Below are 144,179 nucleotides of genomic sequence, written 5' to 3'. Positions count from 1 at the left end.
GAAAAGAGTTCAAGTGTAGAGCAACCGACTATGTATCCTTCAACACCAATTCCCTGCCTGTGTGTTGTCTGTGCTCTTTGTTTGTACGTCAGCACTCCTCCGCTGTCTGCAACCTGCCTGCTGTGGGGAGAGGAGATACGTCTTCATCGGTCGTAAATAAAAGCTCATTTAAGTTCGGCGTGTGTTTCATATGAAAACAGAACAAGCCCGTCCCTGGAAACACATGTTGCCCTGTGATAACCCTGTCATCAATCGGAAACTTGAAAGTTTCAAGTTCAAAACCTGGAAAAGATATGAATCTGGGATTGGAGGGAAGTGTATCATAAAACTATCTAACGGAGTACAAAGATCATGTCTGTCCACAGATAAATAAGTTGGTGTCTAGGTTAAAGAAAAACATGTACTGGAGCTGGGGACGGGTCTAACTGATCATGCTCAGTACGGCCGCTTTGCAGTGTGAAGTCTACAGCTCTCTCTAGGCCAGTGGTTTTCCCTCGGGTTAAAGGTCACGTTATGTTTTGTCTTACTTTCTAATGACCTCTACTCATTGTTCTAGGGCGGGAGTACGGGATGCACCTCTGACCACAGGGAGAAACCCCATCCAACTGGGACCCAGTATTGTCACAGTTACACCTGTGGGATATTCAGTAAGTCAGGGGTAAAGAGTCAAGGGGTCAGGGGTCATGGGGTCAGTAGTCATGAGTGAGTGAGCCAAAAGTCTCCAGAAGAGACATAAAATGGAGGATAATAAACACATGAAGGAGGGGGAGAGTCGATGGAGTACTATCCACTTTCAAATCATCTCTGTAAAAGCCTGATCATTCTGTGAAGGAAACAGGATGAGGGAAGGTAGGAGAGATGATGGCACATCTTTATTACTGAGCCACAGCTGCTCAACCCTTAAAAGCTTCCCTGGACTAAACCCAGCTAAATCCTCTGTCTGTCTGCATGGGAAAAGTGGCTGGTTGCGTCCCAGTCCGAGTTGGGTTTTGTTGTACTGCTTGTGTGTGTGTGTGTGTGTGTGTGTGTGTGTGTGTGTGTGTGTGTGTGTGTGTGTGTGTGTGTGTGTGTGTGTGTGTGTGTGTGTGTGTGTGTGTGTGTGTGTGTGTGTGTGTGTGTGTGTGTGTGTGTGCGTGTGTGTGTAGAGGCAGTGTGCTGTGATATGGAGTGTAATGATAATGTTCTCCCTGCTTCTCAGAGCTGATTGACAGCTGTGATTGGCAGCCTGTGAGTTAGTGGAGCCTTAAGGGCAGAAACACACAGCCTGTTGAATGACTGGCACACTACGGTAAAACACACACACACATACACAGAGAGAGTGTGTAATGCCATATATGTATAACACACACATATACACACAGGTTGTACACATGCACTGAAATCGAACCATTGTAATCAAAACACACACACGCACGCACATTATATAAGGATTATCTTTCTCTCCCCCCGAGTGTGTCTGGGCCGGGTCGGTCCAGGAGAGTTTTAATGAAGCCTGCCCTCTGTCTCTCTCTGTCCCCTCTCAAAGAGCGGGGTCACCTCACCGCCATGGCAACGCCTGCAGCCGTGCTCCCTGGGTCCCGGGGATCCTGGGAAGGGAGCTGGAGGAATGTGGTATCTGATTGCCTGCCTCACGGAAAGGTGGCCACAGGCTGGACCTTGCCCCCCGCACCACGTATCACATGTCCGCTAAGCAACTCCAGCTACGCTCTAAGCCCCAGAACCATCCATCTGACACACACACACACACACCGAGCCATCCTATGGAGCATGGACACGGCCTGGGGGATAGGGCTGTGAAGGTGGAGGAGCCATCCTATGGAGCATGGACACGGCCTGGGGGATAGAGCTGTGAAGGTGGAGGAGCCATCCTATGGAGCATGGACACGGCCTGGGGGATAAGGCTGTGAAGGTGGAGGAGCCATCCTATGGAGCATGGACAAGGCCTGGGGGATAGAGCTGTGAAGGTGGAGGAGCCATCCTATGGAGCATGGACACGGCCTGGGGGATAGGGCTGTGAAGGTGGAGGAGCCATCCTATGGAGCACGGACACGGCCTGGGGGATAGGGCTGTGAAGGTGGAGGTGACATCCTATGGAGCATGGACACGGCCTGGGGGATAGGGCTGTGAAGGTGGAGGAGCCATCCTATGGAGCATGGACACGGCCTGGGGGATAGGGCTGTGAAGGTGGAGGAGCCATCCTATGGAGCATGGACACGACCTGGGGGATAGGGCTGTGAAGGTGGAGGAGCCATCCTATGGAGCATGGACACGGCCTGGGGGATAGGGCTGTGAAGGTGGAGGTGCCATCCCAAGTGCAGGGATCATATTTGAGCTGTACACAGACTATACAGAGAGGTGTGTCAAATGTTAGCATGAGTGAGCACGTTGGTTTTATAGGAATTCAGTTCCATCCCAACCGCCATTACAACTGCCACCAAGGAGAGAGCCTTTGCATGGGGTCACTGACCTACCAATAGCGATCCAGCATTCAACCCTTCGAATAATCTGTAATACACTTTTTTGGGTGTATAAAATGTATATTGAAATCTGCCTGTTATGTAATAGGTGAAATCGCAGTCCTCTGCAGCTATGCGGGATGTCTAGGCGGTACGGACACAAATCCACCGTCACCGCACGCAAAGGACACAGCACACATAATGGCACTTGACAGGTAAGGAATGCACAGAGCCTCTGCAATACCTATTTACCTGTGCATGAAGGATGACCTTTTTGTTAGTGCGCTGTCTCTCCGGTCGGGGCTGAGCCGTCTTCTCTTCCTCAGCCTCTCGTTGTGACGGGCAACTGGGCCATCCCCCAGCTCCAGGCCCCATGGGATCCCCAGTTGTCCTATTGTCAACCCCAGGAAGAGCTGCCCCTCTTCTGCCTGGCGTCCCGATCTAGGCCCAGGACTAATCAGGCCTTCACCTCATCTGACAGCAACACAGACTGATAACATGTCAAGGCCGGAAGAAATCCTTAAGGAACCGATTCAACATCTATAATGTATAGGATTTATCTTCACACTGGCGCTCCTATATGTCAAGCTGCTGGAGGGAACAACAAAATTTGAAAGCACAGATGTCCGTGTCATATCAATTTACAGGTTCTGATGCAAACTAAGTCTTCACTTGAGTGTTTACACAGAACCTGCAGATTTATGTGCCATAAAAGCAAACATGGTTGCTGTGCCGACGCATGCTCTGCTTACGATCTCAGTGTATTCATCCAGCGCATGTCCCATCCATGTCCCATTCAGGTTGTTGACTGTGGTATTAAATATGTCCTGTTTTGACTGCTGGATGCCAGGGAGGAGGAGGAGCATGGGTTCTAGGAGACAGATCAGCAGAGGGTCTATCGAGCCGCATCAGTGTAGCTGGGTAATGGAGAAACAGTCAGAGAGGAGAAACTTCCATACTCTGCTTCTGAGGTAATCAGTTACGATCCAAGTTTGGGGCTTGGCCATCAATTTCCCATGCATACCGACATGCATAACACATAATGCGAGCGAGCACACACACACACATACGCAGACACGCACGCACGCACACACACACACACACACACACACACACACACACACACACACACACACACACACACACACACACACACACACACACACACACACACGCAGACACGCACGCACGCACACACACACACACACACACACACACACACACACACACACACACACACACACACACACACACACACACACACACACACACACACACACACACACACACACACACACACACACACACACACACACACACAACCCCACAACCCCAAACCTGTGGAATGTTCATCCTAAAAAGAGCCCAGCCCATCCCCTGTGGTCTGATTCTGAGAAGTCTTCCTCCTATTCTTTATCTCCATCCCTTTAATCCTACCTCACCCCCACCTGCCTCCCCCAAACCACCCTCCCCTCCTCCCTTCATTCCAGCAGTCGTCTGTGAGGCGATAACGGGTGTGTCTGTCTGCCTGCCGTGCCACTCCTCCTCTTCAGCGAGAGAGGGATGAGACAGAGGGATTATCAGAGAGAATGAGAAAGATGACAGAGAGAGACAGGCTGAGGATGATAAACTAGCCTTGTCAGCCACACCCAACTCCTATCTATCTCCCCCATCTCCCCCCTCCATCAAACACAGCTCTCTGTCTTTCTCTCTGACACCGAACCTCACATTAAACACGCTCCACCAAATTAAATTAAATCCACAACATCTATCATGCCTTAGTCTTCAAGATGTTTCATGCCTGCGCTTTATGCCTAGCTGTGCCACTAGAGATTCTGGGTTCGAGTCCAGGCTCTGTCGCAGCCGGGCGCAACCGGAAGACCCATGGTGTGGCGCACAATTGGCCTAGCGTCGTCCGGGTTACGGTCGGGTTTGCCTGGCAGGGATGTCCGTGTCACATCGCGCACTAGCGACTCCTGTGGCGGGCCGGGCGCAGTGCACCTTGACACGGTTGCCAGGTGTACGGTGTTTCCTCCGACACATTGGTGCGGCTGGCTTCCGGGTCAAGCGGGCATTGTGTCAAGAAGCAGTGCGGCTTGGCTGGGTTGTGTTTCGGAGGACGCACGGCTGTTGACCTTCGCCTCTCCCGAGTCTGTACGGGAGTTGCAGCAACGAGACAAGACTGTAAACTACCAACTGGATACCACGGAATTGGGGAGAAAAAGGGGTAAAAAAATGTATTTAAAAAATACTACAAAAATAAATATGTTTCATGCTTGCCCCTCCTCTCCCAGCCATGTCCTTACATTGTGTGTATTCAAAAAGCTAGGTCTCAGGTCAGTGTAGCTTAACTTTAGCCTGCCTCGTTGACCGTAAAGCTGTCCAGTGTTCAGCCAAGCTCCCTCTCTGAATGAATGTTCACCTCATAACCACACGGCTCAGAGGGAGCATTTATATGATCATTACTATTATGATCCAGCCCTCACCCCCGGGCCAGGCCCTCACCCCGAACCAGGCCCACACCCCTGAGCCAGGCCCTCACCCCCGAACCAGGCCCACACCCCTGAGCCAGGCCCTCACCCCCGAGCCAGGCCCACACTCCCTTCCAGTTCCTCCACAGTGACCTGTGGAGACAGAAGTTAGAGGTCGGTCCACAGAGAATGGGTGTGTGTACAGATTGTTTTCTTTTCCTGGCTTTGCTTTGTCCGATCCATTTCTGGCGCACTTGGCTCGGGGGTTGGAAGGGGTTGAGAAAGGCAAGATGGAGAATACATTCCCCCCTGCTCCCTCAGACGCACACGGATTTATAGGTCTGGATGAGAGCTCTGCGGAGTCAACTTCTGGCTGGTCGTTGGTCGGATCCAATCACCTTCTCTCGTGTAGATCTGTTTGTCATCATGGGCCCACTGGTCACCGCTCTGCACGCACTCAAATGCACACACGCCCCTGAAGTACTACAAAGGGGCTATTGTCGTCTGAGAATGAAGCAACCCCCAAAACCCCTTTTTCATAACAGGGACACCCTTTCTCATATCCGTCCCCTGTACCTGGCACTCACAAGGCCACTCAGCACCAGCTCAGGGACCTCACGGATGGAAAGGACCAGCAACATGGATACACTTATACAGTGCCTATTCCCATACTCAAAAACCATATTACGATCACAGGCAAACATCCAGTGGCAAAAGCTGAACTGTCAGTAAAGGTAGTGGTGATGAAGTGCTGTAGAGAGCAATATCGCATGGTGACGTAATGGGTATCTCAGCATGAGTTGTCATATAACTCAATATAGAGCAACCACATGTGAAAAGTGTGTTCATTTTGGCGAGGCCCCACTTTCAGATGTTCTGCGAAACGCGTCCAATAACAGACCACTGATTGGATCCTGGAGGAGCGATGAAGACCTCTGGCTGAAGGAGAGAAAGGGTCTGCTGAGAGAGACAGCCTGTCCGCTCCCAGGACCTCCCCAGCCCCAGGGAAGAGGGTCAGAGACACCCACAGGCCTGGTCACAACCAGGGGCTTGAGTTCCACCTGACACTGGCCTGCCCTCTGCATTGTGTGGGGAGGTTTTCCGTGGCGCCTGGTTGCCTTTCGTAACGCTCTGCTGTCCTGAACCTCATGTCTCATCCACCTCCCCAGCCCTCAGTGCCTCACTGTGGGTTGCAGGTCTTGCCTCAAAGAGACCCCTCTGGTTCCTTCTTAATCCTGGGACCCTCCGCATTCCCAGAGGAGAGGCACCCCTTTATTCTGTCTCTCCTTCCTTCCTTCCTTCTTTCCTTCCTTCCTTCCTCCTTCATTGATTCATTCACTCAATTCATCCCATAAAAACACATATCTCCATTGTGCTTGGCCGTCACACATTCATGCATGTTTTCTGCATATTAAGGGAGTGAGGCCTTTTTTCAGTTTCATTTACATAACTTTCTCCACACGCAAAGACTGGATGAGGAGAGAGAGAAAGGGGAGATGAGAGGAAAGAGTGAGAGACAGTCAAAAACACGAATGCAGTAATTCATCGATTTGAGATAAACAGAAACATATACCATTACATATACTGTTCCCTGTCACAGACAACCTCTGGTTGAGAGATCAGTTTGTTACTCAGGTCACAACCAGAGGGAATGCAGTTGAGCTCTCTATTCTTTAATTTTTGCAATATCCTTCCCTGTCTCGCTCTCTTTCTCTCTCTCTCTTTATCTCTCTCTCTCCCTCTCTCTCACTCCCCGCCCCTCTCTCTCTCTCTCTCTTTCTTTCTCTCTCTCTTTCTTCCTCTCTCTCTCTCTCTCTCTCTCTCTCTCTCTCTCTCTCTCTCTCTCTCTCTCTCTCTCTCTCTCTCTCTCTCTCTGTCTCTCCCTCTCTCTGATGTGAGCTGTAGGAGAAAGGTAAACAGTCAACCTACTCGCTTTGAGGAGTAAACAACTCAAAGTAAGAGCAGGGGAGACCACACACCTCTACTTGGACTGGTAACGAAGCACATACTTTTCCAGTTGGCTTTCCTCAGTCTCCCCTCTCTGCTTCCCTTTCAGAGCTGCTGTTCCGCAACCACAGTCCCCACCCGCAATCAAACCCTGACATCCATCAGTCATAGGGGGGGGGGGGGGGGGGGGGGGGGGTGTGTGTGTGTGTGTGTGTGTGTGTGTGTGTGTGCGCGTATTTGCGGGTGAAACCACGGTGCGTATTTCTATAATGATCAGGCATACTCTGCATTATGAAAGGTATCACTACATTTAGCCATGCCTGACCACAGCTTCTCTCCTTCTCCTAGTAGCTGACGGAGGAATTTGTCTGCTGACTTGGCTGCCATCCTGCTGCTCCGCGTCGAGTTAGAGCATGCAGCGTCAACCGCCTGTGGTCTATCCTCACCCTTCATTCACAGCTGCCCGAAACAGGTCCAAGGCTTTTCACACTCTCCTTAAGTCGAGCAGTGTACACACACACACACACACACACACACACACACACACACACACACACACACACACACACACACACACACACACACACACACACACACACACACACACACACACACACACACACACACACACACACACACACACACACACACACATACACACACATACAGTACATAGGCACACATGCACGTACACTCACACAAACTTACACACAATTACACTCACGCACGCACACACACACACACACACTTAACAAGATGACATTTCAAACGGGTCTGGTTTTACTTTCACCCGTCGTGGTGTGAATGTGTGTATTGTACAGGTCCGTGTGTACAGAAAGGCACTGCAAGTCTCTGAGACAGTAGGCGTAGTTCAGGCTAACGAGCAGGCTAATTAGGGAGACCTCTGGGACTGACCCCACTAAGGAGTGACTCTCCTAGGCCAACAACCTCTCCCTGGGGTTCTCTGTCTGGGTCTCTGGGTCTCTATAGGTGGATCCTTGCTCTGGTCCTCTCTGTGAGCTGCAGGCCAGACTGTAGAGGTGCTGACTGAGAAGGATAGCACGACATGGCCGGCAGTGCGTGGGTACCATGTAGCACCAGCATGCATTCCACAGCCTACACGTCCATCAACACATGAGCGTTGCACGCAAATACCATATGTGCATACGGAAAGGCGTACAGGCTCACACATACAGTGCACGTGCATACATGGTCACACACTGACTGAGATCAGCAGACACACACACGGGAATACTCAGTCTGAGATGTCATAGCGATGTAAGAGCACGTGCATGCGCTTGCGAGTGAATGCATGAGCGGCCGGGGTAAATAACTGAGATGGCTCCCAACAGAAACACCGGAATTTAGAGACCCCTGTAGGTCTCACTCTGTGTCACACAGACACTCCTCCACAAGTCTGCTGCAGAAACACACTCACCATACACAGCCTTGACCAGAGGCCCATATTCCCTTTTGGTCAGCGTGTGTCGGGGACTTCAGTACCTCTCTGTAGCGTACATGTGGCCAGCACCTGTCTGACCCCCTCCTCCCTCTCTCCTGCCCTCTTTATTACCCATTGAACCCTCATTACCATCAGCATCCACATTTCCACCGGGACGCTGCTCTCTGTCAACCTCCCCCCCACTCTCCCCCATACCTGCTTTCTGACACCCGGAGCCCCACCCCTTGCCCTATAACTGCCCCCCCCTCCCGGCCAATCCGCAGGCAGCATTCTCCCCCTCTTCATCATCCTCCTCTCATTCCTTTATTGGGTTGTGCTTTCTGCGTTACCTCTGTTCCCCTGGTGATTACTCTTAAATTGCATCCATGTACGGAGAGTTGAAGCCCGCAGAGACCTCCCTTCACTGGGGTTAATTTCCACCCAGCCAGCCTCTGCTCTGTATGGAGCTCTCCTCCTACATTATATGGACTGGGTGGAGACACGGAGGGAGAACACACTCGCAACAGATGCAATGTAGAATTCAATCACTTACAAGAGAGGGGAAACAACTGTGAAACACTATACGAAACATTAAAAAAATAGCTCATACAGGATGAGGAACGTGTGTCCCTGCTGTTCTTTGTCTTCCTGGCTCTGCTAGCATTCAACTCCTATTTGTCCTGCAGAACAATGAAAAAGCACCCAGCATTTATCTACCAGTAACCACATTTCCAGTAAAGGCAGGGTTGCCAGGTCAAGCAAAAATTCTAGTCCAATGACTACCCAAAACCCACCCACAAGGCCTGAAAACTAGCCCCCTCCAAAATAAATTGCACAGCAAGAGAGGAGTTGCCAAATTTAGCCAATAAACCCTTTTTCCATAACTTTATCGGGCAAATTAAGGAGTCTCGACTTACCTTCTAACGACCTAAGAAGCAAAATAGGGTTTCCCATCAAAAGAATCATTCTTGCGAGCTAATGTGACTACTAAAGGCATTTGAACATGTCGCAAGCGAAAAGATAATTCGCCCTTATTTCAAAAAACGAATGTCAGGCTATTTTCTGGCAATTGTGCCGTTATTATGTGCCAGGTTTTAAGACTACAAACCGCTATAAATGGCATATTTGCGGGATTGGGCCTTCTGCATCTGGGTTTATGAGTGTAATTCAACTTTGCCATGGGTTGGTTAGCTAGATGCAGGTAACCTACAGCCCCAGACATGCCTACATATAATTTCAGATATTCTACAATAGCCTAGACATGATGTAATATGAACGATTTAGCAGCTCGCTTAGTTCAAATCAAGACTCATTTATTCAACATGAACAGCTGTCACGTTCCTGACCTATTTATGTTAGTTTTTGTGTGTTAGTTGGTCAGGACGTGAGGTTGGGTGGGCATTCTATGTTATCTGTTTCTATGTTGGTTTTGGTTTGCCTGGTATGGCTCTTGATTAGAGGCAGGTGGTTTGCGTTTGCCTCTAATTAAGAGTCATATTTAGGTAGGGCATTCTCACTGTTTGTTTGTGGGTGATTGTCTCCTGTGTCCGTATGTATGTTCGTACCACATGGGACTGTAGCGTTTGTTTGTTTCATTTCGTTTCGATGTCGTCTGTTTCCTGTACGTAAGTTTATGTTTAGTTATGTAAGTTTATGTTCAGGTCTCGTCAACGTCGTTTTGTTATTTTGTAGTTTTGAAAGTGTTTTGTTTCGTTTCGTGTTGCCATCTTTATCGTTGTTATAATAAAGATGGCTTATTTCCCACAAGCTGCATTTTGGTCAGAAGATCCTTCTCTCCTCACCTCATCCGAGGATGAGGAGAGCACAAGCCGTTACAACAGCGAGGCGATTTCAAAGTAAGGAGCGCTTCTGTTGCCCGTTAGCCTGCTGGAATGGTGGTAGTAATGGGGGTAGTAATTGAAATCACTGAAACAAACATTATAATAGGGATATGAGCTGGATAAGCATATGCTTTTCAACAACAGCCAGTGTTTGTTGCTGTTTTTACCTGTAGCTTAATCTGACTGACCGTTACCTTCAATCTGATGCATTCTAACAGCTAATCGACAGTTGCGAAAGAATTGTGAACATGATCACAATTGATAACTTCTAATTTCATTTAAGTAAACATGGCGATTAATAATTGCGTAATAACACAAGGCTACAACAACAATAAGCTGAAGTTATAGGATATTTATTAAATCAGTTTGTCAGCTCCAGGTAAGCTACACAAGTGGCACAAATTGATTTGCAACGACTCCAGTGATATCATCATTTCAACATATGTATTGTATAAAATGGTCGGCTACAGTAGCCTACATAAGCATAGCAATTAATAGGCTAACAGATGCAGATGTATCAATCTCCATTCACATTTAAATGTCAGATCTTTTGTGAACTTTTACCTATAACCCAGAGGGAGTTCCATAACTTCAATTTCAAATTTCCACACGCTGAGCATGCGTGACCTCCTGAGTGGCGCAGTGGTCTTAGGCACTGCATCGCAGTGCTAGTTGTGCCACTAGAGATTCTGGGTTCGAGTCCAGGCTCTGTCACACCCGGCCGTGACCGGGAGGCACATGGGGTGACGCACAATTGGCCCAGCGTGGGGAGGGTTTGGCGGCAGGGATTTTTTTTAATTTTTTTATTTCACCTTTATTTAACCAGGTAGGCCAGTTGAGAACAAGTTGTCATTTACAACTGCGACTTGGCCAAGATGTCCTTGTCCAATCGCGCACCAGCGACTCCTGCGGCGGGCCGGGCGCAGTGCATGTTGACATGGTTGCCAGGTGCACAGTGTTTCCTCCGAGCATTTGTGCGGCTAGCTTCCGGATGAAGTGGGCATTGTGTCAAGAAGCTGTGCCGGCTTGGTTGGGTTGTGTTTCAGAGGACGCGCGGCTCTCGACCTTTGCCTCTCCCGATTGGATACAACAAAATTGGGGAGAAAAAGGGGTAAAAGTATTTGAATTTTATTTTTTTTATTTTTTTATTTTTTTATTACCTGAGCATGCGTAAAACCCTTCGCTTTATATGGTTTTCCATAAACAAAGTCGACATTAGAACGCAGTTTAAACCACCTCAGAGAGAATTTATCTAATGCGCTCGAGAGCACCTAAAGTAATTTTCTTGTGCTTTGTCACCATTATTTCTTGATGCGCATCAGTTCTAGGGCGCTAACAGCCTATACTTTATGGAAATAGGGTTGGAATGACAATCTACACTCAACAAAATGATAAATGCAACATGTAAAGTGTTGGTCTCATGAGCTAAAATAAAAGATCCCAGAAATGTTCCATACGCACAAAAAGCTTATTTATCTCAAATGGTGTGCATAAATGTGTTTACATCCCTGTTAGTGAGCATTTCTCACTAAAATGCCACTCTAAAATGTGCAGTTTTGTCACACAATACAATACCACAGATGTCTCAAGTTTTGAGGGAGCGTGCAATTAGCATGTTGACTGCAGGAGTCACCACCGTTTTTTAGAGAATTTGGCAGTATGTCCAACCGGACTCACAACCACAGACCATGTGTATGACATTGTGTGGGGGAGTGGTTTGCTAATGTCAATGTTGTGAACAGAGTGCCGTGACGAGATCCAGAGGCCCATTGTCGTGCCATTCATAATGCACAGCCTCATGTTGCAAAGATCTGTACACAATTCCTGGAAGCTGAAAATGTCCCAGTTCTTCCGCACTCACCGGACATGTCACCCATTGAGCATGTTTGGAATGCTCTGGATCGACATGTAGGACAGCATGTTCCAGTTCCCGCCAATATCCAGCAACTTCGCACATCCATTGAAGAGTGGGACAACATTCCACAGGCCACAATCAACAGTCTGATCAACTCTATGCGAAGGAGATGTGTCTCTCTGCACGAAGCAAATGGTGGTCACTCCAGATACTGACTGGTTTCCTGATCCATACCCCTACCTTTTCTTTTAAGGTATCTGTGACCAACAGATGCACATCTGTATTCCCAGTCATGTGAAATCCATACATTAGGACCTAATTTATTTATTTCAATTGGCTGATTTCCTTATATCATCTGCAAATTGTTGCATGTTGCGTTTGTATTTTTGTTCAGTATAAATAGCCTGGTAAACTGGTAAAAAGTTGTCAAGATGTGTGCGTGCGCTGCTCTGTCTCCTCTCACTCAGGAGACTCAGCTGCCTGCTGCAGCGCTCAGTCTCAACACACACACACACACCTCCAGCCCTCCCCGCCACTTACTCATGCAGAAACGGGCTGCCTCACTGCCTGATAGTCAGCAGCAGCAGGTCACAGTGAAATATGTTTTTAAAATAGTGTCATGGCTGCCACGGTGCAATTTAGATGTAGCCCAAAAACCCATGACCTGCAGCCAATACATTTTCATCTGTGACATAGTTTTCAAAGTAGCCCAATTGTAGGAAAATCGAAGACATGGCAACCCTGGCATACCATATTAAAAAAAAAGATGACAGCTGTGATGGAAACCGGAAGTTTCGGTACAAGTTCATAAATGCCGACAGAAAACGTGTTCGTTCGACGTGGTGGATCTTTTTGTGTCTGTACAATTCATTATTTTCCAGAAATGGCGGTGAAAACACCTTTATGCGCAAATGTGATATAATAACCGTCATATCGAAGTAGACTTGGAGTCACGCGATGACAAGGTGTTTGGTTTTTATCTGCAACAGGTCCGTTTGGTGGAAACACACCACTGGTGGGAAAGTGCCCATATTTCCATCATGCAGTTTTTTGGAATATTCGCATGAAAATCTGTCCGACAACTGGATGGAAACCTAGCTACTGTGAGCTTAAAAGTCTTTATCAGGAGGTTTTGGTTTCAGCGCTGAATCACACTATTCTACTCTGTCAGTGTTATGGTTATGGATCCAAAGCCAGGGAGAAAGGGAGAGAACGAGAGATTGTGAAGATAATGGAATATAGACTATCAATGTTACAGCTGAACTGAGACTCAGTATTGTATTCCTTGGACATTAATATCCCAAAGAAGCCAAATCATGGTTCCAAACTACAACCCTATCCTCACATCATCACAGTCCCCCAACCTACCTCGGACTTCAGCTTGGAGACCTAAGCCATGAACCTCCCAACGGGACAGTCCAGAACACAATGCGCCACAGTGAAGGAAGAGGAAAGGGATAGAGACATACAAAGAGGAAAAGGAAGAAAGTGGAGAAGGGGAAGAGTGATGAGAGGAAAGAGGGTGTGCAGGGAGTGCAGGGAGTGAGGCGCTGAGCTATGGCCTGATATTCCTGTAAGGGTGGCCTGTGTGTGTGAGAGGGACACAAAACAAGAGATTTTTCATCTCTCCAACACTCCCGCACACCTGTCCCTCCCTTCTTTTCCCCATGTTTGCCCTCAATCCCCCATCCCTCATCCCCCTCTCCACCCCTCCCTCCCTCTCGCCATCCTCCTGCAGTCACGCTTCTGTCCCTTTAATTGTTTCTATGTAACAGTTAAACCTCAGCAGGAAGCCCTTTTAATGACAGGGAAAGTAAATTTCGACTGTCAGCGACTCCGGCTAAAGATGGAATTTGGCGTTAGGTTCAAAGTGCACAGACAGGTTGCCGTCTCTGGGGTTTTCCCCCCCGCCGGGCTCTTCAAACAAGGCCTGTGATGTGGTCAGTCCCTCTTCAATATCATGGCAGAGGGGAAATCACACACCGACAAAATGCACACACACACACACACACAATGCACACACACACACACAATGCACATACCTCTCTCTCTCACACACACGCGTACGTACCAAAGTGCACGTAGCTCTCACACACACCTCTGAGAGAGAGGAAACTGTATGCGAATGAGTGAGTGAATGTGCTATGAAGCAACTATTCCCTATTGCACACCCTGATCCAGCCACTACTGTCCTGAGAACCCTTTACTTAGACTTTACTTACTTACTTAGACTGAGGGCTTGATTCAACATCTAATGCATTTTTGGCTGCATAGAAGAAGTCCTATCAGGTTTCACATGGTCTAATAGTGCTAACATGTGGACGTGTGTAAAATCATTAAGGAAGCCTCCACACTGGCTTCTGATTAATTCACAGAGTTAAGACTCAATGAAAGTCCTCTCAGAGTCATCGATGAATGCGTTACTCCCTTTTTAAAAGATTTTGACGCATTTTTCTGGTAATGGTGCCGCCGCAAAGCTAGTGCAGGCCTACACACCGGACCTCAACTCTATAACGAGGAAGACAACGTGAATCACAGTCATTCATCTTACTGTGTAGTAAAGGTTGTACAGCTGGACAACAGCTTTGTCTAAACCTGCACACAATCACAACATTTCTGGATGTTATATAGGTTTTTTACGGTCACATAAAAGTTTACAATCCCCCAGAATGCATGTCAGTCAGTCTACCCATGGGGTTTGTGTGTGTGTGTGTGGGACTGTGTGTGTGTGTGTGTGTGTGTGTGTGTGTGTGTGTGTGTGTGTGTGTGTGTGTGTGTGTGTGTGTGTGTGTGTGTGTAACACTGGTTAGTGTTAAGCTCTCATGGTAACAAGGAGAAGACAACTCGGATAGCAGTAGGGTTAAAGGTTACAACCCCCATACATTACCCATAAGCCTGGTCCTCGGGCCTGTCGCCCCTCACACACTCCACAGAGCTCCCATCCAAACACACTGCTGATCAACGAGCACTCACACACACACTCATCATCGGGTGGGGAATAACCACTCATCATGGGTAAGCCCTCCTGTCCTCGCTATAGTCCCACGCACGCAAACATTCACACACACCTGACATTCAGAAACACACTACCCCTTCAGACCCATGCTCAATAATATGTCACGTATTCTCATTCCCAAGCTTTCCATCCAAGTCTCTTCCCTCATCACTGTCTACCCAGTCAGTGACATCTGCAGTAAACCCTGTGTCTGTGTCATCATGTCTGCCTCTCTGCATGGCTCTGTGATGGAGGGTGACTTTCATACAGGTCCACTATAGCGGCCCTGAAGCACGCGAGGCCAATTACCTTCTGTTCCCGGTACAGTATGGAGGATCACGTAACCACGTTGGGAAAGCTCTCTCTCTCTCTCCTAATTACAATTTAGCAGCTGTCAAGCGTGATTTATTTTTCTTTCCCTCCATCTGGACTGCAGCGGAAACACTGCTTCTGGGGGTCTCACAGAGACACACGTATGTTGGCCGTGCTACGCTACCTACAGTGGAACACAGGGGAAACTTGGCCTTCAGAGAATGAGTAGTGAGGGAGTGAGTGCAGCTGCACTGCTCAATCCCAAAAACCTGCCCACACACACAACCCAGGTGCCTCAGTCTGAAGTAATGAAATCACAAAGAGAGCATAAGATCAATTCTTGAAGGGGAACGCAGTAGGTATCATATGCAACGCGTTTTCTAAGTAAAGCAAAGTGCAGAGCGTCTTACTCTGAGAGCTCTTCATTCAATATCGTCTTCACGGAGAGGTTTTATCCCAGCGAGCTACAGGAGACATAACTTCAAATCAAATCCATTTGTATTTGTCACATGCGCCGAACACAACAAATGCTTACTTACAAGCCCTTAACCAACAGTTTTAAGAAAATAAGAGTTTTAAGAAAATATGTCGTAAATAAACTAAAGTTAAAAACAGAAACACAATAAAATAACAATAATAAGGCTATATACTGGGTGTACCGGTAACAGGTCAATGTGCGGCAGTGGAGGCTCCTCAGAGGAGGAAGGAGAGGACCATCCTCCTCAGTGAAAAAATACAATTTTAAAATATAAAAACCATATCATTTTTAGATAAAACTATACTAAATTGAATCACATGTCACCAAATAATTGATTAAAACACACTATTTTGCAATGAAGGTCTACAGTAGCCTCAACAGCACTCTGTAGGGTAGCACCATGGTGTAGTCGGAGGACAGCTAGGTTCCATCCTCCTCTTGGTACATTGATTTCAATACAAAACCTAGGAGGCTCATTATTCTCACTCCCTTCCATACTTACACAGTAATTATGACAACTTATGGAGGATGTCCTCCAACCTATCAGAGCTCTTGCAACATGTACTGACATGTTGTCCACCCAATCAAAGGATCAGACAATGAATCTAGTACTGAAAGCATATGCTACAGCTAGCTAGCACTGAAGTGCATAAAATGTGAGTAGTTGACTCAATGAGAGAGAAAGACAATAGTGAACACTTTTGAACAAATTAATTTCTTCCAAAATGCAGGAGAGAGATAGAGAGAGAGATTTCATTTTTTTCCACTTACTTAGCTAGCAAATGCTTAGCTAGCGAGTTTTGCCTACTCAAACACCCTGCTCAAACAGAGGGATGTTATGTTAGCTAGCTGGCTATGACTATCCAACACAGCACTGGAACTCTTCCAAGTCAAGGTAAGCTTTTGGTTGTACACATTTTTTGCGTAAGTGCTAAACTGCTTACTGACTGTACACTTTAACGTTACTGTGTGATTGTAGCGGGTATACTAAAGTGTTAGTTCTATTAGCCATGTTGACCATGACGTTACTTTAGCTAATATGGTGACAATGAGGTTGGCTGTGTGTAGTGGTTATAATATGGTTTGGCTTGGAAAGTTATTTTCGTCATACATACAACGGATGTGTTGTGCATTGAAGTTCACAAGCAAAGGGACAAGGTGAGAGGAGGAGAGCGCATAGATGCAAGAAGGAATACAACGTGGCTGCTATTAAAGTGAACTGTGTTTGCACATAATCAGGGATGTATTCATTCCTCCGATTCTGATGGAAAAAAAGTTTCCTAAACGGAAGCAAATGGAACAAAACGGTGGTAACCATACCTGAATTTGTCCAATAGAAACTCTTGTTTGCAACTGTTAGACTAATGATTACACCATATATCAGTTAGATGTAGTGAATGTGTCACTGTCTGTCCATGTGTCACAGTCTGTCACCTCAAATTTGTCTCTCGCCTTGTTGGAGTTGGAAACTTTCATTCATAGGCTAGGTTGTAGCAACCTCATGATGGGTATAGGGAAAATTTGAGTATCGTGTAGTAGCCTAAGCCTATCACTGTTACATTGAACTGGGTGAATGGAATATGAATGACAGTCATCCAATATGCTGTAATAGAAATAAGGCCATGCTCATGAAAAAGAAAATCGTCCTCCTTCATCTTAAACTGCAATGACTACCAATGATGTGCAGGGGTACAGGTTAGCCGAGGTAATTTAGGTAATATGTACATTTAGGTAGGGGTAAAATGACTATGCATAGAGATAATAAACAATGAGTAGCAGCAGCGTAAAATAACGGGTTCAATGCAAATAGCCCGGGTAGCCATTTTACACATTTTTGGCTTGGGGATAGAAGCTGTTAAGGAGTCTTTTGGACCTAGACTTGGCGCTCCGGTACCGCTTGCAATGGTAGCAGAAAGAATAGTCTATGACTTGGGTGTCTGGAGTCTTTGACAAATGTTAGGGCCTTCCTCTGATACCACCTGGTATAGAGGTCCTGAATGGCTGGAAGCTTGGCCCCAGTGATGTACTGGGCCGTACAAACTACCCTCTGTAGCGCTTTGCAGTCTGATGCCGAGCAGTTTTTGAAGATCTGAGGGCCCATGCCAAATCTTTTCAGTCTCCTGAGGCGGAAAAGGCATTGCTGTGTCTGCTTCACGACTGTCTTGGTGTGTTAGGACCATGATAGTTTGTTGTTGATGTGGACACACCTCCTCCCTATTGGCTGTCTCATCGTTGTCGGGGATCGGGCCTACCAAACAGCAGATCTCTTCGTTTCTTGAGACCGAGAACTAGCATCTCGGTTTTGTCAGAGACAGGAAACATCCCAGGGACAAACGAGCACAAGAGAGAAAGTGAGAGATAAAAGGGCAGAGGCCTTTCTCCTGAGCTGCCCTTGTCTTGGCTGTGAAGCTCTGGGAGTCAGACAACTCACAGAACACAGGATGGAATGTCACATGCTGCCTTTGAACTACTCACCAAACACAGCCACTGAATGGTAACTCTCAACCCCCCCGCTTCTCTTTCACTGTCAAAGCCTAGGTCTAGGAAAGGCATGCAAGTGTCTGTGCATGGGGCCGGGTGGGTGATGAAGAATTGCGCCTTTGAAAAATAACACTGAATGAAAGATGGAGAGAACAGTGGAGGGTGAAGGGAAAATGACATGGTATTGAAAAGAGTTGCCAGAGACAATGTAGCAACCGTCAGAGTTTCAGTTGTTGAACTGATTGCTCGGTGTGTCACACACATTCGCACACGCAAACACAGACACGCGCACGGAAAACACGCACTTGTGAAGACTGCTGTTTGAGTATTCAAGAGAAAGCCCGACAGGCCTCTCTTCAGAAAGCAGATGCTCTTTTTAACTCAGCCAGGTCTTTTGAGAGTCCCCAACTCTGTAAATTAAATCATTAAAAGCTTTCAAAAGCATGCCTGGGGCCCAAGCTCATCACAACATGGAAACCAGCCCTTTTCTTTTTCCTCTCTTCCCTTCTTTTCTGCTCTCCTTTCATAATCCTTCCTTTTTCATGTCAGTTTCTGTGAAGCACATTGTGCGGATGTTAAAAGGGCTTTATAAAATACATCTGACTTGATTCAGTAGGTCTAGCCCCCTGTCTGTTTTTCAGAGCTCTGTTTCTGATGGAGTCTGCTAATTGAGAACACATTCAGAGCTTCTTGCAGTCTTATTTTCTCCTCTCCGCAGATTTCTTTTCATTATGAAGTCCTTGTTGGGGCATTAAGTGAAACGCCGGGTGTTTGGATGGGTTTTGTGGATGGAGGGTAACAATGGGGGTGCTGGTTACTGTTTTGTAATAGAGGGGAATGCTTAGATGGCCTCAGAATCGTTCCTCCACTGAACCCCCCCATACTGCACTCTCCCCTGGGCAGCAGTGTTCCCCTCTCCCCCTCTCTCTGGTGGGGCCCAGACATCCTGTGTGGTGCTGGTTTGACCAGGTTACCTGAACCCGAACGTGTCCCAGCGTCACAGAGAGGTTGGAGTGTGTGTACCCAGAGGGGACATAGTCTGGGACATAAAAGAGGGGGTGGAGCCTCACACACACACACAACTTCCTGGCCAGGTCCAGCGGGTGAGTGAGTGGCGAGGAGGAGAACAGCACACCCCGAGCTAAAAGTGGAGTGCTCTGCAGTCTAATCGAGCGTATAATCATGTCCAATTCCTCCTCTGACACAGACAGGAGTTAAAGCCCCCTCAGGCCTTATGCAGGCCCTCCCCAGAGACACAAACACTCGTCAAGTCATCACTAACATTTCCCTTCCCCTGCCGAGTGCAGAGAAACAGAGCAGCAGAGGAGCACACCGCACGCTAAAGAGCGCCCTGGACACCAGTAAATCCAGAACAGTTAAACGAGCCCCCATTTCAGGGACCCGTGCATCCCACACAGGATAGGAGGAGCGGATAGCTGCTCGCTGCTCGGCTCGTCATACTTAGTGACGGAGACAGGGGAGGGCGGGTTGTGATTTCCTGGTTTTGTAATGATAAGCGAAACCCCGAAGTCTACTCATCGCCTTCAGTCAGAAACATGATGCTATACAGCCTTAGGAGCCTCATTGGTTAAGCTCACTAGAGCTCATCTGGAATGTGTGGGGTGATATAAACACATTCTGACATAGGGATGTATGGAGTGGGGGTGAGGGGTCTGATAGGGGGGGTGAGGGGTCTGAGACTATTATTGAGAGGTTGGTGAATAGTGGTTGGTTCTCATATGGGGGTGAATGATGATATGATAGGACTGATATTGAGCGGTTAATGAGAAGAGGCACACGTGGAGGATGTAAGCACAGATTGAAGGCGGAACACAGAAGGTGCAGCATAAGGCAGAACGTTTGAAACTAATGCAGCGGCTTCAACCAATGGTCCAATATTCTAATAGCCACTTCATTTAGACACCTTTACAATGATAGTATTGAGAGTGTGGTTCTTGGTTGCAACAAAAATCATTGGCTATTTACTCACAACAATGTCCAGGGTTGTAACACAATTCCTTTGTTGGTGAATGTTAAAGCAAACATGGAATCGAGGTAAGAATTGACAGGGCCCAATGGTATTTATTGATGGCAAACAGACTCAAAAAGGTACACAAATGATAAGGTAAAAGTAGATGAATAGCTTTAAATCAAATAGTCAATCCAAAGATATAAATGCACAATGTGAAACGGTATAAACGGCATTGAAACGAGGGTTGAAAACAAAGAAGGTGCAGCATAAGGGGCTCCCAAGTGACATAGCGGTCTAAGGCATTGCATCTCAGTGCAAGAAGCGTCACTGGTTCGAATCCAGCGTTGTCCAGGCTTTACCAGGGTAGGCAGTCATTGTTCTTAATAGGGATAGCCCACTTTTTTACATTTTCACCTAAAATGACATTCCCAAATCTAACTGCCTGTAGCTCAGGACCTGAAGCAAGGATATGCATATTCTTGGACCATTTGAAAGGAAACACTTTGAAGTTTGTGGAAATGTGAATTGACTGTAGGAGAATATAACACAATAGATCTGGTAGATCAATAGATCATCAATGAAATGCAACAGAAAGGCCCCAAATCTAGCCATCACTCTGGTTGTAATTCCGATGGTGTCCACAAGATGGCAGCAGTGCGTGAGCAAGGTTTCAGAAGGATAACTTGAAGTATGAGCAAACTACATGACTTTTAGCGTGAAGTCGCCCAGGTATATTATGGCAAATCGTGAAGGAGACATTCACATTCACATTACATTTTTCTGCAAGAATATCGTCAAGTCTGTATGCTTGGACTTTGATTTAGCTTTTCCAGTATTAGTAGCCATATTATAAGTTCAACATTTGCAAAACACCCAGTTTTTATAACTTCATATTCTTATCATTTTTGTCCAAAAGGAAAAGGGTGCTGTCGCACAAGGTTAGCAGCTACATTTTACGACAGATACAGGGTTTCCAGATACTCCCGCAAATCCCAGCTCATTGGCTACCTATCTAGCTTTGTCTGACCCCGATTGGTGCTTATTTGAGAAAGATACAGTCAATCAAGTGAAGAACGGCCGTGCCATGAAGGCGTCGCTCTCTGACCAAATTTGGTGTCCTAGAGGATATACTACACCCCTAATGATATAGTGAAGTCTCGTTACGTTCTAGGATCTCTGAGGAATAGATACGAACGCGATTTGATTGGTTGAAACAACGTTTAGGGTTAGATTTTCACAGATTCCTTTCTTTGCAAATTGAACGAGTGGAAAATACAAAATCGATCGTGCATGCTATATGGACCTTTGTAGGACATGAAAAATAATTTTATCTGACTAAATGACACTTCATGTTATCTCTCGGACCCTTTGGATGATAAATCAGAGCAAGATTTCAGAATGTAAGTACACATTTCACCTTCAGAGGTGAATTTATCAAACCTATCGCGGTGTTGTTAGGAGCTCTCCTCAAACAGTAGCATGGCATTCTTTCGCAGTAATAGCTACTGTAAATTGGACAGTGCAGTTATCATAACAAGAATTTAAGCTTTCAGCCGATATAAGACACTTATATGTACCGAAATTTGTTGTTTCTCTAAAATCTGCGATCGTGACACAAGGCGCTGCATGATTTACAACTGTCCCGTTAACAGGACGCCTAACCCTAATTAACTGACTTGCCTAGTTAAATAAAGGTTACATTTAAAAAAAAGTATAATTGGGCATTTTCCAATAGAAAGCTCCTAACACCTGTTCTAATCAAGCTCAACTGAAGTCTGATGCCGTCTTTTGAACTTCAACCCGTTTACAGTATATGCCATTCTAATAGCAAACCCATAATTAGCCACTTATTATTTTATATTTTTTTATATTTCACATGTATTTAACCAGGTAGGCTAGTTGAGAACAAGTTCTCATTTACAACTGCGACCTGGCCAAGATAAAGCAAAGCAGTGCGACACAAACAACAACACAGAGTTACACATGGAATAAACAAACATGCAGTCAATAATACAATAGAAAAAGTCTATATACACTGTGTGCAAATGAGGTAAGATAAGGGAGGTAAGGCAATAAATAGGCCATAGTGGCAAAATAATTACAATTTAGCAATTAAACACTGGAGTGATAGATGTGCAGGAGATGAGTGTGCAAGTAGAGATACTGGGGTGCAAAGGAGCAAAATAAATAACAGTATGGGGGATGAGGTAGTTGGATGGGCTATTTACAGATGGGCTATGAACAGGTGCAGTGATCTGTGAGCTGCTCTGACAGCTGGTGCTTAAAGTTAGTGAGGGAGATATGAGTCTCCAGCTTCAGTGATTTTTGCAGGTGTCATTATAGCAATAATACACATTTCCATACACAGTACAATAAACAGTTTCTACACAATAATAAAAGAACCAAAAACATTTTATTTTAACATACAAAGTGGCTCTAACAACTCCCATACAGTGCATTACATGTGTAAACAAAGTAGTGGGGCCAGATATGAGGAAATATGAAAGCCAACAAAGAACAATGAATGAATGTACACTCTCTAATATCCCAATCAAGCACTACATCTAAAGATCTGTACATCTCCACAACACTTCCAGATATGACATCCACGAGTATATCAAACGCAGCTATAGGCCTTAATCCTGGGCTTGAAACCAAGACGCTTCTGTTCCAATTCAGCACTGTAACGTCCAAGAAAAGCTCAGGTTGATAAATGATTCCAACACAACGTCAGCTGGTTGAATAAAATACCACATAAAAGGCTTGGGGTGTAGAGTGTGTCTGAATGTGTCATGTTTTTCTTCCTCTCCTTCCATGTGTCATGGAGAAACACTGGCCCGGTGAACGAACCCTCATCTCAGCTACTAATTGTCTCAATCCTAACCATCTTCCACTCTCCAACCAAAACAACCCTTTCATTTCTATGAGCCAGCTCATAGTACTCAGCTGTCAAACTGTCTGTTTCCATTGACTCAGTGAGTATGTCTCGGAAAATGATTATTCATCGATCTAGGTTCTTCTGATGTGGTGTGGCTGGATGGACGTGTTTATTAAGAATGTGACTGATTCTTCATACTGGGAGTTAAGAACTACCGAGGCATAATCTACCAATTACAGGATGGATACTGCAACGTTACCGGGGCAGACTGACAGTGTGAAGATGAAACTTTCAACATGGGTGGTCAGCCACGTAGTCTCTCTCTCTCTCGCTCTCTCTCTCTCTCTCTCTCTCTCTAAGGCGCTTTATTGGCAGGGGAAACGTGTTTACATTCCCAAAGCAAGTGAAATAGATAATAAACTATCTATTCCAAAATAATAAAGACATTTCAAATGTCAAATTATGTCTATATTATGCAGTGTTGTAACGATGAGCAAATAGTTAAAGTAAAAAAGGGAAAATTGTCAGGCTGTGGGTAACTGGTGCATGGAATCAGGCGCAGGCGAGCAGAGATGAGTGTACAAGGTCATTTATTCCACGAACAGCACCAGTATAAAACAAATACTGAAGGTGCGTGAAATTACCGGTCACTCGTAAATAACGGGCGTAATAACGAACCAGGCAAACAATACCAGCCAACAAGTAACGACCTGAACATTATATACAAACACGCACACAAACATGGGGGAAACAGAGGGTTAAATAATGAACATGTAATTGGGGAATAGAAACCAGGTGTGTAAAAAACAAAGACAAAACAAATGGAAAATGCGATGGCTAGAAAGCCGGTGACGTCGACCGCCGAACGCCGCCCGAACAAGGAGAGGGACCGATTTGCTACAGGTCACAAATCTTGCTTCTGTGATTGCACACTGTGGCATTTCACCCAATATGTGTCTAATATGGTCATACATTTGGCAGGAGGTTAGGAAGTACAGCTCAGTTTCCACCTCATTTTGTGGGCAGTGTGCACATAGCCTGTCTTCTCTTGAGAGCCAGGTCTGCCAACGGTAACCTTTCTCAATAGCAAGGCTATGCTCACTGAGTCTGTACATAGTCAACGCTTTCCTTAAGTTTGGGTCAGTCACGGTGGTCAGGTATTCTGCCGCTGTGTACTCTCTGTTTAGGGCCAAATAGCGTTCTAGTTTGCTCTGTTTTTTTTTTAAATTCTTTCCAATGTGTCAAGTAATTATCTTTTTGTTTTCTCATGATTTGGTTGGGTCTAATTGTGTTGCTGTCCTGGTGTTCTGTGGGGTCTGTTTGTGTCAGCATGCTTAGGGGACTCATCTCCAGGTTCATCTCACTGTAGTTGATGGCTTTGTTGTGGAAGGTTTAAGAATCGCTTCGTTTAAGTTGGTTGTGGATTTTGATAATTAGTGGGAATCGGCCTAATTCTGCTCTGCATGCATTATTTGGTGTTTTACGTTGTACATGGAGGATGTTTTTGCAGAATTCTGCATGTAGTCTCAATTTGGTGTTTGTTCCATTCTAGAGAATTATTGGTTGGTGAGCGGACCCCAGACCTCACAACCATAAAGGGCAATGGGTTCTAAAACTGATTCAAGTATTTTTCGCCAAATCCTAAATGGTATGTCGAATTTTATGTTCCTTTTGATGGCTTGTGTCTCAGATCGTTCACAGCTTTGTGGAAGTTACCTGTGGCGCTGATGTTTAGGCCGAAGTATGGACCTTTTTTGGAACACCATTATTTTGGTCTGTGCAGAAGATCTAGGTGCAGCTGCAGGCCTTCCTTGGTTGGGGACAGAAGCACCAGATTATCAGCAAAACGTTGACATTTTACTTCAGATTCTAGTATGGTGAGACTGGGTGCTTCAGACTGTTCTAGTGCCAATTCATTGATATATATGTTGGGGGTTAAGCTGCATCCCTGTCTCACCCCACAGCCCTCTGGAAAGAAATGTGTGTGTTTTTTGCCAATTTTAACCGCACACTTGTTGTTTGTGTATATTAATTTTATGTCGTATGTGTTGAGCTGATTTCTGACGTGCTGGTCCTTTTTCCATAGCGTATTTCTGTATTGTTTTAGTGATTCACCATAGTGAAGGCGTATACTCAGGTTTTCTGGGTCTCTGTTTTTGGTTGGATAGGTTTCTCAATTTCTTTCTTAGGTTTTTGCATTCTTCATCAAACCATTTGTCATTGTTGTTCATTTTCTTAGGTTGTCTGCTTTACATTTTTAGATTTGATAGGGAAGCTGAGAGGTCAAATATATTGTTTAGGCTTTCTACCGCCAAGTTTGCACCTTCACTATTACAGTCAATCAATCAAATATATCTATAAAGCCCTTCTTACATCAGCTGATGTACCCAGCCTAAAACCCCAAACAGCAAGCAATGCAGGTGTAGAAGCATGGTGGCTAGGAAAAACTCCCTAGAAAGGCCAGAACCTAGGAAGAAACCTAGAGAGGAACCAGGCTATGAGTGGTGGCCAGTCCTCTGGCTGTGCCGGGTGGAGATTATAACAGAACATGGCCAAGATGTTCAAATGTTCATAGATGTGTGATAGATCATAGATCAAATAATAATAATCAGTGGTTGTAGAGGGTGCAACAGGTCAGCACCTCAGGAGTAAATGCAGTTGGCTTTTCATAGCCAATCGTTCAGAGTATCTCTACCGCTCCTGCTCTCTAGAGAGTTGAAAACAGCAGGTCTGGGACAGGAAGCACGTCCGGTGAACAGGTCAGGGTTCCATAGCCGCAGGCAAAACAGCTGAAACTGGAGTAGCAGCACGACCAGGTGGACTGGGGACAGAAAGGGGTCATCAGGCCAGGTAGTCCTGAGGCATGGTCCTTGGGCTCAGGTCCTCTGAGAAAGAAAGAAAGAAAGAAAGAAAGAGAGAGAGAATTAGAGAGCATACTTAAATACACACAGGACACCGGATAAGACAGGAGAAATACTCCAGATATAACAGACTGACCCTAGCCCTCCAACACATAAACTATTGCAGCATAAATACTGGAGGCTGAGACAGGAGGGGTTGGGAGACAAACAGGCAGGATATAACCCCACCCACTTTTCCAAAGCACAGCCCCCACACCACTAGAGGGATATCTTCAACCACCAACCTACCATCCTGAGACAAGGCCGAGTATAGCCCACAAAGATCTCCCCCACGGCACAACCCAAGGGGGGGCGCCAACCCGGACAGGAAGATCACGTCAGTGATCCAACCCACTCAAGTGACGCACCCCTCCTAGAGACAGCATGGAGGAGCACCAGTAAGCCAGTGACACAGCACCCTGTAATAGGGTTTGAGGCAGAGAATCCCAGTGGAGAGAGGGGAACCAGCCAGGCAGAGACAGCAAGGGCGGTTCGTTGCTCCAGTGCCTTTCCGTTCACCTGCACACTCCTGGGCCAGGCTACACTCATCATAGGACCTGCTGAAGAGATGAGTCTTCAATAAAGACTTAAAGGTTGAGACCGAGTCTGCGTCTCTCACATGGATAGGCAGACCATTCCATAAAAATGGAGCTCTATAGGAGAAAGCCCTGCCTCCAGCTGTTTGCTTAGAAATTCTAGGGACAATAAGGAGGCCTGAGTCTTGTGACCATAGCGTACGTGTAGGTATGTACGGATGTACGGAAGGACCAAATCGGAAAGATAGGTAGGAGCAAGTCCATGTAATGCTTTGCAGGTTAGCAGTAAAACCTTGAAATCAGCCAGGAAGCCAGTGTAGAGAGGCTAGCACAAGAGGAATATGGTCACATTTTTTGGTTCTAGTCAAGATTCTAGCAGCCGTGTTTAGCACTAACTGAAGTTTATTTATTGCTTTATCCAGGTAGCCGGAAAGTATAGCATTGCAGTAGTCTAATCTAGAAGTGACAAAAGCATGGATACATTTTTCTGCATCATTTTTTCTGATTTTTGCAATGTTACGTAGATGGAAAAAAGCTATCCTTGAAACAGTCTTGATATGTTCGTCAAAAGAGAGATCAGGGTCCAGAGTAACGCCGACTGTACAACCATCAAGATTAATTGTCAGATTCAACAGAAGATCTCTCTGTTTTGTCCGAGTTTAAAAGTAGAACATTTGCCGCCATCCACTTCCTTATGACTGAAACACAGGCTTCCAGAGAAAGCCATTTTTGGGCTTCACCATGTTTCACTGAAATGTACAGCTGTGTGTCGTCAGCATAGCAGTGAAAGTTAACATTATGTTTCCGAATGACATCACCAAGAGGTAAAATATATAGTGAAAACAATAGTGGTCCAAAAATGGAGCCTTGAGGAACACCGAAATTTACAGTTGATTTGTCAGAGAACAAACCATCCACAGAGACAAACTGATATCTTACAGTGAAATGTTTTGTCCGGGAAGTTGTCTAAAATGACTTGAATTTGTTGTTGCCATTACCATTGACTATGTACAGACCCAGCGTGCGAAAGAGCTGCAGGAGTTGTGACTCATTTTTGTTGGTTGTTTTGTCATAGTTGTGTCTAGGGGGGTATATTTGGGGGGGAATACTGTCACCTCCATGTAGGTGTTTGTCCTCCTGTGTGCTGAGAGTGTCAGGTTCTTGTCCAGTTCTGACATTTAGGTCGCCACAGACTACTGTAGTACATGTCCCTAGGCCTGGAAATGTTTGATCTCCCCCTCTAGGATGGAGAAGCTGTCATCGTTAAAGTATGGGGATTCTATTAGGGGGATATAGGTAGCACAAGTGAGGACATTTTTCTCTGAGATTATTTCCTTATTCATTTCTAGCCAGATGTAAAATGTTCATGTTTTGACTAATTTAATAGAGTGGGTTAGGTTTGTTCTATACCAAATTAGCATACCCCCTGAGTCTCTTCCCTGTTTACACCCCCGCTTCCCCTCTCTCTGTCTGACAAAACAATCATGGCTACTGGGTATTATTAAAAACCTTTCTCTAGGACTAGAGCAATTAGTAACACACATAGCAGCTATCACAAATACTTAAATAGTAGCTATCACAAATATTTACCATACACACACACACAGTAGCTTTCACAAATACTTACCGTAGACACACATAGCAGCTATCACAAATACTTAAATAGTAGCTATCACAAATATTTACCATACACACACACACAGTAGCTTTCACAAATACTTACCGTAGACACACATAGCAGCTATCACAAATACTTACCATACACACACAGTAGCTATCACAAATACTTACCATACACACACATAGCAGCTATCACAAATACTTACCATAAACACACATAGCAGCTATCACAAATACTTACCATACACACATAGCAGCTATCACAAATACTTACCATACACACACATAGCAGCTATCACAAATACTTACCATACACACATAGCAGCTATCACAAATACTTACCATACACACACATAGCAGCTATCACAAATACTTACCATACACACATAGCAGCTATCACAAATACTTACCATACACACACATAGCAGCTATCACAAATACTTACCATACACACATAGCAGCTATCACAAATACTTACCATAAACACACATAGCAGCTATCATAAATACTTACACCACCCACACACACACACTTCCCTAAACCAGTCAGGAGGAAAGGTAGGGCAGGGTGTCTTGGATGTTTGAACTACGATTTGGCCTCAGTGGCAAAGTGCTGATGTGTTCAAATGTGCTCTGCAGTTGGTTAGTTATTCCTCTCCTCATCTCTCATCTTTGCACGCTTCCATCTCGTCCTACTCTCTCTCTTCTTCCTAATATTTCCCTAATTTGTACCTCTTCACCCCATGGTACAGTAACAAACATACCTTCCATACAGACCCAATCACTCCTGGCACATTTTTTTTAACCTTTATTTAACTAGGCAAGTCAGTTAAGAACAAATTCTTATTTACAATGATGGCCTAGGAACAGTGGGTTAACTGCCTTGTTCAGGGGCAGAATGACAGATGTTTACCTTGTCAGCTCAGGGATTTGATCTAGCAACCTTTGGGTTACTGGCCCAACTCTCTAACCACTGGTCTACCTGCCGCTATAGAGTGCATTCAGAAAGTATTCAGACACCTAGACTTTTTCCACCTTTTGCTACATTACAGCCTTATTCTAAAATTGATTAAATAGTATTTTTTCCTCATCAATCTACACAAAATACCCCATAATGACAAAGCAAAAACTGGTTTTCAGAGCCTTTACTCAGTACTTTGTTGAAGCACCTTTGGAAGTGATTACAAGTCTTCTTGGGTATGACGCTGCAAGCTTGGCACACCTGTATTTGGGAAATTTCTCTCATTCTTCTCTGCAGATCCTCTCAAGTTCTGTCAGGTTGGATGGGGAGCATCGCTGCACAGCTATATTCAGGTCTCTCCAGAGATGTTCGATGGTGTTCAATTCCGGGCTCTGGCTGGGCCACTCAAGGACATTCAGAGACTTATCCCGAAGCCACTCCTGAATTATCTTGGCTGTGTTCTTAGGGTTGTTGTCTTGTTGGAAGGTCAACCTTGGCCCCAGTCTGTGGTCCTGAACGCTCTGGAGCAGGTTTTCATCAAGGATCTCTCTGTCTTTGCTCCATTCATCCTACCCTCAATCCTGACTAGTCTCCCAGTCCCTGTTGCTGAAAAACATCCCCAGAGCATGATGCTGCTACCACCATGCTTCACCGTAGGGATGATTCCCGGTTTCTCCAGATGTGACGGTTGGCATTCAGGTCAAAGAGTTCAATCTTAGTTTAATCAGACCAAAGAATATTGTTTTTCATGGGCTGACAGTCCTTTAGGTGCCTTTTGGCAAACTCCAAGTGGGCTGTCATTTGCCTTTTACCTAGGAAGGACTTCCACCTGCACACTCTACCAAAAAGGCTATAATGGTGTAGTGCTGCAGAGATGGGTGTCCTTCTGTAACGTTCTCCCATCTCCACAGAGGAACTCTGGAGCTTTGTCAGAGTGACCATCGGGTTCTTGGTCACCTCCCTGACCAAGGCTCTTCTGCTCCAATTGCTCAGTTTGGCCGGGCGGCCAGCTCTAGGAAGAGTCTTGGTGGTTCCAAACTTCTTCCATTTAACAATAATGGAGGCCACTGTGTTCTTGGGGACCTTCAATGCTGCAGAAATGTGTTGGTACCCTTCCCCATATCTGTGCCTCAACACAATCCTGTCTTGGAGCTCTACGGACAATTCCTTCGACCTCATAGCTTGGTTGTTGCTCTGACATGCACTGTCAACTGTGGGACCTTATATAGACAGGTGTGCTTTTCCAAATCATGTCCAATCAAGTGAATTTACTACAGGTGGACTTCAATGAAGTTGTACAAACATCTCAAGGATGATCAATGGAAACAGGATGCACCTGAGCTCAATTACGAGTCTCATAGCAAAGGCTCTGAATACTTATGTAAATGAGGTATTTCTGTTATTTTTAATACATTTGCAAAATATCTAAAAACCTGTTTTCACTTTGTCATTATGGGGTATTGTGTGTGGAATGATGAGGAAAAAATGTGTATTTAATCCATTTTAGAATAAGGCTGTAACGTAACAAAATGTGGAAAAAGTGAAGGGGTCTGAATACTTTGCACTATATGTGCACAGGGAAATCCTGTCATCCCAAGCCAAACAAATCTAATCCCGAATAACCATTAACAGATGAAAAATGCTTATGTACAGTAATTATGGAAAGAGAGGAAGTAATAAGAGGAGCGAGAGAGAGAGAGAGAGTAAGGAGAGAGAGAGAGAGAGAGAGAGAGAGAGAGAGAGAGAGAGAGAGAGAGAGAGAGAGAGAGAGAGAGTAAGGAGAGAGAGAGTAAGGAGAGAGAGAGAGATGAAAAGGAAGTGGGCGAGTGAGAGAAGGAGTGAGAGATTTCTGGGCACCAGGCCGTGGTGAGGGAGCCAGAGTTAAAACACAGCTCATCTCACATCGGAGCCCTGCAGCCGGCCTGAATTAAAGGCCATTAATGAAATCAAGACAAGAAAAATAATCAACTACTGCATATAATTACACAGAGTCCTTCCTGTTATAGTGCTGAACTGGCCTCCAACATAAAGAACAGTGGATCAGTGTTCTTATTAAACCTCTTCTGTTTGTTTTAACCCCGCGTGGCTCATTAAGGCCCAATGCTGAGGGATGGCTAACAGTTAGCTGTGTTGGTCAGACCCAGAATCACAAAGCTGCTCCTCAAATCTACTGACGGAAACCTTGAAAGCAGCACAAACATTACAGACAGAGGGATGGATGTGTTAAGGGAGCTTCCTAAAGTCAGATATGATGTGCAGTGTGTGTGTGTGTGTGTGTGTGTGTGTGTGTGTGTGTGTGTGTGTGTGTGTGTGTGTGTGTGTGTGTGTGTGTGTGTGTGTGTGTGTGTGTGTGTGCGTGCGTGCGTGTGTGTGTGTGTGTGTGTGTGTGTGTGTGTGTGTGTGTGTGTGTGTGTGTGTGTGCGCGCGTGTCTCTCTCTCTCTCTCTCTCACACACACACACCAGCTCCCAGTCTAAACTTGTCAGGGATACCTCAGGATCTTTTAAACATTTTTCTAACTTGATTCCCTGACCTGGAGACCTGGCAGTGATGAGAGAACGCACACAGCAAACCAAACCAGACCTGCTTCTCCCAGGGTTCTATTTAAGGTTCTGGCCCTGTATCGATGGGCGATCACGTTACCCGGGTTTGTTATTGCGGTCTCCTTTTTGGTTTCCCACTTGGCACCACAACCCCAAGACCTGCGTCGCTCTCAGCACCTACTTTTACAAAACACCCCGCTGCTGAAAGGAAATGTCAATTGTGTGTGTTGACAAAATATGCACGCTTATTTTCTTTCTCTGGTAAGTACAGTACTTCCCTGGAAAGAGGGAAAGAGAGAGATGGGTTGAAGGGGAGCCTCTGCACATTTCATCATGTGAAGTGAGGATGCTCTTAGAGGCATGAGAGGGGAAATTTGGAACCCTCTTTACCTAGGGTTGTGTGTGAGAGATGGCCTCCCCCAATGGTAATGGACTTATGCATTGAGACACAGTCCAAGTGGCGACACATTACCAACCAAAGGGTCATCTCAAGTGTGTGTGTGTGTGTGTGTGTGTGTGTGTGTGTGTGTGTGTGTGTGTGTGTGTGTGTGTGTGTGTGTGTGTGTGTGTGTGTGTGTGTGTGTGTGTGTGTGTGTCGTGTGTGTGTGTGTGTGTGTGTGTGTGTGTGTGTGTTCGTGTGTGTTCGTGTGTGCGTGCGTGCGTGTGTGTGTGTGTTCGTGTGTGTGTGTGTGTGTGTGTGTGTGTGTGTGTGTGTGTGTGTGTGTGTGTGTGTGTGTGTGTGTGTGTGTGTGTGTGTGTGTGTGTGTGTGTGTGTGTGTGTGTGTGTGTGTGTGTGTGTGTGTGCGGGCGCGCGTGCGTGCGTGCGTGTGTGTCTGGTGACTGACTGCCAAAGTGATGTGCCAGAGTATGTATGGTTGGATAAATGAGGTGAGTGGAGGTGGCACTCAAGGTAGAGCCCCGAGAATAATCTGGAGTTTACTACAGCTGTTTCCCATACCACGGTTTCCTATTCCCCTGAGAGCGGTTACCCCTGCTAGCCTCAGTCTCTCACCCAGATACCCACACACACGCCTACTCGTAATCATCATTGTTGCACAAGAGGCACGAAAAACAGTCCGCATTTGCATTTTGTTTTCTCCATCCACCCTGTCCTCGCGCATAACTAATTCTATAATCATTTCCAGAGTGCTCCATGCGTGAGAAATGCATAAGTCCACCACAGCAGTTGTAATTCATAAACTCATCCACATAAACAAGTGTGAAGGTTGTTTCCCCTCTGTTTCCCACTTCCAAACATAATTGCTGAGTATTCAGCCCACCACTGTACTGGTGGGAGAGGACAAGTGTTAATCCCCGTACGCTGACAGTTTGACAGGAGGAAAGAGTCGGACAATCTGTGCATTCCAGCTCAACGTTTTCAACACTTCCCTACAGAACACTAGCCACTGGCCACAGACGTCGGTTCAATATCTAGTTTTGATTTACAACTATGGTGAATTCAACGCGAAATCAACCAAAAATGTCACAATGTCATTGCATGTTAGGGTAAAAGTACGGTGAAAGAAATGCAAAATACCCTTTTAAGAAGATCCAGATCTCAGTTTTCCGCGTTGATTCAACGTCATCACATTGATTTTTGGTTGAAACGACGTGAAAACAACGTTAATTCCACCAGTTTCTGCCCAATGGGTTCTCACGTCACTGACAATCTGACATCCGTATGTTGATGGAGATTCCATAGAGTTTATGCATTCAGAATACATGTGTGTGTATTCATCAACGTAACTTCACCTCCTTCGCAGGCGACTTGTCCTTTATCGACGGCGTGTCTCAGTCTCGTTGATGTGGACCTGGAGAGGGTAAGAAGAGGACTTAAGAACACAACTGGAGAGGAGTTGAGGGGGCGGGGGCTTCTCTCAAAGCTACAACTGCAGATTGTGTGGGAGAGCTTTCTTAAAACCCCTCCATCTTGTATGTATCCATTCCCCTTGGCTACTAGCATCGCCTTGAGGGCTGAAGTGGCCCTAGCTAGCATCAACTCCAAAAGGCCCCAGAGAGAGAGGGAGAGTAGAGTACAGTAGACTATATGATTACAGACATTGACCCTTTCTCTCTCAGCTCATTCACTGTCAAGCCACTAACACCTCTGTCTGATCACAGCCAAATGATGTTGTTCTTCAAAAGAACAGACATGGAAACAACCACACATTCACAGCCCAGTAAGCTGTACAACATCAGACATTCATACAGATGGGCCCAAAACAGCACCGAAGAATACCAGAAAGCAACCTGTAACCAAAATATCCAAACACTCTTAGATAACTTTCTGGATACCACATTCACTCATAGTAAAGAAGGCATCAATCTAGCAGTAAAAAACATAAACTATATATTCAGGCAAACGGCAAAAGAAGCACAATTAAAATTGATACAAAAATAAACAAAAAAGACCACAGATGACAACTGGTTTGATGCAGATTGTAAAATTATAAGGAAAAAACTTAGAACACTATCCAACCAAAAGCACAGAGACACAAATAATGGTGAATAACACCTTCATTACTGTGAGACTTTAAAACTCTATAAACGTACACTCGGAACCAAAAAAGCACAGCAAGCAGTTGACACTAATTGAGGAGTCCATAAACACAAACAACTTGTGGCAAAATTGAAAAAAATAAATAAAAAAAATCGAAACAAGAGGAATTAGCGATACAAAATGGTGACATCTGGACAACCCATTTTAAAACACTCTACAACACCGTTCAAACTGACACAAACACAGAACAACACCAAATTCACGAGAAGTTGAATGGATTAGAAAAAGCTATAAAAGACAATATTTTAGAACGGAGACAAATTTGACCCTAACAATTACAGAGGCATTTGTGTGAACAGTAACCTGGGAAGGGTTTTCTGTAGTATTATAAATGTAAGGGTTCTGAACTTCCTTTAACCACAATGTCTTGAGTAAAAGCCAAATTGGATTTATACCAAAACATTGCACAACTGATTATATTAACACCCTACACACCCTGATAGATAAACATGTCCACCAAAATAATACCAAAATATATGCTTGCTTTACCGACTTCCAAAAATGTTTGATTCTATTTGGCATACAGGACTGTTCTACAAAGTTATTGAAAGTGGTGTAGAGGGTAAAACATATGACATAATTAAATCAATGTATACTGGCAATACGTGCAGCATTAAAATTGTCAAGAAAACAACAGAATTCTTTAACCAGGGACGGGGCCTTCACCAGGGTTGCAATCTAAGCCCTGCACTCTTCAATATTTACATCAACGAATTGCCCACTATTATAGAAAAATCCTCGGTCCCTGGTGTTAGTCTGCACAATTCAGAGGATAAATGCCTACTCTTCACAGATGACCTATGCCTGCTGTCACCCATAGCACATGGCCTACAGCAGAGCCTGGACCTGCTAGAGCAGTACTGCCAGACCTGGGCCCTGGCAGTAAACCCCAAAAAGACAAAAATAATGATTTTCCAGAGAAGATCCAGATCTCAGGGAATTAGACCAAAGTTCTCAATTGGTACAAAATATATAGAGTTCTGCACACTACAATTACTTAGGTTTAAAAATAAGCTCAACTGGACTCCTTAATGAGGCAGTGAAAGAACTGAGAGAGAAAGCACGCAGGGCATTCAACGCCATTAAAAAAACAATTCAAATTGAAATACCTATTAAAATATGCCTAAAACTAACTGAATGTGTAATTGAACCAATTGCACTTTATGGCAGTGAGGTGTGGGGTCCACTTGCAAAACAAGATTTCATCAAATGGGAGAAACACCCCATTGAAACCCTGCATGCAGAGTTCTGTAAGATTCTCCTACATGTCCAGAGGAAAACTACAAACAATGCATGCAGGGCAGAATTAGGCCAATATCCACTAATAATAAAAACTCTAAAAATATTTAAGTTTTGGAAACATCTAAAATACAGTGACCCCCTTTCATATCATTACCAAGCCCTGCTATGCCAAGAGCTGAGCAAAGAAAAGAGTCCCTTCATCCGGCTGGCCCTGAGGCTGAGTTCACAAACTTGTTCTACTAACACACTGAAGCCTCAGGACCTAATCAATCAGAATAAACCAAATTACTTCACAGTAAAAACAAAACTACATTGCTTATTGGGAAACACAAGCACAAGCACAAAGCAAAATGTAGTGCTATCTGGCCCTAAATCGACAGTACACCATGGCTAACTATTTGACCATGGTTACTGACCAAAACCATAGAAAATCCTTGACAAAGTACAGGCTCAGTGAGCACAGCCTTGCCGTTGAGAAGGGAAGAAACAGGAAAACCTGGCTCCCTGCAGAGGAAAGGCTGTGCAACCACTGTACAACAGCAGAACCTGAGACAGAGCTGCATTTCCTGACAAAATGTAAAACATACAAAACAATTAGAGAGTGTCATTTCCCCAAATTTGAAACCCTCTCTGATGAGAGTAGGCTACACGTCCTGTTGGGGGAGGACGCAGAGAGCTGTGAGTTGGCATTGCTGCCTGCCATAAGATGAGGGACAGTGTCTGACAGACCAATCAACCTGCACATGTCCTCTACTGTATGTTTATTGTTATTGTTCAATGTATGGTTATTTTGACACTTGGTTATTGTTGTTACTGTTGTCCCATTGACAATTTTGATTCTTATTATTTTCATATTGTAAATATCCAAAGTAAGCTTTGGCAATATCTACATTGTTACGTCATGCCAATACAGCAAATAGCAAATTTAATTGAATTGGGAGAGAGAGAGAGAGAGAGAGAGAGAGAGAGAGAGAGAGAGAGAGAGAGAGAGAGAGAGAGAGAGAGAGAGAGAGAGAGAGAGAGAGAGAGAGAGAGAGAGAGAGAGAGAGAGAGAGAGAGAGAGAGAGAGAGAGAGAGAGAGAGAGAGAGAGAGAGAGAGAGAGAGAGAGAGAGAGAGAGAGAGAGAGAGAGAGAGAGAGAGAGAGAGAGAAAGTATGTGACCCATTATTGACCTATTGAACACAAAGCTGAGAATCTCTCATTCTCCGTCTGGAAATTCTTAACACATGGCTCTCGCTCTTGCTGTTAAAAACCTTATATGATCCTCTATGTCCCTCAGATGAAAGATGCTACATTCAGGTCAGAGGAAACACAACTATCGTGAGGCTGGCACTCACTGGTCACTGGTCTTGCTGACCACCTGGTGACCCTGGTCAGCTGGACCAAAGGCTGTGTGGGTTCACAGGCATCCTGTTATGTATGACCTCTGACCTCACAGTGGGTTAGGCCTCAGATGTGTGGATGAGCTACAGGGAGCTGGTCAAAGGTCCAGTCTTCACAGAGCAGTACTGTGAACCTGAATTAAACTAGGTTTCTGCTGCCCAGTTCCCATCACACTGGCCTTTAAGGCTTTATAGTCACACAGGCCCTTCGGCGAAGCCCACTCTCCCAGACACACACAGGGGTGTCTGACTCTACAGTATCTCTGACAGTGCGGTTGGTGTATAAGTAGGGAATACAATGGAACAGATTACTGTGGTGTGGAGTTGTGTAGGGAGACCCTGTGGTCATTTCCACAGATTTCTGCCCAGCTAGCACATAACATTCTGAGAACCATATGTTTCTTAGGTGGGAATTTCAGTACATTTCCTACAGGTTTCCTCATGATTGTATTTCAAGTCATGCTCTCAAATTGTTCCGAGAACATTAAGAAGCAAACACTTTCTGTGTGAATTTCAGCACTTCAACGTAATGTTTTTCTGCAGGATTCCTCGTGGTTCTAGTTAAAGTCATGTTCTCAGAACGTTCAGAGGACGTTAATAAACAACGTTCTCCTGTGTGAATTTCAGTACTTCAGCGCAATGTTTTTCTGCAGGATTCCTCGTGGTTCTAGTTAAAGTCATGTTCTCAGAACATTAAGAAAACCTTCCATAAAAACCACAAGAAAACACCAGTAAGAATGTTGTACATCCTCACAGTTGTGTTCAGGTGTGTTGGCCACGCCCACTAATTGGCCACACCTGATCTTAATGAGTGCGTGTTTCCTTTGAAATGGGGTTTATTTGAATTGACTAAAATGAACAGCTTTGTGTGAATAAAAATATAAAAAACACGGAACGCTAGCTCTATCCTGGTGGCACAGTGGACTAATTCCATGAATAGAAAACAGAAAGTAATAGGTTCAAATCTCACTGCCTCAATACAAAAAGTGTTTGCATGATTAATGCCGAAGCAAATTAATTTCCAAGGGTCCTATCTGCGCTTGGAATTAAAAACAGTCAAACTAACCTAGCAGTGTTATTAAAATATGTTCTAAGTACATTATTTAATTACCTTCAAATAACCTATGATTTCCATTCTCAGAAGGTTAATAAAACATCCCATGAAAACTTTCAGGGAACCATAGTAAAACGTTCTCAGAACCTCCCTGCAACCTAAAAATGTACGTTCCCAGAACAGGAGAAATGTTCACTTCCGTTCTCAGAATTATTTTTTTTTAAGTTCAGTTTACTCGTCAGGAAACGTATGTCTTCGTTCACGGAACCAATGGGAAACCAAAAACGTTGCTCCCACAATTTCCAAGGAACCATATGTGTTAACTGGGTACAGACTAAGATTCTGATACACAATGAGTAACAGGCAGGGAGGTATACAAACAGACACCATGACATCAACACATGACACACAACAGACAGTACAGAAACAGCCCTCACACAGGCCACAGGCCACCATTGAAATACCATTGATCGGCCCACTTCTCTCGCTCTGTGCCTCTGGGTCCACTCTTGACATTGCTCATGTTTCCTTCCGCCTGCCTCTCTCTCTCTCTCTCTACTGGTTTCTGATCTTATGTTTTAGCCATCAGGGTACTACTGCAACCTCTCTGCTCTGTATTGACACCAGCCAACATCAACAGCAGAGGTGAGGACACAATGATGACTTAGCCATGCTGCCATGACCAACAGCACCACCACCCACTACTGCTCTCTGGTGGTGGATACCAGAACTGCACTGTACTCCACAGGATGGTAAATTGAGATCCGGTTGGATAGATCAGATTATTAACCAGAACCACATGTTTACAGATGACCGTGAAATATGGTTAAGCGATGGCGGCTTGGGTTCAACCCATCATAAATTATAGTAATCTAGAGGTATTGCTGTTTTAGCCCTACAGTAACAGAAAAATTCATATTCAAATAGATTTGTCATGAGGAAAATTTAGGAGTACATTTAAGAAACTGCATTTTTTTTCTCCTCTCCTCAGATTCTGTCTCACATTGTTTTGGGTTCTTTCAATCTCACCAAAGGAGGACTGAAGTATTGGATTCTACACCATCTGCCTGAAACATGCTACTTTACCATGGAGAGAGAGTCAGTTCTACCTTCATACCGAGTGTGAATAGTATCAATGAAGGTGTGGTTGTGTCCCCTTGTGTATGTTACGTTATCTGTAGAGGTGCTACTGTTCCCTTGTGGGAGTGAGTCTTGTCTGAACACGGCAGGTATATGTTTTCGTCTACCGTTGACTATGGTGTTTTGCAGTGTTGGGGAGTAGGGAACTAAATTCAGTAGTTAATTACTTGTTGTGCCATGTAGTGGTGTAGCTAACTACTGAAGCTAACCTACTTGTTATCAAAAATAAAATATGGGTAAAGTATGCAATAATTTTGTTTATTTTTCGGCATCAGACCTGCCGGTAACACTTTACTTGACACCCAGAGTCACAACACGTTGAAAGTCATAATCATGTCATAACTGCAGACATAACTTGTCATAAGGTGTTATAACACTGTCATGACACATTTAGACCTGTTGTGTAATATATTGCATTATTTTATGTCTGGTCATGACACCTACGCAGCCTACCACAAAAGGCAAAACATTACATTTCGTCATTTTTTTATTGACCATATTAAATTGTAATTGCGCACACATTGTCAGACATGCACCTACCCGAAAGCTCAGTTGCTGATGACCGGGATGAATGCAGGAGCAGATTTCAGGAGCTGGACAAGACACCCTCTTTTTGACTGATGTCTGACAGAGGGCATATACGTGATAGGTTTATGTGATGGTCACAATGCTTCTTGACTGTGTCATAAAGTGTATTTCATAAGTCCAAGTAAAGTGACACAGGATGGTCAATATGCTTCATGAAAGACTCATAAAGTTGATTTCCTACAAGTTTAATTAAAATATGGAGAGAAAAAAAAACATGACTCAAGAATTCATTACAACAAAGGATTTCATAAGAAACAAACTTTGAAATGAAAAGAAACTTCTTGGCAGGGAGAAAATTTGAAAAAATGTCGGTTTTGACACTCTTATGTAGGTGTCAGTAACAGCCACAAAACAATGCAATATGTCACAACAGGTGTAAATATATTAGTCATGACTCTGTTGACCATATTATGACAAGTTATGTCAGCTGTTGTGTCAAAGTATTAAGACACGGAGTGTCAAGTAAAGTGTTACCGACCTGCCTAATTCTCACTTGAAACATGTTTTGTGTGTTTAATAGGATAAATTGCACATTCTTTTAACATATGACCACAAAGTGATCAGTCTTGCAATTTGTAGTCTATGACATTTATGATTTTCATATGAACACAAAGTAATTTGGATGCAGTAAACTACCCAGCTAGCACATAATGTTCTGGGAACCATATGTTTCTTAGAGCTTGGTTGTCCTATGATTATTTTTGCATACAACCTTCCCACAACTTTCTGGGAATGGTGCAGGATAGTTGTTTGGCTTTGGAACACTCAGCACATTTAAGGGACTTAACAAAAAAATGTCATTACTTTAATAGAACTTTCCCTAAAAGTTCAAGGTTACGTTTAATTTTGGTAATGTTATAGGAACGTTCTCCAACTGGTCTGACATTGGGAATGTTCTCAAATAGTTCAGAGAATGCTAAGAAACAACGTTCTGTGGAAATTTCAGTATGTTTCCTACAGGTTTCCTCATGGTTCTATGTAAAGTCATGTTCTCAAATTGTCCCAAGAACATTAAGATAACGTCCCATAAAAACAAAGAAACTTTCATAACGTCCAGAGAACGTTCTAAACTATTTAAAAAAAATAAAAATAAATACATTGTGCCCTCGGAATGTAAAAAAAAACTTTCCGTGAAACTTTAGTAACGTTCAGGTATGTTGGCTGTGTCGACTAATTGGCTACACCTAATCTTAATGTGTTTGTTTCCTTTGAAATGGGGTTTGTTTGAATAGACAAATGAACAGCCTGGTATGAGTTCAAAAACATGGCATGCTGGCTCCATTCTGGTTGTTCAGTAGACTAATTCCATGGTTAGGAAATAGAAGATCATAAGTTTGCATGATTAATGCCTAAGCAAATTCATTTCCAAGGGTCGCATCTGTGCTTGGATTTGAAAAGAGTCAAGTCAGCTATGTCTTGCTTTAGTATAGATTAACATCTTCCAGTGTGAAGTAATGGGTAGCATGGCAAACTAGATTTTTAGAGTAGCGTCCCTAACACTGGTGTTTTGGATGCTTTCCAGACAAATCCACAGGAATCCCACATCTGCAGTTAAGTAAATCATCCATTGCCTCATGGAGCTCACGGAATGTTGTGCACAATTTACAATCAACGCAAAAGGTTGTCATTATTCAACAAAACATTTATTGCTGGCATAACATGATGCAACCATAGAAAACAAAACCAGATAAACCTGGTAACCACTGAAATGTACAAAGGGGGTACAGTACACACAAGTGTGGCTGTCTTAATTCCACAGTTGTTCTTTGTGCGTGTCCCCAGTCACACCAGTAGAGGCTCAGTGCAAGTGGAGGTACTGCTGGAACCACAGCACCACGTTGAGAAAGCAGTCAGCCTGAGTGTCCACACGAGCCAGAGAGTGGGCGTCCTCCGCAAACCAAAGCAACCTGCCGGGGGAAGCACAGTTGTATTCATTAGCGGACAACGTAGGAAAACAAAAGATTTCATATTGGACAAGTTCAGATAGTCCCTCCCTGTTTGTTTGTTTTGCTTCCGTTAGGTACTTAACCAAAAAAAGTGTTAAACAAATCAAAATATATTTTAAGTTTGAGATTCGTCAGAGTAGCAACCCGTTGCCTTGATGCCAGCTTTGCACACTCTTGGCATTCTCTCAATCAGCTTCATGAGGTAATCACCTGCAACGCATTTCAATGAACAGGTGTGCCTTGTTAAAAGTTAATTTGGGGAATTTCTTTCCTTCTTAATGAGTTTGAGCCAAATTCTATAGTAAGTACTGTGGTATTCTATAGTAATCTGTAGTTATTTTTTCACGTGGGCAGGATGATTGACAATATAACAAGCGGTTGTCACCTGACGGGGGAGCCCCTGCTCTTCAGGGAGCGGTACAGCTCCAAACCTTGGTGAGGCGACACTCTCCTGTCTTTACCCCCCAGCATCAGGAGCACTGGGGCCTTGATCTGGACACAGACAGAGGAAACCAAATGATATGCTTGTCTCATTGACAGCTATAGAGGTGTGTTTGTGTGCATGAACCTCAAACCTGAGGTGCGTAGATTATGGGGGATTTCTGGAGCATGGTGGTGAGAGCCTCTGGGGTGGGCAGCTGGTCATAAGAGTACTGCAGCCCCACACAAGAGTAACGCCTAGGAAAGGTAGAGGGAGACACAGGACAACTATCCATCAACCAACCAATTAATCACATTGTATTTGCATAGTAGTTGTATTTTTTTTTATTGTAATTTTTACAGTCTCTTAAATATGCAGTACACACTTTCCATCCCCCAACTAGTGCACTTTAATTTGTGTTTTAGTCTCCACTCTTCAGTCCTATACACTGATAGACAGAGACATGGACAGAGAGAGTGTCAAGTCTCACCAGTCCACGATGTCACTGGTTCCCAGTAAGGTGGCAGCGTTGATGACTGGGTTCCTGACGGCACACGCCTTGTAGAAGTCTGGGTACTGGCCAATCAGGTGGCAGGCCAAGAAGCCCCCGTGGGACCCACCCATCACCACCACTTTATCAGGGTCAAGGGTTAAGAGCTTCTCAGCAGTTTGGTCAGCAAGGGCAGTTAGTACAGCCCTCTGGGAATGATAGTTAGAGGTTAGTTGAACAAGATGTTAGTAGTATTGAGTTGGAACACAAAAAAGCAACCTGACTGGCACCCTGGGTTGAGAAACACTGTTGTATTGAAAGCTCAGGCTGTAGATATTTTCAGCTCAGAGCTCACTCGGTACCTGCACATCCTTAACGTCTTGGCTGCCGATGTTACCGGCCAGAGAGAGGATGCTGTCCTGGCCAAAGCCAGTGGAACCCCGGTAATTCACTACAAAACACAGAGAGAAACAATATTCTATCAGTGGATACCAATGTGTGTGGGTGTGAGCCAAGGAGGAAGTCCACTATCTTACCCATAAGTACAGCAAAGCCCAGTTTGACCAGAACTGCTGTAGTGACATTCCACTCTGCAAAGAACTGGGAGTGCGGCCCACCTGGGAAAGAACACAAATAAGCTTCAGTGAGTCATCCGTGATCTTTCATAGATCAGTTCCCATATACATAAAACAGTCTCAGAATAGGCGTGCCGATCCAGGATCAGTTTTTATACAAATTAAATATATACAGCGAAGATTTGATCCTAGACCGGCGCTCCTACTACGAGACGCTTTATGAATACAGGCCCAGGACCTCGATTCTCCAGAGGTTTCTCTCACCATGGACAAACACCACCAGAGGGACCTTGGTGCGTGACGGAAGGTGGTTTGACGTAGCCAGCAGGGCCCCGAAGTCTAGGCCAGCTGCATAAGAGACACACAACTTAATTGTATTGTTTTCTCAAAGACAGTTATGGCAACCAGACAAGTTCTAAACCACTATTGACTGACTCACAGTACTCTGGGTTCTCCTCCTGGGGCGTAGGGCTGATGTCCAGAACATTGACGATAGCACCACATAGACACGACTCGCCCAGAGGTTCCCAGGACACATCCCCCTCCCCCCCAGCCAACGGAAGAAAAGCCACTGCCTGCAATAACACAATGCATATATGATATTATACTGCAACTGTACGTGATGGTATATGACCAGGTAACCTAAATGACCACAGTGTTGTATAGGGGGTAACCTAAATGACCACAGTGTTGTATAGGGGGTAACCTAAATGACCACAGTGTTGTATAGGGGGTAACCTAAATGACCACAGTGTTGTATAGGGGGTAACCTAAATGACCACAGTGTTGTATAGGGGGTAACCTAAATGACCACAGTGTTGTATAGGGGGTAACCTAAATAACCACAGTGTTGTATAGGGGGTAACCTAAATAACCACAGTGTTGTATAGGGGGTAACCTAAATAACCACAGTGTTGTATAGGGGGTAACCTCAGTGTTTTCCACAAGCACATGGAGTAGCTAACCAAATATAGAAGTAGCCAGGAGGGATCACCCGGGCCAGGTGGTTAATCATTTTCTGGGAAACAAGCTCTATTTTGGTGGCCTCTAATACATTGTAATGCCTTGATTCCATCATAAAATACTCAGCGAAATTATTGAATACTTTGAGTTGACCACCCAAATTTGATTTTTTTTGTGGTATTGCATTAAAAATTTAAATTACTGAAAATGTATGAATCCAGTCTATTGTTAGTTTTTATTAAATATTGTCTAGGCTTAGATGATCAAGACTATTTAAGTAAGAAAATAAACCTTTAAAACATATATCCTGTCTTCTTTTGAGATTAAAGAATTTTACTATATGAATTGCCACAATGTTTGTTCTTAAAATTATGTATTTTATAAAGACAGACAAATTAAGTAAATAGACAATTATCTTAATTTATATTTTAAGTTACATTTTAAATCAAAGAAATTGCGTGATGGGCACATTTTGAAATGTAAAATGGCTCTCTAAAATAGTAAGTTTTTAAATAAATGACAATTCACAGAGAGTTGCAAACAGTTGTTGAAATTCTTTTAAATGAACTGACCCACAGATGTCTTCTTAATTAATCTTTTAAGAGTTAGTTGACTTCCACAGGCATACATTTACCTTGAGGCATTCTCTCAGTGATCTGCGATACAGGTATAATTGAAGAATGAAGCAGGTGTTTAACATAGGCTTTGTTACACAGAAAGCAGCAGTTGACTACTCCGTTGTCAATAACTGATTAAAATCAGTAGACCTAGAGCAACATTTTTGAAAATAACATAAGCATCATTAGCTTTTGAAATAATTCAATACGTTCTCTTTCGGACCAGAGTGAGGCTATCGTTTCACTAGCCTACCCATTTTTCTGCAGTGAGGATTCACCATATTCATCGAATGTTATCATTTATCTGCAGTTAAATCACCCCAAAAAAACTACCAGTATGCGATTGATGAAGCCAAATGATCTCTTACCGATGCGATAGGCTACTGACGAGTCACTCACTTTAACGTCACTGTCTGTCAAGTCCTGATAAGAGTTCATATCGAAAATACAAACGAAAACTTTAGGTTTACTTGTCCCGATGCGATACCATGGACATACAGCTACGTTGTATGGTTTATGAATGGCAAGGATATGAGATGGACTTTTTCAGTTAGACAACATTCATAAGAGTCAAGCTTGTTGTTAGTCAATCAAATCAGTAGCAAATGCTCGTGGAGTGAAACTGAAAAAAGAAGGCCTAAACAGTTGTTTTATTGTCCAGCCAAATGATCATTGGAGATGTGGTTGTCTTACTAAGACGTTTTTATTTACACTGACATGATCTTTGACCCTAGACGGCAGTTACTGACACCTTGCTTGATACACCAAATGAAATGCGTTTCCATGGCGATTTTGTTTAACACAAACGTGTTCCCTAGTTGCGCCGTGATTGGCTCATGGGGACATTACGTCAAGGCAAAATCTACAGGTAGAGATGGAAAACTCAAGCCCCCTGGGTGCCGTCATATGCTGCATTCCAAACACTTCAGACAGACACATCCTTTCCCCTTGGCCCTAAAATTAAAGAGGACACATCATGACGTCTGACGAGTACACTTGCAGGGCAAGGAAGGAAGGAATGATTTTTTTAAATGGACCGCCCCTGCCCGGAAATTCATCACTCGTTCATCCCGCGATTATTGTGGTTTCAGCCACCAGCAGCTTGTGTGCTTTATATGCTTTACTGTCAATTATGATTGCATGTCTACATATATGAAATATATAATTATTAATATACGCCTACTGTATGATAGCAAATTAGCTAACTAGCGTTAGCCTGCCTAGCTGGAACTTCTGAACATTTTCTATTTCTACAATTTCCAAAAGCTAACAAAACAAAACTTATTACATTCGTTATTACTTACACTGTTGACTCCATATTGACCTTGAAGTTTTGGCTGACTTTTCTTGCGGATGTACAATCACGAATTGAATTATGGGGCATTTCAGGCCCCGGAGTGAACATAATTGCACATCCGCAGATTCCATTAAAAACGAGGGCTGAGGGGCGTACGTTGCAAACTTCCCTTGCTTGGCTAATCATTTGGACCAACGACAAATATGGCCGCGGGGATTCCCCCAAGGGCATAAGGCTAGGGTAAGTGGACGAGGGTGTGTCTTTTATATGTTTGAAACGCAGCCATTGAGTTACATTAGAAGTGCTCATCCAAGAAGGCGCAAGGTCATTGGCCACAGATAAAATGATCTACCGTAGCTTTGATTGTACTGATCATGTCAACATCATACTTTCAAAATCTTAGCTAGCAGTCATCATGAATTAAGTCGACAATCTACTGGCAAATACTTGTCATATGAAGAGAAATTATGAAGAGAAATTGATAAATTGGTGCTCGTTGGCCATTGACCATAAACATTACACACCAAGTTGGAAATCCCAAATTCAACAATGAGTGGTTTGGAAGGAATCAGTGGCTAACTGCAAGCGTTGCAAAGCAATTACTAGCCTGCTATTCAGTGGAGTGGGTGTTTAAAAGGATAAACATTGAACACGATGGGCCAGAAAAGGTTGAATACATTGGCCATGCATCCAGCATTACTTCTGCAGCATTCACAACTGGAAACTCAGAACTGGGATATTTCAGACACACATTTATTTAAGCAAGTCAGCCATATCAGCTATTATTTTTTAAAGGCAGTAAATGTGTCTGAAAGAACGGTTTGGCTGCCAGACAAGACTCCACTGATAGCCAGGTGTAGCAGTGGTAAGGATTCACTCTGGTGCTGAAAAGAAAGCTCTGCTGTTGGGGCAGCTTTATGTAGGTCTTAACTGTTTGTGGGCAATGTTGGTCACCATTATAGTTCAATTAATGTACTGTTTAGTGTTGTGGCTTTGCTGACACGCACCGGAAACAAAATGGAGGCAGTTTGCCCCACGAAGACTTATATGCTAAAATCACCACTGAGCACGAGAAAGAAAATAAATTAATGTGCCAGAAAATACACTAAGTGGATTTCGACTCATCGTTACCACATATGGGACGTGCAAATTGAAATTAAATACATTTTACTGCAAGCACAGCGTACACAACACACCCAGGAGGTACAGAGAGGCGGGACAGACAGCAAACTGTCAAACCAGCAGTGTCTCCCTCTCGTCACTCACTTTGACTGACACGCGCTAGAAGAAGCATATCATTCATTTTAGTGGGAGGGGGCTCGGTGGACTTTTTTTCCCGGACTTGTGAATTGTAAAAAAAGTAGCATAGTTGATTTAAGTGGAAAAAGTATGTGTGTGTGTACCGGCTGTATTGCCGACAGCCGGTGCTAATGGAAAACACTAACCTAAATGACCACAGCGTTGTATGGGGATAACTTGAATGACCAGAACGTTATATAGGCGTAACCTTAACACCCAGAGCTCTGTATAGGGGTAACTTGAATGACCAGAGCGATATACGAATGCCCACAATACAGGTATTACCAGGCGTGGGGCCTCATTCAGATGGGAACAGTGGACCACCATGAGGTCATTCTGGATGGTGAGCAGCTTCCAGCTCCCAAATTTCTCAGCTAAAGGGAAAAGAGAAAGATTGAATGGTTTGCTACAGCTCGGACTAGTTTCAGTTGGAGGCTCGAGAAGAAAACCTCAGACTAATAATCATATATAAGGAGAGGAGAGCTTACAGTCAGAGATGCGGGTTACTCTCCTAGTGGCCCTATCCACTACAAAGAGGTCCTGTGAGAGAGGGAGAGATGAGGAAAGTAAGATCATGGAGTACGACGTTATTTGCGGCCGCTTGTGGACATGTTTACACTATACCCTCCAGTTCCTCCGGGCGCTACTGAAGACCACTCTCTGGCTGTCTGACGCCCAGCAACGAGGTGGCAGGGCCTCATACAGCCCAGCAAACTCATCTAGGGACAGACAAAGGGGGGGAGCGCGGGGAAGGAAATGTGTGAGAAGCAAGAGATGGAAAGTGCAGTAGGAATGGGGTGCCATTCTATGTCAAGTTCAAAATGTTGCGTTAAAGTCATTCAAATTCTGTACCTTTCTTTGGCCTATTGACTACGTCCACCAGCACAGAGATATTCCTTGTCTCCAGGTCATACTGTGGACCGAGAGAAGGGAAGGATATAACAGTGCAGAACACCACCAGCGAAGCATAAGCAGCACTCCCCACTGACCTCCAGACCATGCTTGCTTCTTTCTAATAAGGCGGTAACGGCTCCTTAATGAAGGGGCTGGGCAGGGGTCTGGAGGTAACGCTGAGGACTTGGGGCTAGGCTGGGAGCGGGGGTCTGGAGGTAACGCTGAGGACTAGGGGCTAGGCTGGGAGCGGGGGTCTGGAGGTAACGCTGAGGACTTGGGGCTAGGCTGGGAGCGGGGGTCGTGAGGTAAGGCTGAGGACTTGGGGCTAGGCTGGGAGCGGGGGTCTGGAGGTAACGCTGAGGACTAGGGGCTAGGCTGGGAGCGGGGGTCTGGAGGTAACGCTGAGGACTTGGGGCTAGGCTGGGAGCGGGGGTCGTGAGGTAAGGCTGAGGACTTGGGGCTAGGCTGGGAGCGGGGGTCTGGAGGTAACGCTGAGGACTTGGGGCTAGGCTGGGAGCGGGGGTCTGGAGGTAACGCTGAGGACTAGGGGCTAGGCTGGGAGCGGGGGTCTGGAGGTAACGCTGAGGACTAGGGGCTAGGCTGGGAGCGGGGGTCTGGAGGTAACGCTGAGGACTAGGGGCTAGGCTGGGAGCGGGGGTCTGGAGGTAACGCTGAGGACTTGGGGCTAGGCTGGGAGCGGGGGTCTGGAGGTAACGCTGAGGACTTGGGGCTGGGAGCGGGGGTCTGGAGGTAACGCTGAGGACTTGGGGCTGGGAGCGGGGGTCTGGAGGTAACGCTGAGGACTTGGGGCTGGGAGCGGGGGTCTGGAGGTAACGCTGAGGACTTGGGGCTGGGAGCGGGGGTCTGGAGGTAACGCTGAGGACTTGGGGCTGGGAGCGGGGGTCTGGAGGTAACGCTGAGGACTTGGGGCTGGGAGCGGGGGTCTGGAGGTAACGCTGAGGACTTGGGGCTGGGAGCGGGGGTCTGGAGGTAAGGCTGAGGACTAGGGGCTAGGCTGGAAGCGGGGGTCTGGAGGTAACGCTGAGGACTTGGGGCTAGGCTGGAAGCGGGGGTCTGGAGGTAACGCTGAGGACTTGGGGCTAGGCTGGGAGCGGGGGTCTGGAGGTAAGGCTGAGGACTAGGGGCTAGGCTGGAAGCGGGGGTCTGGAGGTAACGCTGAGGACTTGGGGCTAGGCTGGGAGCGGGGGTCTGGAGGTAACGCTGAGGACTTGGGGCTAGGCTGGAAGCGGGGGTCTGGAGGTAAGGCTGAGGACTTGGGGCTAGGCTGGAAGCGGGGGTCTGGAGGTAACGCTGAGGACTTGGGGCTAGGCTGGGAGCGGTTGGCAGGGGTCTGGGAGGCTGGAGGTCGGGCTGGGGACTCACCTGCTTCATGCTGAGACACTGGCTGTGGGGGCCAAACACCTGTCCCTCCAGGTACACCAGGTAGCGTCCATCAGGGCTCAGACGGGGGGACGAGACGGAGCTGGTGTCCCCAGACAGACACTCTGTGTAAGGAGAGACAAGGGGTTGCAGGTTTGCAAGGAAAGAGAAGTTTTGTTGTTAATGCGCTGTGAATTAACAAGTTGTTTACCATGACAATGAACCAACCAAGAACACAGAAAACACTCACCACAGTTTCCTTCCAGGTCCAGACAAAACAGAGCTGACCTGAAACCAGAAGTTCTCATTTTAGTCTTTCTAAAATAACACAAGGGCATCTCTTGATCAGTCTATTACTCTGGAATATTCATTAGTGAGATGACGTAAACATAGACTACACAGGCTGCTCCTTACCTCCTATTGGAGCAGAACCTCAGGCCCAGTCTGAAGGGCTCATGCCACCAGCCCACAAAAAACAAACACTCGCCATCATGGGCCCAGAGACACTGTGTTAACCAGACAGCATGACAACAATTACTGCACATTACATTTCATGGCATAACATATTACATAGAATTACATGACTACAAGACATGTCATGTGACTGGTGATCCTTCCAGTGAAGTTGCAAATACCATAGGATGCTCAGCTAATATCTTTATTGGTGTGTGTGTGTGTGTGTGTGTGTGTGTGTGTGTGTGTGTGTGTGTGTGTGTGTGTGTTCACCTGGCCTGGGGACACGTGTGAAGGGACACCCTGCAGCACTGTTACCGTGCCCTTGGCCACGTCGGCCACACACAGCACTGGGACACTTTTACTGGTCAAGCCTTCCCCCCAATCCTCCCAGTACAAACTCTTGTCCTGACGCACAACAGGGGAAAGGAAGGGTGTTGAAGCCATGAAAAAATAAAATAAGACTAGATCATGTTTACGCAACATAGCAGCCATCCTAAGAGTACTTCCAGAACCACCCGAATGTCACTAAGAATACATCCAACTGAATGTATGGATAAACATACAAAGACAATTAATAGAGTGATCAGGGTGTTTTGGATACCTTCTCAGAAGGGCCTCCTGAGGGCCCTGCTGTTGGCTCTCCAGCTGATGGGATGGAGGCTGAAGCGTATGACTCTCCTATAGACCTTTTCCCCTCGGCTACATACAGCAGCCTGCCCTCACATGTAGACCAGGCCAGGGAGCCAAACTGACCTGCACACATACAGACAGAGGCAGACGGCGACGACATGGAGAGAGAGTGTGGCTGATGAGTGTGGCTGATGAATTCAAGCAAATGGCCCTGATTAGGTCCACAGTGGACAGGTCTAGCATCAGACAGAATACTCAGAGCACCGTAGGCATTAAAACCACCCAAGAAAAGGCCTTTACCATCCTCATAAACTCTCCCGTGTTTGTTGAGAGCTGTGAGATGGAGGATCTTTTTTAAGCCGCTGTTGCTCCACACCTGAAAATGAACAGACCCTAGAAAAGTTAAAGCAAACCAGTATGCATCGTATCAGGGTGGGTGAAGGAATTTTGCCAGATGATGACCGACACAGACCACTCCATCCTTACCTCTAGGAACTGTTGTCCCGCAACCTGACCGCTGGTTTCCCTGACAACCGCCTTCAGATCTCCAGACAGGGAATAGGAACTCAGCAATCTATTTGAGTAGAAAGGAAGAAAGCATTGAAAATGGCAGCTTAGAGAAGGACCTTTAGTATCTTTAATAAATACCTCCACTATATAAATCTTACACACATTACGTCATCAGCACCAGACACTGGGATGGAGAATGAGTGGTGGGGAGTGTTAATCTGTCCATCTGTCTACTTACTCGCCGTGTAAAAGGCTGCAGGGGCTTGGTGGTTGGATGTCTATGTCGGTCTCTTTACTGTAGTTTTGAATCAGTGTCCACTGCTGGGCATAGTGCAGTCTGGCTCCCCGGAATCTCTCAATCTGACTCCACTCTGATAGGTGCAGGCGAAGGAGAGGTTAATAACTGATTTCTTTTTTTATCAATACATTCAAAGTAATTCAAACTATTTTTTCCAACCAAGCAAACATAATAGCATACGTGCAGTCAAATAACAAAATACACTTCCAAGTTTATAAATATCATAAAATCAGGGAGAACTGCTTGTGTGCATGTTTTATGGGTACCAATTTGTCTACTGTTCAGTGTTCTTTAGTGTGTGTGTGTGTGTGTGTGTGATAGAGATGTATAGAGGGCTAATGCCCAAAAGCCTGTTATAGCATGGGCAGCACCACTGACGACTTTCAGAATGATTAAGGCCTCTAGTAACCAAAAGGCGCCATTGAGGGCTCCCGCCATTTTAACGTCGTCAACTGGGTGGTACTTCCAACTTAATTGGCTGATCACTCCTGCTGATCCTGTCGGAGTCATGTCCATCCAGGTCATCAGGAGGTATCCAGCCAATCGTTTAGAAGAAAATAGACTACTTCAAAATGGAGATCGCCTCAATGGTGCTGCCCATGCGGAGATAGACGCTATTGTCACAGATATCACAATGAGCCAGATTTTTCATTGGATGTATAAATGTGAAGCATCCGGTTGGCGTTTCCACGTATTACCAAATATGGTGATGAGGAAGCCCAGCGGCCGGCACTGGATAAGATGGAGCGAGATGGATTTTGGCCAAATTTACGCAAATATTCTCATCAATGAAACATTTGATCTCCATACAGTTTTCTGTTTCCAAAACTAGAATCTGTAACAAACAGTGGACTGCATTTTGTAGACTTTACCCTTTGCCAAAATACAAATTGTTTAGAAGGAGTGCAGGGGTGAATTGAGTTATTGCACACTCGTACATCAAAGTAGGCGTTCCTTAAAGGAAATATGCAAATAAATACCAGAGCGAGCCAATAGGATCTTACTAGCTCATGCTTGGCTCTGCCCACGTTCTTGCTTGTTCTGCCCACTATGATTAATTTGTTCAAATTGGAAATGACAAAAAAAAATTGGGGGGAGTTTGCCCCACCAAGATTTACATGCTAAAATGGCCAATGAGCATGAGAGAAAATAAATTAACGTGCCAGAAAATAAAGTACTAAGTGGATTTCGACTCATCGTTACCACATTATATGGGACGTGCAAATTGACTCACAGACGATGAAGGAGCATCATGCTCTCCCAGAGGCTGGTAGGAGGAGCTACAGGAAGACAGGTTGATTGTAATGGCTGGTACGGAATTTATGTAACGGTATCAAACACAAACATATGGAAACCACATGTTTGACTGTTCCATTCATTCCATTCCAGCCATTACAGTGAGCCCGTCCTCTGTGCTCTCTCCCTCCTTGTAAAGAAACGTGACTGCAAGCACAGTGTACACGACACACACCCAGGAGGTACAGAGAGGCGGGACAGACAGCAGACTGTCAAACCAGCAGTGTCTCCCTCTCGTCACTCACTTTGACTGACACGCGCTACAAGATGCCTATCATTAATTTTAGTGGGAGAGTGCTCGTGGACTTTGTTTTCTGACTTTTTAATTGTAAAAAAGTAACATAGTTAATTGAAGTGGAAAAGTAACAGGCCGTACAGCCGACGCTAATGGAAAACACTAACCTAAATGAGCACAGCATTGTATAGGCATAACCTGAATGTCCAGAGCTCTGTATAGGGGTAACCTGAATGACCAGAGTGGTGGATATGACATACTCTGGTCCATCTTGGGTTAGTTATAGAAATCTTTGCTATAATGGCACAGACAAAGATGAGTCCTCTATGTATCTCTATGGTAGCAGCAGAGAGAAGAGGAAGTGAGAAACCCCACACCCTATTTGTTTCTGGTTACATTAGTCAGTCATTGTAAATAAGAATTTGTTCTTAACTGATTTGCCAAGTTAAATGGTTAAATTAAAAATTAAAAAATATACCCTTTCAGTTTGTTAATTAACCAACTCAGAAGCAGACGAAAATTGACTACTTCAAAATGGTGATGGCCTCGGGCGCTACCTGCGGGCTCAGACACCATAGTGGACAGTTACAACGTTGCGATCTCTATGCATCTCTATTGTGTGTGTGCACAGTGTCTCACCTGTACATAAAGTGAAACTCGTGCCGTTTAATAGTGCCATGTAGTCATTCGCCGTCACGAAGGCAGAAATAGGGGTGGGATACCCACTATATTCGCGGTACAAAGTGCTGATAGCATCGGGTTCCATTCGTGCCTAGGTGCAGTAGCGTTAGTTAGACATACAGCTGTCAACTGTTTTTGAAAACACTTTTACAGTGCATTAGCTAGCTAACTAATCACTTTAATCGATTACAGGTGATATTAAAGCCATGTGACTGCATGCGTTCAACAAACGAACATTATGTATCTGCTTCATTTTAAAGGTTAGAGAAACTAATGTTAAGATAAACATAGATGGAACACAAATGTCCATTTTGAGCTAAAGTGGTACTTGTCAATCTCTGAAAAAAATAACAATAGTTGTCTTTTACCAGGAACTCCATGTCGACACGACGGCCGATACCATTTCATACAGGGGCTGATGGAAGAGACCAAACGCAAGGCGGCAGCAGCAACACATTTTGTAGGATTCACAAAGGAAGTGATTAATGGCGCCTTGGGATTTCACCCCCAACTCTGACGTCATCCCATTGAAGATTACATTTTAAACGATAGGGCGGTCCAAAGAATCCCAGATAGCACTAACCATAAAAAATAAATAAACATCTCCTGCCCCATCCAATCCCACCATTTGAATCCCACAGTGATACATAAACTCAGCAAAAAAAGAAACGTCCCTTTTTCAGAACCCTGTCTTTCAAAGAAATTTTTTAGAAATCCAAATAACTTCCCAGATCTTCATTGTAAAGGGTTTAAACACTGTTTCCCATGCTTGTTCAATGAACCATAAACAATTAATGAACATGCACCTGTGGAACGGTTGTTAAGACACTAACAGCTTACAGATGGTAGGCAATTAAGGTCACAGTTATGAAAACTTAGGACACTAAAGAGGCTTGTCTACTGACTCTAGAAAAACTTCAAAAGAAAGATGCCCAGAGTCCCTGCTCATCTGCGTGAACGTGCCTTATGCATGCTGCAAGGAGGCCTGAGGACTGCAGATGTGGCCAGGGCAATAAATTGCAATGTCCTTACTGTGAGACGCCTAAGACAGCGCTACAGGGAGACCGGACGGACAGCTGATCGTCCTCGCAGTGGCAGACCACGTGTAACACCTGCACAGGATCAGTACATCCGAACATTACACCTGCGGGACAGGTACAGGATGGCAACAACAGCCCGAGTTACACCAGGAATGCACAATGCCTCCATCAGTGCTCAGACTGTCAGACTGTAGGCTGAGAGGCTGGACTGAGGGCTTGTAGGCCTGTTGCAAGCAAGGTCCTCACCAGACATCACCTGCAACGTCACCTATGGGCACAAACCCACTATCGCTAGACCAGACAGGACTGGCAAAAAGTGCTCTCACACGAGTCACGGTTTTGTCTCACCAGGGGTGATGGTCGGATTCGCGTTTATCTTCGAAGGAATGAGCGTTACACCGAGGACTGTACTCTGGAGCGGGATCAATTTGGAAGTGGTCTGGGGCAGTGTGTCACAGCATCATCGGACTGAGCTCGTCATTGCAGGCAATCTCAAAACCGTGCGTTACAGGGAAGACCTCCTCCTCCCTCATGTGGTACCCTTCCTGCAGGCTCATCCTGACATTACCCTCCATGACAATGCCACCAGCCATACTGCTCGTTCTGTGCATGATTTCCTGCAAGACAGGAATTTCAGTGTTCTGCCATGGCCAGCGAAGAGCCCGGATCTCAATCCCATTGAGCACGTCTGGATCTGTTGGTGAGGACTAGGGCCATTTCCCCCAGAAATGTACTGGGAACTTGCAGGTGCCTTGGTGGAAGAGTGGGGTAACATCTCACAGGAAGAATTGGCAAAGTCCATGAGGAGATGCACTGCAGTACTTAATACAGCTGTTGGCCACACCAGATACTGACTGTTACTTTTGACCCCCCCTTTGTTCAGGGACACATTATTCAATTTCTGTTAGTCACATTTGTGGAACTTGTTGAGTTTGTCTCAATTGCTGAATCTTATGTTCATACAAATATTTACACATGTTAAGTTTGCTGAAAATAAACAGTTGACAGTGAGAGGACGTTTCTTTTTTTGCTGAGTTTAATTGGTACCTTTTCATGCCTTGCCTTTGGTATCTGCATTACAATGTGAACATTCAAATATATATTTTTTTAAACCCACTTAAGGAAAATAATGAACAGATACAGCCTTGGTGTGAGTGTTTATTACATTTCATTTATCCATAATCAATTAATTTGCCTAACCCTTTGGGTTATTACATAGCATTGCTTGTCAAAATACATCTCCATTGTTCAATGCACTCCTTGAATACATACATATGCATTTGTATATACATATGCATTATTATGCACAACCAACCTGCATAAAAATATACATGAAAAATGACACCTTAATTCTCTTAGTCTTCTTCCCATATTTGAAGTCTAAAAATAACTTACTTTAAAAATCATACTGTTCTCCCACTTTCAATAAATTAGAAAGTAAAATACATGACCAAAAAAGGTTTAGATGTTCATCCAAAATATTAATTTTAAAAAGGGTACAATAAACAACCTTTTTTTTTTTTTCAGGCATCTCATAGGTCAGTTTTATTGTGGTGTTAAATTAAATGAAAACACACGTTTGCATTGTCTGCCAAGTCCCTGGTTTGGCAGCAGCCACTGGGTCCTGTGAGACGAAGGGTAGGGGGCATGATGACAATTTGGGCCAGGGGGCTGTACAGGAAGGAGGGTGCAACGTTACAGAAGGTTCACTATAGAAATGTACTGTGTAGAACAGACATGATTGTCTGTCATTTTGTATAGGAAATCATGTCAGCTCTATTCATCACATTGGTCTCCAACATTCCAGACCTTTCGCTTCAATGAATACACCCCAGTATTCTTCTCCTCGGTCTTCGTCCTATATGGCTACGGCACGTTCCATCAATTCCTCACATCACATCTGCTCTCTTGTCCCTCACTTTGTTCCTTAGTTTAGTCCTGGCTTTGAATGCCGCAGAGTTGAACAGATGCTGTGAGAGGAAAATAAATCAACAGGTTAGACTTACACCCTTCAAAATAAAGAATGCCAATATGGAGGGCAGTCCTGTGAAGACTAGGCAAACTCATAACATTTCATGGTACTGCTAAATCAAAACGGACCAGTACATTTTGTTTAACCAACAATCATTTACACTAAACAAAAATAAAACGCAAAATGTAAAGTGTTGGTCCCATGTTTCATGAGCTGAAATAAAAAATCCCTGACATTTTCCATTCGCTAAAAAGCTTATTTCTCTTAAATTTTATGCAAACATATGTATTTATTTATTTACATCCCTGTTAGTGGGCCTTTCTCCTTTGCCAAGATAATCTTTCTACCTGACCGGTGTGGCCTATAAATAAGCTGATTAAACACCATGATCATTACACAGGTGCACCTTGTGCTGGAGACAATAAAAGGCCACTTTAAAATTTAGTTTTGTCACAACACAATGCCACAGATTTTCAATTGGCATGCTCACTGCAGGAATGTCCCACAGAGTTGGTGCCAGAGAATTGAATGTTCATTTCTCTACCATAAGCTTCCTCCAACGTCGTTTTAGAGAATTTAGCAGTATGTCCAACCGGCCTCACAACTGCAGAGCACGTGTAACCACACCAGCCCAGGACCTCCACATCCAGCTTCTTCATGTAGTGGATCGTCAGTGAGGGGCTTCTCAACAGTATTTATGTCTGTAATAAAGCTATTTTGTGGGGGAAAACCCATTCTGATTTGCTAAGCCTGGCTCCCCAATGAGTGGGCTGGCTGCTAAGTGGGTGGGCCTATGCCCTCCAAGGCCCACCCACTTGGCTGCACCCCTGCCCAGTCATGTGAGATCCATAGATTAGAGCCTAATGAACTCATTTCAATTGATTGATTTTCCTTAAATGAACTGTAACTCAGTAAAACCTTTGAAATTGTCGCATGCTAAGTTGATATACACTGCTCAAAAAAATAAAGGGAACACTTAAACAACACAATGTAACTCCAAGTCAATCACACTTCTGTGAAATCAAACTGTCCACTTAGGAAGCAACACTGTTTGACAATAAATTTCACATGCTGTTGTGCAAATGGAATAGACTAAAACATCAGCCAGGAAGCATAGGAACTGAGAAGTGGTCTGTGGTCACCACCTGCAGAATCACTCCTGTTTTGGGGGGTGTCTTGCTAATTGCCTATAATTTCCACCTTTTGTCTATTCCATTTGCACAACAGCATGTGAAATTTATTGTCAATCAGTGTTGCTTCCTAAGTGGACAGTTTGATTTCACAGAAGTGTGATTGACTTGGAGTTACATTGTGTTGTTTAAGTGTTCCCTTTATTTTTTTGAGCAGTGTATTTGTTCAGTATAATTAGACAGTGGAGATCTCACATGAAATGCACCATGTGGTTGTTGAACAGGTATGTGTCAGGTGAAGTGGGTATTTGTCAGTGGTCGTGGTTTCATGACAAAGGGTTATGTGCTGGTGGGAGGTGTGTTTGGAAACAGTCATAGGCCATGGGGGTCACCTTCTCGAAACGGGAGATCTTGCTGGATTTGACAGACGAGTCCAGTATCTGGGGGGGTCCCAGGCCAAATATGTCCCTCAGCAGCGGGTTAAACTAGAGACAAGACCAGACACACAATTTAAAACTAGCCATTTCCAAAGGATAAATAAGGAGGCAAGCAAGCATCACAAACCTTCCAGAAAGACTTGATTAGAACATTCTGGTTGCAGAGATAGTCTCTTTATAGCAAAGATATCCTACCAACACAGGTATAGACCTAGACGTTTGATCAAACCTGAAGATGGTGTCTCACTCCAGACTCCAGCACCTCTTTGAAGGCGTCGTAGACCCTCCTGCGCATCCAGCTGTCGATGTAGATGCCCTCCACACCAAAGCGGATGTTCTCCTCGGAGAAGTCCTCATTCTGCACCACGTTGGGCAAAAATGGCATTCAAAAAAATCCAACATTACACATTTCTCTCACTGTCTGACCAATGGTCTCCAGTTACAGTGACTGGTCTGGTGTGATTTAAAAACCCTCGAGCAATGTTAGAACCTTGCACCGGTTAACGTTCTCAGGGTGACTCGGGGTCCCTCACCTCTATGTAATGTAACACCTCTCTGAATATGGTGCGCTGTTTCCGCCTGTCGTTCTTGGCACGGTGCTTGTTCCCGTCGGTGGCCAGGCCCTTCAGGCACTCGCACAGCGTGTCGCTGTCTTCAAACTCAAATTCCTGCACAGAAAAACAAGGATCAGCGGGGATATTTCCCCCACTTCCTCTCCACGGGCTCTACATTGCCTCCATATTGTGTTTGAGCTGCCGAGCGAGTAGAACCAGGGTCTGTATTCACAAAGTGTCAGAGAACGTCAGTGCGGATCCTAGATCAGCCCCCCCCCCCCCCCCCCCCCCCCCATGTAATCCTATTCATTGTGATCTAGAAGGCAAAACTGATCCTAAATCACCACTCCTACTCAGATGCTTGATACATACAGCCCCTGGTTGTTCATTAGGCAAAACATACCCTGTCTATATCTCTTCCCAGTTCAACCAGCAAGGCTATGGTCATCCCCACAGCTATCCTGTAGTTCACGTCGCTGCTCTCCAGGCAGGCCTGTAGCTTGGGTAGATGTCTGCGCACAAGAGGAGACCGAGGACGTGAGCTGAGCAATGTGGCAGGTTATATATTCAGATCCCGGTTGTGTCTCAAATAGCACCCTATTCCCCATGTCGTGGCCATACAGTCCACTTCTTTAGTCAAATATGCAGGGCAGGACTACGGCACTAAATGGGGAACGGGGGGTGTCATTTGAGACGCAGCCCCTGTCGGTCTGTGTGTGTCACTCACAGGTCCAGCAGCACAGTGAGGCGGGAGGCGGGGCAGAGGGTGACGAGCAGGGCCCAGGCATGCAGGGCGGCGCTGTGGAGCCCAGGGGCACCGGCATTGGGGGTGGGCAGGGTGCCCTCGCGGTTGGGGTACGACATGGTGAACACACTCTCCAGGTGACTCATGGATTTCACCAAGTCCTGCCACAGAGGGAGAGAGGAAAAAATAATGACAGAGACAAAAAGCGAGAGAGAGAGAATTAACCATGCATTCAGACTCCATTTCTGGATCTTGATTTTCCATACTACATCTCTTTTCCAGCTACAGAGAAATAGAATGAGAAGGATTTCTAGAGAATCTCACCTCTCCGTCTTCCGCAGCAGAAACGTAGCAGCACATACCCAGCGCTCGGGCACACTGCAAGAGGAAGAGGGATGAACAACTTTTAAAAAACGCCGACTTACAAAGAAGGCACTCTTAGTGGAAAGACAGCCGTCGACAACAGGAGTGTGACGAAGGCCAATGGTGACACTCACACTCTGGCGGGCGGCCACACTGGCACAGCCGTCAATCATGATGGCGCTGAGGACGGGCCGGAGGATCTTGAAACCCTCCTCGCCCTCGTCCCCCCCGCCGAGCTGCACACACAGCTGGGCACACACTGTGGCCGCTGCAGCCTGCTCCTCTCCACCACCTGAGAGAGAAGGACGGAGAGAAGGGACAGAAACAGAGTAGAGGGATGGAAAAGGGTGGAGGGGTAAGATCCCATTTTACAAGCTCGACAAGAGAAGTCGGGCTATCGCAGGACTTGGTCAAACAGAAGATTAACTGAATTCGTTGAGCCTAAATTCAGACTCGATGAAGGTCCATTTTTGGATAGAAATAGTTACATTTCAAGCCAAATAAAATGTATGGTAGAGCAAGTCCTAATCATCTTTTCAAGTGTTTACTCAGGCCAGCACCACCTAAAGTGATGTACGTTTGACTATATTTACCACCGTAATTCATAGACCACAACCCACACACAGTGCTGTGGTGTCTCACCCTTGCGCAGGCACCTCTCCAGGCAGTCGCTGACGGTGAGGCGCCGCTCTATCAGGAAGTCATAGAGCAGCTTGGAGGAAAAGGCCCCTCCCAGAGAGCTTAGGGCTGCCAGGCGCGTCTTTGCACTGAGCGGGACGGGAGGAAGAACAACGTCAGTACGTCTCTACACATCTCTGCCTAATGCTGTCGTTACGAGAGGACAACTCGTACACCATCGTTGGAAGTATTCGCACCACTTGACTTTTTACAGAGTGGGATTAAAATGGACTTGTCATTTTTTTTGTCAACGATCTACACAAAATACTCTCTCATTGGAAGATTTGTAAAAAAATAAAAAATAATAATCTATTGATTAGATAAGTATTCAACCCCCTGAGTCAATACATGTCAGAATCACATTTGGCAGTGATTACAGCTGTGAGTCTATCTGGGTAAGTCTAAGAGCTTTGCACACCTGGACTGTACAATATTTGCACATTAGCTTTAAAATTCTTTAAGCTCTCACGTTGTTTGTTGATCATTACTAGACCTCCATTTTCAAGTTTTGCCATCGATTTTCAAGCCGATTTAAGTCCAAACTGTAACTAGGCCACTCAAAAACACTCAATGTCGTCTTAGTAAGCAACTCCAGTGTACATTTGGCCTTGTGTCCTAGGTTACTGTCCTGTGGAAAGGTGAATTTGTCTCCTGGTGTCTGTTGGAAAGCAACAGACAACCAGGTTTTCCGCTAGAATTTTACCTGTGCCTAGCTCCATTCCGTTTCTTTTTATCCTAAAACCTCCTTAGTCCTTGCCAATGACGAGCATACCCATAACACCATGCAGCCACCACCACGCTGATGTGTTGTGTTTGCCCCAAACATAATGCTTTATGTTCAGGACAAAGTCAATTTCCGTGCTACATTTTTTACAGTTTTATTTTAGTGTCTTATTGCAAACAGGATGCATGTTTTGTAATATTTTTTATTCTATACAGGCTTCCTTCTTTTCACTCTGTCAATTAGGTTAGTACTGTGGAGTAACTACAATGTTGTTGATCCATCCTGTTCTCCCATCACAGCCTTTCAACTGTTTTAAAGTCACCATTGGCCTCATGGTGAAATCCCTGAGAGGTTTTCTTCCTCTCCGGCAACTGAGTTAGGAAGGACGCCTGCGTCTTTGTAGTGACTGGGTGTATTGATACACCCTCCAAAGTGTAATTAATAACTTCACCATGCTCAAATGGATATTCAATGTCTGCTTTAAAAAAATATATATTTGTACCCATCTACCAATAGGTGCCCTTCTTTGCGAGGCATTGGAAAACCTCCCTGTTCTTTGTTGTTGAATCTATTTTTGAAATTCACTGCTCGACCGAGGGACCTTACAGATAATTGTATGTGTGCGGTACAGAGATGAGGTAGTCATTCAAAAATCATGTTAAACACTATTATTGCACACAGAGTGAGTCCATGCAACTTATGTGACTTGAAGCACATGTTTACTCCTGAACTTATTTAGGTTTGCCATAACAAAAAGGTTGAATACTTATTGACTCAAGACATTACATTTTTTTTTTTTTTTTTTTGTAAACATAATTCCACTTTGACATTACGGGATAGTATTGTGTGCAGGCCAATGGCAAACAAGGTAAATTAAATAAATTTCAAATTCAGGCTTTAACGACAAAACGTGGAAAAAGTCAAGAGGTTTGAATACTTTCTGAAGGCACCGCATGTTCCTAATGTCCATTTAGACAAGTACTAGCAACATCGGTGGCTTTCGTTTTTTGTGCCGTTAGAATGTGTACAATAAGTCCTTTCGTAAAAACATCAAATCCTGTGACACCCACCTTTTGTCCATCAGGTTATCTATGCATTGTTTCAGCTTGTCCTCCGTCTCCTCCTGGGCAGTCTGTTCATCTACTGGTTCACCACCTCCCCCTGTGGTGGACAAGATACAAGGCAATGATGCTGTCCCCTGTGTGTGTGTGTGTGTGTGTGTGTGTGTGTGTGTGTGTGTGTGTGTGTGTGTGTGTGTGTGTGTGTGTGTGTGTGTGTACCCACCAGTGGCCTCGTCCACGACCGAGGCGCTCTCGCTGGCGCTGCTGTAGTGACTGAGCACGTCAGACGCCAGCTCATCATCACTGGCACCCGACTCACCCTTCACCCCATTCCTCCCGCCTACGAGAACGAGAGAAAGAATTGAGGACAGAGAGGAGAGGAAGTGAGAGCAGGACAGAGGGACCGGAGGGGGGCAGGGGAGGGGAGAAGAAGAGTGAGCTCGAAGTGAACCACGCCTGTCAGTGGCTCAGCTGTTGGTGTCCGTCAGTAATGATATCCCAGGAACCGCTCCTTATAGAGAGAAGGGTCTATTCTGCCCCCGGTGCTGACACGAGCACATCCACGTAGCTAAACTGGGAATGCTGGTCGCGTTGTTCCTGCGCCCAACAAAGCGAAGGTAACTGAACTAATTGACTATCGCCCCGCACCACTCACGTCCGTCACTATGAAGTGCTTTGAGAGGCGAGTTAGGGACCATAAACACCTCCTTACACCCTAGACCAGGGATTCTTAAACTTTTTCAGCTTGATACCAATGAGAAACTAACCGTCCACCCGTGACCCAAATCGTCCTCCATAGGCCCAAACTAAGAAATAATTGTATGATTATAGATGCATTCTCATAACTTGTGACCCACCTCTAACATGCCCAGGGCTGACTGATTCCCAAACCAGTTTATGAAACCGCCATTTCACTGCATACTGCCCTATCCCACTTGGACAAGAGAAATACCTATGTAAGAATGCTGTTCATTGACCAGAGCTCAGCCTTCAACACCACAGTACCTTCCAAGCTAATCACTAAGCTCAGGGCCCTGGGTCTGAACCCCTCCCTGTGCAACTGGGTCCTGGACTTTCTGACGGTCTGACACCAAGTGGTGAAGGTAGGCAACCACACTGATCCCCAACACAGATGCCCCACAAGGGTGGCGTGTCCACAAGGGTGGTGTGTTCAGCCCCCCTCCTGTACACCCTGTTCACCCATGACCGCGTAGCCACGCACTTCTCAAACAAAACCATCAAGTTTGCTGACGACACAACAGTGGTAGGCCTGGTGACCAACAACGACGAGACTGCCTACAGGGAGTAGATGAGAGCCCTGGCAGACTGGTGGAAGGACAATAACCTCACCCTCAACAAAATGAAGGATTGTGGACTACAGGAGACAGCAGAAAGCAAGCTCCTATCCACATCGACGGGGCCGCAGCGGAGAGGGTCAAAATCTTCAAGTTTCACGGTGTGCTAATCACTAACAACCTGAAACGGTCCCTTCACACAGTGTGGTGAAGAAGGCCCAACAGCGCCTCTTCAAACTCAGGAGGCTGAAGACATTTGGCTTGGCCCCTAAGACCCTCACAAACTTCTACAGATGCACAACTGAGAGCATCCCGTCAGACTGTATCACCACCTGGTACGGCAAATCGCACCATGCGCAACCGCAGGGCTCCCCAGAGGGTGGTACGGTCAGCCCGTCGCATCACCGGAGGCACAATGCCTGCCCTCCAAGAAGATCAAAAGGACCTCAGCTACCGAGCAAAGCCCTGTTCACCCCGCTAACATCTAGACGGCGGAGACAGAGGTGCATCAAAGCCGGGACCGAGTGACTGAGAAGCAGCTTCCATCTCCAGACCATCAGCCTGTCAAGCAGTCAACACTAGCAGCCCTCCGCCCAGTACCCTGCCCTGAACCTTGAGACTACTGCCCTATGTACATACAGTCACAGAACACTGCTCACTTCAATGTTTACATACTACACGTAATATACTGTGTTCTGGTCATGGCTCGTCCTATGTAATTTATAGAATATTTCTGGATTATGTGTATTTTTGGGTTTTGTTGCTAGGTTTTACTGCATTGTTGGAGCTGGAAGCACAAGGATTTCGCTGCACCCGCGATAACATCTGCAAATCTGTGAATGCAATAAGTGAATAACCTTTGATTTGAGTCGACTGGCACTGCCAGTAGCACAGCTACCGGACTGTGGCCCTAACCTGAGAGGTGGCAGAAACACCATAGTCTCCCATTACATTATTAACATTTGACTGGTTCTGCACTGTCTACTGCTATACTACAGATACCAACTGTTGGGCAAATGTTGATTTCCTGCCTGAATTCAAAGTGAGGAACGGCTCTTCAGGCCAAGCTCTCACAAGTCTTTCAACTTGTACATGCGCTTCGATTAAATCAACAGTATTTCTGGTAAATTGGATAACATTTGACTTGTAATTTTCCATCTTGATTTGACAGTTCGTCTACCATGGAGGGCTTTATGGATATCAATGAAATCCATGACCTCAGTGGCCCTGACACGGGTATGACCTGACCTCTTCCTACAGTACTGTTCGCCGAAGAGGCCATAGTTTCCATGTCCCACAGTGAGGTTGTAGCCTCTGGGTCACACTGACACGACCTGCCTGACCCCCATCCCACACAATGACCGTCCGGGTCACTGCAACGACTATGTGACTGGCCCACGGTAATCCTGACAACATTAGAAAGCCCTGAGCCAGCATGGGAGCCTAACCCAGTTCTGGCCAGGCTGACCCCCCCCCCCCCACAGCCCAACCTCCCCCACACACTTCTACCTATATCTTTGTCCCACAAGCCCAGCCAGTCATCTGGCCTGCCCCATCAGAGAGCTTTACTGGAGGAAAGTTCACCGGGCTGACAGACCTGGACAGAGGGAATCCAGCGATTCAATCCCCTTCCTGTTCAATGGCTCTAGGGCTAGGGGAAGCCTTTAAAATGACATGTCTGAGAATAACTTGGGTAAAAACACAGGAGGAACTTTGAGGCATGAGCTGATGACAACAGTACTGTAGTGTATATAATAGTATAATAGTACCTCCAGGCTTATATAATATGGGCTCCCGAGTGGCGCAGCTGTCTAAGGCACTACATCTCAGTGTTAGAGGCATCACTACAGACAGTGGTTCGATTCCAGGCTGTATCACAACCGGACGTGATTGGAAGTCCCATAGGGCGGCGCACAATTGGCCCAGCGTCGTCCGAGTTAGGGTTTGGCCGGGGTAGGTCGTCATTGTAAATAAGAATCGGTTCTTAACTGACTTGTCTAGTTAAAGGTTCAATTAAAAATAAAATAGTATGACCACATTTACTATGAAGTCCACAGAGAAACAATGCCTTCCAGGAAACACGTCCATTAATTTTAGTTTCTATTCTACAATGACTGCCATTGATCTAATTCAATAAGTGTCACTCACCTCACCACTCTGTTCCTAGTGATCCTGAGTGGGCCTTTATCAGTCACGTGACTTACTGGTGAGCAACCTTGACCCCACCCTGGGGAGTGCGTGCCTGTGTTCCGAACCACCATGCACGTGTCAGCCCATAGCAATCACTCAACGTTTCCACAACTGACTGCAGTGCACCTCAGTCATGCCAAGGGGAGGCGCTTGAGTGGCAGGGCTTCTCTTCTCTCCATACGTCCAGTGAGAGGAAAGGGCGGGACCTCATTGTCGTAACCACCCCCCCCCCCCCCTTACTGGGGACCATACTGTCTCTCACATACCAGCATGGGCTTCCTGTGCCCACATATAGACTTAGTCTTGGCCAATTGGGTCTTTAACGCGGCTTTTCATAAGCAACTTCCCGACTGCTCAAGGTTAAAAAAAACTAAGTCAGATTCTGGCACATCACAACATGGCTAGAATTACAAACAGATTTCTCTGAGGAAAGAACCTGAACCATAGAGCATCAAAACAACACAGGGTGTACGTGATAGGAAAGCTGACGAATGGTAATGCTATGGTTTTGAGAGAGTGCCATGCAGCATTCTGAATGAAGCCTCTATGAGAAGAGTGAGGTCAGTGAGTTGGCTAACATGGCATCACAATCAGGGGAGGGGTGGGGTGCAGAGGGGAGGGTGGAGCTGGGAGTATCCATCTGGTGATACAGCGTTAGCAGGACATAGGGGGAGAGAATGCTGCGAATCCTGGGACATGAGACCAGCTGAGGTGATAGGCAGGGAAAAACATACAGCAGTCAACTCCCAGAAGACAAGAGCTGTGTTCAAATACTCATACTAACCACACTATTCATGACATAAATTGAGTATGTAGTACTCAATTGGTCATTGTATGGATATAGTTAGTATGCCAAAAGTTCCCGTATGTTGTACTAAATTCGCCAAAATATGAAGTACACAAGCAAGTGGACACCATTTCCGTGCTTTTAGGGCCCATAATGCATTTCTTCAGCAAATGGCCATGGCTTCACAATTCTCCGATTTGAAGAAACCGACAGAAATGATGCAGCCAAAGTCTGACGAGAGAGTGGATACAAATTCATTGCTTTAACTAATTATGACAAATGTTAAGAAACTGTTGAGCAATGTAATAAAGTAATGACTTTTCAAATTAGTTACGTTACACGTTGTTGGCTGAATTTGTTAGCTATGCCATCCTTATGAACCACATAGCTTTACAGCAGTAATATGTACCGGTATGTTGTTAGCTAGTTACCTAACGCTAGTTGACTACAAATCATTTGAACTTTTCTTTTACTAATAATTTGAATTTGCCAGGCAGTATATTAATTATAATCTAACTAGCCAACATTTATTGACTTGATTATTCACATCATTCTTAGCTAAGTGGTATAGTCGTTGTGCGTTCTCAATGGACATTGTTAATTCTGGCTATCTACTCCAATTTCAGAGCACTCTCTTCTGTGTGTGCCAGAGTGCAGAATAACGGATGAATTTACGAACGCTCAACACCCATTGAATATATGTCAGTAAACGTTGGCAAAAGAAAGCGTAATTAAATTGTTGCCAGCAGCACAGTTACGGTCACCAACACTCTGGATAACAAACAATCTAACCAGCTCTGCTAGGGCGAGTAAAGTGGTCAGAGTGAGTTCTGTTCTCTCATTTGTGTCTGGAAATAGCTAGCAAGCTAGCCAACGTTAGCCAGTTAGCTTGGGTGCTTGACTGCCGCTGTGAGGTCAGAAAGCTCAGATTAACCTTACTCCTCAGCCAGAGAGCAAAACACTCTGAATTTACAAACAGACAATCTGACAACACTCTGGATTTACAAACGCACTCTGGCACTCCAGATTGAATTTACGAACACACCCGAAATCGTAAAATGTCTAGCTAGTCATTTGTAATGCTAACAAGCTAGCAAGAGGTTGCATAGCAACAGCATCAACTTCCAGGTAGACAGGCGAAGCGCTAGTACGCTCAACTGAAATGATACCGATGGTTTACAGTACACTAAAATTAACTAATAGTATATAGTATGTAGTATACACTATGCTAGTATGGGTATTTGAACACAGCTATAGTTAGGAATGGTTGAAAGCAGCTACTACACCTGTAACGTCATGGGCCATGCAAGACCATATTAATTGTGACAATGACGTCCAATGGTAAAGAGGTGTTAAGTGGATGGGGAAGTATTGGGATGTGATGGTCAAACAGGAACAGTTGACAGATGGCCATAGGCATAAAATGGGTCCAGGTGACAAATGAGGAATAAGGTTTGAAGCAGGCCAGGGGTTGGCGCTCTGCTGCGTTACCTTTGAGAGACAGGGGGCCCTTGGCTGACAGCTGCAATTGTAGAACCTCATGTCGGAGAGAGCCTGTAAAAGGGGTTCAGGTGGAGAGGGGAGGGGTGGATGGATAGCAAGTTGGCCATGGGTGGAGGAAGAGACTTTTAGACAGAGACTAAACCTCCTCATGTTGCTTTCAGAAATGTATCTCTTGCTTCCCCCAGACAGTCTTCTCTGTAAACCCGTCAGAACATTTTCTACAGTTTGATAATCCTCATAAATGGAACATCAATAAGATGAATTCTGCCATCTTTAGTATTGTCATATGGAGAGTTCTGTGTGTAAGTGTAATATATACTATGAGATTAGTCTGTGTTTGTGATAAACCTGAATTTTACTTGGAAGATGGCTAGCTAATGCATTCTAGTTGAGCATAAGTTCATTATGATCCATAATTTGGAGGTTTCCACCACACTACTGACATTTGGCCACCTGTACATCGGGCAAAACTGAGTTTCAGCTTCAGCAATCTGACACAGGGAAGCACCCAATGGCATGCGCCTCTTCTCCCCCTCCATATCCTTCTCAAAATCCATTGGATGAGAAAGCCGGAGGTCCTTCCCCTCTGATCTTCTCCTCCAATGGATTTTGAGAAAGAGACGAGGACGTGAGGAGTACGCAATTGAAATCTCTGCCAAGTCCACCAGGGATGTGTTGCGTCAGCATGTGATGTGCACTACCCACATCAAACCACAATTTACCAGGGGCAGCGAGCAGAACGCCCTACTAGTTATATAGCTACAAGCTCTGGCAAACATGTGGTCGGCACAAAATAGGTATAACGAAAAGCGCACACACAGTACACAAAAGCATTGTAACTGTATGTCCCGCATTCCGATCTAAACGTGTGAAATGTGACAGCATTGCCGGTCAAAGGACCAGGCTCGAGTCGTGTTGGCCCATCACAGGCAAATGACCTCACTTGAGACATTTTCAGAGAATGACACGAACCCAGCTAAAAATTATCTCAGGGACAAGCCTTTTACCATTCATGCTTGTCTAGCTTTAGAGCAGACTTGCCACTAACGTTATGTTACACTATGTTGTAATGTCACTTTGAATGATCAAGTGGTAAATTATACAAACCCAAGTTAGCTAAAGCAAGATAAATTGGCTAGCTAGGAATGCAAAAAATAAAACAATGCATAGCATACAGATATTTCTTATAGCCGTTATGTGTTAGTATCAAAGACATTGACATTCAATAAGAAAATACTGTAATAGCTAGTAACTTTGTTCCATATGCTGATCAATTCTGTCAGTTGCACAACACTTAGCTAACTAGCTATGCCATCTTAGTTTGTCCAGTATAGAAGATATTAGCCCTTCTACTACACATGATCGTGTGTTGGTAAAAAAAGGTTAGCAGTTAGCTTACACTTGTTCGAACCACGTTTCCCTTTTTTAATCCTTGGCATGTCGCCAGTCAGGTTTCTTCACCACTTCCCTTCCAATTGTCAGCAGGGCACCACCGGTGTCAGTCTTTTTGAACACAATCCCAGATGATATTCAAGTTCTTCGTTTGTGCGATGACACCAGATTTCCAAAACAAATATAGCCAAAACTTGGCTAGCCAAACTAACAATACACCCACGTCGTGTTTTCAGTGGCACCACGTTTCAGCCACCACGGCAGACAATATCATCGAGTGAGCTCTTACAACCCGATGAATGTCGTTTTCTTCAATGTTTCAGAATATATTATCTGTGATTGTCTCCGGGTAGCCGATATCTAATGCCAGGTTGAGATAGAAAATATTTGTCACAGTGTTTGGGACAGAGTATCGAGCACATTACTGTTTCAAATTCCACCATCTTCTCCTCAGTAACCGCTTTCCAGACCGGACATGCTCCACCTCTTTTTAGATATTGTAGGCGAAGTTGGGTATTGTAGTCATATGATGATTCTCGCTCAAGTGCCCAAAGCATGAATTCATCTTCGATTAAGCTACAGTGCCCACAATGCCATACATTTAATAAAGCCGTTTGGATTGTCTGTCTGAGGATTTGTGTGGTGAGGAATGTAAATAACACTAGCAGTTTGAAACTAATTTATTGGTTTATTTTGTGCCTTTTATCGTGTTTAATTATTTATAGAATAATTTATAAACAACACAATCTCAGTGCATTAATCAATCTCCACTGACTAATGCATGAATAAACAGTGAATATAGTCCATACAAATATGGCAATCGTACTCGCAGTTAATGAGCACATTTTAGCAAATGAGATCAGTGAAAGATCATATTTAACTTCGATCTAGTGGAGTCATATGATGACATGAAAATAGTGACCTCCAAAAATGCAAAGCAATTTCTACAAATGTTAAGGCATTCCACAACAAAGGGAAATGTGTATATTGTGTATATTATATTGTGAATCACACCCTATATTACAAGGAAAATATAAGGGTGCTAGATACGAAAACGACATAATTACCTAGCTATTCAAATGAAGGCCTTCACACGTCCCAAAACAATGAGACCATATTTCAGTAGTACTGTGGAGATGCAAGACCACGAGCACCTCTCTAAGTTACTTTACAATAGTCCCACTTCTAGTTTCTAAAGCTTTCTTGTAAGATTTTTGGCCATGTTACTGCATATCATTAGTGATCATCAGTGATCATCAGTGAAAAAAATAGGTGTGTAAACTGATCGCCGGTCCCTGTGAAAAAAAGTAAAGGTCTCTTTTACCTTCAATGAATTTTTTCGTAAAAAGGCGGATAATTTGTTGATGGGAAAAGAAGGGGATGAGCTGCGTTTACTTGCGTTTACCCTCCACTACACACCGTGTATTGTATTGTTACGTTTCAGTTTGTTGGGAATGTAACAACTAAGATCACTGTACAAGCCTAATGACATATAATACAATTTGGAATCATATGGAGAGTTTGGTCCTGTTGATATATAGTATTAAGTTAGTAATTAGTGAACATTTATGCAACACACACGTCATTGGGTCATGAAGCCTGCAAAATGCACGTTTAAATTCAACATCTAATTAGTATTAGAAAGAAGAAAACAAGTTTTGCACACTAGTCCTGTTCAAGCGACATCCTGCTTTGTCTCTTGGTTTACATATCACGTTATGCTGCTTTTGAGGACCAGTCAGTGAGTCAGCGATTTCCCTGTCCTGTCCTTCCAACCGTATGGCTCATTCATACAACTCACTGTGGTCTGAGGACCATTAACACGCTTCAGATAACAGGAGTGAAAAGCCTCATCATCAAAGGTTCAGCTGTGTTTATAGTTGTGTTGAGTTGTGGCTGCAGGCAAGGCCACACACACACACACACACACACACACACACTCATAACCCGTTCTCTGTTGCTAAAGAAGCCTTGCAGTCCTTCAGGTTTGAGTGTCACTGCTCGAGGTAAACACAAGGGGGCAGCATTGCTCTGATAGACTGATAGACTGATCTCTGGTGGTCAGTGGGAGAAGATCTGTCTAGTCAGGTCACTGTCCACTGGCACGCAGGCTGATCGCATAAGCTGGCTGTCCATTGAGAGACAGATCTACTGGCCAGAGTAGTAGTTTGTAGGCATAAAGGTCATCTTGGTGACCACCGCCTTCACTCCCTTCTTCCTCACCTCCACCTGAATGGGAGTTCCATTCTTGGCGTATGGCGCATCCACGTAACCCATGGCAATGTTCTGCTTCAGGCAGGAGGAGGGGCAACCACTGGTGACCTCACCTGAAGAAAAAAAACAGATGAAATTAAAGTCGAATCTAATCTCAACAGCAATCCACACACAGCTGCAATTCAATGGAACAGTATCACATTTGGGCCTAAATGACACTACAGTGTAGGCCTACTGAAAGATAACGGAAATAATCAGGCGTGGCATCCTGATCCTAAGTAGGTATGATAACATTTTTACATATGATTATTCAAACCTCACCACAGTGAAAATACATAGATTGTTCTTGTATTTGGTCGTAGCTAGTAGAGAGCCTCTAACTGACCTATGACCTTTCCCTCTGGGCTGAGGTTGGGGGTGTGCTGTCTGACAGGGGGTCCCGTGGACATCAGGCCCACACGCTTCCTCGCTGTCTTCGCCTTTATCTGGGGGAGTATGATCTCCGCACCGGGGAAACCCTTCGCCTGACGCAGCCGCTTTCCTGCAAGTCCATCAAACAACCCAATGAGCACAAACAGAGACACAAACGCAGACATACACTAACACAAACACTGATGCACACACACACACACACAAACATACACACACAGACCCACACACGCACACAAACATACACAGACACACACACACTAATATGCTCTATAGGGGAGTGTATAATTTTGAGGAGTCACCTTTAGTCCACAACAGGGTTGCCTCCACAGGGGTAGTAGTCTCATCGATGTTGTTGCCATAGAGACAGAGGCCTGCCTCCAGCCTCAGACTGTCTCGCGCTCCCAGTCCGGTCAGCTTGACCTCACTGTTGGCCAACAGGTGCTCAGTCAGGGCCACCACGCCAGACTTAGGCACTGAGATCTGAGGAGGAGGAAATGTCTCATACTTTAAAGGTTGCTTCACAGGGAAATAAACACATTCTTGTGTACAAAGGCCTGCTGCTTTCAGACAAAGGATACTTGAAGGAAATGCCCACAAGAACATCCACCTCTACTGAAGTACAAAGAAAGAGTGAAAGAGACACCTCCACTCCATCCTCTCCGGTGTAGCCACAGCGGGTCAGCCTGCAGCCCTGGATCCCAAACACTGTGGCCAAGGTGCTGGTCATGAAGGTCAGCTTGCTGAGGTCATCTGTCAGACCCGACTGGAGCACCTGGGCCATGGAGGGACCTGAGGAGGACATGTACAGGGTTGTATTCATTAGTGCACACTGTAGCAAAATGTTTTTCAAATGGAAAACAAGTGTTTCTTATTGGACAAGTTCCGTTACTCGCGCCCTGTTTCAGTCTGTTTTCTTCCATTTGGTGCCTAATGAATACGACTAAGGTCAAACACTACTATAACACAGGGCCATGTTCAGGAGGGCACAACGTTGTGGAACCTTCCGATATAAACATATCGAGTAGAACTGTTGCCATAAGAGAACTTCCCTTGAACATCAATCAAACGTTCCTCCAGAAACTCCAGATCCACATCATGGCCAGCAGCTTTAAACTCGGCCATTCTAGCCTACAGGAAGCACAGAAAGTATCAGATAAACGAAACACATACAGACATGACATATTATCAAAGCATTACAAGTCCATCCAAGACTTGGATGTCTGCGGACTACTGACCTTCATGTTGGCGGAGTCCTTGTCTGCACAGCCAGCGTTGGACACCACGTAGAGGTAGCCATGATCTGTCTTGGTGACGATGAGGTCATCATTAATTCCTCCCTTGTCATTGGTGAAGGGGGTGAGCGTGCATTGGAGATGAAAAAAGTGGGAGGAGAATGTGTGTGTGTGTTATGTGTGCTTGTGTCTGTGTGTGGGCATGCATGCACGTGTGTGCCTTTCCTCTCAGACATTTTTCTCACCTGGTTGTCCTTCAGCTCTGCTACGTCTCCAGCAATCATGGACTCCATGAATTTCACTCTGTCTCTCCCATGGACTTTGCTTTGATAGAGAGACACAAAATGGATGCTGTAGCCAATACAATATGCGCCGGGTATCTGACAGTTCCCAAATCTGCATAGTGAAATCCCTCTCACCTGTAACATGTGGCTAGACGTCGAAGATGGAGCAGTGCTGACGAGTGTGCATATGGGAGTTGATGTGGCTGTCTTTGTACTGGACAGGCATGCTCCAGCCAGCAAACTCCACCATCTTACCTCCCTGGTCCAGATGCCTGGCTCAGAAAGAAAACACTCGTCATTGTTGTACGACTCGTTGTCACTGCTATAATGCCACTACTGTAATGTTATCAGTCCTGTCAGAGTAATGGAAGTTCATGTAACTGATACATACAACGGATTATCATATAATTGTAGGTGAGAACACATAACTGGGTGGAGGGCAGCAGCAGGTCTGACTGGAAAGATGAATGTTATCATCATAACCATAGCATAACCATAGAAAATACAGGCAATAGTCCTATCATATATAACAGTAATAATGTTGGTGATAAATTTGTCTCTTTCATCAGCCACAGTGTACAGTATGAGTCTGGTGCGCGAAATCAATAAATACACCCAGCTTATTACGTAGACTACTCTACTGCAACTAGTGTCACCTTTAACCCGGCCACTGTTTGCTCTTATCACTGGGCAGTGAGCAGTGCACTCTGGGGGCTGATTTCGACCTGCTTACAGGTCTTTTGCGAAACAAGTCCAAGTCACCTCTCTCTCTCTCTCTCTGCAGTCTAAACGAACACTGCTAATCTCTACTGCTTGATAGGTACGATGTGCTCAGTGTTCAGGATGCCTACCTACCTATTCTTATTAATTGAACAACAGTCCTACCTACATTCTTTACAATGGTAAATAGCAGTGAGAGGTGTAAACAAGGTCTAAACAAAATACAACATGCCACTCTTAAAACTTAAAACTAGTACTCAACCCCTAACTTTTTCACAGGGATACTATTAATACTAGGAAGATTTCAGTGAAGGACCCTGAATTGTAGTGGGCTACTGTAGCCTTGGAGAAAGACATTACATTCTATTAACATTTGACAGTAAATCTCCAGCAGCCTAAATTATGAAATGAAATCTCACTAGAACTGAGAATCGGGACTATGAATGGAATGGATTGTTCATTCAAATAGATTAGTTCTAGAGATAATGGTTGTGAGGCAGGGCTATCAATAATCCCCGTACAGAAGCCACTACTCTCATGCTTTTAATAAAATCCTCATCTGTAGCAGCCAGTCAAGTGAGGGCATCTGTGCACGCTCGGGGGCATTCTGCTGGGACAGATGTAGATTTGACTTGCATGACCAAGTGTGCCACAAATAAGAGAGGGAAAAAGCATGGAGCAAGAAAAACATGATCACTGTTATGTCATATTGCAATAGTATATACATCAAAATAAGAACAAAATCCAGGTTTGATAACAAAATATATCGAAATCTTATACAGTTGAGGTCAGTTGAAGTCAAAAACTATAGTTTTGGCAAGTCGGTTAGGACATCTAATTTGTGCATGACACAAGTAATTTTTCCAACAATTGTCCAAAGACAGATTATTTCACTTATAATTCACTGTATCACAATTCCAGTTGGTCAGAAGTTTACATACACTAAGTTGCTGTGCCTTTAAACAGCTTGGAAAAGCTTCTGATAAGCTAAATGACATCATTTGAGTCAATTGGAGGTGTACCTGTGGATGTATTTCAAGGTCTACCTTCAAACTCAATGAATCTTTGCTTGACATCATGGGAAAATCAAAATAAATCTGCCAAGACCTCAGAAAAAAAAATGTAGACCTCCACAGGTCTGCTTCATCCCTGGGAAAAATATCCAAACCCCATGAAGGTACCACGTTCATCTGTACAAACAATAGTACGCGAGTATAAACACCATGGGACCACGCAGCCGTCATACCGCTCAGGAGGAGACGCGTTCTGTCTCCTAGAGATGAACGTACTTTGGTGCGAAAAGTGCAAATCAATCACAGAACAACAGCAAAAGACCTTGTGAAGATGCTGGAGGAAACAGGTACAAAAGTATCTATATCCACAGTAAAACGAGTCCTATATCGACATAACCTGAAAGGCCGCTCAACAAGGAAGAAGCCATTGCTCCAAAGGAAGCCACTCATCCACTTCAATATAGCCTGGTGTGTCTCACATTGAATAGATAAACTATTAGCTTTACACTGGCATTGGATCACTTGTTGAATTGCATATGAATAACATATTAACACACTAAAAAGCAGTCTATTCGGGGACCTTTCACTTTGCTCTGGGTTCTGTTGCTTACTGTATCCCCTCTGCCCCTGTTGGATAATTGAATGATCCTATGGCCCAGTGGCAGCTATTAATACCACCTTAGTTCCAGCTTCTATTTTAGGGTCGAAGCTGTTAGGGTAGGGGCTAGCAGCAGGGAACAGGGCAGGGTTCGGGGTCACAAGACCCAGACACAAAACACTGGGACTGGACTCACTTCCGTGTGACGAGGCAGTATTTCAACATGGACTCTCTTCAGAAGGCTAATAGAGCTGTGGATTAATATTCTGTTTGCGTGTATCATGGTCCTGCATTCACCTCAACTTTTCCATCATTCGCTGTCGACACATATTGGGGACGTATTGAAAGCAGCTTTCTGTTCTTGTGGAGACACACTCAGAGACACGTGAATTCAGTAACTTTCTCCTGTTTCATCTTAACAGAAGGTAAGAACAGAGAGAGGGTAGAACGCAAGGTTTCTGATTTTGGTGGATGGCACTAGCTGGACATTTGATTGATTGTGCGGATATTGTGTCCCGAAAGTTTTTGGGTGAAGCCCGGATACCAGAATAGAAAAAGGAGTAGATATGCTTGGTTTGATGAATCATGCATGTGTTTTTGTGTGTGTGAAAGTATTTAATGTGTCTCTTACATCATCAAAATAATAGTGCCTGCCTATCAATGCCATCATGCCAATATGTAGCAGCTTAGTGTGCTTATAGCATTGTTGTACAGTACATTTCTTCTGATATCAACTAGGCTGCATGGCTAAAATGGCTCCCAGTCGGACAAAGGGCCTGTTCTCAATCAACTCTCCACTGGTCTTAGCCCTGAGTCCAAATTCCACATTTCAGATAACAGTTTCATATAGATTTTCAGCAATAACATTTAGAAACCTGGTGTCCATGACAGGCCAAGTGGGTTCAATTTTGTCACCCTCTTCTCTCTCTCTCCCTCCTTCCCTCAAGGGGAAATGGCAAAACCCCCTCCATCTCCTATCACTTCAGTATCATCCCCTACCACTCCAGTATTTTTTACCCGGATCAGTGATCGGGACCTAACTGAGATCGAGCTACATTCCGTGGAGTCCATCAACGACCTACACCGAACCCACCCAGAATACAACCACAAAGGTACTAGACATTGCCGTGCTGTATCATGCAGCTATGGACTTGCATCCAAAGGCACCACTGAAATATGCTGCTCATTGCTCGCCATTGGTTATAGTCGCCATAATCTCCACTGTCTCTATGGTCTCTTCAGGCAGCAGACGACCTCCTCTTCCTCCTGCTCCCTCCACCAATGGGAACCTCCATCTCAGGGACAGACCGGTGGTCTGTCAGACGGGGCATCCAATGACAAGTCGATGGCAGAGGACGTTCCGAGACCTGTTGACGCCCACCTCGTTTCGATACACCATGATAGCACTGATGCTATTGATGCTACTTCTTATCTTCTATTTCTTAGGTAAAAGCTATTCATTTGCTCTTTCTCAATCCAATGGTGCCTGCACGTTTTGCCTTGGTGTCCCTTTGTGTGACTGTGTTTCTGCGTCCCGTCCCCCCCTCCAGTGCAGCAGGGCAGCACTCTCCGGTCCCTGACTAAGGCAGTGAGGGAGAGACAGGCTGCAGCCCTAGAGATCTCCCAACTCATCCAGGAGCTACAGGCGCTGCGCCATAACCTCTCAGCCATCACGGGAGGACTCTGAGGAGCAGAGGTCACTGAAAGGAACACTCTTCACCCCCTGGCCCCCGAGGGACCTGTCCTACAGGCCCCATGGACAATGAGACTGTTACACCAACATCAAGTCAAATCCCTTCTCTGCACATGGTATTGGAACTTGGGCCCATCCAGAAACAACCCCTAGCCCCTACTCCCATATGAGCAGAGCCCAGGTGTTATAAAACCCACCGAGAATGTTTCCTTATACTGGATATTTATACGTTGTTTGATTTGGTAGACATATGACACAAAGAAGATACTCATACAGTATGAATGGCAGGGTACTGAACACTTTATAGCATCTATAGGAACCGCACTCTTGAACTGACAATGAATGTAGTCACACAACTGCACTGGGATACAGACATGGTTCAGGTTGGAGATGCCCATGTGATCTAACTTTTAGAAGTGGTATTCTTTTGCATTTATGCATTTGACAGGAGAAGTACGATGAAATGTCACACCCATTTTGTTACTGAAACACTGTGTCGATTTGGGAAATTCTGTCTGACTATCACAACTTCAACATGTCACGAGTGGAACTGAATTGTATTTAATGAGTACGCCGAGGAAGTGCCTTAGCATGGCAACTGCCACTGTTCTCAATTTGATACACTTGGTGGAATTGCAATGATGCCACTGTACACCAACTAAATAAACAAAAGAGGTATTATTATATTATATATTGGTGATCGAGGCTATCCTTTCCTGACACTCCTCACCTAAGTTTTAGTGATCGAGGCTATCCTTTCCTGACCCTCCTCACCCGCCCAGCCCTGATAGCACTGGCACAGGAAGTTAGTGAGAAGGCGACTGAGGTCATGACACGGGTCAAGGAGGAAGTTGGAGAAGGGATCAGAAAGGAGGATCATGTGGTCTGGCACAACAATCGTTGCCATGGCATCGCTCTTCGCTGCACCCCTCTCTTCAGGGTGCTGATGTACTCTCCCAGTTCAGAAGGAATGTAGTCCCTCAGTATCACACACTGACACTGCCGAGAGGAGGGAGAGAGAGATTAATTTACAGATACAAAAAGATAATCTAATAGAAACTGAACTGCATACACAGTCAAGGTAATAATGGCTGTAGAGGTATGTATGCGTACAATAAATGTACATTATTAGGGAGAGGTGTTTAATGGGCCTCCCGGGTGGCGCAGTGGTCTAGGGCACTGCATCGCAGTGCTATCTGCGCCACCAGAGTCTCTGGGTTCACGCCCAGGCTCTGTCGCAGCCGGCCGCAACCGGGAGGTCCGTGGGGCGACGCACAATTGGCATAGCGTCGTCCGGGTTAGGGAGGGTTTGGCCGGTAGGGATATCCTTGTCTCAGTATGTAAAAATGTAATAAAATGTATGCACTCTACTGTAAGTCGCTCTGGATAAGAGCGTCTGCTAAATGACTAAAATGTAAATGTAAATGTAATGTACATGCACAGACTGAGGTCTCTAGGATCTGATCTTTGACTTAGCGAACCTCAGCTCCCCCCACAGCACTGCTCCTGCTTTCCCCAGCGCTGCACTCTCTCCCAGTGTGTGCTCCAGGTCCGTCTGCACGCACACATACACACCACAGGAGGTTGGTGGCACCTTTATTAGGGAGGACGGGCTCGTGGTAATGACTGGAGTGGAATCAGTGGAATGGTATCAAACACATGGTTTCCATGGTTTCCAGGTGTTTGATGCCATTTCATTTGCTCAGTTCTGGCCATTTTTGTCAGCCTCCACTGACACACACACACACACACAAAAATACATACACACTGAAATGGACTGAATATCTTTCCTGGCGTGTGCGGGCATCTCCTGCCAGGTGTGCCCATATGTCACTGTCAACATGCCCAGATGAATGATTACTTTACCTAAAACTTAGGTTCATATCATCCAGGAGAATAGTACATTCTGCCAGATATTATATCAAAGACGGTATAATATTAAGAACATAAGAGCATCAGCGGTAGTGGGTTTTTCAGAAGTGATTATAACTCTGTAAAAACACAGTACTTGACCTTGTTGAGTAAGTGGAGGGTGTGGGCCATTGCCAGTCTGGCATAGGACAGTACAGGAGTGGCATGGGTGGCAGTGGGGTATTGGTTCGCCACCCTCAGGGCTTCCAGGGGAGCCTATGCCTGACCAGGAGGGTGGCATCAGCTGATCACTAGCGATTAGCAATCTTAAACGGTGACTCATAGAAAACACATAACAAGACCCTTAAATACACAGTTCTTTATTTCAACCCCAAAACGATCGAAACATGAGGCACAAAATATAGCTCCAGTGATAATTATTTAGTTAACCGTTAAATTCATACATTTTCTCTTAAACGACAAGAAGAAAAACTACTTTGGAACTTTGGTATTATTCGGTATTTTCTCCGTCTACAGCAGCAAGAATATCTCTGTTAGGTCTTAGGGACCACACAGTTCACCAGACCGCCAGCCAGACCCATAAAATATCCTTCCGCCTCAGTCTGTCAAACCCTACAGGATGTGCTACTAAATAGGCCAGAGGGACTGAGCTTCCCCCCATGAACATTGACCTCTGTCCTGAGCATGTGTGTGTGAGGCTGGGTGACATGGGTGAATGGCCTGTGGTCAGCCTAGGCCCTCAAACGCAGATGTCCTTGTGCGTCCAGAAGATAGGAACTCCTTTAGACTTCTCTGTAGGGTGTCTCCTCAAGGGTCTGAACCACCAGCCGGGCTGGACACTGAGAAGGAGGAGGAATAGAGGGAGGAGGAGGTGGAGGAGGTAGACAATAGGGAGGAGGTGGAGATAGAGCAGAGGGAGGAAGGGGAGGAGGTGGAGGAGGGGTATAAAGGGAGGATGAGCTGGAGGAGTAGGAAGACTAGAAAGAGGAGGAAGAGGGGGAACACTAGGTGGAGAGGAGGAGGCGGAGGCCCCAGAGGAAGGAGGGAGCTGGGGTAGTGGTGGGCCTCCCTGTACTTCACCCTGGGTCTTGTCTGTCACTGGGAGCCCGAAGAACCTCTCCTGCACATCCATGGGCATGAAGGAACCCATGACCCCAGCGTTCTGCACCGCTGCTTGTCATGGGTGGTCAGACACAGCCTCTTGAACACTTGGGTCTTAGCCTAACGCTCTGTCTCCTGCATCAGCATACCCTCGTAGCCCTTCCCCCTCTGGGCCTTGGAGACCATCACTGACTCCACAAAGAGGCTCCCTGTGCGGAACACCCGGCGGGACAGCCGGACGTGCCCCAGAAGGCTCTCCTCATCCCCACCGTCCCTGTTCCCAGAGCCCTGCAGCAGCACCAGGGCCACAGGGCAAGACTTCTGGAGGGCGTGGACCCGGGCACCGCGGCTCCGCTGACACTTGCTGTTCACCAAATCAGCACAGGGCTCCAATAGGTTCGGGCGCTGGTGCAGAGGGATCACCCACCATCCCTCCCCCTGACACACCTTTGACCCCCCAGACAACAGGGGACAGCCAGGGTCAGAACACACAGAGGAAAGGGATCCATCTTCATGCACATGCACCTGGTTACGTCATTAGACGACTGCACTGGTAACTACTAAATACCCCCGGTGTGTCACAAAGTACAGTTACTTATTACACAGCATTTATTTGATAGGCATCATAGATCATAGACACAGCCTCAGCAGTCTATTCTTGCACTGATCTTGGTCTTTACTGACAATCCACGGGCTCATCGCTTGGTGAAATAATACCCACATCAGCCAGGATAAAAGTAGAGATTTTTAATCTCTCTTTCTTCATCCCTTCCCTCCCCTGTGACCTTCTCTGCTCGCCTCTTGTCTTTGACACTGAGGGTCAAAGGACACCATGTTTCACTGTACCTACAGTAGAGCTACACACCACATACATGCCAGCGTGTCTATAACACCAGTATATGTGTAACCGATGTGAAATGGCTAGCTAGTTAGCGGGGTGCGTGCTAATAGCGTTTCAATCGGTGACGTCACTCGCTCTGAGACCTTGAAGTAGTTGTTCCCCTTGCAAGGGCCGCGTCTTTTGTTGAGTGATGGGTAACGATGCTTCGTGGGAGGCAGTTGTTGAGATGTGCAGAGGGTCCCTGGTTCGAGCCCAGGTAGGGGCAAGGAGAGGGACGGAAGCTATACTGTTAAATCCGCATACCATCTCTCTCGGACAGAAATGGGGAAGCCATTGCTCCACAGTGTTTCTTGATAATAGGTGGAATCACACCTAACCCACTCATTTTTGAGATACATGTTGCTGTAATGTGCATAACGTTCTCCACAGAAAAGGGGGGGGGGGGGGGGGGGTTGCATCATTACCAATCGAATTAACCACTGAGGAAAGCATGTTTCCTCTCCTCACCCTGGTGATTGGAAAAGAGAAGCTGACTGGACTAGTTGAGGATATCTGATTCATGCAGACCTGTGGCTGCCAGCTTGTCAATTTATGACTCTAAAAATGAACTGTGAGTCGTGTTGTATGACTAAAACCAACTTAGTTTTAAAACAGTACCGCGAAAACAAAAATGCAGATAAACTCAAGTAAAAGTGAGAAAATATGTTTCATCTTTATATGTTCATTCAGGTTGTGGTCATTTCTTGGTACAGAACATCAGCTAAAATACAAGATGATGTGAGTAATATTATCATTATAGAAAGCTCATAATGTAGTCTACTCCTCATTTATATCAATGCTATTATATTTCCAATATCTCAATAGCATTGTTAGAAATGTTGCTAGAATGATGACATTGCACATTTTCTACTAGTTTTATCATTTATCAGAGCAACATCCTTTACAACTTTGCAAATTGCTCTTTCAGACAAACTCATGACTTGACATAAGTCTATGATCTGGTATGGTATCAAAATCTGTGGCTCCATTACACAACACTCAACCTGGTCTCAGAGCATTTCATATAATTCTATGCGTAAGTGTGGGACACTCCATTTCGTATGATATGTTACATTTCGTATGGCATGTATTCATTTGTGGATATCCATCTTCCATTTAGTTTGATATGTTATGAATTAGAATTTGTATGATATGATACGAATTGCAATTCGTACAATGTGCTACGATATGCAAAAAGTACAATATATTACTCATTTGCAAAAGGTACAGTGTATTACAAATTTGCTAAACAAATATGTTACAAATTCCAATTTGTTGTGGCTAACGTTAGCTATGTGGCTAATGCCCATGTTTGCTAGCTGGCTAACATGAGCTAGGCTAGGGGTTAGGGTTAAGGTTAGCTAACATGCTAAGTAGTTGCAAAGTAGCTGAAAAGTAGCAAGTAGTTGAAAAGTTGCTAATTAGCTCAAATGCTAAAGTTGTCCATGATTAGATTCGAATACGCATACTCTTTGGGTTGCTAGACGTTCGCGTTATATGCCCACCTTCCTTTCGTTTTTGCGTTAAGTAACCTTCTGTCTTATGTAACCATACCAAATGTAACATATTATACTAATTTGAGCATTGAGGATTTACTTTACTATGTTACGTCTTGTCTATGAGACCAGGTTGCAAAACTGGGTAGCTGTGAACATCAATTAAATCAGCGTTTCCCAAACACAGCTGATTAAAATAATCAGCTAATCATCAAGCTTTGATTATATGAATCAGCTGTGTAGTGCTAGGGCATAGACCAAAACGTGCACCCGTTAGGGTCCCGACAACAGAGTTAGGGAAAACGCTTCCTTACATGCAGTGTATTTGCTGAGCATGACATATTATAGACATTGGCCAAGGGAAAACGTATGCTGCTATGCTTAAAAAACATATTTGTACTATACTAGAAAATGTCAAAAGAAACAGCATGCCCTTGCAATGGCTAGCATCTTACCTGGTGCCAAGTTCTGCTAACAAAGAGGACTAGTGACGGGCAGGCAGAGAAGGTGACATGACACTGAACATACTACTGTAGACATAAAACAGGCAATACATGAGTTATGACAGCAACTCAACCGCCAACTCATTATCTCATCAAGTGTTAAATAACACACTTCCTTAGTGACAAAGATAGCAAGAGCTGATTCTTCCAGTAAATTGTTAGTGGGTTACTGTCTGCTGATACATAGTTACAAATTAGATGTTTAAACAAGCACTGTTAAATTGTGGGCCTATACTTTTCCAAATAACATGGAATTTAGTGGCGAGATGTAATTATGATCTGTACACTATATGGTCTTTTACAATAAAGCCACTGCTAAATGTATGTGGATACAGGTTTTGATTAAGCTGCACGTATGGAATTGTTGTCTTTAAAACTGGGTGTTGGGAAATAAAACATACAATTGGGTCAAATAATGAGAAACATGGTCTAATTAGGCAATAAGGTCCGAGGGGGTGTGGTATATGGCCAATATACCACGGCTAAGGGCTGTTCTAAGGCGCAACGCAGAGTGCCTGGACGCAGCCCTTAGCTCTGGTATATCGGCCATATTTCACAAACCCCAGAGGTGCCTTATGGCTATTATAAACTATTTACCAATGTAATTAAAGTAGTAAAAATATGTGTTTTGTCATATCCGTGGTATACGGTCTGTTATAAACAGGGTGGTTCGAGCCCTGAATGCTGATTGGCTGAAAGCCGTGGTATAACAGACTGTATACCACGGGTATGACAAAACATTTATTTTTACTGTTATGTAATTACGTTTGTAACCACTTCATAATAGCAATAAGGCACCTCGGGGGTTTGTGGTATATGGCCAATATACGACGGCTAAGGGCTGTGTCCAGGCACTCAGCGTTGCTTCGTGCTAAAGAACAGCCCATAGCCGTGGTATATTGGCCATATACCCACACCCCCTCGGGCCTTTTGCTTAATTATAAACTGGGTGGTTCGAGCCCTGAATGCTGATCGGCTGACAGCGGTGGTATATCAGACCATATACCACGGGTATGACAATACATTTATTTTTACTGCTCTAATTATGTTTGTAACCACTTCATAATAGCAATAAGGCACCTCGGGGGTTTGTGATATATGGCCAATATACCACGGCTAAAGGCTGTATCCAGGCCCTCCACGATGCGTTGTGCATAAGAACAGCCCTTAGCCGTGGTATATTAGCCATATACCACACCTCCTCGGGCCTTATTGCTTAATTATACCACGGCTGTCAGCCAATAAGCATTCCGGCTCGAACCACCCAGTTTATAATGAAAAATTACAGGAGGATAGGCGTTACAATACACAGTAGGTACAAACGGCCACCCATCACTCACACTACCAAATTAGGGCAGATTTAAAAAATAAAATAAAATTGTGACAGCGCCTTGACACAATGTAACCGTTTTTGTCCTAAATGCATTGCGTTTACAGTACAGAATGCAATAAATAATTGTGAGGCCATCTCTATGAACGCCATCAAAGGCAACATAAATCGTGCTGGTTCGGTAGCCTGTTTCTTAAAGTGCACTGAAACACAAACTATTCTAAATGACGCCACAACCTCAAGGACTCATCCAGGAACGTTTCTTTCAACATATTTCCAAATATCCAAGACCTAACTGCCAACGTTTGTATTGGGTTAAAGTGCAAAGCAATTGTGAAAGAATGTATGCTCTTATAGCCTAATGCCACAACTAATACCTACATTTTCAGGGTTTCACGCTTCTGCTGAAAGTGGTATCGAGAGACGCGCCGTTCCTGGATCGGCTTTGTTTTTCTTTGATCAAACTAATCTGTCTATGGTTCAGTCACTTTCACTGGTCTGCGATCAGGATTTAACCATGTCATGTACTCTGTCGGGAAATACATTAGAAAATCTTTGGCTGTGAGCTCGTTTCCATGTGGCCTCCCGAGTGGCGCAGCGGTCTAAGGCACTGCATCTCAGTGCAAGTGGTGTCACTGCAGTCCCTGGCTCGAATCCAGGCTGCATCACATCTGGCTGCGATTGAGTCCCATGCGGCGCACAATTGGCCCAGCGTCGTCTGGGGTAGGCGGTAAATAAGAATTTGTTCTTAATTGACATGCCTAGTTAAATAAAAATGGGTCATAGCATATTTATTGTAAGGGATTAAATAGGGGTGACCCCCCTCCCCCCATATCAAACAACGGCTCATCCATAATCTAGAAACCATAACATGTAATAAATGTATATTTTCACCCATCTTCCCCAATACAACCAACACACTGACACAGCAATATAATAAAAATGTTTGCTTTATTCTTATCCAGGACAACTCATTCAGAATGATCAAGGAGAAATAAGCACTATATTTTTGTTGGACATTGTCGGAGATGGTGCTTTATCTGAATTGGTCAAAGTAAAACAAAATAATGAATATATAATAATACATTAATCAATACAACATGTGTGGATTAATGATAACAATAGCCCTGAAACGTAGGGTCCTCTGTGGTAATCACCGGCACTAACTGAATCAATCAACAACAGTAGGAGAGCTTTCAGAAAGGACTCAACCCCAAAGAAACACTTTTTTATTTAAATCATATTTTATCAAACCTTCAGTTTATCTTCATAAAATTATTCTAAAACTTCTCTTTAAACCTTTACATTTTTTTTGTGTGCATTTTTTTGACTTTTTATTTTGCTCTCTTTTTAAATGTATTTTCTTTTTCACCAGGTGTCTGTATTTGAAAGTGTGGGTGGTGCCTATGTGTGTGCATGGGTCCTTGGCGGAGGTTTGTTGGTGTGTGTGTGTGTGTGTGTGTGTGCATCTGTGAGAGAGAAAGGACAAGCCTTCGTGTCTGAGTGTGTGTGTGTAGTATGTCCTTGCTGTGCTGTGGCAGGGTTGTATCAGCAGGGACATTGCTTTTTCAATTCAAACAAAGAGGCTGAAGCAGGTTCAAGCAACTGTAAGAGGGTGTGTGATATTTCAGGGTGAGTAGAAAGTGTGTACACACCTATTAGTGCGCTTATAAAGGAGTGTTGAGCTAGAAAATCTGTGTGTCAGGGTGTACTTATACTATGTAAGTGGGTGTGTCCGAATGTGTGTGTGTGTGTGTGTGTCTTTTCATTCATGTAAATTTGCTTGTGTAAGGCACAGAGAAGGGTGGTCAGTCTCTCAGGTCCATGCTGGAGCCAAACAGAGCTACCAGCTGCTCCTCGTAGTGGGTGATGTTCCTCTTCATGATCTCCTTACAGGAACCCAGCAGACGCTCAAACGCCTGAATGTCTATTACTGAAAAGAGACAGAGACAGCATCACTCACACAGCTGCACAACAGATAGTGAATATGACCCAGGTGTCAATCTAAGAACCAAAACGGAAGCAAACAGCCCGAAATTGGGAGGGACATCCTGAATTTGTTTTCATGTTCCGTTGCAAAACGCTTCACTACGGTGTGCACTAATGAATATCACCCTGTTGTAGCGTATCCTCCTGTATAGTTTATTTCCGAACGTTCGTTGCAATGCTTAAACACTCCAGACCTTCCAGTCAAAACACTGCAACAAAACTATAGTGGAGCACACTAAAGTGTGCAGATATTGCTATGTAATTCACATGACAATGTTGATACCCTAACCATACGCCTGGAGAATTGTGAGATGTGAAAAACTTGAATTCATAAGAGAGCTGAACATGATCACGAGTACCTCTAAGGGAAACAGCTGTGTAGCTATGCGTTTAGGGGGGGGGGGGGGGGGGGGGGAATTCAGGGAGACAAAAACAAACAGATAATCTCTCTCTATCCCACCCATGTGTGTGTCTCTGTGTCAAAATAAATACACACACACACACAAATATCTGTAAATGTACGGAGGGGCCTTACCCAAGCACTTGACCTCTCCCACAGCGTACACTGATGCAGCGCGGGGCTTGTTGGTGACCAGGGCCAGCTCCCCAAAGTACTGACCCCTGCTACAGCGGGTGATCTCAACCTCCACATTATCCTCCTGGTTCGCCTTTGTCTGGGGGAGAGAGGAGGTGTGTGTGTGTGTTTGGGGGGGGGGGGGGGAGAGGATTCTATTTGTTTACTCTGATTTGAATAATATGTAGCGGATTCGAATCGTTGGTTGCCGATTCAAATATTCACAAAATGATGTTTTAGCATATAGCACGAGCACCAAGGAAGCCCAAACGTGTTGTTCACTAGGCTATAGGCCATGTCTGCTGCAGAGGGACAGAGTCAGACCTGGGTTCAATTTTAAATTTAAACACTTATTTTCTGTGTATTTGAGTATTTTCAAATAATGTGGCCAAATCAGCTACAAATAACTTCCTATAGATAGCTGAATGCATGGTGTATTTAAATATTTTGTATTCTCAAATACATGCCAATACATTCCAAGTGTACTTTGAAATACATTCCAATATTCAGCTACTTGTAGAAAATCAAGACTTCCTTTCTAAGACATTTTGAAAGTAATTGAAATACCCTAAATAGTATTTGAACCCAAGTCCTGACAATCCATGAGAAAACTCACTATTGAGAACAATTACTTTATTGATCTTTATTGATCCCGAAAGGGGAAATTTGACTGCAGCAACTAATACATACAACGCCAATTAATACACAATAACGGACATGCAGACACTAAAAGCAGCACACAAGCAATGCGTTATGAAAACTAAATGTTCATTAAAAAAAAATGTTTAAAAAAACATTAGCAGAAGGTAGACAGGATCTGGAAATGTTCTGTCTTGCAGCGTTCGGTCTTATATAAAAGTGCTGGAAACAAAATGGTTGGCTCACCATTTACTAAGAAGTGATCAGTGATCATTTACTAAGAAGTGATCCGATGGAGAAGTTATTAGGATGAGAAGGAGTTTTGGCGCAGGTACAGCCAACTAGCGCTAGTTAACGTTAGGAACCATAGCTACTTAGCTAGCGAAAATAGAATTCAAACATTTTTGTGGATTATGAATGACAAATATACAGATTCGAATCACAATTGTTTGATTTTTTTCCCCAAAAGGATCACTGTGCTCAACTTGTATTATTATTCAAATGATTAGTCATACCATCTTTGTCTTTGGGCGCAGGTTTGTTATGTAGTACATATGAGAAAAAAGGAGAGAGAAAAGAAAAAAACAGGGTGACTTGAACATAAAACAAAGCTATTTTTGTGTTTGTTGACATTATCTGGTGATGAGGCACAGACAGAAACGAGAGGATGAGAAAAGGAGGAAGTAGACTTACTTTGCTCTTCATCATAATCTTCACTTCGCCGGTCTCCACGATGTAGAAACATTCTGCCCTGTCCCCCTACACCGCAACACAAACCAACAGGGACCGTCACATTTACGACTCTTCGCGGTCATCATTACCAGCCAGCTTTTACAGTAATGCCAAGACAACCGTCAGTACCTTAACAACGGAGAACGTCCTACCTGCATGATGATGCGTTCTCCATCGGAAAACGTCTTCATTCCTAATACATCCACAATTTTCATCCTCTCGGATAACTAAGAGGAGGTAAAAGAGCGGGAGAGAGGTTTGATAAGGAAAAGCAAAGGCAAGGTGGCCATTTCAGTGCTACGTGTATCACTGTCCATCTTCCCCTCCTCACCTCCAGAGACTTCAGTAGAGGCACAGACTCCACAAATTGCTCGTACAGCCTCCTCTTCTTGGCATTGTTCTTCACAATGAGCCTACGGAACGTGGCCCGGTCCTGGTAGTGTCACAGACAGCATCGGTCACGGTCACAAAAACAGGCAGGATTACACTGAATCACACCGACACATGCTACACACAGACCAGCTATTTCCTTCTTATGTTATACATTTCTAGTGGGGGAAAGTTCTGCATAGATCTGCCGTCATATCCTATAATATCTATCTACTAATCTTCTAGAACATTTACAATCATGATCTAATAATAAACAATAAATCATTAATTCAACTTTTATCGCGCTTTTCATTTACATGAGTCTTAAAGCTCAAAGAATCTCAAAAGCACAAAATCTAAGACGTATCGACTACACGTTAAATCGTGACCCGATTCACTTCAACTCCAATGCAGCTGTCTTTAAAACTTTTTTTTCTTCTTTTTTTCTCTCAATAGCAAATCATTTCTGGGTAACAATTAAGTACCTTACTGTGATTGTTTTCAATCTTAGCAAAGGGCAATTTTAGGACTGTTTTGGAGGGGTCTGGGAGTTGTCTGAGTGGGGAGGGGAAAACTAAAACTAGCTGTTATTGGCCGAGAGGTTTGGAGCTCTTTCTTATTGGTCTATTAACTTATTTACTGCCTGGTGATGTAGGCCGAAATCACCCCACTAAAAGAGGCTGAAATTAAAGGCAGTCTTTTCAAACAGCTCTTACACTAAAAGGGCCTTATCATAATTTTCACAATTTCACAGTATTATTCCAACCGCAGTGTGGAAATATAAAAACACAGGTATATCACGTGTTTGAATGCACTCGGCCTTTAACAAAAGGTGCATTTCAGTAGCTGGTGCAGGAGTTCTCAGGACATGGTACAAGTAGGGGAATGGGCCTTTCCTCATGTCTCTTACTGTTCTCGCAAGCAAGGGGGGAGGCCTATGACAGAGTGCACCCATAAGACCAACTCCTTGAACTGTCAACTCCTTGAACTGTCAACTTGAATTTCGCAATGGTGTCTAAAAACTCCCCACTATTTTTCTCAAAACATAATGTATCTCTAATATATGGCCACTGTGTTCCCTGGTGTCCACAGGGAGGTGCTGTGGTAGAGCACAGCAGTGTGAACTAGAGGTCAAGGGTCAGGGCAGTGTGGGTGTGTCTCTCTCACCAGGCCCCAGAGCGCCCCCTCCTGGGTGGCGATGATAGTGGCAGCGCGGGGGGTGTTGTACATCAGTGCCAATTCCCCGAAGCTGCCTTTGTTGTCATACTGCCCCACACACGTCCCTACGCCATCAATCAGTACCACTATGTCATAGATTCCTCTGAAAGAAAGGAGAGAGAGAAAGAAAACAGGAGAGAGAGAGTAGAGAGAGACAAAAGAGAAATTAAGAACAGTCTAATAATATTAGAAAACTCAAACACATGAGATATTTGGAAACCATGCAGACTACACTTCATCTACAATAAAGTTGATCACTGATCTAAAACTCTCATCTGTAGCTTGGAGCTGTTGTTTTAAGACCATTACGTACCACTCTTGGGATTGACCAACCAGGGGGGGGACCAAGAGTACTACGAGTTCAGTTCTGGGAATTTACTTTGTGGTTGCCGGTGGAGCATTAACTTTGTTTTGGGGGGGAGGGGGGATTAGTATGATGATAACTTGGCCATGTAGGTGACCAAAGGGTTTCCCATGATGCTTTGCAAGGCAGAGCGTAGGGAGGGAATTGGTTTAACATGCTTATGACGTGCATCTAGACCTAAGCCTCCCAGGCTGAGGCACTAGCATGACTGAGGAGGGAGCTTAAGGTGCGGAGAGAATAAGCCCACTCACAGGGTGCCATTTGGGACACAGCCTATTACCGATGGCGCCCACTTCTTTTGACCAAGGCCATATGGCTCTGGTCAAAAGAAAGTGCACCATATAGGGAAAGGGGTGCCATTTGGGACACAAACATAGAGCCTAGACCCAGGACGCACGGCAGACGAAACAACTAGAGGATCATGCTCAAGGGGGCCTGTTGGAAGATGAGTGGGGGTGTGTTTGTTATGAATGCTGCTTTCTAGTGAATGCCTTGATTGTTACGATTCCTAAGTAACTACACACACACACACACACCTCTCGATAACGTAGAAGTTGTCTCCGTCGTCTCCCTGGTCGATGACATGCTCCTGGGGCTGGACGCGCAGTTCAAACATGGCGTCCAGGACTTCTGAGAACTGCTCCTGTGAGGGGGAGAGGGGAAGGCCAGGCAGGCAGGAGGGGGTGATTAACACCCGCCACCTGCCAAATCCAGGTAGATTTTGGCAGGTAGATGTCCATTTCACTAGCCACGTTGGCAGGAGGTCAGGGTTCCAAAGTGCATTTCACTCGCATTTGTGAGTTCTACTAAGCTAACATATGGAATTGTTTTAAGACTGTCATACCAAGGATCATTTAGCTATTTGACTTGGAGTTGTAGGCCCCCTTTAAGTATCAAACAAATATATTGAAAAAAAGATTTGATAAAACAGAATTTGGCCTTATTCAGAGGCAATTTTAGCATGAAAATCTTAGAGGGGCAAACTCAACCAATTTTTTAAAAACAAAAAGTCATGCCAGCAAAGCCACTACACAACCCATTAATTGCACTATAATGGTGACAAACGGTGCCCAAAAACAATTTCGGACTAGATAAAAGCTGTTCCGACAGCAGTGCTTTCCCTTCAGCACCGTGGAGGGAATCCTTACCACCGCTACATCTGATCAGCTGGGCTTCGTCTGGCAGCGAAACAGCTCATTCGGCCTCATCTACTGCCGTTCTAAAAACCATAGCTGATACGGCTGACATGCCGTAAATAAAAATGGTTTCTACTGACTCCTTATGGATTCGTGTAACTTGAGAAGAACCACATTCTCCTTCAATAATAACAAATGCCGACTTTTGAACCATACACAACCATTACATTTATGTTCAGTAAATTCACAATGTTTGTTTTTAGATCATTAACACTTTGAGCTAAGTATAAGAAAGTGCAAGCAAATGAGCTACGACAAGCTAGGCCTATTCCTTCAGCACTTTTCAAAATGGACACCGACAGAAAGATGTAGCAAGACGGTAGATGTAGCAAGATGTTGAGGCCTTAACTTGACTCTTCTTTAAGTCACCACACAGAGAGAAAAAGCACAAAATATGTCCCAACCAAATCATCACAAAGCAAAAATAAAAATATAATCACCTATTGGAAAGACAACAAAAAACTTGAAATAAACTTCAATGTTATTTGTCTCTAAACAGACAGTACATGGTGTCAGACTGTCTGACAACAGTGACAGACAGAACACTGAGGAACACACTGACTAGGTACAGATTCAGTGAGCACAGTCTGGCTATAGAGACCGGTCGTCACAGACAAACCTGGCTGCCCAGAGAGGACAGGCTGTGCTCACTCTGCTCCAGGGGAGCAGTAGAGACAGAGTTGCATTTCCTATTACACTGTGATAAATACTCAGACCTAAGACAATACTTATTTCCCAAAACTATCAGTACAAAGGATTTTAAAGTAGAAAAATGTGAAGAAAAATATATTTATTGGGTGAAAAGCCTAAAATGTGCAGTTTTGGCAGCCAAATATGTGTCCTCCTGCCACAACCTGAGGGACAGCCAGTGAAAAGTGCAATGTAATATTTCCCTTTTTTTCCCTTTAATTTTATCCCCTTTTCTCCCCAATTTTTCGTGGTATCCAATCGCTAGTAATTACCATCTTGTCTCATCGCTACAACTCCCGTACGGGCTCGGGAGAGACTAAGGTCGAAAGCCATGCGTCCTCCGAGGCACAACCCAACCAGCCGTACTGCTTCTTAACACAGCGCGCCTCCAACCCGGAAGCCAGCCGCACCAATGTGTCGGAGGAAACACTGTGCACCTGGCCCCCTTGGTTAGCGCGCACTGCGCCCAGCCCGCCACAGGAGTCGCTGGAGCGCGATGAGACAAGGAAATCCCTACCGGCCAAACCCTCCCTAACCCGGACGACGCTAGCCCAATTGTGCGTCGCCCCACGGACCTCACGGTCGCGGCCGGCTGCGACAGAGCCTGGGCGCGAACCCAGAGACTCTGGTGGCGCAGTTAGCACTGCGATGCAGTGCCCTAGACCACTGCGCCACCCGGGAGGCCCCTTAATATTTCCCATTTTGGTTTTGTTTTGGCTTTCATATCCTGTCATGTGGCTTCTCAGTCATGTTGAGACGGGTCTACTACTATTGCTTTAATGTATTGCTATTCTCTTTAATATTGTTGTTGTAGTTGCTGTTAATGGTAATCACATTTCCACTACTATTACTGATGCCTTATTGCTGTTGGTCTCAATTTTTTTTGTTATATGTAAACTTTGACAATGTAAGTAGTTTAACTTGCCATGTCAATAAAGTCTACTGAATTGATTTGAAAATTGAGAGCGAGAGACTCAGCCTAACATTTTAAGTATATTATTAGGCCTATGTGGTCTAAAACGTAAGGAAAATACAATCATGAGGATTCACATATAGACAATATACCGACGCGCAGACAGCGCATTGCGCAAACAAAACAACCCTCGCAATATCAACTGGAATTACATGGGTCCATTACTGAACATTTTGTTGAAAAATAAATATTTGGGCTTCCCGAGTGGCGCCACTACAGACCCGTGTTCGATCCAGGGCTGTATCACAACCGGCCGTGATTGAGAGTCCCATAGGGCGGGGCACAATTGGCCCAGCATCGTCCAGGTTAGGGGAGGGTTTGACAGGGCTTGAGAGGATCTGCAGAGAAGAAATGCAGAAACTCCCCGAATACAGGTGCCAACGGTGCTTCAAAAAAGTACTGAGTAAAGGGTCTGTATATGTGATATTTCAGTTTTACATTTTTAAAGAAATTTGCTTTTTTATTATGGGTATTGTGTGTAGATTGATGAGGATGAGAGATTGATGATGAAAAAACGATTTCATCAACTTTAGAAAAAGGTTGTAACGTACAGAGTATAAAAAAGTATGTGGACACCCCTTAAAATTAGTGGATTCGGCTATTTCAGCCACACCTGGTAAAATCGAGCACACAGCCATGAGACCTCCATAGACAAACATTGGCAGTAGAATGGCGTACTGAAGAGCTCAGTGACTCAGTGGCACCGTCACAGGATGCCACCTTTCCAACAAGTCACTTTGTCAAACTTCTGCCTTACTAGAGCAGCCCCGGTCAACTGTAAGTGCTGGTTTTGTGAAGTGTAAACGTCTAGGAGCAACAACGGCTCAGCCGCGAAGTGGTAGGCCACACAAGCTCACAGAACAGGACCGTCGAATGTTGAAGCATGTAGTGCATAAGAATCATCTGTCCTCGGTTGCAACACTCACTACCGAATTTCAAACTGCATCTGGAAGCAACATGTAATGGGCTTCCATGGCCGAGGAGCGTAACACAAGCCTTAGATCACCATGCGCAATGCCAAGCGTCGGCTGGAGCGGAGTAAAGCTTGCCACCATTGCAATCTAGAGCAGTGGAAACGTGTTCTCTGGAGTGATTAATCACGCTTCACCACCTGGCAGTCCGACGGACGAATCTGGGTTTGGCGGATGCCAGGAGAACGCTACCTGCCCAAACGCATAGTGCTAACTGTAAAGTTTGGTAGAGGAGGAATAATGGTCTGTGGCTGTTTTTCAAGCCCCTTAGTTCCAGTGCAGGGAAATCTTAACGCTACAGCACACAATGAAATTCTAGATGATTATATACTTCCAATTTTGTGGGAACAGTTTGGGGAAGGCCCTTTCCTGTTTCAGCATGGCAATGCCCACGTGCACAAAGCGAGGTCCATACGCAAATGGTTTGTTGAGATCGGTGTGGAAGAACTTGACTGGATTGCACAGAGCCCTAACCTCAACCCCATCGAACACCTTCGGGATGAATTGGAACACTGAATGCGAGCCATGCCTAATCGCCCAAAATCAGTGCACGACCTCACTAATGCTTGTGGCTGAATGGAAGAAAGTCCCCACAGCAATGTTCCAACATCTAGTGGAAAGCCTTACCAGAAAAGTGGAGGCTGTTATAGCAGCAAAGGGGGGGACAAACCCCATATTAATGCCCATGATTTTGGAATGAGATGTTCGACGAACAGTTGTCCACATACTTTTTGTGTAATGCAGTGTAACAATTGAGATGTACAAACTACGGCATAAGGGACTGATGAGCAGATAAGAGGCAAGCCGTAATTTCGATGATCATTTTTATGAGTGAGCTAAGACGGACGTACTCGACATTCCTATTTGTTCAGCACTTTTGAAATGGACAGCGACAGAATTCTAAAATGGGCCGTTCTTACATTATTCTCCCTGTAAACCATGTCAAAACCGTAGGATAAACTTAAAATCAGTTTAACCTAATTTCTATCAGCATGCTAAATGTGCAACCAGAGGGGAAGAAAATAATTCTAGACCACCTTTACTCCACACGCAGAGACGCAAACACAGCTCTCCCTCCATTTGGCAAATCTGACCCTAACTCTATCCTCCTGATTCCTGCTTGCAAGAAAAAAATTGGAAACACCAGTGACACGGTCAATAAAAAAAGTGGTCAGATGAAGCAGGCGCTAAAAACTACAGGACTGTTTTGCTAGCACAGACTGGAATATGTTCCGGGATTCTTCTTATGGCATTGAGGAGTACACCACATCAGTAACTGGCTTTATCAATAAGTGCATCGAGGACGTGGTCCCAATAGTGACTATACGTACATACCCCAACCAGAAGCCATGGATTACAGGCAACATCCACAATGAGCCAAAGGGTAGAGCTGCCGCATTCAAGGAGCGGGACTCTAACCAGGAAGATAAGAAATCCCACTATGCCCTCCGACGAACCATCACAGGCAAAACATCAATACAGTACTAAGATCGAATTGTACAACACCGGCTCCGATGCTCGTCGGATGTGGCAGGGCTTGCAAACCATTGCAGACTATAAAAGGGAACACAGACTATAAAAGGGAACACAGACTATAAAAGGGAAGCACAGCCGAGAGCTGCCCAGTGACACAAGCCTACCGGACAAGCTAAATAACTTCTATGCTTGCTTTGAGGCAAGTAACACTGAAACATGCATGAGAGCATCAGAAGTTCCAGACGACTCACGCTCTCCGCAGCCGATGTGAGTAAGACCTTCAAACAGGTCAACATTCACAAGGCCGAAGGGCCAGACGGATTACCCCGATGTGTACTCTGAGCACGCACTGACCAACTGGCAAGTGTCTTCACTGACATTTTCAACCTCTCCCTGTCTGAATCAATAATACCAACATGTTTCAAGCAGACCACCATAGTCCCTGTGTCCAAGAACACTAAGGTAACCTGCCTAAATGACTACCGACCCGTAGTACTCACATCTGTAGCCATGAAATACTTTGAAAGGCTGGTCATGGCTCACATTATCCCAAAAACCCTAGACAGACTACAATTTGTATACTGCACCAACAAATCCACAGATGATGCAATCTCTATTGCACTACACACTGCTCTTTCCCACCTGGACAAAAGGAACACCTATGTGAGAATGTTATTCATTGACTACAGCTCAGCGTTCAACACCATAGTGCCTCAAAGCTCATCACTAAGCTAAGGACCCTGGGACTAAACACCTCCCTCTGCGACTGAATCCTAGACTTCCTGACGGGCCGCCCCCCTGGTGGTGAGGGTAGGCAACAACACAACTGCCTCGCTGATCCTCAACACAGGGGCCCCTCAGGGGTGCGTGCTCAGTCCCCTCCTGTACTCCCTGTTCACTCATGACTGCACGGTCAGGCACGACTCCAACACCATCATTAAGTTTGCTGATGACAACAGAAGGGTAGTGCGTATGGCCCAGTACATCACCGGGGTCAAGCTTCATGCAATCCAGGACCTTTATACAAGGCAGTGTCAGTGGAAGGCCCTAAAAATTGCCAAAGACTCCAGCCACCCTAGTCATAGAGTGTTCTCTCTGCTACTGCACGGCAAGTGGTACCGGAGCGCCAAGTATAGGTCCAAGAGGCTTCTAAACAGCTTCTACCCCCAAGTAATAAGACTCCTGAACACCTAATCAAATGGCAACCTAGACTATTTGCATTGTCCCCCCCCCCCCTTTTACGCTGCTGCTACTCTCTGTTATTATCTATGCATAGTCACTTATATAACTCTACCTACATGTACAAATTACCTCAATTACGTCGCCACCGATGCCCCCGCACATTGACTCTGTACCGATACCCCCTGTATATAGCCCCGCTATTGTTATGTACTGCTGCTCTTTAATTATTTATTCTTATCTCTTACAGTTTTAAGAAAATACCACAAAAAAAGTATTGAAGGTTAAGGGCTTGTAAGTAAGCATTTCACTGTAAGGTCTACACCTGTTGTATTATGGTGCATGTGACAAATAATATTTGATTTGAAATAATGGGGGCATGAAAACAGACAATGAAAAGTCTTACAATATTCAATGACATTTCTCTAAAATCAGGCTATAGGCTACATGTGCACCACCAGGTCAGAACAGTGTATCTAAGGGTGAGACACATGGGCTTCTAACAGCTTACTACCCAACATACACTTAGTATTACTTTCTTAGCTACAGTATACATAGATCCCTGGCATATTACATCATTTACTGTATGTCGTAGCATACTAGACATATTTTGGGATTCCTTCCAAACCACTCATTGTTGAATTTGCGATTTCCGACTTGTTGTGTAACGCTTATGACCAATGGCCGATGAGCACCGATACGTTTTATCTATATTTTCTCTTCATACGAGAAGGATTGGAAAGGGTTTGCCAGTAGATTGTCGACGTGATTCATGATGACTGCTTGTCTAGCTAGCTAAGACTTTGAAAGTATGATGTTGACATGATCAGTCCAATCAAAGCTACTGTAGACATGTGATTTGACGTAATATTTTCTGAAATATCTGTCCTATATCTTTTTGTCTTTTTGATGTATTTAACCACCAAACTATCTCCATCTAAACATCCATAAGACATTTTAACTGGTACCTAGCTACCTTCAGACTCGTGAGGGGTCCTAGAGCAAAACAACCGACATTTATGCGTTTGTGAGAGACTCGCCTTTCCATAGAGTGACGCTTCTCAGGGGTGGGGGGGGGCGTAGTGCAAAACAGAGAGTCTCATCTTTCCACAGAGGGGCCAAACCGTTTGGACTCTACAGGCGTGAGAAGATCGATTTTCGGGATGTCTCATTTCTGACAAACACCGCTCTAGCTCTGCCACCTTTCACCGCAGGTGCGACATCGTGCAACAACAAGAAAGATATAATCTCTAGCTTAAACTGACGGATTTTGATGCCAATGATTTATTATGCTAATTGATTCCACTTCTCGGGGGTTATTGACAGAAGGTGCGAGCTGTGCCCGTCTGGCAGCTTGTGCATTACTGTGCATTACCGAGTGTACCAGGAAATAAACTAACTAAATAGCAGTAACCATTTATCCCAAAAGACTGACCGATTCATTTCAATGCTTTAGAATTGAATGAGTGTTCTATTAGGCTGTGAATGTGCTGATGTGAACTACAACCTATTTGAACAGAAGCGCATGAGACTGTGTGGCTCATCATAAACTCGAATAAAGTGAAGGGGTTTCCTGTCACTGTTACGGTGCGTCTGTCTCGTCTTCATACCTGTTCCAGGGTCTTGAACAGTAGAATATCTTTGCAGGCGTCCTGCAGCCGACAACGCTGCTCGTCTGTTTTGGGATGCACCACCCTCGGCTCCTCCACCTCGTCATCGTCATCTGGGTTAAAGGCCTCCGCGCATACTAGTGGGGGAACACTTAGATTGTAACACAAACTGGGGGGGGGTTATACTGTAACACACATACTGGGGCAACAATATTACTGTAACAAACACCTAAAGAGTCATAGTAAGGCATTCCTCACTGTGCTAGTCACACCGAGCGAACACATTGTAAAGCACACTTCGGGGAACTAATACCAGTGTGACACACCCTGAGAAGTTATCAGCATATAGTGATACACTAAGACAGCCAGTAGTAACTTAGTGTCAACACCAAGGAGGCATTTAAAGGGCCAGTAAGATTACACCAGAGCAAAGATCTCTAGCTACACCTACTTAACATGCAAAACGTCGCCGCTGCAGATTACATTAGGGAGTAGTGACGTCAAACAGAACTCACCTGACACTCTGCGGTTGTATCTGCTGGGGGGAGGGGCTGGAGGGAAAGAGAGAGGGAGAGTTAGCAGTGAGCATTCTCTCCTGGTCACAGTTCACACGCCGCTGCAACTGTAGAGCCTGTGGTTCCGACCTCTGACATAAGTGCTAGCGGAGCGCTCTCGAACCCGGCAGAGAGAAACAACTCAAACACAGGAAAGGAGACCCGACACGCATACATTTACGTATTCACACTCTACACTGCTATGAAGCCAGACCAAATAGAAAAATCACACAAAAGAAGAAAGCACACCACTAAACCCACACATTTCCCAAATTCCCAACGCACAGCCTGTTGCGTGGGTGTCTTAGACGCAGACTCTTAGGGCTGTGACAGTAGGGTCGGACAGACAGCGGAACATGGATTGCCTGGAAGGCCAGTGTTGATCCTGAATACGTATCCCGTGTACTCCGGTTGTGATTATGAACGTTTAATGAGTGAATGGAAGAAAGCTCCTATAGGGAGAGAGAGATAGAGGCCTGTGATGCGAGTGTGTGTACTGTGGGGTCCGTGAGGGGGCAAACGACAGGAAAGTGTCAATATCACAGCCCAGGGTTCCCATCCTCTGTCTCCCTTCCCACTCTATTACCAAGCTGTCAGCAACCATTAACTGGGCCATGTGAACGCAGGCCCGATGTAGAGGCACACATTTCAACCCCCTCACCTTCCCCTTTGGGACACACTTCATAGTTTATTCCCTAGCGCCCATGGTCTACAGCTTAAAGACGTCCTCCAGCTGTTTTGTGAAAAGCAATGTCCCAAGTATAAATACAGTAAAGTACACACACTTACAGTTGCACTCTCAACTTCGGGATCATTTCAGCCAGTGGTTTTGAAAGTGGTGCTCCCGAGCCAAAAGTGGTTCCGTCACCCATTTCGTATGACATTACGTCCTACAATTTCATTTTTGCAATTGGTGCTATGAATTTGTACGGCCTCCCCCTTGCTTGTGGGAGCAATAGAGGAGCAATAGAGAACAAAAGAGGAAAAGTCCAACCCCCAGGGTTAACACCCGCCACCCAAATGTGGGTAGATTGAGACATTGTTGGGTAAGAATATATTTCAGCAGCCACGTCGGCGAGTGATCACAGAGCATTTGGGAACATTTCATTTCTTTTTATCCAAAGCCCACATTGGTTGAATTGACCCAAAAGGCTACTTAAGTGTGACTATGTCCTCGTGTTTCTTGGCTAGTTACATCGTTTTGTTCACACGCTAGGTTGTTTTTCCAATATTAGTTTGTGTTTCCTGCAACTGTCTGCTGTGATTATCCTCGGACAGACACAGAATGCCCTGTTGCCGTGGTAACGGCCCGCCCCTTAAATGGGCGTCTAAACATTGTCGTCTCACCTAATGTCTCAAATAGTTGAGGGTACATTGAGATTGATTGAGCATGGACCACTCCGAAAAAAAACATTTCATTCCTCATTAAAAACTCCCAAATACTTCAATTGTGCTCATAAAAGCGTAGAGCCCTGAACTATAATAATACATAGCCTGGCCGTATCGCTCAGCATTTTGTGGCAGGGTAGGTACTTTGTCGTGTCTTGACGTTCATTTGAAGAACCGTTTCTGTTTTAACTATTGTGTCTAAATGATTTAGTTTGACATATTCAGGTCACAAAAATGAAATTGAGCAATATACCACATTACTACTTCTTACTAGCAATACATTTCTTGTTTTAGACACATTACAAAGCACTCTCATCCTTTAGTGATTTCTTGGTGCAATTTTTCCTCTTCTTTCTACCTGCCACAGTGGCTAGTTCATTTCCTACCCTGCCCATGAGGATACCTGGAACACCTACTGAGATGTGCTTTTCTTAAGGGCAATTCCACGGTAACAGAGCGATGCTGAGACTCAGGTTTTTCCACTTTAAAATGCATGTCAAACAAAACAAAAAAAATGATTGTTTAACTTTGCAAACCATACAATTTCCACAGAAAACTTTACAAAACACACATTTGCCTGAAGAACAGTGCAGACGCAAAGATCGGTAACAGAATTACGGTTTGTGCGGTCATTCTGTTACCAAACGTTGCAGCCGCACTGTTCTTCAAGCAAATGTGTTTTTATAACATTTTCAGTGAATATTTCTTAAGTCGTCCTTGTGCATAGAGCTGTATGGTTTGTTTAACTATACAATCATTGGTTGTAAAGTATACACTTTTAAGTGGAAAATCAGAGTCAGCGTCACTCTGCTACCATGGAATTGCCAATAAGTAAATCAGGTGAAAAGGAGACTGGAGTAGGACCTTAATTCTTGCCGTTGCCCTAGATCTGTCCGTCTTCAGGTCAGTCAGTCACACATCTGGGTGTCTCAGAGTAGGAGTGCTGATCTAGGATCAGGTCCCCTCTTGTCCATGTAGATTCAATTAGTTCAGTAGTCACATGCATGGTACAGTGAAATTGTTATGTTACGAGCGCCAACAGTGCAGGCCCATTTAAAACAAAAATCCCATTCATTATGATCCGAAAGGCAAAACTGATCAGCGATCAGCTCATCTTAACAAACCCTGAGCACTGACTGAAAATGGTGAGTAGAATGGGATTTTAGGAAATATATGCATGACTAAACTACTTTTTTTATTTTATAATTAAATAACGTTATTTCACTTCAGTTAGATAAAGTCACGGCCAGGGTGGCCTTGGCCAGAATCTGGCACAAAGGGCATCAGCTGGCCAGGCATAAAGTTAAATAAGTGATTCATCATGCGAGAGGGAAGGGTGAAACAGCAGGCTAGTCCTAGGCTACTTTATGCGTTTTCAAATCGGTATCGTTTTATTATGTGTATTGATTTATATTAACATAAATGGTTGTTTCAGGGTGTCATAATCATTATACTAAAGTGCATTTCTGGGAACCACGGGAACGAGTGTAGACTAAGTGTGCCATTGTGCAAGGACTTGTGTATTTGCGTGTGCTGCGGGGTTTGTAAGGAGAGTGTGTGAAGTGCTCTCGCCTGTCATCACGTATGGGGGATATCAAGTGCCTGAAGTTGCCTTGACAACAAAACACAAGGAAGACCTCATTGCCATAACAACCCCCCCCCCTGAAACTACCTCTTCCTTAGTGCCAGATTAACCCTCTATCTAACCCGGTATTTTCCCCCTCTATCACGATTGCAATTCATATGCTGCGCTGGCTGACGTCTAAATTGATTTCTATTACATGTTATCACTGTCTGCTGGCCCCGCTAATTGCAGCTAGAGCTGAAGATGATCAACGTGGCACTGCTCTACTCAGCCTGCCCATGTGAGGGAGGAGAGGAGAAGGAGCAGAGGAGAAGGAGCAGAAGGAGCAGAGGAGAAGGAGCAGAGGAGAAGGAGCAGAGGAGAAGGAGCAGAGGAGAAGGAGCAGAGGAGAAGGGGAGCAGTCAGAGAGCGCTTCCAAACAAAGAACCGTCGGTGTGAGTGGTTTGTTGCATCCCACTCTTGTGTACAGAGCATAAACAAAATGGTGATAACGGATAGTGTGAATATTGACCAGACTGGCTGTGTACGGACTGCCCTGCTGTTAGTTGAGCAGGCTTCCCTCACCCCTCCCTCAATGTTGCTTTCTCACCTCTCAATCCCCACTCCCACTCATTATCTGTCAGTCTCTCGCTCTCCCTCTTGGTCCATTTCTTTCTCTCTCTCTCCCCCCTCTCCCTGTTTATCTCTCACGTACTCCCCCGTGTTATAGTCAAGGCCTGTCTGATAAGCACTGGGTCATATGAAGAGCAGCCCGGGGAGGGAGAGGTGCGCCTCATGTGTCTCCTCGGCAACCACAAGCTCAGAGGGCGTGGCTTCGTTGATGTGGAGTGGAACATTGCAAAAGGGGGGAGGGGGGGGGGGGTGACGTGGTCATCAAACATGGGTACAGTTAGTGGTTGGTTGTTCTCGCTGGTTGCGTTCTTACCAGATTCTAAGATCTCACAACGCCTGGACAAGTGTTTATCTCTTGGCACCACATGGACACGACAGAGCATTATCTTATATGAGCAGACAGAGTGACTGTTAATAAAGACAGGACTGTGAAGTAGCAACCAGTGTCAATGAAACCTATTGGGCAGATCAGGAACACACAAGGACATTAAGGAGGGAAATGTTGTTGTGAGGCAGTAGGGCAAGAGACTAGGAGGGGACAGGGGGAGGTTAAGTCAGAACACGCTCTGTTGGCATACTGTTGTGGTTAGAGCACCGCGGGGACAGGGCAGGATAGGGGCATCCGTGTCTCCAAACCAACATGGCCGACCTTGCCAATGGGGCGAAGCCAGCCATGAAAGCAATGGGGAGAACGGAGGCGGCTAGACTGGCTGGGAGCTCTCTCGCGCTCTCAGATACTGCCACGGCTGTATACAACTGTAAATGAGTCTATTGTAGTCAAGGCTGTCACACTGCTCAGATGATCAGATCTCACAATGCCTGGAGAAGTGTATAATGACCACAGGAACCACTACATTAATAAGATTTATACCATGGCACTGTTAAACTCCTCATTTTTAAGTGTGCATTATTTCCTTAGAAACGCACGGTATAATTAAATGTTCAATTTTTGAGCTGCTTTTGAATGCAAAAGTCAAAATTAAAACATTATTGGTGAATTCGATTTTCATAATAGCAAGCTAGGGTGACGGTTTGGTTAGCTACGCTAGCAAGTCTGTTTGGTTACCAAGGCAGCTTTTGTAAGTAAACTTGATAGCTACTTCGGTGGATGTTGTCACATTTCTATTGGTAAATTAATACATTTCTAGCAGCAAAGTTTGCTGACGACACAACAGTGGTAGGCCTGATCACCGACAACGATGAGACAGCCTGTAGGGAGGAGCTCAGAGACCTGGCCGTGTGGTGCCAGGATAACAACCTCTCCCTCAACGTGATCAAGACAAAGGAGATGATCGTGGACCACAGGAAAAGTAGGGCAGAGCACCCCGCCATTCTCATCGACGGGGCTGTAGATGAGCAGGTTGAGAGCTTCAAGTTCCTTGGAGTCCACATCACCAACGAACTCTCATGGTCCAAACACACCAAGACAGTCGTGAAGAGGACACGACAACACCTATTCCCCCTCAGGAGACTGAAAAGATTTGGCGTGGGTCCTCAGATCCTCAAAAGGTTTTGCAGCTCCACCATCGAGAGCATCCTGCCTGGTTGCGTCACTGCCTGGTATGGCAACTGCTCGGCCTCTGACCGCAAGGCACTACAGAGGGTAGTGCGTACGGCCCAGTACAAGGTCCTAAAAATGGCCAAAGACTCCAGCCACCCTAGTCATAGACTGTTCTCTCTGCTACCGAACGGCAGGCGGTACCGGAGCGCCAAGTCTAGGTCCAAAAGGCTTCTACCCCCCAAGCCATAAGACTGAACAGCTAACTAAATGGCTACCCGGACTATTTGCATTGACCCCACCCATTTTTACACTGCTGCAACTCTCATTTATTATCCATGCAGTCAATTTACCTCTACCTACACGTACATATTACCTCGACTAACCTGTACCCTCGCACATTGACTCTGTACCCGTACCCCCTGTATATACCCTTGTTACTGTTATTTTATTGTTGTTCTTTAATTATTTGCAATTTTTCTATAATTTTTTTTTCATTTATTCTTTACTGTTTATTTAGTAAACACGTTAACACTTATTTTTTCTTAAAACTGCATTGTTGGTTAAGGGATAGTAAGTAAGCGTTTCACTGTAAGGTCTACACCGGTTGTATTCGGCGCATGTGACAAATAAAATTGGATTTGAAATATGTTCATTTATAGCCATGGTATAAAAGGCATAATCAACTCCAGGGCTCTATGCGTTCTCTGGAAAACAATGGAACACCGTGGAAGGTCAGTTCCACTCTGCTAACGCGCCGTGGAACGCACCTTCCACATCATGCACTATTTTCCAGGGAACGCACAGCCCCTCGTCAATTATCCCTTAAGTAGCCTATAGCCTATGGATTAAGATATCTTCTGAGATACGCGGCAATAGACCAGCTGGAAGGCGAGCCATTGGCTGAATCTGAAATGGTTACCTACTGCCCCCCCAAAAAATCAGCCATATTGAATAGGGTGCCACTTCGGACGCAGAAATGGTTGTGTCTGCAGGCTTGTTGCTAACGCTCCTCTGTGCGGATGCTGGACATCTGCTAAGCGGATTGCTTTGACACAACCTCTTAACCAGTGATCAGTGAGGCCCAAGCCGCAAGGAGACAAGGTTAGCCTTACCTCATACTTCACTATGTTACTCTTTTATACACATGCATGCACTCACTGACTCTCTCAAGAGGGCACAGCTGTGTGTGTGTGTGTGTGTGTGTGTGTGTGTGTGTGTGTGTTCCCCTGTACGTTTATAGCCCTGTCATTTGTATTTATTTAGCCAGGATAGTCTACCTCGGTAACAATTGCCACTGTTTAACAGCGAGTCCTGTCCAATTTCAGCCCTGCTGTTTCTCCTCACATCACACACATCTCTGTGTTTAACGCATACGTGTTCCAAACAGCCCTGACGACGATGGGTCAAGGAACGTTGCGGTTGGCTTCATTCACCCCTTCAGTCCTCTGTACTATCAATAATGTGCTGCATTTACAGACGTCACCAGTCAATGTGGCCCCTCCCCAAACTGCACCGCTCAGCACTGACAGCACTGTATAGACTAGTCACTAGGCTGAGTAAATCCAGTCACACACACAGTCTGATCCACCATTTTCCCTGAACATCAAGGCGGTGGTGTGGCAAGGAGGCGTGGATAAGTGATCACGGCGAGTGAATATGCACCGTGTTTTACGTTTCACGCCGCTTCAGAAACCTCTCGTCATGTGAGAGTCATCTGTGGATGCTGAGTTTGTACACAAAAGCCAGTGATAAATTGTTGTTTTGCTACCAAATCGTAGAGGCCCTGTACACGCTACAACGAGCCATGCTAAGCAAGGACTGTTGAAAATGATTGGACATTTTGGTCATTTATCAGACTAAGAGCGACTTACAGTTCATTCAGCTTAAGGTTGCTAGCTAGGTGGCACAACCACATAATCACAGTCATAGTAAGTACATTTTTCCTCAATAACGTAGCTACCAGCACAATCAGCAATAGTAAGAAAAGTCAGCTAGTATGGGGAAAAATGTATGGTATGTCGGTGAAATTGCTGGGAAAAAGGGCAGGCCAAACGCTGGGAAAGCATGTACGCGACTGCCTACTTTCCCCACACCCACCACAAGTTTACCACTGTGTGACAGAGAACATTACACACACATTCCACACACAGGCTGTTCGCTTTTCTGCTCTTTTGCGAGAGGATTTCCACTACAAGCTGAAGTACAAGAGATTAATCCGAATTTTCAGCTCGTCTTCAACTGTTGCACTCAAGGAAATGAATGATAAAATATATATTTTATCTCCCCGTGTCTTTTCCGGCTTTCCCCTCTCTCCCTGTCAATCTGCCTCTTTTACTATGCCCAACGCTCGCTCTTCGTCACTCCACATTTCCCTCCCCCTATCTAACTCTCCAGACTAAAGTCCTTAAAAGGAAGTGGCCCTGTCCTGTTTAGTGCTTGCGTTGTTAACCCCTTCATGTCAGAGAGGTCTGGGTGCCAATTTTATGGCAGATGCACTAGCTAGGACTTTGGCCAAAGATGTAACAACTCCACATTGGTCGACTATAGCCTAAGTCAAGTGGAAGCTTGTTGCGTGGGCAGAGAAAGAGCAGCGACGCACCGCCATGTTCAAACCTAGTCCTGGTGGTGGTGACGAACAGCACTGACTCACATGTGCCCATTTACAGTAACAAAGCCTTTCTACTTGTGTTTAAACTTCACAATTGAAAGCGTGTAAACCAGTGGTCACCTACCGGTCGATCACGATGGACCGGTCGATCGCCAAGGCATTCCTAGTCGATCGTCAAACATTTCTGTAAAGAAACCAACGATAAAGCCACACGTTAACATTTGGCGGTAGGTGCACTTGATTCAGCAGCCCTAGCGACGGGAAGGCAAAGTGTTCCCATTTTGAACCATTTCATGTGTCCAAGGGTAGAGCTCCGCCTACCCCGGCAGGCCCAGAGAGCAAATCAAGTGCACCTACAGGCCTACCGCTGGCCAATCAGATCGCTCAGATCACCGTGTCGGGACAGTTACCTCGAGCCAAAGGCTGTAAAAGAAAGCAGAGTGCACAGCATAGTTGACACCGTGAGATTTCAAAAACATAACCGGTGGTCACCAACCGGTTTTAACACGCTTTCAATTGTGAAGTTTAAGCACAAGTAGAAAGGCTTTGTTTATGTTACCAACACCAGAGAGCTAGGCACTGCTGTTTCTATGAGTGAGTTCATGTTTAAGTTGTTATTCAGCACTGTCAACACTTTTATAAGCCATAAAATGTGCGTTCTCCCTACAACGTGTGTGCTACAGTGTTTCGATAAGCTTGCACATTTTATTAGCGGCTTGTCTCTTTTATATGGAGCAATATTTCACTTTATCTGGAAATCGGATTAACGACATGAATTGGTGCATGGGGCAGAAATAACGCATCAGCTGGAAGACTGTGTCCCCTTTTCTCAGTGAAGGGAGAGAGAGCGGAGGGACGGTGAGTCCAGTGAGAGGCAGCCTCACCGCTGCTCCCTCCCTCTACTCAGACGCAGGCCCTCAGTCCAGTAAAAAAAAGGAAAAAGCTAATGATTACGCTCACTCAGCTAAGGAACAGCTGCTCTTTCCATGACAGACTGACCAGGTGAATTCAGGGGAAAGCTATGATCCCTTATTGATGTCACTTGTTAAATCCACTTCAAAATCAGTGTAGATGAAGGGGAGGAGACTGGTTAAACATTCACTACGCAGAAATCACTCTGACATTTCCTGGTTGCTGAAATTGTAAATAGTTCCGCTAATTTCAGTTCGTGACAAAACAAGCTAGTAGAGTCATTGTACCATCTAAACTGCTGTGAAATACCTTTCCCATAATCAAAAATATTGTATTTTCAGCTGTTTGAAATTGGTATACCAAACCGAAAGTAAAAGCTGCAAAACTGAAACTTATGAACGGGAAGCATATAAATAACGCACATAGAACAGATCTACCTCTTCATAGACTCGCTTTCATTGAGAATGAGCGATCTATAACTACATGTGGTTGGGTCGCCCAAAAAGTTACATATTGCAGCTTTAAAGAAGGATTCTGAAGCCTTGAGACATGGATTGAGTAGGTTTGCCATTCAGAGGGTGAACGGGCAAGACAAGAAGATTGAAGTGCCTTTGATAGAGCCCTAGGTGGGTATGGGATATAGTGCTTCATAAGCCGTTTATTCGATTGTAGGGTTTGAATCGTGTGAGAAGACAACATAGGGTACAAAACAAATTCTAGCTCTTAAAAGGGGCAGTAGCCTACATTGGGTGTATCATTTTCAATTACAGGATTACTTCATCTGCAGTTTTTTTCCTGCTGTCTATTCTGTTACCAATAATAAAAAAATATATATATATATATTTTCTTAGGTGGTGGATCAACTTTAATATTGCAGCTTCCATCAATATAATTGTCTGCATCATTTACAATCCCCCATATAGTTTTGGTGTAAAAACACACACACACTTTTAAACTACATTGTCCTTTATTATTCCCTGCAAACCCTACCACCCCTCCCCTAATTGGAGTAAACTAATAAACAATAACACTTAGGCTTCCACTTCCAGCTGAAACAAGCTATATACATTTTACAGACACAATCTATTTGATAATAGTTATTTTAGGTTTGTTTTTAGTCCTGGCCTTCCTTTATTTTTGATATCCATCCAGTTCTGAACCTATATAAATTTTACAGATTATTTTTACAATTGTTATCTTGTTGTCATTAGTCCCACCCTTCAGCTTCATTCAACCCCTACCATATATCTCTTAACACCATCCATTTTGGATTTCTGTTTGCCATATATTTTTCAACTGTGTTGTGATGCTTCACTACACTCCTGAAACTTTCTATTCTCACAGATTCTACAGATTCTTCTACAGATTTTAAATTAAAGATGATTATTTTAGCTTTTTTTTTTATTGATCGATTGACTATGACTTTTCAAATGACCCAGTATTGCTATCTGCAGAGTTAGCTCCAGGTAAAATGTTGCATTTCTTCAGCCTTTCCTGGACCTGTGACCAAAAACGAGTTACGTATGGACAGTAACAAAATAAATTATCTAATGACTCTGCCTCTTTGCAGCGAAATCTGCAGAGCTGGGAAGGTTGACACACACACACACACACACACACACACACACACGTTCAAAAGTTTGGGGTCACTTAGAAATGTCCTTGTATTTGAATGAAAAGCAAAAAAAAATTTGTCCATTAAAATAACATCAAATTGATCAGAAATACAGTGTACACATTGTTAATGTTGTAAATGACTATTGTAGCTGGAAACGGCTGATTTTTAATGGGATATCTACATAGGCGAACAGAGGCCCATTATCAGCAACCATCACTCCTGTGTTCCAATTGCACGTCGTGTTAGTTAATCTACGTTAATCATTTTCTAAAAGGCTAATTGATCATTAGAAAACCCTTTTGCAATTATGTTGGGACAGCCGAAAACTGTTGTCCTGACTTAAAGAAGCAATAAAACTGGCCTTCTTTAGACTAGTTGAGTATCTGGAGCATCAGCATTTGTGGGATCAATTACAGGCTCAAAATGGCCAGAAACAAAGTACTTTTTTTAATGGAATGCTGCCTACCCATGTGAGAGACGCAGACTCTGTCTCAACTTTTAAGTCTTTACTGAAGACTCATCTCTTCAGTGGGTCATATGATTGAGTGTAGTCTGGCCCAGGAGTGTGAAGGTGAACGGAAAGGCTCTGGAGCAACGAACCGCCCTTGCTGTCTCTGCCTGGCCGGTTCCCCTCTCTCCACTGGGATTCTCTGCCTCAAACCCTATTACAGGGGCTGAGTCACTGGCTTACTGGTGCTCTTTCATGCCATCCCTAGGAGGGGTGCGTCACTTGAGTGGGTTGAGTCACTGACGTGATCTTCCTGTCTGCGTTGGCGCCCCCCCCTTGGGTTGTGCCGTGGTGAAGATCTTTGTGGGCTATATTCGGCCTTGTCTCAGGATGGTAAGTTGGTGGTTGAAGATATCCTGCTATTTTCAACTCTAGAGATCGCAGGAGCGGTAGAGATACTCTTAATGATCGGCTATGAAAAGCCAACTGACATTTACTCCTGAGGTGGTGACTTGCTGCACCCTCGACAACTACTGTGATTATTATTATTTGACCATGCTGGTCATTTATGAACATCTTGGCCATGTTCTGTTATAATCTCCACCCGGCACAGCCAGAAGAGAGCTGGCCACCCCTCATAGCCTGGTTCCTCTCTAGGTTTCTTCCTAGGTTTTGGCCTTTCTAGGGAGTTTTTCCTAGCCACCGTGCTTCTACACCTGCATTGCTTGCTGTTTGGGGTTTTAGGCTGGGTTTCTGTACAGCACTTTGATATATCAGCGGATGTAAGAAGAGCTATATAAATACATTTGATTTGATACTTTCTTCTGAAACTCGTCAGTCTATTCTTGTTCTGAGAAATGAAGGCTATTCCATGCAAGAAACTTCCAAGTAACTGAAGGTCTCGTACAACGCTGTGTACTACTCCCTTCACAGAACAGAGCAAACTGGCTCTAACCAGAATAGAAAGAGGAGTGGGAGGCTCCGATGCACAACTGAACAAGAGGACAAGTACATTAGAGTGTCTAGTACCCGCAAAACACCAGTCTCAATGTCAATAATGAAGAGGCAACTCCGGGATACTGGCCTTCTAAGCAGAGTTCCTCTGTCCAGTGTCTGTTATTTTGCCCATCTTAATCTTTTCTTTTTATTGGCCAATCTGAGATATGGCTTTTTCTTTGCAACTCTGCCTAGAAGGCCAGCATCCGGGAGTCGCTTCTTCACTGTTGATGTTGAGACTGGTGTTTTGCAGGTACTATTTAATGAAGCTGTCAGCTGAGGACTTGAGGTGTTTTGAATCTGGCGTCGTTTTGCGTGTCAACTCATAAATCATGTGCCATGGAATCAGTACATCGAAAATCTCTTCCCAACTATTTTGCAATCTATATAGCACAGCTGTCAATTGTTTGGTCCTGAAATGAAACTGGTATATTTTTTTTATTTATCACAATTTTCTTTTAACCATTTTTGGTCTTTAATGCAGGGCCGACAGACAAGTTCCTTACTTTTTCCCCCTTCCACTTGCCTCTTCCAATTTTGCGGTAATGCTGCAATTCGTTGGTTGTAATTTTGGGTAGAGCAGACATTTCCATTTATTTGTGTTGGCTGCATGTGTGACATAAGTAGGACTGGTGGAGTTATGATATAATTTACAAAGATTATACCTTTTCTAAAAAAAATATTGAAAAAAATATTTTTTATCAATTAGTATATTGTTGTTCAACCACAATATTTGTTGTATTATTTGTTCTGTCTTTTCTGGTGAATTAAACTGAAATTGCAACCAACTTTCTATGGCTTGTTTAAAAAATAACCATATTTTGGATATTATTTGATTTTCAAATAACCGAAAGTGAGCGGTTGTAATCTAAATAAAGGGGAAAAGGCCATTCTTGAACATGGGGTGAAACATTCTTACTAATTTGCTAGAGAACCAGTTTGGATTTAAGTATAACTTTTGTATGACTGATGCCTTTAGTGAGAGGTCTAACGCTTTAATATTTAATCATTTCTGCCCTCCGAAATCATATGCATTTACATGTTAATAGTATCATCTGATTAAAATGATGTCTCATATTTGAACTAAAACACAATCTATTAGCTTCCAGAATATAAGTAGGTATATCTAGCTGTCCGATAACACGTTCTGATGAAATGGCTTGTCCTGCACTTTGTAAAAAGCCACAGTGCATTGAGTGAATGCTGGAAAAAGGTCTAGGTTCCTTTCTAAACAGATATGTGAATGTAAAGAGGACTTGAACAACCAGACAGGTGAAGTGAACTGACAGGGGACATAAAGAGAACATAGTTATTTATCTTTCTTTCTTACCACAGAGTTTTAAAGAGGACTCAGATCAGTTATTTTAAAAGAGGCTAATATGTGAAAACACCCTTAGTGAACTACTACTGAACCCCTGCGCTTATCTACTGTCTGATTAGGCAAGGTCGCTGCCTGTCCACTTTATTCCCACTCTAATTGGTTTAGAGAGGACAGGGTCGAGGTTGTGGCCGGGACAGTATTCACTCTGCGTTGACAAGACAAGGTCATTTCAGACAAAAACCTGGAAAATGGTTGTCAGACATCTTCCATGTCTATTTTCATGTATTGTAGCCAGTGTTTGAGATGTAACTACATTTTGCAGTGTTTTAGGTAGTTAATCACTTTTTTGCAATGTAGCGGTGTAGCTAACTAATGGCACTCCACTCGTTTTTTGGGGGGCCAAAAATATGGTGAAGTAGTCAAGAATTTCCCTTGAAACAGTTTGTATTTAATAGGCTAAATTATACATTCTGTTAACATCCGAGTCTAGAGTGATCTGTTCTTGCAATTTGTAGTCTATGAAATTTCAGATTTAGATATGAAAATGTATCATGACGTAGTTTGGATGTATTGAACTACTTTTACAAAGTAACTTTAGTTAAGTAAACTATATTTTTCTTTAGTGCTGCTTAACTTCAAGTGTTAGCTAATTGGTAGCTTGGTAAAATATATTTTCAGTAGCTTCCTCAACACTGATTATAGCCCATATTATGCCTACTACTAAAATACCATACATATAAATCGGTACTATTTGTTAGAGAGAGACAGGCGATTAGTTCCCTCAGCTCCAGCACCTTTCCAGTGACCCCACCCCAGTTGTGTAAAGTACTTAGTAGTACTTTAAAGTATTTTTTACTTAAGTCATTTGAGGTATTTGACAACTTTTACTTTACTACATTCCTAAAGAAAATATTATACTTTTCACTCCATACATTTCCCCTGACAACCCAAAGTACTCGTTACATTTTGAATGCTTAGCAGGACAGGAACATTGTGAAATTCACACTTATCAAGAGAACACGTGGCAATCCCTTCTGCCTATGGTCTGGCGGACTCACTAAACACAAATGGATATTTTATAAATAATGTCTGAGTGTTGGAGTGTGCCCCTGGCTATTCATGAATTTGAAAAACAAGAAAATGGTGCCGTCTGCTTTGCTTAACGTAAGGAATTTGAAATCATTTATACTTTTGATACTTAAGTATATTTTAGCGAATACATTTACTTTTGATACTTAAGTATATTTAAAACCAAATACTTTGACTTTTACTCAAGTAGTATTTTACTGGGTGACTGTCACTTGAGTAACTTTCTATTAAAAAAAGGTATCTATACTTTTACTCTAGTATGACAATTGGGTATTTTTTCCACCACTCCCCCACCCTGACAGCCTCTGTCTCTCTGTCTTGTTAAGCCCACTCTCCCTAAACTAGTGTTTCCCCCCCAACTTCAGTCCTCGAGTACCCCCCAACAGCACAACATTTTTGTCGTAGTCCTGGACAAAGTCACCTGATTAATCCAGGGCTTGATGATTAGTTGACAAGTTGAATCAGCTGACGTTGTCGGGGGGGGGGGGGGGGGGGTACTCGAGGACAGGATTTGGGAAACACTACACTAAACCACCTTGTATAATCAGATCGAGAAGCTATGCCGTCACGCCCAGCGCAGGGAGAGTAAAATCTGAGTGTGTTAATCCTGACGGCTACTATGTGCCTGAGTGAGTGAGAACCAGGACCAGAAAATAGTCAGGACAGGCTTGACGCTGTGTTTAAAACTTGATTTCAATTTCACTGTTAACGATATTACAGTGGACCGGTAGTATCAAAATAAAAGTCTTGCAATCTGGGGCACAAAGCCACAGATAATCAACTACATCAGTGGAGGCATTTATCAAAGCATGCAACAAGTTAACACTTTTTGCAGTTTCATTGTTAGCTATGTCATAGGTTATTATGCATTCCATAACAATATGTACAGCACACTGAACAAAAATATAAATACTACCGAGTTATAGTTCATTGTCCCGGATTTGTGGCTGTCGAGATCCCTGCTGTTTGTTGTTATCAATCTTCTCCGTGACCTGCCCTGTCTGGAATTATGAGGAGTAACAGCGTAACCTACGTTGCTAGCTACCATGATAAAGACCAAAGCCGGCGGGAGTACCGTTGAGGACAGTGGTGTCTCTCACACGTGTGGGATCTTTTAAAATGAGAAAAAAAGAAAAAAAAAAGAAAAAGAAAAAAAGAGACCTACAAGCAGTTGTTACAACAACAAGAAAATAGTGTTTTGTTCAAAAACTGGTGGATTCAACTAATAAAAGAATGGAGGACCTGACCAGAGAGGTCCAGGACCTGAAGAACAGTTTGCAGTTCTCCCAGGGACAGCTCCATGAGTTGAAACAGGAGAACGGCAAGATGACAGCAATCTGTAAGTCATTGAGAGAGGACATCAGTTCTGTGTGTGAATCTATGATAACAATGACAGATCTGATTTATCTCGAGAGACAATCAAGGCGGAACAACATGGTTGTGGACAAAATTGCAGAATCTCCACATGAGACCTGGATGGAGTCTGAGGACAAAGTGAGGGAAATGATCTCGGAGAAATTGAAGATGGACCACAGGAAGACTGAGGTGGAGCGCACCCACAGAACTGGAAAACCCACCCCCGGCCCAGGTGATAGACCCAGGCCGATAGAGGGCAAGTTCCTGAGGTTAAAGGACACGGTAGGTGTTCTGGAAAGAGCCAAGAACTTGAGAGGAACTCATATCTTCCTCAACGAGGACTATCCTGAAGCTGTGAGCCAGAAGAGGACAGAACTGATCCCAGCCATGAAAGCTGCCAGAGCCCCTGGGGACATTGCTTACATCCGCTATGACAGGCTTTGTCCACCCTACCTCGCAGAAGCCTGGAAGGATGAGAGAGCCAAGCCTATGGGTTTGTAGCTTAAACCCCGCATTACGCACGCACACACACACAGACCAATTGATTAATGGACTGCTGAATATATTTTTTTCAATATTTTTTGCTTTGTTTGCTCTTTTCAGTATTAAGCCCATCTCTGATAAGCTACTCAGGAAAAGGCTGAAAATAGCCCATATTAATATATGTAGCCTTAGAAATAAGGTTCATGAAATCAATAACTTGCTTTCATCAGATAACGTTCATATATTAGCCATTTCTGAGACTCACTTACTGTAGATAACACATTTTATGATACAGCAGTAGCAATACAAGGATATAACATCTATAGAAGAGACATAAATTCTTATGGGGAGATGTTGCTGTACACACACACACATATTCAGAGCCATATCCCTGTAATGCTTAGAGAAGATCTTATGTCAAGTGTTATTGAAGTGTTGTGCCAAGTGAACCTGCAACCACATCTAAAGCCTTTTCTTTTGGGGTGTTGCTACAGGCCACCAAGTGCTGACAGTCAGTATCTAAATAATATGTGTGAAATACTTGATAGTGTATATGATGTTAACAGAGAGGTCTACTTTCTTGGGGACCTGAATATTGACTGGTTTTCATCAAGCTGTCCACTCAAGAGGAAGCTTCTCACTCAAACCAGTGCCTGTAATCTGGTTCAGGTTATTAATCAACCTACCAGGGTGTTTACAAACACTACAGGAACAAGATCATCCACATGTATCAATCACATTTTTACTAATACTGTGGAACTTTGTTCTAAAGCTGTATCAGTACCCATTGGATGCAGTGATCACAATATAGTGGCTATATCCAGGAAAGCCAAAGTTCCAACAGCTGGGCCTAAAATAGTGTAGAAGAGATCATACAAAATATTTTGCTGTGACTCTTATGTGGATGATGTTAAAAATATTTATTGGTCTGATGTGATTAATGAGGAGCATCCAGACGCTGCATTTGATGAATTTATGAAAATGTTTCTTCCAATTATTTATACACATGCCCCTAGTAAGAAACGGACTGTTAGAACTGTTAAGGCTCCATGGCTTGATGAGGAATTGAAAAACTGTATGGTTGAAAGCGATGGGGCAAAAGGTGTGGCTAATGAGTCTGGCTGCATACCTGACTGGCTTACTTGCTGTAAATTGAGAAATGATGTGACTAAACTCTACAAAAAGAAGAAGAAACTGTATTATGAAGCCAAGATCGATGATATAAAGAATGATGGAAAAGAACTGGAGTACTTTAAATGAAATTATGGGCAGAAAGACAAATTCAACTACATCTTTCATCAAATCAGACGACTTATTCATCACAAACCATTTGATGTTGCCAATTATTTTAATGATTATTCCATTGGCAAAGTGGGCAAACTTAGGCAGGAAATGCCAACGACGAACAGTGAGAAATTGTATTCATGCATAAAAAAAAGAAAAGCATTGCAAGTTTGAATTTTGTAAAGTTAGTGTGGCAGAGGTGGAAAAAATGTTATCGATCAATAATGACAAACCTCCTGGCATTGACAACTTAGATGGAAAGCTACTGAGGATGGTGGCTGACTCTATAGCCACTCCTATCTGTTATATTTTTTGTCTTTGTCTTTAGGTCTGGAAGGAAGCCAAAGTAATTCCGCTACCCAAGAGCGGTAAAGCGGCCTTTACTGGTTCTAACAGCAGACCTATAAGCTTGCTGCCAGGTGTTAGCAAACTGTTGGGGGAAAATTGTGTTTGACCAATTACAATGCCATTTCTCTGTAAACAAATTAACAACAGACTTTCAGCATGCTTATAAAGAAGGGCCCTCAACATGTACTGCACTGACACAAATTACAGATTGCTTGAAAGAAATTGATAAGAAGATTGTGGGAGCTGTACGGTTAGATTTCAATGCAGCCTTTGATATTATTGACCATAACCTGTTGAAAAAAAATAGAGTTATGGTTTTTCAACCTCTGCCATATCGTGGAGGGTTTTCTATCATGGAAGCTTCTCTAATGTCAAAAATGTAAAGTGTGGTGTACCGCAGGGCAACTCTCTAAGCCCTCTACTCTTTTCTATTCTTACCAATGACCTGCCACTGGTATTAAACAAAGCATGGGTGTCCATGTATGCTGATGATTCAACCATATACATGTGTCAGCAACCACAGCTAATGCAGTCACTGAAACCCTTAAAGAGTTGCAGTCTGTTTTGGAATGGGTGGCCAGTAATAAACTTGTATTGAACATCTAAAGCTAAGAGCATTGTATTTGGTACAAATCATTGTAGACCTCAGCTGAATCTGGTAATCAATGGGATGGCTGTTGAACAAGTTGAGAATAAATTACTTGCCGTTACTTTAGATTGTAAACTGTCATGTTCAAAACATATAGATTCAACGGTTGTAAAGATAGGGAGAGGTCTGGCCGTAATAAAGTGATGCTCTGCTTTTTTGACGCCACACTCCAAAAAGCAAGTTCCGCAGGCTCTAGTTTTGTCTAATCTTGATTATTGTCCAGTTGTGTGGTCCTGTGCTGCAAGGAAAGACCTAGTTAAGCTGCAGCTGGCCCGGAACAGAGCGGCACGTTTTGCTCTTAATTGTAATCAGAGGGCTGATATAAATACACTGCTCAAAAAAATAAAAGGGAACACCTAAACAACACAATGTAACTCCAAGTCAATCACACTTCTGTGAAATCAAACTGTCCACTTAGGAAGCAACACTGATTGACAATAAATTGCACATGCTGTTGTGCAAATGGAATAGACAAAAGGTGGAAATTATAGGCAATTAGCAAGACACCCCCAATAAAGGAGTGATTCTGCAGGTGGTGACCACAGACCACTTCTCAGTTCCTATGCTTCCTGGCTGATGTTTTGGTCACTTTTGAATGCTGGCGGTGCTCTCACTCTAGTGGTAACATGAGACGGAGTCTACAACCCACACAAGTGGCTCAGGTAGTGCAGCTCATCCAGGATGACACATCAATGCGAGCTGTGGCAAGAAGGTTTGCTGTGTCTGTCAGCGTAGTGTCCAGAGCACTACGTGAATGGCACAAAATCATGCTTGAAAACAGTCATCTATTCTCATGTCATTGCATGCGTTCGATCCTGCTGCCCCCGTTTTCAATAAGGCATAGGGGCAATAACGCACACTAGGGCTAGGCATTATAGTAGGCCCAATCTCTGTCCATTCCACAGGAGTACAGTGACTGAAATTTGGCACGAAAAGTAGCTACCCATCAGTCAGAGCGCTGTCTGCTGATAGAATGCCCGTTCGTGAATGCCGGAATTTGGCTGTTAGACCAATGAGCAAAGATTTCTCATCTGAGTGGAGAAGTGCAACTGAAGCACAAAAGTGTGAAGAAGTCAAGCAGAAATTACAATAAAAATCATTTTAGACCAGCTTTTGCAAAACGCAGCAAGATATTTCTTATGCTTGTCACCTTTTTTTTTTTCTGTGTGAAAAACATAATTCTGGGTTAACATGACCCCTGTGATACAAAATCTGGTCACAGCAACCCAGCTGCAAAGTGTCCTGACAATTGCCTGCAGTCTGTCATGTTTTCATTCAGGTGATTCTCCTCTATTCACAGGGCCTTGTAATGCACTCAGACAAGTTATGAAGTGCCAGTGTAAATTGTTCTTCTTATTCCTACAGGCTCTCTCTCTATACAGCCAGTCTTATCCTCCCCCCATCTTTTACAGCCAATCTATTCCTCTTCTGTCTCTCAGCAACATTTAAAAAAATATATTAAAAAATTAAACATCAATATACCATTATTCATTAATTTCCCCTCAGAATAATAAAACAAGGTCAGTGAAGAAAGAACGAAATGTGCAAAAATGTTAGGAGGCTATTGGTTCAAACGAGCCCTAATGACACTTCTACTTCGATGACAATAGAATTGAGGCAACCGTTTGTTTTCAAAACTATATTTTAATTCCTTTAAAAAAGCTGCTACACTTAGAATTTCTCTGAATTTCTCCACGATGTGGAAGCTAGGTGAATTGAGACAGGACTATGCTGCATTCATCTCCAAGATGGCTTAGCAGTTCAGACGTCATTTCTGTTTCGTATTGTCGTGTCCTGTATAGATATATATATATATATATATATATTTACACCTTTCTTCGCATATCTTTTATATATTTTATTATCCAAGAACTCAACTACAAAAGCTTTCCTGCAAAAGCTTTCCTGCAACCCGCTTCACCAATTACAAAAAAGTATTATTTACCTCAAATCTGAAAATCCACCGTGGAAGCTAGCCAGGGGCTAATTCAGAAGCTAGCCAGAAAGCTAACCAGAAGCTATCCGATAGCTAGCCAGAAGCTAATCTGTAGCTGCCCAGAAATTAGCCGGTCTGCTGGCTAGCGTTGGGGTTTCAGCTGCCCACGTTTTGTGGTCATCAGCTATTCCTTTAGCTCGATAATCTACCGGCACTTTTGTGCAACGCGACTCGGACCGGGGCATTCCGGGACTTTTTTTCTTTCAGTTTCCCCGGATTTCAGCCGCAGGCTCTGGACATTTGCAGCTAGCTAGCTGCAAACCGTGTGACTATTGGCTTACGTCGATCCCGGAGCAAACTCAAATCATTCCGGAGCTAGCCAGCCGAGGAGTTCCATCAGCCATTCCTGGGCTACAGTCACCCATCCGGACCCGTTTTTTTTGTTTTTGTTTTGTTGTTGCTGCAGATACGGAGCCCCACCGGGCCTTCACGACTGGCTGCCGACGTTATCTGCCCGAGGGAGTTATCCAACTGGCACCTCCGTCCCGACGTTACCTGAACGCTCATCTGGGGCCCGCTAACCGTTAGCTGTCTCATCGGCTGCTATCTGAATAAGAATATCGGACAATTATTATTATTATTATTATTATTTTATTTTTTTTTCTTGGGTCACTATATCTATTTTGCCAATTTTGGATTGATCCCCTCTACCACACGGAACCCCACTAACCTACCGACGGAAACGCACGAGGTATCTACAAGTAGACTTCCATACTATGCTATCTTGCTACCGATAGCCATCTACCCGGCCAGCTGTCTGGATCGCCGTGACCCCAACCAACCTCTACTCACTGGACCCTTATTGATCACTCGATTAAGCATGCCTCTCAATGTAAATATGCCTTGTCCATTGCTGTTCTGGTTAGTGTTTATTGGCTTATTTCACTGTAGAGCCTCTAGCCCTGCTCACTATACCATATCCAACCTCACAGTTCCCCCACCCACATATGCGATGACATCACCTGGTTTCAATGATGTTTCTAGAGACAATATCTCTCTCATCATCACTCAATACCTAGGTTTACCTCCACTGTATTCACATCCTACCATACCTTTGTCTGTACATTATTCCTTTAAGCTATTTTATCGCCCCCAGAAACTTCCTTTTACTCTCTGCTCTAGAAGTTCTAGACGACCAATTCTTATAGCTTTTAGCCGTACCCTTATCCTACTCCTCCTCTGTTCCTCTGGTGATGTAGAGGTGAATCCAGGCCCTGCAGTACCTAGCTCCACTCCTATTCCCCAGGCGCTCTCTTTTGATGACTTCTGTAACCGTAATAGCCTTGGCTTCATGCATGTTAACATTAGAAGCCTCCTCCCTAAGTTTGTTTTGTTCACTGCTTTAGCACACTCTGCCAACCCGGATGTTTTAGCCGTGTCTGAATCCTGGCTTAGAAAGACCACCAAAAATTCTGACATTTTCATCCCCAACTACAAGATTTTCAGACAAGATAGAACGGCCAAAGGGGGCGGTGTTGCAATCTATTGCAAAGATTGCCTGCAGAGTTCTGTTTTACTATCCAGGTCTGTTCCCAAACAATTTGAACTTCTACTTTTAAAAATCCACCTCTCTAAAAACAAGTCTCTCACCGTTGCCGCCTGCTATAGACCACCCTCTGCCCCCAGCTGTGCTCTGGACACTATATGTGAACTGATTGCCCCCCATCTATCTTCAGAGCTCGTGCTGCTAGGCGACCTAAATTTTAACATGCTTAACACCCCAGCCACCCTACAATCTAAGCTTGATGCCCTCAATCTCACACAAATTATCAATGAACCTACCAGGTACCACCCCAATTCCGTAAACACGGGTACCCTCATAGATATCATCCTAACAAACTTGCCCTCCAAATACACCTCTGCTGTTTTCAACCAAGATCTCAGCGATCACTGCCTCATTGCCTGCATCCGTAATGGGTCAGCGGTCAAACGACCTCCACTCATCACTGTCAAACGCTCCCTGAAACACTTCAGCGAGCAGGCCTTTCTAATCGACCTGGCCGAGGTATCCTGGAAGGATATTGATCTCATCCCGTCAGTAGAGGATGCCTGGACATTTTTTTAAAATGCCTTCCTCACCATCTTGAATAAGCATGCCCCATTCAAGAAATTTAGAACCAGGAACAGATATAGCCCTTGGTTCTCTCCTGACCTGACTGCCCTTAACCAACAGAAAAACATCCTATGGCGTTCTGCATTAGCATCAAACAGCCCCCGTGATATGCAACTTTTCAGGGAAGCTAGAAACCAGTATACACAGGCAGTTAGAAAAGCCAAGGCTAGCTTTTTCAAGCAGAAATTTGCTTCCTGCACCACAAATTCAAAAAAGTTCTGGGACACTGTAAAGTCCATGGAGAATAAGAACACCTCCTCCCAGCTTCCAACTGCTCTGAAGATAGGAAACACTGTCACCTCCGACAAATCCACTATAATTGAGAATTTCAATAAGCATTTTTCTACGGCTGGCCATGCTTTCCACCTGGCTACCCCTACCCCGGACAACAGCACTGCCCTCCCCTCTGCTACTCGCCCAAGCCTTCCCCATTTCTCTTTCTCCCAAATACAGTCAGCTGATGTTCTAAAAGAGCTGCAAAATCTGGACCCTTACAAATCAGCCGGGCTAGATAATCTGGACCCTTTCTTTCTAAAACTATCTGCTGAAATTGTTGCCACCCCTATTACTAGCCTTTTCAACCTCTCTTTCGTGTCGTCTGAGATTCCCAAAGATTGGAAAGCAGCTGCGGTTATCCCCCTATTCAAAGGGGGGGGACAGTCTTGACCCTAACAGCTACAGACCTATATCTATCCTACCCTGCCTTTCTAAGGTCTTCGAAAGCCAAGTCAACAAACAGATTACCGACCATTTCGAATCCCACCATACCTTCTCCGCTATGCAATCTGGTTTCAGAGCTGGTCATGGGTGCACCTCAGCCACGCTCAAGGTCATAAACGATATCTTAACCGCCATCGATAGGAAACAGTACTGTGCAGCCGTATTCATTGACCTGGCCAAGGCTTTTGACTCTGTCAATCACCACATCCTCATCGGCAGACTCGACAGCCTTGGTTTCTCTAATGATTGCCTCGCCTGGTTCACCAATTACTTCTCTGATCGAGTTCAGTGTGTCAAATCGGAGGGTCTGTTGTCCGGGCCCCTGGCAGTCTCCATGGGGGTGCCACAGGGTTCAATTCTTGGACCGACTCTCTTCTCTGTATACATCAATGATGTCGCTCTTGCTGCTGGTGATTCTCTGATCCACCTCTACGCAGACGACACTATTCTGTATACTTCTGGCCCTTCTTTTGACACTGTGTTAACAACCCTCCAGGCGAGCTTCAATGCCATACAACTCTCCTTCCGTGGACTCCAATTGCTCTTAAATACAAGTAAAACGAAATGCATGCTCTTCAACCGATCGCTGCCTGCACCTGCCCGCCTGTCCAACATCACTACTCTGGACGGCTCTGACTTAGAATATGTGGACAACTACAAATACCTAGGTGTCTGGTTAGACTGTAAACTCTCCTTCCAGACTCACATCAAACATCTCCAATCCAAAGTTAAATCTAGAATTGGCTTCCTATTCCGCAACAAAGCATCCTTCACTCATGCTGCCAAACATACCCTTGTAAAACTGACCATCCTACCAATCCTCGACTTCGGTGATGTCATTTACAAAATAGCCTCCAAAACCCTACTCAATAAATTGGATGCAGTCTATCACAGTGCCATCCGTTTTATCACCAAAGCCCCATATACTACCCACCACTGCGACCTGTACACTCTCGTTGGCTGGCCCTCGCTTCATACTCGTCGCCAAACCCACTGGTTCCAGGTCATCTACAAGACCCTGCTAGGTAAAGTCCCCCCTTATCTCAGCTCGCTGGTCACCATAACAACACCTACCTGTAGCACGCGCTCCAGCAGGTTTATCTCTCTGGTCACCCCCAAAACCAATTCTTCCTTTGGCCGCCTCTCCTTCCAGTTCTCTGCTGCCAATGACTGGAACGAACTACAAAAATCTCTGAAACTGGAAACACTTATCTCCCTCACTAGCTTTAAGCACCAGCTGTCAGAGCAGATCATAGATTACTGCACCTGTACATAGCCCATCTATAATTTAGCCCAAACAACTACCTCTTTACCTACTGTATTTATTTATTTTGCTCCTTTGCACCCCATTATTTCTGTCTCTACTTTGCGCTTTCTTCCACTGCAAACCAACCATTCCAGTGTTTTTAGTTTTTATTTTACTTGCTGTGTTGTATTTACTTCGCCACCATGGCCTTTTTATATTTTTATTTATTTATACATATATTTGTTTGCCTTCACCTCCCTTATCTCACCTCACTTGCTCACATTGTATATAGACTTATTTTTTTCACTGTATCATTGACTATATGTTTGTTTTACTCCATGTGTAACTATGTGTTGTTGTATGTGTCGAACTGCTTTGCTTTATCTTAGCCAGGTCGCAATTGTAAATGAGAACGTGTTCTCAATTTGCCTACCTGGTTAAATAAAGGTTAAATAAAATAAATAAATAAATTCAAAACAAAATCTTCCCCTCATCCCATTTCCCCATAACATGATGGATTTGGTTCCCAGCTGTAAAATGTTTTTTTGTTGTTATTGAAAATATATTTCACAGGGATTTAGACAGTACAATGACTCCCTACACTATTCAGTGCTCGTTTTCTCACAAACTGAAATTGAGCAAACAGCGTAGAATTTTAGCAACCAGGAAATGACAGCGATTTCTACACTGTAAATAGTCAAAACACCTCTCTGTTTTGACAACAGATGCCACTTTAGCGGGAGAAATAAATAAGCGAATAACACAAGACAATCACAACACTGGCGGGTAAGTAACACTTTAAAACATAATTTCACTATTACTGCAGATATATGGTCATTTTCTGAAATTACAACGCAAACATTTTAAGAAATCCTATTTGTAGCACCTTTAACTAGCTTGAAGGGGCAAACTGCAGTTCAAACAATAGAGCGGTCACTCCTAAGGGCAAGAGAAATGTAACCACTCAAATTCATACAGAACTAAGGACGCAAGGACTAACCATCCATGAATTCAAAATTACCGTTTTAACCATGTTTTGAGGCTACCCGGCGTAAGTTAAGTCAAACAAGCATATGTTGGGTAAGACAATTGAAGTCATCGCAAGAGGCATTTATATTCTTTAAGAATCAATGAGTATATATATATCATGAATTTAGTCAATAAATAGATGTAGCAAATCGCCACTTTAAGTAAGGCGCTGAATATTACTGCAGCTACGGTCGCTTACACAATAAACAAGACACAAAACGTGATTATCCCGTCTCAGTGTCAAGTTTGATGATATGCCAATAACATTTTTAAGAAAATGTCCAAGCGTGTCAGTGGGGTGAAAGTATTGGTGTTATGCGTTTCTCCGCCAAGAGAGGAATTCTCAGCTTGAATGTCGGGTCCACCACCTCACGCTCAACAAGACTGAGCTGCTCTTCCTCCCGGGGAAAGCCTGCCCGCTCAAAGACCTCTCCATCAAATCGACAACTCTACGGTGCCCCCCTCCCTGAGTGCAAAGAACTAAATAAGCTTTGTTGTACAATTATCAGACAATACACTGCATTTCTAACAGTCAGGAACAATCTAATGAATTCAGGGCTTGTAAAATTATACCTAGGCTAAATATAAGCCTTCCACAACCACATGGACCACATTCATAAAAACACAGACTAGACAGCTAGCACATAATAGTATTGTGGCTAAAATGCATCAAGCAGTACCGCAATGACGCACGCAGCAGAAACTGAGCATACATTTTCCCAGAATCATATTCATTGATACTGTTGCTGTTGGACCAAACCTCAAATGCAAATAGCGAGTTGAAAATGCTTGTTGTCAGAGAGGAAGAAGTGATCTTTCGTCTTGGCTGTTGTAAGTGGCAGGGGGAGGGGTCTTGGTGTCTGTGTACGAGTGAGAAATTGCATAGTGCTCACAGAAGGAACGAAGGAGACGAGACCAAAAATAAATAATAATCATAAAAAACGAAAATAATACTTGATTCTTGCGATACGGGCATTTGGAACATAGCGCCGGTCACATACAGTACCGGTCAAAAGTTTGGACACATCTACTCATTCAAGAGTTATTTATTTAAACTATTTTCTTCATTGTAGAATAATAGTGAAGGCATACAAACTATGAAATAACACATGGAATCATGTAGTAACCAAACACGTTTTAAATCAAAATATATTTGAGATTCTTCAAAGTAGCCACCCTTTGCCTTGATGACAGCTTTGCACTCTTGGCATTATCTCAACCAGCTTCACCTGGAATGCTTTTCCAACAGTCTTGAAGGAGTTCCCACATATGCTGAGCACTTGTTGGCTGCTTTTCCTTCACTCTGCGGTTCAACTCATCCCAAACCATCTCAATTGGGTTGAGGTCGGTCGATTGTGGAGGGCAGTTCATCTGATGCAGCACTCCATCACTCTCCTTATTGGTCATATAGTCCTTACACAGCCTGGAGGTGTGTTGGGTCATTGTCCTGTTGAAAAACAAATGATAGTGGGACTAAGCGCAAAGCAGATGGGATGGCGTATCGTTGCAGAATGCTGTGATAGCCATGCTGGTTAAGTGTGCCTTGAATTCTAAGATCATCCGTTCACCTACTCTGCGTCTCACAAAGACATGGTGGTTGGAACCAAAAATCTCACATTTGTACTCATCAGACCAAAGGAAAGAACTCCACCGGTCTAATGTCCATTGCTCGGGTTTCTTGGCCCAAGCAAGTCTCTTCTTATTATTGGTGTCCTTTACTAGTGGTTTCTTTGCAGCAATTCAACCATGAAGTCCTGATTCACGCAGTCTCCTCTGAACAGTTGATGTTGAGATGTGTCTGTTACTTGAACTCTGTGAAGCATTTATTTGGGCTGCAATTTCTGAGGCTGGTAACTCTAATGAACTTATCCTCTGCAGCAGAGGTAACTCTAGGTCTTCCTTTACTGTGTTGGTCATGATGAGGAAGTTTCATCATAGCACTTGATGGTTATTGCGACTGCAATTTTCTGGATTGATTGACCTCCTGTCTTAAAGTAATGATGGACTGTCATTTCTCTTTGCTTATTTGAGCTGTTGTTGCCATAATACGGACTTGGTCTTTTACCAAATAGGGCTATCTTATGTATACCACCCCTACCTTGTCACAACACAACTGATTGGCTCAAATGCAACAAGGATAGAAATTCCACAAATTAACAAGGCACACCTGTTAATTGAAATGCATTCCAGGTGACCTCGTGAATCTGGTTGAGAGAATGCCAAGAGTGTGCAAAGCTGTCAAGGCAAAGGGTGGCTACTTTGAAGAATCTCAAATATAAAAAATATTTTGATTTGTTTAACACTTTTTTGATTACTACATGATTCCATGTGTTATTTCATAGTTTTGATGTCTTCACTATTAATCCACAATGTATAAAATAGTAAAAATAAAGAAACCCTTGAATGAGTATGTGTGTCCAAACCTTTGACTGGTAGTGTAGATTTAGAAAAATGGGATTGTATTTTTCTTCCCTTTTTACATTACAAGTAAAAATGGAAATCGACAACTCTATCTGACTCGGTCTTCATCGGTTTCTTTCTTGTAAGCATTTTCCTATCCTGGAGTCAGACCTTGTGGGAATCTGTGGTAGAGAAGATAAATGTATGACAATTTAGCATAGACACTACATTACATCTAGTTATCATCATCATGATTTATATAGTTTAGGCATATAGCTAGCTAGTTGTGGTGTTACCCAGCTAAAAATAATAGTCCTTGCTAACACAAATAAATAAGTTACCTGCATTGAAAATGAACTAAGTGTATTGACACAAGTAGCTAGCTAGCAAGCTAGTGTTAAGATGCTGGGTGTGTCTCACGTAATAACCTTGGGTAATGGATACCCTGAGAACAAGGTTCAGGGAAGGTAAGACCATCGAGCCCAGTTAACGTTAACTAGCTAGAGAGTAGCAACCATACCATATCCCACAACCTTTAGCTATTTCACCACCTTTAACTAGCTAGCCAAGGTTAGAAAACTAGCTAGCTAATTAAAAAAAAGTTGAACTCCCGATTGCATGGAAAGTCTATTCTGTTTTAGGTAATACGCTAGCTAGACTAATGGGCAAGCCCGTCAAAAACAAAAACGTACTTTCGTTCTCCCGTGTTGACGTTTTTGGACCTACAACACTGTTTCTTTCACTGCAATGTCTGGATTTTGTACTTTGACTTCCTCGACCCCGTTCTTTGCACACTTGTTACATGATGTCGATGTCAACACGTGGGCTTGTTTGAGGTGGTCATTATTTCGAGCGTGTTGTGCAGATCAATGCTCCCTCACATTCTTGTTCAACACTGAGCAAATTTCAGGTTGGCTGAGCGCAAACTTGAATGTTGTGAAACTTTTGTGCAAATTCCAGTGTGCGTTTACAGTGAACTGAAGCTGTACCCACATTAAGTTACAGTTTCAGAAAGTGGTCAAGTAGGCTACTGTGGCTGCCAGAGTGGCCTGCCATAAAAAACAATGGAGAAAATACATCCCATAACATTTTAACGTGGAAATAGCTGTTTTATCATTCAGCCTACATTAGCAGCCAATGTGTGGTTTTCAATGTAGGCCTACATTCCATGAGACTTTCGAAAGGAAACAAAGTATGCAGAGCTTGACTGTAACCTGTTTATCCACTTGTCCTTCAGACAAGGAGGTGACTAAAAGGTTTGTGTTGTTTGATGCAAGAAACCACTTTACAAAAATAAAATTCATTATTATTCACATGCCATTATTAGAGAGAATCAGACAAACGATGCTACCCTCTGCCTATTGGCTACTGGGCTTATTCAAGCCCGTCTCAATACAAAACTGCCCCTTTAAGGAAAAAAAATGGGAAAAAAAATCTTTACCCGACTCACGTTTCAAAGATGTCTTGTGCCCTTGTAAGAAACAATCACTCCCCCATTGCTGACTGAAAATGATCTAGGACTGGACTAATAACTCACTAATTAGCAAAGGATATGAACAAACGTGCACACATGGCTACATGCAGCTCTGGCTTTGATATCAAAACAAGCACATCTAGTCACGACCGCTCATGCTGTAAACACAGTCCAGTTCAAAGTGAATGGCACAAATCCATTATAGCAATGGTCTATTTGCATAAAGTCCTGCAGCTCTGATTGGTTATGCCGCACCGGTCTGCGTAGAGTACAGGCTGGGTCGAGCATGTTCACACAATTGAATCCTACTCCGATATGTTCTGCCTAAAACAAAATCTCTTGTATAGTTCGTTTTGTTTCGGTATGTTGCATTGAAAGTGGCTAATATTGCGTTGACTCTATCACAATTCCCAAAGTAAAGGGAAACGTTGATAGTGTTAACTAAGGCGGAAAACTCTAGAACATTTTGTTCAGTTCAATCTTGTGCTTCTCTGTGCGAGGTTATTTATTCTGTACCAAGGAATCTCATCCAAAACTGAGACTGTTCCTCAACAGTGAAACCCGTGCAAGGTTACAATGCATTCGGAAAGTATTCAGACCCAGTCACGTTTTCCACATTTTATTACGTTACAGCCTTATTCTAAAATTTAATAAATACAATTCTTCATCAATCTACACATGACAAAGCGAAAACAGGTTTAGAAAGACAAAACTACCTTATTTACATAAGTATCCAGACCCTTTGCGATGAGACTCGAAATTGAGCTCAGGTCCATCCTGTTTCCATTGATCATGCTAGAGATGTTTCTACAACTTGATTAGAGTCCTGTGGTAAATTCAATTGATTGGACATGATTTGGAAAGCCACACACCTGTCTATATAAGGTCCCAAAGTTGACGGTGCATGTCAGAGCAAAAACCAAGCAATGAGGTCGAAGGAATTGTCCGTAGAGCTCCGAGACAGGATTGTGTCAAGGCACAGATCTGGGGAAGGGTACCAAAAATATGTCTCCAACATTGAAGATCCAAGAATACAGTGGCCTCCATCATTCTTAAATGGAAGGAGTTTGGAACCACCAAGACTCTTCCTAGAGCTGGCCGCCTGGCCAAACTGAGCAATCGGGGAAGAAGGGCCTTGGTCAGGGAGGTGACCAAGAACCCGATGGTCACTGACAGGGCTCCTCTGTGGAGATGGGAGAACCTTCCAGAAGGACAACCATCCCTGCAGCACTCCACCAATCAGGCCTTAATGGTAGAGTAGCCAGACCGAAGCCAATCCTCAGTAAAAAGGCACATAACAGCCCACTTGGAGTTTGCCAAAAGGCACCTAAAGAATCTCAGACCATGAGAAACAACTCTCTGATCTGATGAAACCAAGATTGAACTCTTTGGCCTGAATGCCAAGCTTCACGTCTGGAGGAAACCTGGCACCTTCATGCTGTGGGGATGTTTTTTAGCGGCAGGGATTGGGAGAATAATCAGGATCGAAGGAAAGATGAACGGAGCAAAATACAGAGATCCTTGATGAAAACCTGCTCCAGAGCGCTCAGGACTTCAGACTGGGCCGAAGGTTCACCTTCCAAAAGGAAGGACAACAACTCTAAGAACACAGCCAAGGCAACACAGGAGTGGCTTCGGGACAAGTCTCTGAATGTCAGTGGCCCAGCCAGAGCCCGGACTTGAACCCGATATAACATCTCTGGAAAGACCTGAAAATAGCTGTGCAGCAATGGTCCTCATCCAACCTGACAAGAGCTTGAGGATCTGGACAGAAGAATGGGAGAAACTCCCCAAATACAGGTGTGCCAAGCTTGTTGCGTCATGCCCAAGACAACTTGAGGCTACAATCGCTGCCTCAGTAGAAAGTACTGAGTAAAGAATCTGAATGCTTATGTAAATGTAATTTCAGTTTTTTTAAATTCATTATAAATTAGCAACTTTTCCTGAAAAACTGTTTTTATTGTGTCATTATGGGGTATTGTGTGTCGATTAATCAATTTTAAAATAAGGCAGTAGCCTAACAAAATGTGGAAAAAGTCAAGGGGTCTCAATACTTTCCGATGCATGCATGTATGTATGTATATATAACTGCTCGACTAAAACAATCTCGGTCGACCAACAGCCTAACAATCAACCAGTCAACTAATTGGTGTCAGCCCTAAAACCATTATTCAACCAAGCTTTATAGGCATACAATTTGTTAAGCACAAATGTCTCACATTTCTAACCATAACTTTTTTGAATGTGTCAAAATTGTAATAGATGATTAAATAAATCGACCCATTGTCAAATGCACAGTCAAATGATTCAACAATTTAAAGTATAAAAAAAAAAAAAAAGTTTCTGGCTCCGTTTTTGTCATCAAGACTCCAGAGCCCTTATTGCAGAGTTGTGTCAGGGAGGTGGTAGGTTATCAATTGGCTAACAATTATCACGTGGTTTGTGCAGGCAGAAATATTGTGAGTTGGGATGCTATAGGACACTTTTACACTTTGTAACAAGCATGGTAACATGCTTTGTTACACCACTATAAAACATGCTTTGTTACACCACTATAATTAGACTGCAATTACAGTGTAGCTATGAATTATTACAAATAATTACAATACTTGTTACAGTGTAATTACTTATGTAATAAGGACCCGTTAAAAATCCATTTCAATTGCACTTTGTTACGCAACAAAATGTGAAAGTATTCAATGGGGTGTAGATTACTATAGGCACTATTTTTACTTTGAATTAGTTATAATATTTTGATATTGATTACTGCACTGTTGGGTAGAGCTTGCAAGTTAAGCATTTCACTGTACTTGTGCATGTGACAATACAACTTAAACATGGCATCTTATGTCCGGCCAGGGCTGGCAGACACTAGCTGGCCGCATCTTTTTTATGTAAATATGTTTTTCATGGCATGCGTGTGTGGTGCATGCACTTATGTCATCATTGAAAACAATTAAACAACCAAATAAGATCAGCAGTGGGATCTAAGATAACATGTGTAGCCTATAGGATGTCACTGACAGTTGCAGTCATAAGACTAACTAGTTTAACTAAGGCTCTCCAACTACAGTCCTGAAGTACAGACTTTAAGTCCATCTGTACTCATCTCTATCACATCTGTTTCAAATGACCAACTAAGCTTGAACGTATTCAGTCTGGGCCATATTAGGTGAAAGGCCTTATCAGGCAGTAACTTACGCTCGAAATCAGACTCGTCGGACCCGTCTTCGTCTCCATTTGACTCGGTTTGCATCGGCTCCCCATCAAACATCACTCCTTTCCCGAGCTTGACAGCAGCACCCGCCCCATCTTGGCTTCTGGTGTCCCGCAAGCGCGTGAAATATTGCACGGCGAATTCCACCAGGTCCGGTGGCCTCTGTCGAAGCACCTCCACCGTGTAGCCTTGCAGCAATTCCGTCAATCCCACCGGTATCTCGATACTCATGACTGTGTTTAGATGGCGCTACCTAACTACAAATATGTTCAGGTATACTGTGTTTTTCTTACAAAAATATAAATGTAGCTAGCTACGAATTCTATCAGTCCATGTGTAGCACGCTAGTTAGCTACTGCTACTGTGAGATAGCTGACACTGGTAATAGCTTCAGAGAAACTGGGTTAGCCTGCTGACATTGATGAGCAGTTCACTGGAGAGGTTGCTTAGTTTAGCCAGCTAACACAATGTCCAAGCAAATAGTGACACTTCGAAGGGAGGTCGGTCTTGTGTAAAGAATGAAATATGACCAGTGACGTTAGCGTTAGTTTATGATATCTGACTGAGCTGTCAAGTTGGGTAAGTTAGCTAGATAGCTCGCTAGATGATTTTATGACAGCTGACCCGTAAACGTTAGCACAAACGATAACGACCGTTAGCTGGTTCCCTCGCTGGCCTCCCTGTTCTCTGTATTTCGCCTCCTCTTTTTCGCCCGTCTCCTTGCCAGGGTAGCGACTCAACCCCTCCAGCTAATGGTATAGCCTATCAATATCAACAGCACGGAAAAATGTACCTAGCTAGATAGCGAACTAATTATATCCAATCCGAGTTAAACCAACTAGCGAACAGACAACGTAGCTACTTACTACTGTTACACCAGCTAGCAAACTATCCAGCTAATTTAGCATATAATTAATGATACATTCACAAGTCCCACCCTCCAAAGTAACAGTTAACTTTAGCTAGCCAGGTTAGCTAACCGGTTTGTTCCGATTAAAGAAACTAACTAGAACATATAATTAAATACGAGGGCTGACTTAGTATTGTACGCATAAAAAACGGCGGTTATAGCTAATCGATCACGTTACTTTAACTAGCTACCCGTAACTAAACTAACTGGCTAGCTAGAAGCGTCTGATGTTACGATTGCAGACAGTTCAGACAATCCGAAACCGGCGTATCCCAAGCTCCTGTAAACAAGGAGCGTCAGGGACAACCTAGACGTTACCTTGAATCCAAATTACCCAGTGTTTCAAAAAACGTAAAATAAAAATGTGGTATGTTGGGTATCGTCACTTGTGATATTCGGTAAATCCGTTTCTGCCTACAGTTGAGGCTCTTCTTTTTTTCTTTTTTTTTTCTCCACCACACGAGCGTTATTTCGGGGGCGTGGTCACTTTACAGGGATGAACGTAAAACACGGTTGATTGACCAATCCCCTCGAAGACTCATGACACGCAAGGATTTATTGCGTTCGTTTTAAGGCCGAAGGGGCGTGCACAGCGGAGGACGATAAAGGAGGGGCGACAGACGCTGACCAGTGACGTCTGTCTGAATGGGCGCGTTCGATATTGCAGCCGGCTTTAAAGGCGATTAAAGATGGACTAATCTACAAATCACCTTGCATCAGAAATAACTACTCAAATAGCTACTCAGTATTGTTTGTAGATCACTGTCGGTCAAAATTTACCCATGAAATATCATGGTTTTGATGCTCTCGAACACGGCCTTAGAGTGGCGCACCAAGATTATCAAAGGGAAGGAATTGGGAACACAATTGTATTATAATCGATATATATATTTGGTCAATGCATTTCAATAAGAATACAGTGTATTTGTATTTCTTTCAAGATAACAGTATTTGTATTACCTGCAGTTGGCCCTGTCTGTTTTATTGGGGCCCAACAGGTAGGCCCTGTCTATTTAGGCCCTATATATTTTGACCATATTTGGCGTATATGGGCCAAATCAAACAGACCCTAGTTGTGGCCTTTCTTACAACTGTGTTAAGAATCTCCCCACATAATCACCGGAGCCAATTCATGGATGGCTTTCCCACATGTATGCAACAGGTTGTATGGCAAATATAATGCAGCCTTTTCCTGGTCTCCCTTACCTCAGAGGCATAGTTAAAGCTGTTGCCATGATCACATTGGAACTGGCTGACTTCAAGTCCTCAGATTAACCGACCACTTGTAGAGTCTTGCCTTCAGTCTCCCTCTGGTGGATAAAGTAGTACAATAGCCAAATAGTATATAGTTATGCTACAACAACAGTGTGGTTCTGAACAATATTTCCCAAGCCCTGTAAAATGAGCTACATAATACTAGTGGTTAATCTCTATGGTAAAACAGTGATTCATTCATACCCTGGGGAGGTTCATCTTTTGGCACAGGCTCTGTTTTGTTTTTTTTACTGGGTAAAAATGATGCAGCACTAAGAATAATTGACAGTGACAGATGGGGATGCAGATGTTTTGGACCCTTCCAATTGGCTCACAGCGCTCCTTGTTTTTTAGAAACAAGGCTTTAGGGTTTGTCGTTACGGTAATGTGGGTCCCAGCAGTCTGTGTATATAGTGTGACAGTAAGGCCTGGCTATTCATGACTGTGTTTGTTTGTTGATTGAAAGAGAACCAAACAGTGGAATAAGGTGGACACAGCCAGACTTACTAATGGGTTTGGATTTCATCACCGACAGCCATTCTGCATTTACCATTCTATTGTGCTCCCAATATGCCATCAGTGGTGTCAACCCCATATCATGAAAAGACTGGACAATTCACAAAATCGCTTTAGGGAACACTACAATTCTGTACCTTGATATGGAGTGTTACAGGATGATCGATTTTCATGTATGATAAGTATTTGTTTAATGTTTGAAATGTTTATCTATGCGAGTTGTTTACAGAAGTCCAGAGAGGACATATGAAGGGGGGAAAAAGCCCTTGTGTCGAGATCACAACTTATTTATCGCATGATCACAACATAAATCAAGTTTGTTTTGTCGAGATCACGAGATAAACTCTATAAACAGGAGTGGGTGCATTGATAATAGATTGACAGTATGGCATGCTAGCATCATGCTTTCATTTGTGTTTGGAGCTCATTGTCAGTTCATAAGTTAGAATGTTAGCAAGCTAAATGTCCGTTACCTTGACCTAAGAGCTCTTGGGGAATCTAAGCCCTTGTAGGGATTTTAAGCCCTGAATGATGACTGACAGGCTGTATGCCACCCCCAAGACCACAGCCAATAACATGCAAGGAACAACGCGGCTACGGTGCCTTCGGAAAGTATTCATACCCCATCCATCTACACACAATACCCCATAATGACAAAGTGGAAACATGTTTTTAGAAATGTTTGCAAATTGATTGAAAATGAAATGCAGAAATATGTCATTTACATATCAAAGGGGTTGAATACTCAAGACATTTCTGCTTTTCATATTTTATTCATTTGTAAACATTTCCAAAAACACCAATTCCACTTTGACAGTATGGGGTATTGTGTGTAGGCCAGTGACAAAAAAAATTTGAATAATATTTACATATTGAATCTGATAAGCACTTTCAGCCTCAGAGCTTGATCAGATTCAATAGCAGTCTCAGAAGCTGATAAATCAGGATCCTACCTTGTAGGCTGTTTCATAGGTAAAGCTCCTCGCAGGCAGATTAGCAGTCAGTGCATTATGCATATGATCAAGACTGGTGCGCTCTATTCCTGGCAGGCTGATCTGATTCAATAATAGCCACAGAGGCTGTTAAGTCAGGATGCTGCCTAGTAGGCTTCCTGCAAGGAGATTTATCTATGAAACAGCCAACAAAGCAGCATCCTGACATCAGCCTCTGAGGCTGCTATTGAATCTGATCAGCCTGCCTGAAATGGAGCTCACCCCCTGGATCAGATATGCATCTGCCTATAAAGCACTTTAACAGCTAATCTGCCTGCAAGGAGCCTGACCTATAACACAGCCTCCAAGCCAGCATCCTGATTTATCAGCCTCCGAGGCTGAAATTGAATCTGATCAGCCTGTCAGGAATGGAGCTCACCCACTGTAAATGTAAATATTATCCACAAAGCATGAAGTGTCCCTTTTTAATTACACACATATCACTTATGCAAGCTAACAACCAGCATAGATAACAAGCCAGCTTGCTAGCTATCTATCTAACAAGACTACGTAGCTAACTAGCTGGCTCACAAGACAAAGTTAGCTGTGTTGTTCCTTACATGCGATTGGCTGTGGTCTTGGGGGCGGCACGTAGTCTGTGAGACGGAGGGCTTAAATGCAGGGCTTAAATGCCCCGCATTGTGTTACATGTTATTGTTTTTAAATGTATGTCAATTGTAAAGCATTTTGTCTGTAATGTATTTGTTATTATGTGTCGGCCCCCAGTAAGACTAGCTGTCGCCATTGGCGTCGGCTAATGGGGATCTTAATAAATAAATAACATTTGTGATCTACGCAGCCACAGGGCTCCTTGATGAAGTGGTTATCATGCAACTGAACAAACTAATGGCTAATGCGTAGTACTTGTGATTATCTTGTGATCTCGACTTAACTTGTGTTACGTAGTGATCACTAGAAAATGATCTTGTGATCTCAACAAAACAACTTTTGTTATGTCGTGATCATGAGTTAATAAGTTGTGATCTCGACATAATGAGGGAACCATTTACTTTTATTCATATGTCCTCTCTGAATTTCCGTAGTTGTGTCTGTTGAGTTAGAATCAGAAATGCCAGACAAATCCCTTTACATGGCTGGGAGAAATGTGGCATTATATCGCCATCTATTGGCCAATATGTAATGTTACATAGCAGGTACAGGGACCGTATTGTTCAACTTGGATAATTAGTGCTAAATACTGTACATTTTGTCAATTTACTATAATAACCTACTTGCTGATGCCTGGGCTATCCTTGATGAGAATCTCATAATAATTTCCCAGCTATCAAACAGTCAAGCAACTCTCACTTCCCACCATCCCCATAGTGACAGACCTGCTAGTGATCACAGTCTACAGTTTAGGAAAAAAAACGAGGCAAGGAAATAGCTCAGGTCAGATAGTTCAACAGTCAAGGTTTATTTGTAACATTGTTTGAATAGGTTTTAGCTAGTTGAATAAGTTGCTTGTTTCTCAGTGGTCACACGCAATTTCAATATATACCATACAACATATACAGCAGTTAGTGTTCCAGAGTTTTTTTTTCAGTTTGAGGAATACAAACGACAGATCCTTAATCATTGTTCCAACAGCTTTCATCAGTCTCTCATCAACATCTTGTATGTAACCAAAACCATCAAAGCACCAGACCTAGGTCCAATACTGTATTTGAAGTGCGCTCAATTAACTTGGCGTTTGCACTTTTGGGACTATTTCATTGGTTCCATTGTAGGCAAGCCAAATCAAGTGCAAGTATTTATCTATTTGACCTCGGTCTGCAGAGAACACCTACTGTATGAGGTGATTCAAAAACAACTTTTGATTGGCTCAAGCCCCTGTCTAGACTGACTGCTGCTTGGCATGGCTGATTCTAGTGGGTCACATGAGAATGTAGCTTAAGCCCTTCAGCAATGTTCAGTCAGTCTTTAAGTGACCAAGGAGTAGAAGTTATTTTCACACAGGTCATGGGAATAAGGCATAACGCAACATGAATCACACACCAAAATAAACTACACTTTTAATAGAAATGTGGTTTGTTCAAGTGGATTCTTGGTCAAATCAAATCAAATTGTATTGGTCACATACACATGGTTAGAAGATGTTATTGTGAGTGTAGCGAAATGCTTGTGCTTCGAGTTCTGACAGTGCAGAAATATTTAACAGTAATCTAACAATTCCACAACAACTACCTAATACACACAAATCTAAGTAAAGTGATGGAATAAGAATATATACATAACAATATATGGATGAGCTGCATAGGCAAGATGCAATAGATGGTATAAAATACAGTATATACAAATGAGATGAGTAATGCAAGATATGTAAACATTATTAAAGTGGCATTATTAAAGTGACTAGTAATCCATTTATTAAAGTGGCCAATGATTTCACGTCTGTATGTAGGCAGCAGCCTCTCTGTGTTACTGATGGCTGTTTAACAGTCTGATGGCCTTGAGATAGAAGCTGTTTATCAGTCTCTCGGTCCCAGCTTTCATGGGCAACAATGAACCAGCTAAGCTAGCTAGCTAGTTAATGTGAGCCTACTAGTCTACATCTAGGCTACACATTGAACTTCAATCGTCTCAGGCCAGTGGCACAACATATTAATTGATGGTTAGATCAGAATCGCTGCCATAATCATTGGCCTGTACGGAGAATTAAGTCAAAACCACAAGTCCAAATCCCCACCTCCATCCATGGCTTAGGAAAGGTTTTTTTCAAGCTAGCTACTGCAGGACATCAACACAAGTAGACCAGAAACAGACACGTTTTTCTGAAAATGACGTTTTGCTTAGGAAGTGATTTGATTGATGTGATGCCAAAAACAAAATGGACTTCATTGGGGAGCATATTACTGCACCAGTACAACCCATAGTTGGAGTCCAGCGCAACGCTGATTGGTTAATTATTATTTATTTTTTATCAAGGGAGGCCAAATGCTTGCTGGCATCAATCAATCAAATGCTATAGCAGCAACATGTTGTACTCTTTTGGTCCAGACAGGATCAGATACATGGGCTGCACATACTGAGACAAAGGGGTGCTGATTCCCTCCCTCGGGCACTTGTGAATTGACAGAAAATTATGAAAACACAGAGAAAAAAGATAAATGATTTTATAATAAAAAAATATTTATTGATCAAATATTTGGGGAAGCCTGGCCTCCCTTGGCATCCATGAATACACGCCACTGCCACCACCATCACCTCATGTCAGCATGATAGTGCACAGCCCCATGTCGCAAGATTCTGCACAAAATTCCTGGAAGCTGAAAATGTCCCAGTTCTTCCATTGTCTCCAGACATGTCACCCATTAAGCATGTTTGGGATGCTCTGGATCGACGTGTACGACAGTGTTCCAGTTCCCGCCAATATCCAGCAACTTCACACAGCCATTGAAGAGGAGTGAGACAACATTCCACAGTCCACTTACATGAACTGTGACTCTGAAATTATTGCACGTTGCGTTTATATTTTTATGTTCAGTGTACAAATGCTACACACACACCACAACTCCCTTTGTGGACAAAATGTATTTGTGTCAGCTGTGTGCTGGCAGTTCTCAGACTCAACGTAGGGGGCTTAGGGATGGAAGAACAAAAAAAACATATAGTGACTATCGGGTGTGTTACAGAAAATATACCATTCACAAGTCAACAGCTACAGTTATAGCCACAGACACCATGTCAGACTCATCAAACTCTGATACGTACATTATGGTCAGCACTTGCAAGATCCACTGATCCACTGTCAATGATGGTACAGCATCCGTCTTCAGGATTAGTTTCCTGGCAAGACCCATCGAATGTTCTCCCCAATTGATAAAGCAACTTAAATGTGCACTGCACATGCGTGACATAGTTTACATTTTTGGTGCACTGTCCACCCGAAATGAAAAGCAGCCACTGCTGTCGGATTTCGGAAAATAGTGTATCGTGAAAGTGGAACTGAGAGTGTTTTAACTACTTTGCTGATATGAAACAAACAAATGACCATAATATCAGTCCACAATATCAAATTCTCAGTTTATGCTTCAAACTTCATAAGAGGTTTTAAAAACAGGTTATATTTCACTCAATGCATAATTAATATAAACCACCAATATATTTCTTAGCAGTCCAAAATATATTGATATCAGGTTGTAAATCACAGATGGCCTGGTACATTGTTTGCTGAATTCTCCCATTCGGGATGCACTGTTTCAGTGTCAATGACTCAATATTTTGAACAAAAACGCACGACTGTAACTAAGGCTGGGATTGTCAATATAATCATACAAGCAGTGGCGATTTTAGCATGTAAATCTATCTTATTGGGGAAAAAAATAAATACAAATGTTTAGCAACATGCCAGCCAAGACACTACATTAATTGCACTATAACGGCGACAAGCGGTGCCCACAAACTGTTAGGGCCTACATAAAGCTGTCCCAACAGCAGAGCTTTCTTTCCAGCACCAATGGAGTGACTCCTTACCACTGCTCCACCTGGCTATCAGCGGAGTCTTGTCTGTCAGCGAAACAATGAATTCAGCCTCATTTACTACCTTTTTAAAAAACATAGCTGATATGGCTGACTTGCTTAAACAAATGCAGTTTCTACTGACAATTGAGATGTACAAACTATGGCAAAAGCAAACGATGAGCGGATAATAGGCATTCCTTCATTTCGATTAAGATATTAATGAGTGAGCAACAACGGACGTGGTCAATATAACTGTGTTCAGCACTTTTGAAATGTACAGTGACAGAATGCAGAACATGGGCTGCTCTTAGAGTATTTTCCCTGTACACCAAGTCAGAACCATAGGATAAATAAAGAGGGCATATAAGCAGACAATGAAACCTCTTACAATATTAGATGATGACATTTCTCAAAAACAGGTTATAGGCTACATGTGCAGCACCACCGAGTCAGAACAGTAGCGTTAGGTGAAATTAAGAGGTGAAAATAGACCAAATTATGAGGGTGAGGCACATGGGTTACTAACAGCTTACTACACAACATACACTTAGCATTACTTTCTTAGCTACAGTATACATATCTCCCTTGCACATTACATCATTTATGCAGCAGCATACAAGACATTTTTGGACTCACCTTGGCTTGTCTGGCATTCTCTGGATTTATGGTGGGAACTCTGAAAAATTTATTGTTGAATTTGTGATTTCCAACTTGTTGTGTAATCTTTATGTCCAATGGCCGATCAATCAATAAATCACATTTATTTATGAAGCCCTTTTTACATCAGCCGATGTCACAAAGTGCTGTACAGAAACCCAGCCTAAAACCCCAAACAGCAATCAATGCAGATGTAGAAGCACGGTGGCTAGGAAAAACTCCCTAGATAGGCCAGAACCTAGGAAGAAACCTAGAGAGGAACCAGGCTCTGAGGGGTGACCAGTCCTCTTCTGGCTGTGCCGGGTGGAGATTATAACAGAACATGGCCAAGATGTTCAAACGTTCATAGATGACCAGCAGGGTCAGATAATAATAATCACAGTAGTTGTAGAGGATGCAACAGGTCAGCACCTCAGGAGTAAATGTCAGTTGGCTTTTCATAGCCAATCATTCAGAGACAGCAGGTGCGGTAGAGAGAGAGTCAAAACAGCATGTCCGGGACAAGGTAGCACGTCCAATGAACAGGTCAGGGTTCCATAGCCACAGGCAGAACAGTTGAAACTGGAGCAGCAGCATGACCAGGTGGACTGGGGACATCAAGGAGTCATCAGGCCAGGTAGTCCTGAGGCATTGTCCTAGGGCTCAGGTGCTCTGAGAGAAGAGAGAAAGAAAGAGAGGGAGAGTAAAAAATAGAGAAAAGGGAGAGAGAGAATTAGAGGGAGCATACTTAAATTCACACAGGACACCGGAAGAGACTGGATAAATACTCCAGATATAAACAGATTGACCCTACCCCCCCCCCCCCCCCCCGGTACGTAGGAGCAAGTCCATGTAATGCTTTGTAGGTTAGCAGTAAAACCTTGAAATCAGCCCTAGCCTTAACAGGAAGCCAGTGTAGAGAGGCTAGCACTGGAGTAATATGATCACATTTTTTGGTTCTAGTCAAGATTCTAGCAGCTGTGTTTAGCACTAACTGAAGTTTATTTAGTGCTTTATCCAGGTAGCCGGAAAGTAGAGCATTGCAGTAGTCTAATCTAGAAGTGACAAAAGCATGTATTTATTTTTCTGCATCATTTTTGGACAGAAAGTTTCAGATTTCTGCAATGTTACGTAGATAGAAAAAAGCTGTCCTTGAAATATTCTTGATATGTTCGTAAAAAGAGAGATCAGGGTCCACAGTAACGCAGAGATCCTTCAGTTTTATTTGAGATGACTGAACTATCAATATGAATTGTCAGATCCAACAGAAGATCTCTTTGTTTCTTGGGACCTAGAACTAGCACCTCTGTTATGTCAGGTTTTAAAAGTAAAATATTTGTCGCCATCCACTTCCTTATGTCTGAAACACAGGTTTCCAGGGAGGGCAATTTTGGGGCTTTACCATGTTTCATCAAAATGTACAGCTGTGTAAGGTCTGCATAGCAGTGAAAGTTAACATTATGTTTCCGAATGACATCACCAGGAGGTAAAATATATAGTAAAAACAATAGTGGACCGAAAACGGAACCTTGAGGAACACCGAAATGTACAGTTAATTTGTCAGTTGATTTCCACAGAGACAAACTGATATCTTTCCGACAGATAAGATCTAAACCAGGCCAGAACTTGTCCGTGTAGACCAATTTGGGTTTCCAATCTCTCCAAAAGAATGTGGTGATCGATGGTATCAAAAGCAGCACTAAGGTCTAGGAGCACGAGGACAGATGCAGAGCCTTGGTCTGACGCCATTAAAAGGTCATTTACCACCTTCACGAGTGATGTCTCAGTGCTATGATGGGGTCTAAAACCGGACTGAAGCATTTTGTATACATTGTTTTTTCTTCAGGAAGGCAGTGAGTTGCCGCGCAACAGTTTTTTTCTTTTAATTAGAGAGGAATGGTTTAGTTTAGTTGGAATAGGGTCCAGTATGCAGCTTGAAGGTTTAGAGGCCAAGACTAGTTTCTAGTGTCAAGAGATATAGTATTAAAAAACTTGAGTGTCTCCCTTGATCCTTGGTCCTGGCAGTGTTGTGCAGACTCAGGACAACTGAGCTTTGGAGAAATACGCAGATTTAAAGAGGAGCCCGTAATTTGCTTTCTAATAATCATGATATTTTCATCAAATAAGTTCATGAATTTATCATTGCTGAAGTGAAAGCCATCCTCTCTTGGGGAATGCTGCTTTTTAGTTAGCTTTGGTTAGCTTTAGCTTTAGTTAGCTTTGCAGATTGTTCTTATTCTCCTCAATTAAGTTAGAAAAATAGGATGAATGAGCAGCAGTGAGGGCTCTTCGATACTGCACGGTACTATCTTTCCAAGCTAGTCGGAATACTTCCAGTTTGGTGTAGCGCCATTTCCATTACAATTTTCTGGAAGCTTGCTTCAGGGCTCGGGTATTTTCTGTATAACAGGGAGCTAGTTTCTTATGACAAATGTTTTTTGTTTTTAGGGGTGTGACTGCATCTAGGGTATTACGCAAGGTTCAATTTGGTTCCTCAGGTAGGTTGTTAACCGATTTTTGTACTCTGACTTCCTTGGGTAGGTGCAGGGAGTCTGGAAGGGCATCTAGGAGTCTTTGGGTTGTCCGAGAATTTATAGCAAGGCTTTTGATGATCCTTGGTTGGGGTGTGGGGTGTGAGCAAATTATTTGTTGTGATTGCAAACGTAATTCAATGATGGTCTATAGTCCAGGATTATGAGGAAAACATTAAGATCCACAATATTTATTCCACGGGACAAAACTAGGTCCAGAGTATGACTGTGGCAGTGAGTAGGTCCAGAGACATGTTGGACAAAACCCACTGAGTCGATGATGGCTCCAAATGCCTTTTGGAGTGGGTCTGTGGACTTTTCCATGTCTCCATTAAAGTCTCCAAAATTTTTAATATTATCTGCCATGACTACAAGGTCCGATAGGAATTCAGGGAACTTAGTGAGGAATGCTGTATATGGCCTAGGAGGCCTGTAAACAGTAGCTATAAAAAGTGATTGAGTAGGCTGCATAGATTTCATGACTAGAAGCTCAAAAGAAAAAAACGCAGTCTTTTTATTTTTGTAAATTGAAATTTGCTTTCGTAAATGTTAGCAAAACCTCTGCCTTCGCGGGATGCGTGGGGGATATGGCCACTAGTGTAACCAGGAGGTGAGGCCTCATTTAACAAAGTAAATTCATCAGGCTTAAGCCATGTTTCAGTCAGGCCAATCACATCAAGATTATGAACAGTGATTAGTTCATTGACTATAACTGCCTTGGAAGTGAGGGATCTAACATTAAGTAGCCCTATTTTGAGATGTGAGATATCACAATCTCTTTCAATAATGACAGGAATGGAGAGGTCTTTATTCCAGTCAGATTGCTATGGCGAACACCACCATGTTTAGTTTTGCCCAACCTAGATCGAGGCACAGACACAATCTCAATGGGGATAGCTGAGCTGACTACACTGACTATGCTAGTGGCAGACTCCACTAAGCTGGCAGGGTGGCTAACAGCCTGCTGCCTGGCCTGCACCATTTCTCATTGTGGAGAAAGAGGAGTTAGAGGCCTGTCTATGTTCATGAGCACCGAGACATTTTATCTATAATTTCTCTTCATTATTTCT

At 43.9% G+C, this 144,179-nt stretch overlaps 4 protein-coding genes and 1 pseudogene across 5 annotated transcripts; all 5 read right to left on the bottom strand.

Moving 5' to 3' along the window:
* Positions 1-41,272: 41,272 nt before the first annotated feature.
* zgc:136971 (S9 family peptidase) lies at positions 41,273-54,117 on the bottom strand. The gene is made up of 22 exons (XM_055892799.1): positions 54,008-54,117; positions 53,598-53,730; positions 51,368-51,500; positions 51,106-51,193; positions 50,920-50,995; positions 50,591-50,742; positions 50,260-50,394; positions 49,948-50,039; positions 49,784-49,821; positions 49,537-49,658; positions 48,112-48,172; positions 47,884-47,978; positions 47,748-47,799; positions 47,545-47,633; positions 43,523-43,658; positions 43,348-43,431; positions 43,045-43,125; positions 42,871-42,959; positions 42,509-42,717; positions 42,173-42,275; positions 41,983-42,089; positions 41,273-41,558 (listed from the first exon to the last, which is right to left on the bottom strand). The coding sequence occupies exons 1-22, from the start codon at positions 54,017-54,019 to the stop codon at positions 41,450-41,452; spliced, it is 2,196 nt and encodes a 731-aa protein (XP_055748774.1). The 5' UTR covers positions 54,020-54,117; the 3' UTR covers positions 41,273-41,449.
* A 1,706-nt stretch (positions 54,118-55,823) lies between these two features.
* Positions 55,824-69,999, bottom strand: LOC129830317 (interferon-related developmental regulator 2-like). 2 transcript variants are annotated; one of them, XM_055892800.1, is made up of 13 exons: positions 69,518-69,999; positions 68,107-68,169; positions 62,567-62,683; positions 62,353-62,443; positions 60,523-60,647; positions 60,015-60,172; positions 59,842-59,895; positions 59,500-59,678; positions 59,176-59,284; positions 58,752-58,886; positions 58,448-58,576; positions 58,174-58,266; positions 55,824-56,649 (listed from the first exon to the last, which is right to left on the bottom strand). In XM_055892800.1, exons 1-13 carry the CDS (start codon positions 69,555-69,557, stop codon positions 56,569-56,571), a joined length of 1,374 nt encoding a protein of 457 aa, XP_055748775.1. In that variant the 5' UTR covers positions 69,558-69,999; the 3' UTR covers positions 55,824-56,568. The 2 variants fall into 2 exon arrangements, with proteins under 2 accessions (XP_055748775.1, XP_055748776.1); XM_055892801.1 differs by lacking the exon at positions 68,107-68,169 and having other exon boundaries at positions 69,518-69,998.
* Positions 70,000-70,179: 180 nt separating this feature from the next.
* On the bottom strand, positions 70,180-73,681 carry LOC129829322 (aminomethyltransferase, mitochondrial-like). The gene is made up of 7 exons (XM_055890998.1): positions 73,634-73,681; positions 73,392-73,493; positions 73,185-73,284; positions 72,800-72,945; positions 72,456-72,636; positions 72,110-72,265; positions 70,180-71,837 (listed from the first exon to the last, which is right to left on the bottom strand). Exons 1-7 carry the CDS (start codon positions 73,679-73,681, stop codon positions 71,659-71,661), a joined length of 912 nt encoding a protein of 303 aa, XP_055746973.1. The 3' UTR covers positions 70,180-71,658.
* A 5,468-nt stretch (positions 73,682-79,149) lies between these two features.
* LOC129829321 (N-alpha-acetyltransferase 80-like) lies at positions 79,150-81,368 on the bottom strand (annotated as a pseudogene).
* Positions 81,369-85,810: 4,442 nt separating this feature from the next.
* prkar2aa (protein kinase, cAMP-dependent, regulatory, type II, alpha A) lies at positions 85,811-133,204 on the bottom strand. Its single transcript, XM_055892798.1, has 10 exons — positions 131,791-133,204; positions 99,374-99,409; positions 98,859-98,995; positions 91,300-91,406; positions 90,349-90,502; positions 89,144-89,245; positions 88,965-89,039; positions 88,774-88,839; positions 87,403-87,541; positions 85,811-86,811 (listed from the first exon to the last, which is right to left on the bottom strand). Exons 1-10 carry the CDS (start codon positions 132,035-132,037, stop codon positions 86,687-86,689), a joined length of 1,188 nt encoding a protein of 395 aa, XP_055748773.1. The 5' UTR covers positions 132,038-133,204; the 3' UTR covers positions 85,811-86,686.
* Positions 133,205-144,179: the final 10,975 nt, after the last annotated feature.

The sequence above is a fragment of the Salvelinus fontinalis genome, chromosome 31 (genome assembly GCF_029448725.1).
Source record: "Salvelinus fontinalis isolate EN_2023a chromosome 31, ASM2944872v1, whole genome shotgun sequence".
NCBI classification, from domain to species: Eukaryota; Metazoa; Chordata; class Actinopteri; order Salmoniformes; family Salmonidae; genus Salvelinus; species Salvelinus fontinalis.
This window is presented reverse-complemented; position numbering and strand designations above follow the sequence as displayed.

What these genes read in the sequence shown, in the direction of transcription:
- prkar2aa (XM_055892798.1), bottom strand. Translation starts at nt 132,037, where the DNA reads ATGAGTATCGAGATACCGGTGGGATTGACGGAATTGCTGCAAGGCTAC. An exon ending in AACTTCTACGTTATCGAGAG is followed by an intron (nt 90,503 to 91,299) that starts GTGTGTGTGTGT and finishes CCTTTCTTTCAG; the next exon opens with AGGAATCTATGACATAGTGG. An exon ending in CTCTACTGAAGTCTCTGGAG is followed by an intron (nt 89,040 to 89,143) that starts GTGAGGAGGGGA and finishes ACCTCCTCTTAG; the next exon opens with TTATCCGAGAGGATGAAAAT.
- LOC129829322 (XM_055890998.1), bottom strand. Translation starts at nt 73,681, where the DNA reads ATGGAGTCCATGATTGCTGGAGACGTAGCAGAGCTGAAGGACAACCAG. An exon ending in AGGACTCCGCCAACATGAAG is followed by an intron (nt 73,285 to 73,391) that starts GTCAGTAGTCCG and finishes TGCTTCCTGTAG; the next exon opens with GCTAGAATGGCCGAGTTTAA. An exon ending in CCCAGAGGGAAAGGTCATAG is followed by an intron (nt 71,838 to 72,109) that starts GTCAGTTAGAGG and finishes TTTTTTCTTCAG; the next exon opens with GTGAGGTCACCAGTGGTTGC.
- zgc:136971 (XM_055892799.1), bottom strand. An exon ending in TGCAGCCTTTTACACGGCGA is followed by an intron (nt 51,194 to 51,367) that starts GTAAGTAGACAG and finishes CTACTCAAATAG; the next exon opens with ATTGCTGAGTTCCTATTCCC. An exon ending in AGTGTCTCAGCATGAAGCAG is followed by an intron (nt 48,173 to 49,536) that starts GTGAGTCCCCAG and finishes CTCGGTCCACAG; the next exon opens with TATGACCTGGAGACAAGGAA.
- LOC129830317 (XM_055892800.1), bottom strand. Translation starts at nt 69,557, where the DNA reads ATGCCAAGGATTAAAAAAGGGAAACGTGGTTCGAACAAGT. An exon ending in GGGCCCCCTGTCTCTCAAAG is followed by an intron (nt 62,684 to 68,106) that starts GTAACGCAGCAG and finishes TCGTTCTCGTAG; the next exon opens with GCGGGAGGAATGGGGTGAAG. An exon ending in GGAGAGGTGCCTGCGCAAGG is followed by an intron (nt 60,173 to 60,522) that starts GTGAGACACCAC and finishes CTTCTCTCTCAG; the next exon opens with GTGGTGGAGAGGAGCAGGCT.